Raw genomic sequence first — 119,569 nt, 5'->3', positions numbered from 1 at the left:
GGGGGGGTGGGAAGAGACGGCTTCAGCTTTTTGACATCATGCTGTCTCCTGTTCTCAATTTAACCTCCTCGAGAACAGGAGATGGCAATGACATAAAAAAGATGAAGCTGACCACCTCCTGCTCAGCTGCCATCTTGATACACCGAAAGCAAACAAACCTCTCAGCAGCTGCATCCATGTTGTCATTGTTTATTGTTGGTAGTATTTTTTATTTGATTTCAGTTATATTTTCAAACATGCTGGCTTGTGCACAATACGGATGTGCATAGAGTTATCATCAGAACAGAATAACCTTTCATTGGTTAGAGTAGTAATTTGTTCTAAATTGTAATCAGTGTGTTATTTGGAGGGATTAGTTATAGGGATGCCCTAGCAGGCGTTGTATTCATGCAGAGATTTTTTTCATCTAGTAAAGGACCAGAAAAACAGACATCATGTTATAAGAATCAGGTACTCAACATTCAACAATTTTTATTAGTATGTTTTTTAAAACATTAATCAGGTTGAAACCTGAGAGCATTTAACACCTTTTTTCAGGTGGGTACATTAAAAGAAAAAGATGGTATATTGGAGCTTGCTCCTTTTGTTTTGTGGAATACAGTGATGTATTATAAAAATGCACTTGATTTTTTTTATTGCTACTATTTCAAAGACAGGTATTGAATAATGACAGAAGGAGCTTCCTTCATGCAGATGTTCTGTCCCGAGTCAACCAACATTTTCCAGTTATGTTGTATATATTTATTTCTTCTTCAAGTCTGTTTGGTTATAAACGGCTTTTTAAAAAAAAATCTTTGTCTCCCAGCTGTGTGTTTGTATATAAATGAGTGTGATTTTATTATACGGGAAAACAATACACCACCAAAATAGCAAGCAGCACATGATTAGCCGCCAAATTCATACAAAGTTAATTATGTTTTGTGGAAAATAAATCTGTTGGCTGCCTACTATGTGAATATTCCATCACCGTCTCATTATTGCTACCAAGTATTATATATTTTGGGCATTTGCTTTAAACTTTGATTGTTTTAATTTGTGGATTGTTGCTTCAAAGACTAAAATTGCAAGGATTCCAAAAAACCTCTTGGATCTTTCTCCATAATTAATTTTGGTAACCTCACTAGACGTAAAATTACCCCTCTATGAACGATTTTCAGATAATCTATCTTTTCTTCTAGGGAGATCAGTTTTGATTGCATGTCTTGTTGCTTAATGTCCAGTTGTTGGACCCAGTCCTCCACATCAGAAAGACGTTGTTGATATGTGTTATCTACTGATTCCAACTTATCTGCAATTTTTGGCAATTTGTGGTCTACCTAGGTCTCGATTACTGCTTTATAGGCTGAATACATAAGAAATGTCATGCTTATTATGCATTTACATAAAAATACTGAAGAATCTAGCAAGCAGCTAAAAAAAAATATTTGCCTTAATTAATTATAAGACAAGCAGCAAGTCAGTCTAAATCAACTGCTACCATCTAAGATTGGTTATTGATTCTTATTTGAATACCATGTTGAGTAAGGATGAATACGATGCATGCTTTTGTGTGTGCGCATGATTTTTTTTTAAATCAAAACCCATTTGCAACAGCTGAAAAGCAACTGCTTAAAATGAAACTTACAATAATGGCAATGCTAATTATACACACTTCCTTTATATGCAAACAGATGCATGTTTTTGACTGATGGGCAGCCCATGGTATTTTCATATAAAGTGAATATACATAAGTATACAGGAATTTTGGCACACCAATGACATGGGAAAAGAATCCCTATTATTCCACCCCCCCCCCCCCCCCATACACTGCCACTGCAAAATTTGGAGAAAGGACCACAAACTTGCACAGGCCAGTGAAGATAGCAGCACAGCTTCTGTTTCATTTATAGAAATATCACATAACCAACTTTGGGGCTATTTTATAATGACACCAATCAAATACAGGCTAAACCTTCCACCAGCAGTGAAATACTGAAAATAAGTTTACAGCACAAACTGAGGACCACACATAGTAGCAAATATTGAAATCCAGTTAACAGAATCTGGAAAGCAAGAACTTTACATCATCATGTAAAAGAAAACAGTTAATTTCTCAGCTATCGCCTTGACTTAAAACTCTACAATCATTTGAGAAATGATGGCCCAAGCTATTCTGCATTGTGATAACGTGTCACATCACATATTTAATTAAAAAGAAAAGTTCTGAATACATAGCTATTATTTGGACTGTACCATTATTAACAAATTAAATATACATATTTGTTTACTCACAATGTTCCATTATGAAATAAATATGCCAGGAGGAGGCATCATTTCTGATGGTCAGAGAGGAGTTGTCTGTCGATTCTAAAATACAGATCAGGTCCACATACTTAAATGTTCCAGATTCCATAGGTAGCAGCACAAAAAACAAGAGAGACACTGCTTGCTAACCACATTATGTGCTGGAGATATCAGAATGGCGTTGACTCCTACTCTTGGGAAAACTGAAATCCCACTGAAAAGCCCACTCCCTCAGAGTACTTCATTTTATCCAAAGACATAATCCACAATTCTGAAAAAAGAGAAGGCCCTTGTTCAACAGGATACAGAAAAGAGGAAATTTTTTAAAACCAGTATACAAAAACAAGAGTAAACCTTCAAAACAAGAGTAAACGTTTATTATAAACAACATATATAAATTACAACTCAGTAAAACTACATAAAACCCAACATGGCCATGTTTCATCCTCTGCCTGCATCAGGGGTATGATAAAATTGCTATTCTGAAAAACAATATATGAGGACTTACATAAGTTAACTTTTCGGGCCCTGTTTACTAAGACATGCTAGTGTTTTTAGCGCATGCTAAATGCTAGAGACACCCAAAGGAATATATGGGTGTGTTTAGCGTTTAGTGTTTGTTAAATGTTTAGAGCGTGCTAAAAAAGCTAATGCGCCATTAGCACAGTGTAGTAAACAGGGCCCTTAAAATCACATATTAATAAAATGGTTATGCAAAAATCTTACATGGCAAACTATCATATGTACAACTGATTTTCATTGACTCTAAAGTTCTACAGATACAGCAATCCTTTACTTCTACAAAAGCAATAGATTCAATGAAAATTAAATAAATTCAGAATGAATTCAATCAAGAAGCTAGTATCTCCTACTAGAGGACAAGAATATTAGAAATTTCTTTGTATCAGTGTGGCACATTTCAAAGGAATCCTTATCAGCAAGGGAGGCCTCAAGTGAGAAGAAATTTGTGAAATGATGCAAATCGCAAAATATATTATCATTAAAGGAAAAACCAATATGCTAGCTCAGAACATATCTTGCTCCAAAGTAATTTGTATGTGATAATAACTGACTGAAAACTATCAAATATTGTCTTAAAAATAATGAGCTTTATAAAAACATTTTAAAAACTGTACTTAAATAAGAATACCTTCAACATCATTAGCAACATGTGATAAATATGTCAATAGTGTCTCAAATAGTGAAAAAATTCCAACAATTATATAAGAACCATCAGTCTGTTGCCTAATAGCCAGCAAAAACAAAACAAAACAGTAGGGAGACACACTTGCAATTTAATCAAAATGTACTAATTATACCATTCCCAAAAGCAATTTAAAGTTGAGCCGCTTAGTTTGGGAGCAAATAAAAAACAGAAACCAAGGCTTACCAATTGCAGCATCCAGCTTCCATTTTTAGAAAAAACAAGGGCAGCACCATGAGCGCCATAGTTTTTGCTATAGTAATTGCCATTCAAGCTCTACAATACCAAGATTGAGCAGAAAACCTCATACTGTACAGACACTATTCCACATTTTGAAATGAACGATTCAATTAAAAGTTTATAGCCTTTTATATGTTCATGACAATTGGCAGTTACTTCTAATATTTAGATTGAAAAATCATGTAATATATAAAAAATTAAAAATATATAAAATGGCAGTGGAGCCAAGTGTATGCCATAGTTCTTTGGTGCTTACATTAAGAAATCAGTTTCAAAATACAACCTAAAATGTAAATAATAAAAAAATAAAATAAAATTAAAAATGAAGCAAAAATTAATTAAGGGCCTCTTTTTACTAAACCATGCTTGTGATTCTCACATGGCAAATGCGACATGGCCCACAATGGGCTGTGGCGCATTTGCTGCCCTGGGAATTGCTAGCGCAGTTTAGTAAAAGGGGCCCAAAATAAAAAGGTGTGTTCTTGGTATATGTGGATTTCTTATAAAGCGAAGATACATACCTGTAGCAGGTATTCTCCGAGGACAGCAGGCTGATTGTTCTCACTGATGGGTCAACATCCATGGTGGCCCAGGAACGGTAATTTCCACAGCAAATTTAAAAAAGTTTTGCCAGAGCCTTCCAGCGCGCGCACCGCACATGCGCGGCCGTCTTCCCGCCTGTCGTGTGAGAGTCCCACTCAGTTATATCAAAAAGCAAATAACAAACAACAACTCCAAAGGGGAGGTGGGCGGGTTTGTGAGAACAATCAGCCTGCTGTCCTCAGAAAATACCTGCTACAGGTATGCATCTTCGCTTTCTCCGAGGACAAGCAGGCTGCTCGTTCTCACTGATGGGGTATCCCTAGCACCCAGGCTCACTCAAAACAACAAAGAAAGGTCAATTGGGCCTCTCAACGGCGAGGACATAACAAGGATTGACCTAAAAACAAGAACAACTAACTGAGAGTACAGCCTGGAACAGAATAAATATGGGCCTAGGGGGGTGGAGTTGGATTCTAAACCCCGAACAGATTCTGCAGCACTGACTGCCCAAACCGACTGTCGCGTCGGGTTTCCTGTTGAAGGCAGTAATGAGATGTGAATGTGTAGATTGATGATCACGTCGCAGCCTTGCAAATCTCTCCTATAGTGGCTGACTTCAAGTGAGCCACCGACGTAGCCATGGCTCTAACATTATGAGCCGTGACATGACCCTCAAAGAGTCAGCCCAGCTTGGGCATAAGTGAAGGAAATGCAATCTGCTAGCCAACTGGAAATGGTGCACTTCCCAACTGCGACTCCCCTTCTGTTGGGATCAAAAGAAACAAACATTTGGGCGGACTGTCTGATGGGGCTTGTCCGCTCCACGTAAAAGGCCAATGCTCTCTTGCAGTCCAAGGTGTGCAACTGACGTTCAGCAGGGCGGGTATGAGGACAGGGAAAAAATGTTGGCAAAACAATTGACTGGTTCAAATGGAACTCCGACACCACTTTTGGCAGAAACTTAGGGTGCGTGCGAAGGACTACTCTGTTGTGATGAAACTTGAGATAAGGAGCATGCACTACCAAGGCTTAGAGCTCACTGACTCTATGAGCTGAAGTAACAGCCACCAAGAAAATGACCTTCCAGGTCAAGTACTTCAGATGGCAGGAATTCAGTGGCTCAAAAGGAGGCTTCATTAGCTGGGTGAGAATGACGTTGAGATCCCATGACACTGGTGGAGGTTTGACAGGGGGCTTTGACAAAAGCAAACCTCTCATGAAGCGAACAACTAATGGCTTACCTTCTACATGACAATGAAAAGCACTAATTGCACTAAGATGAACTCTTACGGAGTTGGTCTTGAGCCCAGATTCTGACAAGTGTAGAAGATATTCAAGTAGGGTATGTGTAGGGTAAGAGCGAGGATCTAGGGCCTTGCTATCACACCAGACAGCAAACTTTCTCCATTTGAAATAACAACACCGCTTCGTGGAATCTTTCCTGGAAGCAAGCAAAACCTGGGAGACACCCTCAGAAAGACCCAAGGAAGCGAACCCTACGCTCTCAACATCCAGGCCGTGAGAGCCAGAGACTGGAGGTTGGGATGCAGAAGCGCCCCCTTGTTCTGAAGGTTGGAAAACACTCCAATCTCCACGGTTCTTCAGAGGACAACTCCAGAAGAAGAGGGAACCAAATCTGACGCGGCCAGAAGGGAGCAATCAAAATCATGGTTCAGCGGTCTTGCTTGAGTTTCAGCAAAGTCTTCCCCACCAGAGGTATGGGAGTATATGCATACAGAAGGCCTGTCCCTCAATGAAGGAGAAAGGCATTAGACGCTAGTCTGTCGTGGGCCTGAAGTCTGGAACAGAACTGAGGGACCTTGTGATTGAGCTGAGTGGCAAAAAGATCGACCGAGGGGGTGCCCCACGCTCGAAAGATCTTGCGTACAACACCCATGTTGAGCGGCCACTCGTGAGGTTGCATTATCCTGCTCAGTCTGTTGGCCAGACTGTTGTTTACGCCTGCCAGATACATGGAGAAACATGCCATGACAGTGAGCCCAAAGCCACATCTGGACGGCTTCCCGACACAGGGGGCGAGATCTGGTGCCCCCCTGCTTGTTGATGTAGTACATGGCAACCTGATTGTCTGTCTGAATTTGGATAATTTGATTGGACAGCCGATCTCTGAAAGCCTTTAGAGCGTTCCAGACTGCTCACAACTCCAGGAGATTGATCTGAAGACCTTTTCCCTGGAAGGACCATACTCCTTGAGTGTGAAGCCCATCGACATGAGCTCCCCACCCCAGGAGGGATGCATCCGTGGTCAGCACTTTGTGTGGCTGAGAAATTTGAAAGGGACATCCCAAGGTCAAATTGGATCAAATTGTCCACCCCTGAAGGGACTTGTGAAAATTAGTGGACAGTTGGATTGCATCCTCTAGATCCCCTGCAGCTTGATACCACTGGGAAGCTAGGGTCCATTGAGCTGATCTCATATGTAGACGGGCCATGGGTGCCACATGGACTGTGGAGGCCATATGGCCTAGAAGTCACAACATCTGCCGAGCTGTGATCTGCTGGGACGCTCTGGCCATGGAAACTAGAGACAGAAGATTGTCTGCTCTCGCCTCTGGAAGATAGGCATGAGCTGTCTGTGAGTTCAGCAAAGCTCCTATAAATTCCAGTTGCTGAACAGGAAAAAGATGGGACTTGGGGTAATTTATAATAAACCCGAGTAGCTCCAGCAATTGAATAGTGATCTGCATGGACTGTCACTATCAGCTCTTCTCTGCCTTCCTTCTGCCTCCTCCTTACATACCACCCCCCCCCCCCCCCCCCCCCGCTTAAGAATCTTTTACCCTCCCGGGGCTTGACTCCTTCATCCTCCTGACTGGCCATTCGGGACAAAATATCTACATCCCCCAACAGCCTTTGAGGTGTTCTTCACCAGCCAATCGTCGAGATAAGGGAACACATGCACTCCCAAGTCTGTGTAGCGACACTGCAACTACTACCAGGCATTTTGTAAAGACCCTGGGTGCAGGTTGTTGACGAGAACGAGTGCGCTGGGGATGAGCCTGAGAAGGCATTCGAGAAGGAGGATTGTACCTACGCTTGTTATAAGCATAGGGAGCATTCTTCCTTTCCCGGAAAAATCATCTACCTGATGAGGTAGTAGCAGAAGGCGCCCGGCGGGAGAGGCTGTCCATAGCGGTTTCCCGCTGTGTGATCTGATCAACAACTTGTTCGACTTTCTCACCAAAATTATCATCCCCCCCGGCAAGGGACATCCGCGATCTGCTGCTGGACTCAATTGTCCAGGTCAGAGGCACGCAGCCATGAGAGTCTGCGCATCACTATACCTTGGCCAGCGATTCTGGATGCAACAGCAAAAGTATCGTAAGCACCCCTGGACAGGAATTTACGACACACCTTCTGCTGCCTGACCACCTCCTGAAAAGGCCTGGCCTGCTCCGAAGGGAGCTTATTGACCAAGTCCGTCACCGTGTTCCTCAAGTGGATGCACGTGTAGAGCTGGTAAGATTGAATTTTGGCCGCGAGCATAGAAGCCTGATATGCCTTCCTCCCAAAAGAGTCCAGGGTTCTAGATTCCCTTCCCAGGGGCACCGAGGCAAAGTCTTTAGAACTCCTGGCTCTCTTGAGAGCGGAATCCACAACCATAGAGTCGTGAGGTAACTGCGACTTCATCAGCTCTAGTTTTCCGTGAATCCGATATTGGGACTCAGCTTTCTTGGGAATGGTGGGATTACTTAGTGGTTTCATCCAGTTCCGCATAAGTGTCTCCTTGAGCACATTATGCAAAAGAACAATGGATGACTCCTTAGGTGGCAAAGGATAGTCACGGACCTTGAGCATCTCAGTCCTGGGCTCATCCTCAGATACCACAGGGAAGGGAATAGCCACAGACATTTCCCGGACAAATGAAGAGAAAGAAAGACTCTCCGGGGTGAAAGCTTTCTTTCTGGTGAAGAAGTAGGATCAGAGGGAAGACCACAAGACTCCTCAGAAGAGAAATATCTGGGATCCTCCCTTTCATCCCACGAGGCATCCTCATCGGTATCGGACAAGAATTCCTTAACTGCAGTCCGAAACTGGGCCCGTCTCAACGCCAAGGAACCAAGTCCTCGATGGCGATGTCGAGAGGTCGACTCCCATGTCGGCGGCGATGAAGCTCCTTCCATCGATGTCGACAGGGAGTCGACCTGGGTGGCAGCCGACGCCAATGCTGCAAGTGGCACTGGCATCGGAAACCTCACCACAGGCATAGAGCCAGCTGCCGCTTCCATTGACGGTACGGAGGGCGCAAGCACCCTCGGTACCGGAGCAGACTGATGCAGCAACCCCTCCAGGAGACCTGTAAGAATGGCTCGGATGCGCTCGTCTAGAGTCGCTGTTGAGCAAGGCTGTGGGGTCGGTGCAGGACTCAATGTCAGAATCTGTGGAGGTCGAGGAGGCGGTACCGGGCTGCCCGAAGACCGACGCATCGATACCTCTTGAATGGAGGGTGAGCGGTCCTCCTGGCATCGCCGCTTCACGGGTGCCGAGTCCTTCGACGCCCCGGAGTTCCCGGTACCGTGCTTGGAAGGAGACCGATGACGATGCTTCTTCACCTTCGCTCGATGCATGTCATCGATACTCCTTGGTACCAATGAGGACATGGAGTCCACACGCCTCCTCGGGGTCGTGTCCAAGAGTGGTCGGTCCCATGGGGCCTGCACAGCAGGAGCCTTTGAGGCAGGTGGAGACCCACTCGACGGCTCACTGCTCCCAGCATGTTGTGGTCTCCGGAAAGCCATTACCTGTGCTCCTGAAGTTGATGCCGATGTCGACGTTGAAGAACCGGTCGAAGCTCCGAAAAGATGGTCCTGAAGAGCTTTTCTCGACACCTGTGTCCGCTTTTTAAGGATAAGACACAACTTACATGCGTCTGAGCAATGGTCAGGCCCAAGGCACTGATGACACCACACATGGGGATCGGAACCTGAGATTGACTGGTTGCACCGAGTACACTTCTTGAAGCCGCTGGGAGTCCTCGATGACATGGACGGAAAAATAGCGGCGGCGAAGTCAAAACTCGCGATTGTGCCAAAGAAAAAGGCACAAAAATGAGAAAAACGTGTACGCGCGGCCTAAGAAGGCCACAACAAAAACAAAAGGAAACTTAAAGGGTCAAACTAAGAAATAAAGGATTCTTCTTTTTTTGTAAGGCAGGAGTAAGAGGGAAAAGAATATCTCTCAAAAACACGAAGGCTCTTTTCTCTGGGCTCGAAGAGAGAGACCGACAAGCAGCCACTCTCCACCACGGTAAAGAAAAAAACTGAGCGGGACTCTAGTGCGACGGGCAGGAAGACAGCCATGCATGTGCGGTGTGTGCACCCCGCGCGCTGGAAGGCTTTGACAAAACTTCTAATTTTGCTGTGGAAAATTACCGTTCCTGGGCCGCCGTGGACGTCAACCCATCAGTGAGAACAAGCAGCCTGCTTGTCCTCGGAGAACCCTAAATATCATCTATTTTTTAAAAAATTGTACAAATAAAGAATTTATTGCTAGAAATCATCAGAAGTCATAATAAAACACTAAGGTCCAAGTCTTGATGGAGTCCCTGTAGCTGAAAGATAATTCAAATATAAAATTTCTGTTTCATAGGGATTAATTTATTACATAATCCCCAAGATCATTTAACATCTATTGTGAAAAATCTAATGGGGGTGTTTTACAAAGGTGTGCTAGCGTTTTTAGCATGTGCTAAACGGAAGAGATGCCCATAGGAACATATCGGCATTGCTAGTGTTTAGCACACACTAAAAACACTAGCACACCTTTGTAGAAGGGGCCCTGAGTACCTCTAAATTATGTGGGAAAGATGAAAGGAAAATTAAAAACTAAAATCTTGGAAGGGGTAAAAATGATAAAAATTCTTGGAGGATCATGATCTCATGCAGAATCATAGTTTTGAGGAACTTAGATGTTTTACAATAGATGTTAAATGATCTTGGAGAGGGGCAATATAACAAATTAATCCTTATAGAACAGAAATTTATACTTAAATTAATGACTTTTCATCTACATGGACTCACGACTTGGACCTTAGTATCTGAATTAAATGCATTGCTTCCCATTTACTAAAATGCGTTACACACTTAACATATGAAAACAGACTAATGCACAAATGTAGTTTGCCCGTTATTACACGTTAAACTGATCGTTTCACAGGGGGCATCCCATGGGTGGAGAATGGGCAAGGAAATGTTATCCAGTTAGCACATTATACTTACCACGCGCAAACACACAGTTAACGCGAGAGCATATAGCGCCTCCTAAATAGGAGGTGCTAAGAACTTTAGTTTAATTGTGAGCAGGTATCATATGCTAATAGGAACATTAACACACAACCTACATATAAAAATACTACAAATGCCGCCACTAATTGCTGCATTACATCTGCAGTTAACGTGCAATAAAATCCCAAATTAACCACAAATCTTAATGCACTTTAGTAAAGAAACCCATTTACTGTTTTCTTATAAGGACTTCTGATGATTTATAATGATGTACTGTTTGTGGGGGTTTTTTTAATTGAAAGTATTTAGGGTTTTACAAGGAATTTACATATGTCAGGAATACATCTTTATATTATTTTTATTGTTCATCAACTTTCATTTAATACAATATACATTTGGACCTTGTTTTCTGACTTCTGATGGTTATAGTGATGAATTATTTGTTCAATTGTGCAAAGAAATGTATTTAGGGTCTTATAAGAAATTTACATATACCAGGAACACGCTTTTTCCTATTCATTAACATTTTGTTTCATCTTTCATGTTATTGTTTGTTGTTATTTTAAGATTGTGTGGAACGTATTCTAATTTATTAAGAATATATTTTAAATTGTATAAACACACCATTCTTATGATTGTTTAAAACAAACAATTGCTTGAGTGAAAAAACTATTGCATATGAATTATACTGGAGTAAGATATTTTCTGAGGTATCTTGTTTTTTGATAGAAATGGTTAGCAATTTGCAGCATCTCACAGATTTATTTTCAGTTGCTCAAACCTCCCTTGGTTATAAAGGACCTTTTTGAAATGTATTTTTAAGTTTTGCCACTACACTCTTATATAGAAATCATGAAATCACCAACTACCGTCCAGTAGCATCGATCCTGCTAGTAGTTAAACTGATGGAAAGCATGGTAACCAAACAACTTACGAACTATATAAACAAATTCTCTATACTACACAAATCACAGTCAGGTTTCCGCCCCTATACAGCACTGAAACAGTACTACTCAACCTCCTATCCAAATTCAAACAGGAAATAGCAACAAGGAAAAAAAATCCTTCTCCAATTCGATATGGTAAACCATAATATACTACTAAGACTGCTAGATAAACTCGGGATTGGTGGAAACATATTTAGCTGGACCAAGGGCTTCCTAACCACAAGAACATATCAAGTAAAATCAAACTCCAGCATATCATCACCGTGGAAAGCAGACTGTGGAGTACCACAAGGAACACCGCTATCACCGATCAACCTAATGATGACCCCACTAGCCAAGACCTTATCCAACCAAGGCCTCAACCCTTTCATATATGCAGACAATGTCATAATATACATCCCTTACAAAACCAAACTGACAGAAATCACTAATGAGATCAATCTCAGCTTGAACATCATGGACTCATGGGCAAATGCATTTCAACTAAAACTCAATAAAGAAAAAACACATTGTCTCATTCTCATATCCCAACACAGCGTGGACAACCCCACAAGAATTGACACACCAGACTACACCCTTCCTATCTCAGATAGTCTGAAAATCCTTGGTGTAACAATGGACCGTAACCTAACACTGGAGAGCCAAGTGGCATCCACAACAAAGAAAATGTTTCACTCAATGTGGAAACTCAAATGCTTAAAACAATTCTTACCGAGGGAAACATTTCGCACCCTGATACAATCAATGGTACTAAGCCACGTAGACTACTGCAATGGAATTTATGCGGGATGCAAAGAACAAACCTTAAAGAAACTTCAGACCACACACAGAACACGGTAGCTAGGCTTATATTTGGAAAAACGCGATTTGAAAGTGCAAAACCCCTTCGCGAAAAGCTACACTGGCTCCCAATCAAAGAACGCATTGCTTTCAAAATCTGCACCCTGGTTCACAAAATCATCTATGGTTAAACCCCGGAATACATGACAGACCTGATCAATTTACCAACCAGAAACATATCCGAATCAACACGAACATTTCTAAATCTTCACTACCCAAGTTGCAAAGGTCTTAAATACAAATCAATCTACGCATCCAGTTTCTCCTACATAAGCATGCAATTATGGAATGCATTACCAAAAGCCTTGAAAACAACGTACAACTACCTAAACTTCCAGAAATCACTAACGACTAACCTGTTCCAAAAGGCATATCCTACCGACCCAACTAAATGTCTGAACTCTGCTACACAACAAAAGTACGTAATGGACATTACTCAACTCTTCTGTTGTACGACTCCCTAATGTGGCAGTGCTACATGAACTCTATCCTATCACAACATTACCTTGTATTTGTTCACTGGAGACTTCAAAGCCTCTCCGGTACTATGTCAGCCACATTGAGTCTGCAAATAGGTGGGAAAATGTGGGATACAAATGTAACAATCAAACAAATAAATAAATATATAGAAATTTCTAATATGATGATTGTCCTCTAATAGATGTTAGTTTCTTGGTTTAATTATAATTATGTACAATTCATTCTGAATTTATCTATTGTTTTTGTAGAAGGGTTCTGTATTCTATAGAACTGAGCTGTATATGGATTGTAAAAGTTAATTTACATAAGTCCTTGGATGCTGGTTTTTAGAATATCTATTTTATTCATGCCCCTTGGGTTTTATGTGGTTTTACTGACTTGCACTTTTTATAATATGTTAATTATTACCAATAAAATTAGTTGGTGTTTTGAGAGTCCAAAAAGAACAGAATATAGAAAAAGGAAATTTCAAACTGGGCATTTAATCTGTTACATGACCTTTCATTTATAACTACCTAGGTGTCTGCCCTCTATTTAATACCCCCCTCCCAATTAACTGGGGGCTATTCACTTGCACTCCTTCCTGTAATCCTGCAATCATGGGCCCTAAATCTAGTCACTAGGTGCTTCTTTTACAAAACCACACTAGCGATTCCCGTGCAGCAAATGAGGAAGCCCATTCAAATCTTATGGGCTTCCTCTCATTTGCCGCACAGGAATTGTAAGCATGGCTTTGTAAAAGAAGCCTTAGGTGTCAGCAATGCATGATGCCTGGGACTCTCTCCTCTCTCCCACCAGGAGGGTGTGAACACTGCCTCTGCAACATTTCCAGACCCAACCAAGCCAGGCAGTGACGACATGAGCCAGGAATCAAGCTCACATACACAAAATAACCCCCAAATTCTGTATATGGACCCTAGAGTTGTGCGAGTTAAATTAGGCATGTGCCCAAGTTACGCACTTAACTGAATAACGAATCAATCATCGCCGATAATTGGGTTGTAACAACCAATTATCAGCACTAACTGGCATATTTGGGAGTAAGGCACACATTGGATATGCGCCTGTGTTATGCGCATATCCGAAGTGCGCCTAACTTCAATAGCACGTAACTGTATGGGGACATGGTTAGGGGGCATTCCCAGGATTTGTGCTCATAAATCTAGAATCACTCCTAAATGTAGGCGCCTGCAGAGCAGGCCTAATTTAAGACGCCTACATTTAGGTGGTTTTGTGCTAAAAGTGATTCAGTAAAGGACACATTTTGTACGCACCATAAACAGAATTCAGCCCTAAATGTGAACTGATAGTATGAACTGTTTTCAGCCTCTGAGTCAGGAGCTGAAACTGGGCCATAGACAACTTAGAATTGGTTTCCTAGAAAAAGCATCACCAGCAAACTGAGGACCAAGGAAGTCAAGTTGCTGGTTTCTTTTGTTGCTGTATTTTTGAAACATTAAAAACAAGTTGTCAGCTCTACCGCAGCTGCTTCACTTTTAAGTTTTTATAGCTTCCTGAGCCTTTTAATTATGCAAAAAAAGAAATACATAAAAAAGAAATAGAGGAAAAACCCCAAAACAACCCAATCAAAACTTGGTAAAAGGTGATTGTGGGGTAAGTGGTGTGTTGTGAATGGAGAGCTGAGAATCACTTGTCATAGGCATGAACAAGTTGACAGCCATTACACATGACAAGGCACACTTCCTACAGAAGCATAAGATGCTTCACAAAAACCAAATTATACTATGTAAACAGTAAGCACATCACTGCCCTCCGGGCTCGCTAGTTAAACAAGCAAACAAATAAAAAACCCAACTTCACAGTTCCAGTAGAAAAGTCCAAAGCCAAAAACATGTGTACCACTTCTTTTTAATTATGATTATAATTACATTGTTGTGCTGGTTTGTGTTGTCCATGAATAGGGCTCCTTGTTCTCTTGGCTGGTAGTCACCAAGGACGAGATGACTTGTTCGCCTGGTTTGCAGTGTAACTCAGTCATCACATAACCTTCAGAGTAATCACTTATGGTCAATCTTATTCCTGCACTGCTGAGCTCTAGGCAAGGTTTGTGCATGGATTTTTATTTCCAGAATTCAGAAAGGTTTTAAGTGGCGTGTGTGCCCAGAGCCACTATGCTGCATAGCTAAGGTGTCTCTGAATGTGAAATGCTAAGAATGCTACATTGCAAAACCTCCTACACTCGTTACTATAAGCCTGGAAGGGTACTTACTATATGTACAGGTTTGAGACCCAGTTCCACCATTTTCTTTTCATGGTGCAGGTCTTTGAAATACTTTATATATGTAACCAGTAAAGCTGGCTTGTGCAGGTGTACAAGTTCTATGTGGTGATAAGTTCTCAGTTTTTCAGATGACTTATTAAAAAAGTGAAAGCAAAGTACTGTGACCATCTGTTCCACAAGTATCCATCTGCTTTCTAGAAAGTCTTCATGTTTCCAGGGTTTCCTCATTAGCCCCACAAGTGTCAACAACACAGATTAAGCAGCTGGTTACTGGGAAAGCCCGTACTTTTGAGTTGGCTATCCATTTGTCCATTTCAGTGTTGTATTCAAGGATGTGTCCCAAGCGTCCCACACCCTGAAATCCAGCCAGAACATAAACCACTGTGCTCACAGCTGCACATTTCACAGTCACACCTTTCCACGGCATGGGTGATACCATCTTCCACTCGTTCAGTTTGATGTCATAATACTCCACGCTATCTAGACCACCTGAAAAACAACAAAAAAGAAAATACATATATAACCAGATAGTAAAATATTGTCATAAGGCATCTGCTGATTCTTATTGGCCATTAGGATAGATGTCATCTCCTATATACCTGTACTCTTAAACAAATATTTTTTCCTTCATGTAAAACCTTATGGATATGCACTTGCTGGTTAGGAAGCAGCACTGCTGAATCAGTGCCTACTCCAGCAAAAAGCTGAGCAGCAGACATGGTCTTCCTCTCTTTGCACTTACTACTTTATCCACCTAGACAACCTGTGAGACTTCCACTAATGCAGAAAGCAAAAGAACCCACACTGCAACATTGCTGCTCACAGTGGAGAATAGAACCACCATGAAGACGCCATATAAAAATGAGAGTAGATAGGGCAGTGGTGTCTAGTGGGGTAAACCCTAGAATACTAAAAGAGCTTAAAAGGCCCAACGTAAGTCAATGAGACATTCAGCATTTTTCTTTACAGCACCTAAACAATGGAATGATGTTCCTCATATAATAAGAACTTTACAACCTAGTTTATATATTTTCTCACTGAGCTATTTGGTGCCTGTTGTTGCTGCTGCAGAGTTCTTAACATCCTCCTAATCTCACCCTTCTCCTTACCTCTCTTTATTTCCTATCTTTTCTTACCTAATGTTCCCTGTATGAATGAATGCTTTTCTATATTTAATTGGCATTCCTTTCTTATTATAGTTTAATTATGTTGTTTTTACGAGTTTATAATGGCAGTATATCACATTTTAATAAACTTTAAAGTGTAGACTGCACCTCCCACTATTTAACTGATATTTAGAAACCTGAGAGAGTCTAAGGGACTATATTACAGAAAACATAGGCCTGCTCCCCAAATGTGGGGAAGAGGATATCTGCAGACCCGGCACCATCTTTTGTAGTGAGCAAAGTTAAGCACTACTGGAGAAAGTCGGTGCAGCACCTTGAAACAAGTAGATTACATGAACTTGGAAACGATCATTTCAGAAGGGGAAGGCTTTTTAAACAATCAAGTTTTTCTCTTCCAGTGGGGCGATGCAGTAGAGAGGACAGAAGTCTGAGGGCTCCAGCCTCACCACAGTTTATGGGCTACTTATCAGCCCCCTTTGCTCTCAACTTCAGGTGCTTTGGCGATGAGAGTCATTCTTACACCTGTATTGTTTAATATTAGCGGGAAGTGAATCTTAATGGCAGCAAGAACTGCAAAAAAGGATTGAGACAGTTTGTCCAGGAGATTCTAAGATGGCCAACAATAGCACACCACTCTCGCAGTTCCCCAGCTCCTAGTGAGCTGTCGAGATTACGACGGAGGTTAGTGCAGCAGTAGAATGAACTATTGGGAAGCAATTACAAGTAATTATAGATAAACCGGATACGATGGACCAGAGATTTACCGCTATTACTAAAGATATACAAGAATTGCAATATCGTGTTGGCTCTCTGGAGGACGAGAAACGCGTGAGGGATAAAGAAAAACCTCAATCTGATTCCAACCTCAAACAACTGGAAGAAAATCTCGACGAACTTGAAAATAGATCGCAGAAAAATAATTTAAATTTTGTGGAAATACCAGAATCTCTTCAAGATAAAGACTTACGCCCCCTTTTTAGAGAAATGCATACTGGAATCCCTACGCCTTGCAATATCAGTCGGAACTTTACAAGTGGAAAGAGCTCATCATTTGGGCCCTTGGAGGGAGACTGCCCAGAAACCCCAGGTAGTTATTATTAAACTGCTAAACTATAATCTACACAAGCAAGAAATTCTATCAGCAATTCGCCAAGGAAATAAGCTTCAATATGACAGACATACTGTATTGTGTTTTCAAGATAACTCGACCACAGTGTCGGCAGCTAGGAAAGCGTTTGCACTGCTCTGTACACAATTGGTACAATATAAGGTACGATTTGCCTTAGAATATCTGGTGAGACTAAAGCTGATGCATAATGGAGTTACAAAACAGTTTGATACTGTTATCAGATGTTTCTACATATGTGGAACGCTTGATTTCAGAACCTTCGGAGTGACTGATATAACCAGCAATACGTTAGACTGCTATGATGGAGTTCCTCCTGATGAACATGCACGTGTAGGGGATGTTTCTTGGGCAAACAGTGTGACCAAGAATAGATCGGGATCTGCAATATGGACTATGTTGTGGTACATCCTGAGCGATGTTGAGCAACTGGCTGATTTAACAACACCTGCTTGGCAATGTGATAGTTTTTTTTTTTTTTGAAGGATATGCTGAGCTTCACCACTCACACAAAGACCCAAACGGGGAATCGAAGATTTTCAAAGACCCAGACAGACGTCATTAGAGATTTTTATTCTCTCTCTTCTTCTTTGTCTCTACGTCTTCTTAGTGGGCCAATAAAGCGAAAGCTACATACCTGTAGAAGGTATTCTCCGAGGACAGCAGGCTGATTGTTCGCACAAGTGGGGGAGACATCCACGGCAGCCCCTCCGATCGGAGATCTTTTTCACTAGCAACAACGTTTGCTAGCCCTCGCGTGCGCATGCGCGACCGTCTTCCCGCCCGAACGCGAGCGTGTTTGCCAGTCCAGTAAATAGCCAAGACAAGGGAAGACACAACTCCAAAGGGGAGGCGAGCGGGTTGGTGAGAACAATCAGCCTGCTGTCCTCGGAGAACACCTTCTACAGGTATGTAGCTTTCACTTTCTCCGAGGACAAGCAGACTGCTTGTTCTCAGAAGTGGGGTATCCGTAGCCCCCAGGCTCACTCAAAACAATAAACATTGGTCAATTGGGCCTCGCAACGGCAAGGACATAACTGAGATTGACCTAAACTTATTCAACTAACTGACAGTGCAGCCTGGAACAGAATAAAAATGGGCCTAGGGGGGTGGAGTTCGATTCTAAACCCCGAACAGATTCTGCAGCACCGACTGCCCGAACCTACTATTGCGTCGGGTATCCTGCTGAAGGCAGTAATGTGATGTGAATGTGTGGACGGATGACCACGTTGCAGCCTTGCAAATCTCTTCAATAGTGGCTGACTTCAAGTGAGCCACTGACGCTGCCATGGCTCTAACACTATGAGCCGTGACATGACCCTCAAGAGTCAGCCCAGCCTGGGCCTAAGAGAAGGAAATGCAATCTGCTAGCCAATTAGATATGGTGCATTTCCCGACAGCCACTCCCCTTCTGTTGGGATCAAAAGAAACAAACATTTGGGCGGACTGTCTGTGGGGCTGTGTCCGCTCCAGATAGAAGGCCAATGCTCGCTTGCAGTCCAATGTGTGCAGCTGACGTTCAGCAGGGCGGGTATGAAGACAGGGAAAGAATGTTGGCAAGACAATTGACTGGTTCAGATGGAACTCCGACACCACCTTCGGCAAGAACTTAGGGTGAGTGCGGAGGACTACTCTGTTATGATGAAATTTAGTATAACAAGCATGAGCTACCAAGGCTTGAAGCTCACTAACTCTGCAAGCTGAAGTGACTGCCACCAAGAAAATGACCTTCCAAGTCAAGTACTTCAGATGGCAGGAATTCAGTGGCTCAAAAGGAGGTTTCATCAGCTGGGTGAGAACGACATTGAGATCTCATGACACTGTAGGAGGTTTGATGGGGGGCTTTGACAAAAGCAAACCTCTCATGAAGCGAACAACTAAAGGCTGTCACGAGATCGGCTTACCTTCCACACGGTCATGGTATGCACTAATCGCACTAAGATGAACCCTTACAGAGTTGGTCTTAAGACCAGACTCGGACAAGTGCAGAAGGTATTCAAGCAGGGTCTGTGTAGGACAGGAGCGAGGATCTAGGGCCTTGATGTCACACCAGACGGCAAACCTCCGCCAGAGAAAAAAGTAACTCTTCTTAGTGGAATCTTTCCTGGAAGTAAGCAAGACATGAGAGACACCCTAAGAGACAAAATCTATGCCCTCTACATCCAAGCCGTGAGAGCCAGGGACTGGAGGTTGGGATGCAGAAGTGCCCCCTCGTTCTGAGTAATGAGGGTCGGAAAACACTACAATCTCCACGGTTCTTCGGAGGACAATTTCAGAAGAAGAAGAAACCATATCTGACGCGGCCAAAAAGGAGTGATCAGGATCATGGTGCCTCGGTCTTGCTTGAGTTTCAGCAAAGTCTTCCCCACCAAAGGTATGGGAGGATAAGCATACAGGAGGCCTTCCCCCCCCAATCCAGGAGAAAGGCATCTGACGCTAGCCTGCCGTGGGCCTGAAGTTTGGTACAAAACTGAGGGACCTTGTGATTGACTTGAGTGGCAAAGAGATCCACCAAGGGGGTGCCCCACACTTGGAAGATCTTGCGCACCACTCTGGAACTGAGCGACCACTCGTGAGGTTGCATTATCCTGCTCAATCTGTCGGCCAGACTGTTGTTTATGCCTGCCAGATACGTGGCTTGAAGAAACATGCAGTTCCGCGAGCCCAAAGCCACATTCTGACGGCCTCCTGACACAGGGGGCGAGATCCGGTGCCCCCCTGATTGTTGATGTAATATACATGGCAACCTGATTGTCTGTCTGAATTTGGATAATTTATTGGGACAGCCAATCCCTGAAAGCCTTTAAAGCGTTCCAGACCGCTCGCAACTCCAGGAGGTTGATCTGCAAACCTGTTTCCTGAAGGGACCAACTCCCTTGGGTGTGAAGCCCATCGACATGAGCTCCCCACCCCAGGAGAGACGCATCCGTCGTCAGCACCTTTTGTGGCTGAGGAATTTGGAAAGGATGTCCCAGAGTCAAACTGGACCGAATTGTCCACCAATGCAGGGATTGGAGAAAACTCGTGGACAGCAGGACTACGTCCTCTAGGTCCCCAGCAGCTTAGAACCACTGAGACGCTAGGGTCCACTGAGCATGGGAGTCACATGCGCTGTGAAGGGCAATCTCAACATCTGCCGAGCTGTGATCTGCTGAGACGCTCGTACCCAGGAAACGAGAGACAGAAGAGTGTCGGCCCTTGCTTCCGGAAGGTTGGCACGAGCCGTCTGAGAGTCCAGCAGAGCTCCTATGAATTCTAGTTTCTGGACTGGAAGAAGTTGGGACTTTGGATAATTTATCACAAACCCTAGTAGCTCCAGGAGTTGAATAGTCATCTGCATGGACTGTAGAGCTCCTGCCTCGGAGATGTTCCTCACCAGCCAATCGTCGAGATAAGGGAACACGTGCACTCCCAGTCTGCGTAGAGACGCCGCTACGACAGCCAGGCATTTTATAAACACCCTGGGCGCAGAGGCGAGACCAAAGGGTAGCACACAATACTGAAAATGCCGTGTTCCCAGACGGAATCGAAGATACTGTCTGTGAGCTGGCAGTATCGGGATGTGAGTGTAAGCGTCCTTTAAGTCCAGGGAGCATAGCCAATCGTTTTTCTGAATCATGGGAAGAAGGGTGCCCAGGGAAAGCATCCTGAACTTTTCTTGGACCAGATATTCGTTCAGGGCCCTTAGGTCTAGGATGGGTTGCATCCCCCCTGTTTTCTTTTCCACAAGGAAGTACCTGGAATAGAATCCCAGCCCTTCCTGCCCCGGTGGCACGGGCTCGACCGCATTGGCGCTGAGAAGGGCGGAGAGTTCTTCGGCAAGTACCTGCTTGTGCTGGAAGCTGAAGGACTGAGCTCCCGGTGGGCAACTTGGAGGTTTTGAAATCAAATTGAGGGCGTATCCCAGCCGGACTATTTGGAGAACCCACTGGTCGGAGGTTATGAGAGGCCACCTTTAGTGAAAAAATTTTAATCTCCCCCCCGACCAGCAGATCGTCCGGCACGGACACTTTGATCTCGGCTATGCTCTGCTGGAGCCAGTCAAAAGCTCGTCCCTTGCTTTTGCTGGGGAGCTGCTGAGGCCTGTTGAGGCGCACGCTGTTGACAGGAACAAGCGCGCTGGGATTTAGCCTGGGCAGCAGGCTGGCGAGAGGGAGGATTGTACCTATGCTTAGTAGAATAGGGAACAGTCCTCCTTCCCCCATAAAAACGTCTACCTGATGAGGTAGATACTGAAGGCGGCCGGTGGGAGAATTTGTCGAAAGCGGTGTCCCGCTGGTGGAGTTGCTCTACCACCTGTTCGACCTTTTCACCAAAAATATTATCCCCCCGGCAAGGAGAGTCCGCAATCCGCTGCTGGATCCTGTTTTCCAGGTCGGAGGCACACAGCCACGAGAGTCTGCGCATCACCACACCCTGAGCAGCGGCCCTGGACGCGACATCAAAAGTATCATAAACACCCCTGGCCAGGAATTTACGACATGCCTTCAGCTGCCTGACCACCTGCTGAAAAGGCTTGGCCTGCTCAGAAGGGAGCTTGTCCACCAAGTCCGCCAACTGCCGCACATTGTTCCGAATGCTCGTGTAGAGCTGGTAAGATTGGATTTTGGAAATGAGCATTGCAGAATGATAGGCCTTCCGCCCAAAAGAGTCCAAGGTTCTAGAGTCACGACCCGGGGGCACCGAAGCGTACTCCCTAGAACTCTTAACCTTCTTAAGGGCCAGATCCACCACACCAGAGTCATGAGGCAACTGAGTCCGCATTAACTCTGGGTCCCCATGGATCCGATACTGGGATTCTATCTTTTTGGGAATGTGGGGATTAGTTAGCGGCTTCGTCCAGTTCACCAGCAATGTCTTTTTGAGGTGTGATCAGCAGAAGAAAGGAAGTGTTGATGCCCCTGTACAAGTCGTTGGTGAGGCCCCACCTGGAGTATTGTGTTCAGTTTTGGAGGCCGTACCTTGCGAAGGATGTTAAAAAAAATGGAAGCGGTGCAAAGAAAAGCTACGAGAATGGTATGGGATTTGCGTTCCAAGACGTATGAGCAGAGACTTGCTGACCTGCACATGTATACCCTGGAGGAAAGGAGGAACAGGGGTGATATGATACAGACGTTCAAATACTTGAACGGTATTAATCCGCAAACAAATCTTTTCCGGAGATGGGAAGGCGGTAGAACGAGAGGACATGAAATGAGATTGAAGGGGGGCAGACTCAGGAAAGATGTCAGGAAGTATTTTTTCACGGAGAGGGCGGTGGATGCTTGGAATGCCCTCCCGCGGGAGGTGGTGGAGATGAAAACGGTAACAGAATTCAAACATGCATGGGATATGCATAAAGGAATCCTGTGCAGTAGGAATGGATCCTCAGAAGCTTAGCCGAAATTGGGTGGCGGAGCAGGTGGGGGAAGAGGGGTTGGTGGTTGGGAGGCGAGGATAGTGGAGGGCAGACTTATACGGTTTGTGCCAGAGCCAGTGATGGGAGGTGGAACCGGTGGTTGGGAGGCGGGAAATACTGCTGGGCAGACTTGTACGGTCTGTGCCCTGAAAAAGGCAGGTACCAATCAAGGTAAGGTATACACATATGAGTTTATCTTGTTGGGCAGACTGGATGGACCATGCAGGTCTTTTTCTGCCGTCATCTACTATGTTACTATGTATGTTACTATGTTACTAAGACATGATGCATGGGTACAGTGGATGATTCCTTAGGTGGCGAAGGATAGTCCAAAAGCTCAAACATTTTGGCTCTTGGCTCATCGTCTGTGACCACAGGGAAGGGAATGGCCGTAGACATTTCCCGGACAAAGGCCGCGAAAGACAGACTCTCAGGAGGAGAAAGCTGCCTTTCAGAAGAGGGAAGACCGCAAGACTCCTCGTAAGAGAAATATCTCAGGTCCTCCTCTGCTTCCCACGAGGCCTCACCCTCGGTATCGGACACCAGTTCGTGGACTGCAGTCCGAAGCCAGGCCTGCCTCGACTCCATGGAAACCTGGCCACGGTGGGTAAGTCGAGAGGAAGACTCCTGCACCGGCAGCAATGAAGCTCCCTCCATCGAAGTCGTTGGGGAGTCAGCCTGGGAGGCCGCCAATGCAGGTACCGCAAGCGGTACCGGGACCGGAGACCTCATCACGGGCGAGGAGCCAGCCGTCACCTCTCTCAACAGCACCGGTGGCGCAAGCACCCCCGGTATTGGAGCGGAAGGGCGCAACAGCTCTTCCAGGATCCCTGGAAGGATGGCTCAGAGGCTCTCGTTCAGAGCGGCTGTCGAGGAAGGCAAGGGGTCCAGTACCGGTGACGAGTTCAGAATCTGTCGGGGCCGCGAAGGCGGTACCAGGCTGTCCATCGTAGAGCGCATCGACACCTCTTGTATGGAGGGCGAGCGATCCTCCTGGCGTCGACGCTTAGCGGGTGCCGAATCCCTCGGCGACCCAGAGCTCTCGGTACCGTGACGGGAAGGTGACCGGTGCCGATGCTTCTTTGCCTTTGCACGAAGCAGGTCACCAGTACCTCCCGGTACCGAAAAGGAGGACGTTGAATCCAAACGCCTCCTCAGGGCCAGGTCCGAAACAGGTCGATCCCGGGGGGCCTGTACAGCAGGAGCCCTCGAGACAGGCGGAGACCTACTCGAGGGCTCACCACTACCAGCAGGGGAATGGACAGCCCTCACCTGCGCTCCTGATGATGATGCACCATCCGACGACATCGATACCGCCGATGACCTCGGTACCGCAGGCGTTGAAGTACTGGACGAGGCTCCGAACAAGAGGCTCCACTGAGCGAACCTCGCCGCCTGAGTCCTTTTCTTCAGCGAAAGACAGAGGTTACAGGCCTGGGGACGATGACCGGCCCCCAGACACTGAAGGCACGTGTCTATCAGTGAGCGAGATCGTCCGGCTGCACTGGGTGCATTTTTTGAAGCCGCTGGCAGGCTTCGAGGACATGGGCGGAAAAATCAAACTGGCGAAATCAAAATTCGCGATGGTGACAAAAAGAGGCACCAAAACAAGGGAAAAACCCGTACGGGCGGCCAAAAAAGGCTGCTTCCGACGACGAAAGGAAACTTACGGGAAAAACACTGGGAATAGCGGAAAAAATACACAAGATGAAGAATGTGACGGAAGACTTTCCGGACACTTCCGAACGGAAGAACACAGCGAAAAAGGCGCGAGGGGTCTCCTTGAGGCGCAGAACGTCCGTAAACAGCCGTCCTGAGCCGCGAAAAAAAGAAGACTGGCGAACATGCTCGCATTCGGGCAGGAAGACGATCGCGCATGCGTACGCAAGGGCTAGCAAACGTTGTTGCTAGTGAAGATCTCCGATCGGAGGGGCTGCCGTGACGTCACCCCCACTTATGAGAACAAGTAGCCTGCTTGTCCTCGGAGAACTGGTAGATCTAGGGTATCCAGAAATCTTTTAATATCGTGGATATTGTTTAAACATTCTTTGGACAATGTCCAAGTCCAAAGAATGTTTGTTTAAAATCGGCATTTTCTGCTACTTTTTAATTTTTAGCTGCTCGGAACAATTTGCCAGTTCAACTATGAATTCTAACTTGTTATGGTCAGTTTAGAAAGCTTTTAATAATAAAAGATTCCTAAATAATAATTTATTTTATTTTTAAATCAAAGAAAGCAATCAAAAGGAAAACAAAACTACCAGCCTCTAAGGCCTAACCTAACAATACACAAGTCACAAGCCTCATTTTTAGTCTCAACATAATTTCTGTCCAAAATATGCAGTGCTGTTCTTTTCCATTCCTTCTTACAGACACACACTTCTTTATTTTTTATCACAGCATGATTGCCTTTATCATTGTGTACAACAATTATTTTTTATGCCCATTTTTCTTTCAATTATTAACCCTGAGGGCTGGTAGGATGTTTCTTACTCCAGCAGGGACCACCACAGTAGTGGCAACTTCCTTCTCAGGTTCACTGTGCCCTGGGTTCCAGCTTCCTCTGACCCACAGGAGAAACTCAGACATGCAGCATTGTGGTCTGAAAAGTGGAGGTCAGCTCTGGATGAGTTATGGTATGCCCCACAATGATACATCTTATAAATTATACATAGGAATTTGTCCTCATTTTTGTGATAGTCACAGTTACAAGAGAAGACTGCCTGTGGCACAGGATCAACTGTGTATGTTCAAATCTGCATGCAGAAAGGATCTCCACCTTCAGCAGCAGAACAGGGGGAGAGAAAGGGACTGGAAGTAAAAGATGTTTAACGGGAGAAATTGAAGGATTAAAAATAAAACTAGCTACCTAGGCCATTTTGCCCACCAACTGCAAAGATTTTATCTTTTACAAACACCAGCCCATGGTTCTTCCTGGCTTCAATCATTGGACACAGCTCTGTCCATCTGGAAAAAAAAAAGAGATATTATATACATGTTCATTTCTCATCATTTTCCTGAGTTATTTTCAGTTTTTAAAAAAAAGCAAAATCTGCCCCATCTGGGGTACCAAGACTTGAAGAGAACAGATATTCTTAACACCCACAATGCTTTACTTACACCCCCCCCCATCCCCCTCCATTTTCCAGGACTAGCAAAGAAGTCCACTATCCCCAGTGCTGGCCCATTCAATACATATTCAGGTCCAGATATTTGTGTGCAGACACATTTAAGCATTTCTCAAAATGCAGTCATAGTCAGCTTAATGGCCCACCAGCACTGTTGCCATAACAGAAATCCAAGTGAGTCCAGGACCCGATTTGACAGGCCGCTCAGCTATCTCAAAAGCTGTAGCCATTCAGTCTAGGCTTTATTTATTTCTATAGCGTGGTTAAAGCTGTACATTCAGCTTGAACAGGAAGGCTGCATGAAACTATGCACACTGTAGCACTGGTTTCTTGGCAGAAAAACACCTTTCCTGGACACAAAAATGCCAATTTTTCTGTACTAAAGAAACAGAATGGTATAAACAAGTGTTAAATAAAATGAATAATAAAGAGAAAGATGTTTGAAGTTAAGATATTTTGACACCAACAAGAAAGGAAACCCAAATCTTTAAATCCTATCCTATATAATAATACATACCTCCGTTCTAACCTGCCTGGGACCGTGGCTCCCTCGGAGGTGGTCTTCTAGGCAGGCTAGAACGCACTGTCGTCAGAAACTGACCTTTTTTTACTAGTCACATTATAAACCATAAAATTCTAGTGCTTTGTCTATCCCTCTTCCCCTACCCCAACAATTTTCTCTTGAGACTGTCACTGAATACTTTTGCCTTACACTTTAATATTCTGATATTGACAACTTTTGCTCATAGTGCCCTGACCTGAGGAAGGTGGTTCTGACCTTTGAAAGCTAGTCAAAATATGTATTAAGTTAGTCCAATAAAAAAGGACTCATCTTATATTTCCTTTTTTTGTTCCTTTTATTGTTTTTTCCCCTGCTTTTTGAAGTAAATCCGGTGATAGACATTTGACATTAGTACAGTTACATACGTTTCTGTTGCTGGGTCATAAACTTCGCAGCTATTCAGTACTCTGCCAGAGACATTGTTCCCCAAGCTGCCACCACAGACGTAGATGAGCCCGTTGGCCTCCACCATGCCATGGCTGCACCGCTGGGTCAGCATGCTGGGCTTTGTGTGCCAGCTTTCTGTCCTTGTGTCGTAACACTCAAATAAATACAGAGCCGAGTTTCCTTTACAAGAAGAGAGCAGGACATGCACTTAAGTTACTGTTGATATTGTGCCCTACCCACCTTGCCACACAGAGATTTCAATTATGAGTGAGGGAAGAAATTTTTTAAAGTTTAGCTAAAGAAATCACTTCCCAATGAAAAAACAGAGTAAACCAAACACCAGTGGTTCACAATCCTGTCCTCGAAGAGTACCAGCTGCCTGGGGTTTCAGGATATCTGAAGAAGGATTACCTTTGAAAACCAATTGAAAAATGTATTACGTTAATCCAATAAAAAGGGTATCATTTTCTTTTCTTTTCTGTGTTTTGATTTATTTCTATTTATTACCTTTAAAAGTGGACTCACGCTGCTATCACACCACTTTACTCAGGATATCCACAATAAGTATGCATGAGATAAATCTGCATGCAATGGGGGCAGTACAAGCACATCTCTCATGCACATTCCTTGCAGATATCCCGTAAACCTGAGCATGGGATACTCCTCCAGGACAAGTTGGAGAGCCAGTGCCCCACACCTAGTGGACAGCAATTGAATAAAAACACTATTCAAGCCAGGTACGTTTGCCATTCGGCTTTGGCTCTAACTGCCTTTGTTATGTAAATCGATCTCCAAAAGCAGCTGACTGCTATTAATTATGTGTGATAGGTTAGAAATAATCATAGTGTTATTCTAGTCCAATACCATATCAGTGCTTAATATTCTGGCAGAAAATAATTGTTTACTCAGTCTGATTAACAGAGCTCTGTACTTTCTCCTTGATCTGTTAAATGGATATCTAATTCTTTGGTGTACTGTACAGGGCTGGTGATATGGAATAAAATACTTTTGGAGATACATAAGGTTAGACAATACAAAGCAATCAGGAAAGCTGCGAAAGCATGATTATTATTCATAAGCTGAGAGAAGTGTTAGAAGATTTTTTTTAAATTAATAACTTTGTGGGACACTAAGGACTATGAGTTATGTTATAATTTTAATTGATGATTGAGATAGAGCTATATTTTAGTAGAGGGTTTTTAAAGTAGCTTTTGTGAGGTAGGTTGAGTGTAGGAGTGAGGGTGGTTGTTACTGTACACCACTCAGATAGCTTTAATTAGATCATAAACAACTTTTAATAATCATTTTGAATGCTGTTAATTATTTGTACATGCATTAAATTTCCTTCCCAAGAATGTACATCAGGTGTTCAGCGCTGCGTGCGTCTGGTAGTGCTATACAAATGCTAATAATAATAATGATAATAAATGTACATCATAGAAGTGGTATTCAAAATTAGTTCAAGACACCTCTAGTGATTATGTATAAGATATACAAAGGATCTCCACTGCATACAAATTTATCTCAAGCGTATTCATTATGAATATAAAACAGGGTTAGAAAACACTCTAATCAGCAATACTTTTAACACGCTATATCAATTGTTGATGACAACACTACAAAATGTTTTAATACCATCAAAACCTCTAATCTCATTTCTTTATTAAACTCTACATACACTACAGTTCTAACCACAAACTGACCCTTCAAAGTCCATTTTAAAACACCCCTGGGATTATCATCTATTGATTCTATATGTGCTAATCATAGAAACAACATACAATGAGTAGAACACTATTACATCATGTTTTTATCCTAACTCTCATTGATTGAATATTCTTCTCCACCTAATTCCAGAGGCTAAAGATATCCCCCCCTAAAATACAAAAAGAGTCTCCAATGAAACCCAAAGTCAGATGACTACCATGCCGTGAACGCTTCAAAAGTGACTCAATTCAGTTCGATTGTGTAAACCCGCATAAGAAAGTCCTGTAGCGTTTGTAGTCCTTTAACCCTAAAAGTTAGCAGAAGAGTGCTGTGGTATTCCTCTGTTAAATAAAATGTTTCTTCTTTAAATCCTCTACTCGGGTTCATTGGGATAGATTCAAAAACATCCTAACAGAGCATAAAATGCTCTGCGAATAACTATGGCAATTTTTCACAAAAGCGTGTGCGATTCTGTGATACCAACTGGTCTTTACATGGACCAAAATAGCCTGCCAGTGAAGAGCTCCAGACCTTATATAAAAAGATGCTAAAGCGTTAGGGGGCATCCTGAAAACCTAATTGATGGGAGTGTCCAGAAGGCTGGTTGGAGGAGACAGAGAGACATTCAATGACTGTCTGAAATATAGACAAATTAACAATTTTCAGCAGAGACAAGTTCAAGAACATGAGGCAGTTATACTGTTCAGCTTCAAGGGAAACACTGAAAAAGGAAAAGTTATGTCTTATTTGATAACTTTTCTTATCAGACCAGTCCAGACCAATGGGTGTCTGTCTGTCTGTCTACCAGCTGATGGAGACAGAGAATGAAAATACTTCTCAAGTAATTCGCCCCTTAAGGGTCCTGTGCTGCATAGAATGTTCAGTACTTCGAATAGCCAAGCAATGGTGCTCAAAATTCACCTGGTGGCCAATATTTGAGCCACTCTGAGCCTACTACTACTAAGTGGGAAAAGGTGGTATACAAATGTAACAAATAAATAAAATAAATAAAAATATTGAAAATGAGACCAAATATCTCAATCTGGTCAGAACCTTACCAGTCATTGCAGCATATACTGAACTGACATGCAGATATTTCACTGAGTCAGGAGACATGCAACATACAATAGGTTAGGAAACGTAAAAGTAGAATCAGTGATATCTGAAAATATAACTTGTACCCAAAAGAAAATCAACCAACTAGGGAGGGATTCTGGACTGGTCTGACAGGAGTAAAGGAAAGAAAGTTATCAAGACAGACATAACCTTTCCTTCTATAGCATCCTATCAGACCAGTCCAGACTAATGGGCTGTAGCAAAGCAGTGTCCCCAGCGTAGGGCAGGACTAAAAATGTTTGAAACACTCAAAAGAGAGAAAAACTGGAATAGTCTTAGAGAGATCCTTCCCAGCAAAACCCAGCAGAAAGAACCAAGACCAATCAGGACTCTAGAAAGACAAAAAGGGTATAGAAGAGGAGAAGGAAGTGAGTCACATGGTAAGTAGGAACAACAGAAAACAGCATTGATAGACAATGGAAGAGATGCATAAAGCAAGAAACAACCCCAACTGGTGATTTTTCTTTGAAGGAAACAGCCTAAGACCAAAGCACATCTATGAAGGGAATACTGTAACTACAATAGAAATTCTGGATGAGTTGAATATCCAGAGAAGGGAATATAAGAAAAAAAAAGCTATCGGAGCTGAAAAACCACAGTGCTTCCCTAATTTTGTGACAACCAGGAAAATCCAGAAGCAAATTGAAGAATCACCCTTCACTGAGAATAAAGACTCATGGGGTCTAAACAGAATGGCTTACTCAGACAAGAAGATCCAAATGTCATCATAAGAGCAAGGAGAGACCATATAGGCCTTGAGACATTACATGAAATATGAGACACTCAGTGAGGACAACCAAAAATGGGAGCCTATATTAGGCTCAGAATCAAACCACAATATCACAGACTTCCTGAAACAGTGGTGGCTAATGCCAGTGCTACTGAGTTAGCTACGCAAAACAGCTAGAGTGTAGAATCGCACAGAGTAGGTGGTTTACATAGCCTGAGCCATACGAGTGACCAGAGAAACCGTAATAAATAGTTGTGCAGAGTAGATGAGGCACACAGCTACCAAAACCAGAGAAAGTCTACCGATGCAACCAAGCAGCATAAGCAAATACATCAAGAGATGTTATACATGTAGCCGCGGTAGCTGCAGCTATAGATGTGGCCATCAAAACTGGAGACATGCATGCCACCACTGTAGCAGGAGTTTCAGAAGTGCACAGCCGTATCCATACAGACGTCTGCAGTAGCTGGTGCCATGTAGTCAGTCGTGACAGGTAGTACCATACAGGCAGACATGGTATCTGGTGTCAGAGGCGCTGCTGCGGCTAGTGTAATAAAGAATAAAATTACAGAACACATAGACAAACATGGTTTAAAGGGAAAGAATCAGCATGGGTTCAGCCAAGGGAAGTCTTGCCTCACCAATTTGCTTCATTTCTTTGAAGGCGTGAATAAACATATGGATAAAGAGGAACTGGTTGATGTAGTGTATCTAGATTTTCAGAAAGCTTTTGACAAACTTCCTCATGAGAGACTCCTGAAAAAATTAGAGAGTTATGGGATAGGAGGCAATGTTCTTCTGTGGATTAGAAATTGGTTATTGAATAGAAAACAGAGGGTAAGGTTAAATGGCCATTTTTCTCAATGGAAGAGGGTAAATAGGCATGCCGCAGGGATCTGTACTGGGACCGGTGCTATTTAACATATTTATAAATGTTCTGGCAATCAGAACAACGAGTTAAGTGATTAAATTTGCAGATGATACAAAACTATTCAAAGTTGTCAAAACACATGTGGATTGTGAAAAATTGCAGGAAGACCTTAGGAAACTGGAAGACTGGGGTATCCAAATGGCAGATGAAATTTAATGTGGACAAATGCAAAGTGATGCACATTGGGAAGAATAATCCGAATCATAGTTACATGATGCTAGGGTGATAGTAACATAGTAAATGACGGCAGATAAAGACCTGTACGGTCCATCCAGTCTGCCCTACAAGATAAAGCGAAGATACTTACCTGTAGCAGGTATTCTCAGAGGGTAGCAGGCTGATTGTTCTTACATGTGGGTCGACATCCGCGTCGGCCCAGGAAGCGACAAATTTTGCAAGCATAAAACTAAAGTTTTGCCAGAGTCCTCTGGCGCGAGCAGCGCATGCGCGGACGACTTCGCCCCCGTCGCGCGAGCGTGCCCCTTCAGTTAAATTAAAAAGCATACAAATAGACAAATAACTCCAAAGGGGAGGTGGGCGGGTTTGTGAGAACAATCAGCCTGCTGTCCTCAGAGAATACCTGCTACAGGTAACAGTAACATAGTAGATGACGGCAGAAAAAGACCTGCACGGTCCATCCAGTCTGCCCAAGAAGATAAATTCATATGTGCTACTTTTTTATTTGTACTGTCCTCTTCAGGGCACAGACCGTGTAAGTCTGCCCAGCACTATCCTCGCCTCCCAACTACCAGTCCCGCCTCCCACCACCAGCTCTGGCACAGACCGTATAAGTCTGCCCAGCACTATCCCTGCCTCCCACCACCGGCTCTAGCACAGACCGTATAAGTCTGCCCAGCACTATCCCCACTGCCCAACCATCATTGTCTCCTTTCAGTTAGATGATTTAATCATTGTATATATATCTTAATCATTGTAGATTTTAGCTCCTCTAATAAAGATTTCATTTATCTAATATGAATCCAAAAGAATCCACAGTAATTATTGAGTAGTCTGTGTTAGTGAGACAGGCTGTAAATCCATAGCGGTACAGGTTGGTTTGGGGTTGTGGTTTACTATGGGAATCTAATTTGTTTTGCTATTGTTGCTATGTGGTTTTTGAAATTTTTTGAAAATTAATAAAAACAAAGTAAAAAAAAAACAAAAAACTGAAGATTTCTTTTTCAATAATATTTCAGCTGACTTTTTACTATATGATGTATTTTGCTTTTCGGTGCTGATGTTGTTTAATTTGAAAATGTATAATTTGGTTGTACACTGCTCAGACACTTAAGTATTGTGTGGTATATCAAATCATTAAATCTAATTCAATCTAACCCATGAATGGGCAAATTCATTAACAAATTATAAAGAAAAAGCACAGAATAGTCAAAGGACATCTAACTTCAAAGAAGTGAGAGGAAATCCAGAAGTCAGCTGGGGTCTGTGGTACTGAAAACAGATATAAATTGGGCACATGAGATCCTGGACTCTACATTTCTTGCTTATGGCTCCTGCAATATCACACTGCATCCTACTTGTTGAGCTGACCTTACAGTTGGCTGCTAAAACTGAGTTCTGCATCTCTGGGCCCCTCTACAGAATTTGGGATGAATTCAGAACTATTCAAGCAAGATCTCTGCTCACCTTTCAGAGAAAGGCAAGAAACCATTACTGTGAAGTCTTATTCTGCCCAATGACATTCCAGCCCCTCAAAAATACCAAACCCCCTTCTCTTGTCCAGCTTTTCAGTCACACAATAACAAAGAGACCTCTACTTCCAACAGCTGCCCAAGACCAACTTTATCATGAACAGATCCACGTTCATTTCCATTGTTAGTCCAGACAGCTAGATATAGACAAGTGCTGCCTGCCTTTCTGGGTTCTAAACCCATGAAGGTAGAACTGCCTCTGGCACCTCGCTCTCTTAGCTAACCAGATTTTGGCTGGATAGTTTAAGCTGATCTCCAGTCATAACCTAACCAGCTAGCCTGAAGCCTAGTTTAAGCTAGCCAAATTACCTGGTTAGCACTGAAAATCTGTGCTAAACAGCTTACATGCCATACTTTGTATTGATGTTTGAATATTTTTATTACTGTAATTGTCTATTGCCTATGTTTGATTTATTCTTGTTGTACATTGCCTTGAGTGAATTCCTTCAAAAAGGCGGCAAATAAATCCTAATAAATAAATACATTTAATCCCTGCCCAAACTATGTTTTACCTATTTTTTTGAGTGGCAAAATTTAGATGTCTTGTCAATTTGAACAGCTTGGGGACAGGGAGGAATTTTCAGAAGCACAGTAAACCCTTTAAAAGCTGACCTCAATCTAATATCTTGTACTGCTTTCTCTTGCCCTTCACTGTCCACACAGCTAGAAGCCACCACAACCGTAGGGTAAAGGAAACTGGACGAGACCTTCACCCTTACATCAGGCACATTATTCCAGGACTATAGTGCATCCCTATAAAAATGCACAGTATTCCCCAGTTCCCTATTGTGGCTTTGTCTCTCCCCCCCCCCCCCCCCCCCATATCAGCACAGGGACCACTTTGCTTTTCACCTTTCTGCGCTCATTACCTTTTTGCTCATTTCCCTTTCCTTTGTACACACAGAAGTAGTACAGGGCAGATGCCGTGGAAATGTTTCACCTACTGTGGCTTAACGCCTGTGAATATGTGCCAAAAGACAAAAGAAGGAGCATCATCTGAGAACAGCACTTCCTCATGCACCCACCGCAACTACCACGGGAGAACCAGTGTGGTATCAGTACCTCACTCATCGACCTTCCACAACATGAGGGAAATTGTGTCCCCCAATACAGCAGAACAAAATTCATAAACACGTTGTAAACTACAGATCTGTGACATGTCATACATATAGGGTAGCCAGGCTAATTCATAACTCCATCTGAGGCTTGGAAGCTGCATTCTTTAAACAGTCATTGAATCAAAATGGAGCCAGACCCCAAAGTCCAGAAAAGAAACATCAGGTGGCTCTTGGAGGCTCTGCTCACAAGGTGATAAAAGGGCTCTATCTATACACTTACAACAGCACGTGAAATCTAGTCATTTATTTTAAAGCTTCCATCAGTTCTGATTGACAAAGGGTTCATGAAGGCTAAACAACGCTTCTTTCCACAGAAACAAAATTAACATCCTTTCACTAGCGTATTCTTAACTACCTAGTCATACAGAAGTGGGAGAAGGTATCAGAGAGGCATGCATTACACACTTTCAATCACAATGTGGCTTAACTATCCAGACATACGAGACTCCAGACAAACCAAACTGAAGACACTGGACATCTCTCTATCCAGAATGGAAGCCTGCTCGGAGAGAAGGAAACTGGCACAGCAACATAAGTTCAGTCACTCAGAGCTGAAGGAAGATGTTCCAGAGAGCAGACTGCCCTTCCTTGAAGAAAACTGGCTTCACAATTGATTTTCTTTCAGCAAAGAGTGGACAGTGTTTGAAACACTCCTGCTGCAGCATCAGTGAAGGGCGGCATTAAGATGAATGATGGACCTCGTTTCTGTCAGCCGCTAATGGAATTCTTATGCCCACTAACTGCCGTAATAGAATCATGCTGGAGTGTTTACAACACTGCCAGTAAGGACCACACTAAGTATAATAGACTGATTTACTTGCACTTAATCAGCAATGAACAGCTCTGGTCAGCTTTTTATGACTAGACAGAAATGGGATCATAGCGCTTACATTACTTTTATTGACTGCACATAAAACCTGACAAACATCCCAAGTTTTTTATTGTCTGCCTGAAGCACAGCGCTGCACACAGCACTTCTATGGATAACCTAGAAAGCATGCCACCACCCCATGCACTCCCAGCAAATCATACAGAAACACCAGCCATAGGTGAGGGTGAGATTTAAGGTATTACTAAAAACTTTAATAGCGACAATCTAAGAATATTTAAGCAACGAGAGGAAACAAAACTGCACATACCCACTTCTGAGCCACCAGATGTATAAATTTTGCCCTCGGCGGCACAGGCAGCAAGACTGTCTCGCGGTGTTGGTGGTCCCAGTTTGGAATACCAGCTGTCCTTTACGACATTGTAGCAATCCATCCGCTTGATTGGGAAGAGCTGTGAGCCACCCAGTATATAAACCACGTTGTCCCAGAAGACGCAGGCTGCATCCCGTCGCTTTTCAAAGGGACACCGGATGTCAGTCCAGCTATAATCCTGTTGGGGGGGGGGGAGGGAAGGGGGCAGAACAGAAGACCCTAAGCAACTGAGCTATAGGAACCGACCCCAGGCAGCTTACAGAGCTTCTGAGATATACACTTACTTTTTTCCCCTTAGACTTCCATCAGTACTGGATATGTAAAAAATCGATATACAAGCAAAAAAACACAGTGTGCAGAGCATACAAAGTACATGAATTGCAAAAGAGCAGAGATACAATTCCCCCTTGCAGAAATCCCCTAATGTCTGTCAGCTGAATTCTGACTAGTAGTCTCCCATGATGGGCTCTTTGGCTTACCCCTCACCCTACGCCAAGCACAGCAGAGGCAGGGGGTACTATAGACAGTTGCTAGTTGGGGGGGTGTTTAATTCTTGCTCTTCCCCCCCCCCCCCCAAAAAAAAAAAAAAAAAACTACAGTTATAAAGAACCTAATGTTACAACTCTAAAAGTTTTTAATAAATTCATACCATATTTGAAACTAGCTGCCTATCTTAGGAAACAGTATCCAGTGTTGTAAAAGGTTACCACTAGCACCATGTACTGTAACAAAAACACAGCTATCCAACTTGGTGAGCTCGGTGTGCCTTTAAGTATGTGCATTTCATGATAAACTTAGAGAAAATTTCTCCAACAGTGCACTGTTGCAGGGTCCATAGTATTTTATTTATTTATTAGGATTTATTTACTGCCTTTTTGAAGGAATTCACTCAAGGTGGTGTACAGTAAGAATAGATCAAACATGAGCAGTAAAAATATTCGAACAACAATACAAAGTATGGCATGGTATATTACTACTATGACAACACAATATGTAATCAGTGGCGTACCGGGGGGGGGGGGGGGGGGGGGGGGGGGGGGGTGGACCGCCCCGGGTGCAACCAATGGGGGGGGTGTTCCGTCCAGCAGCAGCGTCTTGTGTCATCCGATCCGATTCTTCTTCTGCTCCGCTAGCGCTGCAGTGCACCGGCGCGCCTACACATTTCTTTGCGGCTCACGTTGTTGGTTCCTCTCTCCCTCCCTCCAGTCTCCGAGCGACTCAAGTCCCACCCATACTTGACGTCATGACGCCGCCTTCCTCCCCTCCTGCCGGCACCCTGCGTGCCAGTGCGCCTTGGCTTGGCCCATCCTACTTGACGTCCTGACGCCTTCGACGTCATGACACCTTCCTCCCCCCCCCCCCCCGCGGCACCCTGTCCCTGCGCGCCAGTGCACCTTGGCTTTTGGGCTTCCTGCTGCAGTGCAGACTCAGAGCAGTAACGTCTCTACTCAGGGTGTGGTTTTTTTTGGCGCCTCCGACCAAGTCCTGACTCCTGTCCTCTCTCCACGAGTCCACCCACGTCACAGAGTTGAACAGCTGAGCTGAGCAGTGCAGCAGTCTGAATAACATTGAGTGAGTGAGTGAGTTTTATTTTCAGTTTTTCCAACAGCCGGTAGACTTTTTCTCTTGATCTTTTGCACAGGAGCCAACTTTTTAAAATTATTGGGGGTGGTAGGCGGCTAGGCCCAATGAAAATACCCTTCCCTGGAAACATAAGGAATTTTTTTCAATATTGGGGGTGCTCAAGCACCCACAGAGTCGGCTCCTATGATCTTTTGGGAGTTTTGGCTGGCCTGGTTTCTTTGATTACGTGGGTGGTCTAATCCTTTTTACTGTTATTATGGGTCAAATTAGGCAAGGCCAAGGTTCAACAGAATTTTATACTGTCACTCAGATGATCACCACTAATTAACAATTATTGTTGAAATCTTAGGTAATTAAAGTTGTACTCCGTCTCCGTGTACTGATATATTTTAAAACAAATTCTAATATGGTACAGACTTATTCTGCCAGTTGGTAAAATGGTTCCTTTTCCCGTTTTCCGCCCCCAGCATTGGCTGCACCGCTGCAGTGTTCTCTGCAGCCCTATACAGTTTAAACTTCTTGTATTGACCTTTAAATGCATCCATTCCACTCTGCTGCCCCCCCATTACCTCTCCACTCTCATCTCTCCCTAAATTCCTCCCCGTGAACTCCATTCACTGGACAAATCTCTCTTGTCGTTGTCATCCCCTTCTCCTCCACTGCTAACTCCAGGCTTCGCTCCTTTTCTCTCGCAGCACTTTATGTCTGGAATAGACTTCCTGAACCTATACGTCTAGCCCCATCTCTACCTGTTTTCAAATCTTTGCTAAAAACCCACCTTTTCACTGCTGCTTTTAGCTCCTAGATATACTCAATTGCCCTCCCCTTTGTCCCTTACTTCATTCTCAGCCATTACTTCCCTCACCCGTAACTGTCTTGTCTGTCTGTATTACTTAGATTGTAAGCTTTTTTGAGCAGGGACTGTCTCTTTGTGTCAGGTGTTCAGCGCTGCGTGCGTCTGGTAGCGCTATACAAATGATAATAATAATAATAATAAATGCAAATTTCCATTTTCTGCATAACGGATTTTGCAAGGCTTAGACCAAAGAATTCTTTTTCCACCAAACTTCATTGCAGCCACGACCTAGTGCCTTCTGCATCCTTCCAGCTTCCTGCACTGCTAGTGCACTCCTCCACCCCTGCCGGCCACCAGTCTATCATCGGCAGAACTGTAGAAGAATCTTGGATCACTTCCATTCCAGCCAGCAGCCAGGTAATTAGGCCCCGTGGCGCGATCTAATATTTATTTATTTAAATTGACTATAAAAAAATTTTCATTGCATTTTCTGCTGCTGCTAGTTTGACAAGAGCAGCAAGCTGCAGCCAGGGGGGGGGGGGGTCATAAAATGTGAAAAGGAAGGATTGGGGGTGGGGGGCAAGAACACTACTCTGGATGGGAGAGAAAGAGGGCATGATGATGATGAATGGAGGGGACAGACAGAGGGGCGGACGGCGCTGGAAATGAGAGAAGAAAGGGCAGACCAGACACTGGATAGAAAGGGGCAGAGAAAGGAGGCAGATGCTGGATGGAAAGGGGCAAGAGAGAGAGAGGGGGTATACGCTGATGGTTAGAAATCATTCCACCAGCTGGTTCATATTTATTCTTAATTTTTTAAAGAAATTTGAGGTGGGATACCAACATGAAACAACATCGACTCAGTGGAGCACAACAAAGAAAAATTAAAAAAGCAAAAGAAGAGGCGATTGAAGCAATGTCTGGATCTATGTTGAAATATGTAATGCCTTCAACATCGCATATAGGTAATGAAAATTTGGAAGAAGGTGGCGCATCCAAAGCACCTATACTAGAAACAACACAAGATGACTCAGATGACACAGGGCTGAAAGATGACAATGAATCATCATAATCTATAAGCACTGATAATGAGGAAGAGAAAGGAATTGGTAGCAAGAGTCAACATCAACAGGATAAAAGAAATAATGGAGAAGAAAGAGACACTAGTAGTAGAGACCAACAAGAGTTTGAAGAAATGGCAACAAATGATATTTTACTTTATTCTGATATCGCTTCTTGGCCAATACCGGTTCCAGATGACTTGAGAGTTAATCTGGTTAAAAGGGGAAGTGAACCTCTTCAGAATAAAGATGGACCTTTCTCTGCAGTTCAACGAGAAGGAAAAAAGAGCAAAGGAGGCAGTCGACACTTAACAACTCCATGGTTTTATAAATCTTTACCAAAGGGTGAAAAAGTATTGAGAACTTGGATGGCTTATTCAAAATCAAAAAATTGTTTGTTTTGTTTTTGCTGTAGACTGTTTGCAGATAATGAGACAAAAGCTGGAACATCAGTTTTTATAACTGGCTTTAAAAACTGGTGGAAGTTAAATCCTAAAGTTCCTGAACATGAGCTATCTGAACAACATCTCTCCTGCTTAGAAAAATGGAAGACCTTGGCAATGGAACTGCAACTCCAAAAAACTATTGATAAAATCCATCAAGTGGAAATGGATAAAGAGAGAAAACACTGGAGAGACATTTTATATCGTCTTTTGGATGTAATCATGTTTTTGGCGAAACAAAACCTTCCTTTCCGAGAACACAGAGAGGATAGGTCATCAGCAAACAAAGGAAATTTTTTGGAGTTGATAGAATTACTCTCAAATTATGACCCAATTTTGAAGGAACATTCTGTAAAACTCAATCATACTGTTTCTTCTGAAAGGAGAGTGACTTCATACTTATCTCCCAAAATTCAAAATGAATTCATTCATCATCTGGGAAATTATGTCAAAGAAAAAACAGTGGCAGATATTAAAAAAGCAAAATACTTTGGAATTCTTTTTGATAGCACTCCTGATGTTTCACACACTGATCAAATGTGTGAAGTGATCAGATATGTCCATATTGAAGATGATAAAGTTGAAATAAAGTCCGGGAAGACTGCTGCTGAACTCACAGAACAGATCTTGAAACAACTGGATAGTGATGGACTGGACATAAACCTCTGTCGTGGTCAAGGATATGACAATGCTGCAACTATGGCTGGTATTCATGGTGGTGTTCAGGCAAAAATCAAAGAAATTAATCCCAAATCTTTATTTGTGCCTTGTGCAAATCATTCTCTGAACCTTTGCGGAAATGTTTCTTCATGTGTAACATTTTTTGGAACATTGGAAACAATTTACTCATTCTTTTCAGCATCAACTCATCGATGGGAAGTGCTGCAGAATGTAGGTGTAACAGTAAAAAGACTTTCCCAGACAAGATGGAGTGCTCATTATGAAGCTGTGCATTCAGTAAAGACACATTTTGAAAAGTTAATCTCTACCTTTGAAGTACTGTGTGATCCAAAAGAAAAATGTGGATACAAGAGTATCAGCTGAGATTTTGCTCCCTGCTGTGTGCGATTTTTCTTTTCTGAGTTATCTTTTTCTGTGGTGTGAAGTTTCAGGTGAGGTTAATCAGACACAAAAATATTTGCAAACAGCCGGAATCAGCCTTGAGCAATGTACAGCGAAAATGCAAGCTTTAAAATTGATCCTTGAAGATCAGCGCACAGAAATTGTGGAGAAGGCCATTAACTATGCAACAACAAAATGTAAGGAAATGGACATTGCCATTGAAAAAAAGAATCAAATTTCGAAGAAGAATGCCTGGAGAAACAGCAAGAGATGCTGGTCTTACATTGCCAGAAGAAATCAAAAGGGCTATGTTTGAATGCCTTGATCGTTTTCACCAAGAATTGGAGACTCGTTCTAAAGCAATGGATCAAATAATGTCAGTGTTTGCTATCATTCAGCCATTCTCTCTGATTTTTGAAGAAGAAGAAAAACTTCGGAAGTTTTTACCAAATATAGTTGAAATTTATGATGATTTTTCTGGTGAAGAAACTTTAGTGGAAATTTTTTGACTGCGGAGACATTTAAAAGCTGCTGGAATCAATCTTGAAGAAACGAAGACATGGACGATATTGCAATTTCTAGAAGTTATTGTGAAATGGGATTTTTATGAATCTGTGCCAAACTTATCCTTATGTTTAAGACTTTTCCTAACTATATGTATATCTGTTGCTTCATGTGAAAGAAACTTTTCAAAATTAAAATTAATAAAAAGTGTTCTTCAATCAACTGTGAGTGAAGATAGATTGACAAATCTGGCTATACTGTCCATTGAACATGAATATGCAAAGGAGATCAATTTTGATGAAGTCATTGACAAATTTACAGAAGTTAAGGCTAGAAAACAGAAACTATAATGTTGCTCTTCATTACTGCAACAGACCAATATGTAGGTTTTAAACATCTTTTTTCAAAAAATACATTAATGTAATTAAAAAGTATTAATCCTGTACTTTTTCCCTTTTTTGTATTGTAATATTTATTTTATGTTTGTTTTTACTGGCATGATGATTACGTCTTCAAGTTTCAATAAAAGAAAATGTTCATGTTCAATGTCTGTTTCTTTTCTGACCATTTGTCTCATTTCATGATTATTGCTAAAAATAATTTTTTCATTGGGGGGGGGGGGGGGGGGGGGTGTTAAAAAAAGGTCAGCTCCGGGTGTCAAGTATGCTAGGTACGCCACTGTATGTAATACAACATTATAATTGGTAGTGAAGGGTAAGGCAAGGGTAAGGCAAAGTTGTAACATATAGATGAACAAGAGAGTAGGAAGAATTAGAAAGTAAGGTGATTGATTTGAAGAAAGTTGCACATGAGGTCAGAGAGATGGCTAAATATTATCCAAGCTAGGGTACGAGTGGATAAACAGGTCCCGCTGCAGTATGTGCAGCCCAAGTCAATCCTTGTGTGTGTGAGTGAGACTAACAAGTTAGTTACTTCTTCCGTTAAAGGCTTGGTTGAAGAGCCAAGCTTTCGCCTGCTTCCTGAAGTAGAGCCCCTCTGCTTCAGTCGCAGCCCTGTGCCATGGCGGTTATCTATTTTCACATACTCCTCGCCCTGCTGGCCGTGGGGGCGGTGTTGGACTACTTCTCTCTCCCTCCTCCAGATTTCAACCCCTTCTTCCACCTCAATCTCACTGTTTTTCCTCCTTTGAAGTCCACTCTATCCGCCTTTTCTCTCCTCTGCCTCTTCGAATAGCGGTCATTTATCGTCCCCCTCATAAATTCCATTCATCCTTTCTCAGTGACTTTGATGCCTGGCTTGCCTTCTTCCATGATCCTTCCTCCCCCTCTCTCATCCTTGGTGACTTTAATATTCCTGCTAATGATCCTTCCAACTCTTATATTTCCAAGTTACTCGCTTTAACGTCCTCCTTTAATCTCCAACTATGCTCCACCTCCCCCACTCATCAAAATGGTCACTGTCTTGATCTCATCTCCTCCAACTGTTCACCTACTAGTTTCCTTGCCTCTGATCTTCCCTCTGATCTTCCCTCATCTGATCACCATCTTATAACTTTCACACTTAAATCTCCTCGCTCCCAGTCCCGTCCTATCTTATCTAATTTATCTAGGAATCTTCACGATATTGACCCTTCATCTCTATCCTCCCATGTTTCAAACCTCCTCTCTACTGTGGCACCATCCACGTCTGTCAATGAGGCTGTTTCTTCTTACAACAATACTCTATCCTCTGCCTTAGACACTCTTGCACCTTTGATGACCCGCCCTGTAAGGCGTACAAAACCCCAACCTTGGCTGACTTCTAATATTCACTACCTACGTTCCTGTACCCGCTCCGCCGAACGCCTCTGGCGGAAATCTCGGGCCCTTGCTGATTTCTTACACTTTAAGTTCATGCTGACCTCCTTCCAATCTGCTCTTTTACGTGCCAAACAGGATTATTATATCCAACTGACCAACTCTCTTGGCTCTAATCCTCGACTTCTCTTCACCACATTGAACTCTCTCCTCAAGGTGCCCCCTCCCCCAACTCCCCCTTCATTATCTCCTCAGACCCTTGCTGAATTCTTTCACAAGGTTCAAAAGATAAACCTTGCTTTCTCTACCTCACCACCTCTCCCTCCACTAGTCCGTTCCCCTCTCTCTCCTTCCCCTCATTCCCTTTCCTCCTTTCCTGAAGTTACTATTGAGGAAACTACACTTCTCCTTTCTTCCTCAAAATGTACCACCTGTTCCTCTGATCCCATTCCCACCCACCTTCTTAATGCCATCTCTCCTGTTCTTATTCCTTTTATCTGTCACATTCTCAACCTCTCACTTTCCACTGCGACTGTCCCTGCTGCCTTTAAACATGCTGTGGTCACACCTCTCCTTAAGAAGCCTTCACTCGACCCTACTTGTCCCTCTAATTACCGACCCATCTCCCTCCTTCCTTTTCTCTCCAAACTACTTGAGCGTGCTGTTCACCGCCGCTGCCTTGATTTTCTTTCCTCACATGCTATTCTTGATCCACTACAATCTGGTTTTTGCCCTCTGCACTCAACCGAAACTGCGCTTACTAAAGTCTCCAATGACCTATTACTGGCTAAAACCAGGGGTCAATATTCCATCCTCATTCTTCTTGATCTTTCCACTGCTTTTGACACTGTCGATCACAGCATACTTCTCGATACTCTATCTTCACTTGGATTCCAGGGCTCTGTCCTTTCCTGGTTCTTTTCCTACCTCTCCCTCCGCACCTTTAGTGTTCACTCAGGCGTACCTCAGGGTTCTGTTCTTAGTCCCCCTCCTCTTTTCTATCTACACTTCTTCCCTTGGTTCATTAATCTCATCCCATGGCTTTTCCTACCATCTCTATGCTGATGACTCCCAAATCTACCTTTCTACCCCTGATATCTCACCTTGCATCCAAACCAAAGTTTCAGCGTGCTTGTCTGACATTGCTGTCTGGATGTCTCAACGCCACCTGAAATTAAATATGACCAAAACCGAGCTTCTCATTTTCCCCCCCAAACCCACCTCCCCGCTCCCCCCGTTTTCTATTTCTGTTGATGGCTCTCTCATTCTCCCTGTCTCCTCAGCTCGAAACCTTGGGGTCATCTTTGACTCTTCTCTCTCCTTCTCTGCTCATATCCAGCAGATTGCCAAGACCTGTCGTTTCTTTCTTTACAACATCCGTAAAATCCGCCCCTTTCTTTCCGAGCACTCTACCAAAACCCTCATCCACACCCTTGTCACCTCTCGTTTAGACTACTGCAATCTGCTTCTTGCTGGCCTCCCACTTAGTCACCTCTCCCCTCTCCAGTCGGTTCAAAACTCTGCTGCCCGTCTCATCTTCCGCCAGGGTCGCTTTACTCATACTACCCCTCTCCTCAAGACCCTTCACTGGCTCCCTATCCATTTTCGCATCCTGTTCAAACTTCTTCTACTAACCTATAAATGTACTCACTCTGCTGCTCCCCAGTATCTCGTCCATCCCTACACCCCTTCCCGTGCACTCTGCTCCATGGATAAATCCTTCTTATCTGTTCCCTTCTCCACTACTGCCAACTCCAGACTTCGCGCCTTTTGTCTCGCTGCACCCTACGCCTAGAATAAACTTCCTGAGCCCCTACGTCTTGCCCCATCCTTGGCCACCTTTAAATCTAGACTGAAAGCCCACCTCTTTAACATTGCTTTTGACTCGTAACCACTTGTAACCACTTGCCTCCACCTACCCTCCTCTCTTCCTTCCCGTTCACATTAATTGATTTGATTACTTTATTTATTTTTTGTCTATTAGATTGTAAGCTCTTTGAGCAGGGACTGTCTTTCTTCTATGTTTGTGCAGTGCTGCGTATGCTTTGTAGCGCTATAGAAATGCTAAATAGTAGTAGTAGTAGTGTTAAGCGCAGCCTTTCAGGCAATGCATTCCAGAGTGTGGGGGCTACTCTGGAGAAGGCTTGCTTGCGGGTATCACATCATGTAATGTCTTTTGGAGAGGGTGTAGTTAGTGAAAGTCCTTGGGAGGACCTTAGTGTCCTTGGCGGTGTGTGGAGGATCATCCTATTCTTCAGATACTCGGAGCCATTTCCTTTCAGGGCCTTGAAGATCAGACAGTTTTTAATTTAGCCCTGTATTGTACTGGTAGCCAATGAAGTTTTTGCAAAAATGGTGTGATATGGTCACGTTGCTTGCAACCTTCTATGAGTCTTGCTGCTGCATTCTGAATCAACTGGAGCTGGTGCAGTCCCTTTGTAGTCAGACCATTGTATAGTGCATTGCAGTAATTCAGTCTTGATGTTACCATGGCATGCACAGCTGGGATAAGATTTACCTTCTCGATGTAAGGGGAGAGGCAGCGTAGCTGTCGCAAATAGTAGAAGCAGCTCTTGAAGGTTGCTTGGATTTGGGGGATCAGAGTAAGTGTTGAATCTAACTGTATTCGAAGGTTTCTGACATGTGATTTGAGGGGGAGTTCATACTTCCCAAAAGGGATTTTGATGTCAGGTATGTATCCACTTGTGTTAGGGACCCAGAAAAGCTCAGTTTTACTTGGGTTCAGGCAAAGTTTGTTGTGTTTAGCCCATTCTTGAATTGATGTTAGAGAGGTAATCAGTTTATTCAAGGCTGTAGGTAAGTTAGGTTCAATGGGTATGAGTAGCTGCACATCATCCGCAAAGATGTAGAACTGAGTGTCCATTGACCGAATCAGCTCAGCTAGTGGTTTGAGGTAGATATTGAACAGAATATGTGACAGTATCGATCCTTGTGGTACTCCGCCTGTCTGGTAGATAGGATCTGAACCAGGCAAGTACTATTCCACTGATACCTGTTTCTGTCAGTCGTGCTAGCAAGATATCATGATCCACAGTGTCAAAAGCTGCTGAGAAATCTAGCAGTACTAATATTGAGGCAAATCCCTTGTCTCGGTTTCTGTGAAGATCATCTAGCAGGGATATGAGAACCGTTTCTGTTTCATAACCAGGTCTGAATCCAGATTGACATGGATCTAGCCAGTTACACTTTTCTAGCCATTCATTAAGTTGAACACAGACTGCTTGTTCTATGAGTTTCCCTAGAAATGGGATGTTGGATACTGGCCTGTAACTTTCAAGTTTGTCCTGGTCAAGGTTGTTTTTCTTCAGCAGAGGGCGAACCACTGCCCTTTTTAATGCTGTTGGTAAATGCCCATTAGAAAGCGAGGTGTTCACAATTTTTGTGGCGCCTTCTTATAAGGCCCTTACTTGCCTGCTGCACTATCTTTGATGGACAGGGATCGAGGGAGCAGGTAGTTGGTCGAAGGTCTCTTAGGATTTTGTCAAGGCTCTCCTCTGTCATTAGGTTAAAAGTGTTCCATCTGTCTCTGTTAAGAGGGGGCGAGTTTGTAAACCCCTGGTGGACTGGTTGGGCAGTGGGTGGGATTGCCTGTAAATCCTGGTGGAGACTTTTGTTGGCAAAGTATGCAGCAAAATCATTGCAGTTCAATTTAGACTGGGCAGGCTGGTTTTGTTGTGGGGGTTGCAGTAGGCTGTTTACTATACTGAACAGCTGCTTGGTTGAACTGGAAGCCTGTGTAATGCATTGAGAGAAATACTGTTTTTTGGTTGCTGTTAAGGCTTGGCGGTACTTTGCCATGTGCTTCCTGCAGTTTAGCCTGTCTTCATCCAGGTGAGATTTGCGCCATCTCCTTTCCAGTTTTCGTCCTTCGCGTTTAAGGATCCGAAGTTCTGGAGAAAACCAAGGTGAGCGTTTGTGAGTGGGGCATAAGACCTTTTTTAGTGGTGCTGTTTTCTCTAAGGTCTTGGCTAAGTGTGTATTCCAGATGTCAACTTGTTCTGCCACTGTTGTCTTTTCATCTATATGCGGATAGTCCAAGGCCTCTAGGAAATTCTCAGCAGTCAGCTTTTTTTTTTTGTCTCTGATCTCCTTCCAAACTCTGGGAGGTGCCATTTGTTTCAGGTGGTCACTTAGGGAGAATTTAATTAGAAAATGGTCTGACCATGATAGGGGTGTTATTTCAATACTGTTATCCCAGAATTCTGGGATATCCACCCCTTTGTAGAATACCAGGTCTAGTATGTGACCCTTTTCGTGGGTTGTAGAATTACCTGTGTAAATCCTAGTGCTGTCATCGTGTCCAGAAAGGCAGCTGTGGTGGTATCTGGGGTTTTGATGTGCAGATTGAAGTCTCCCATGATCACCAGCCTAGGGTAATTCAGGGTCACTTGAGTAATCAGGTCTAGGAGTTCTTGCAGAGATAATGTGTTGTTACGAGGTGCTCTGTAAATCATGAGCAGCCAGACTGGCTTCTCCTCTTCAAGCTGGATTAAAAGAAATTCTGATCCATGTAGCTGGGGGATGGATATTCTGCGTAGTTTGATTGTATCCCGAATCAATACTGCTACCCCTCCACCCTGTCTTCCTGGTCTTGGTTGATGTTGGATATTGAAACCTGCTGGGCATTTACGTCATCATCAGTCTCCCAAACAAATTTCAGCCACAGCCCTGGATATGGACAAACATAGCAATCCTAATGGGTGCTTTTGTCTCTGTGTTAAAATTTCTGAAAAGTATTTTAAAATACAAGATTTTACCCTCTATGTAGTTTTTACAGTTATTTTATGAAAAGGCCATCTAATATGCAGCAGATACGTGCACAAGATTTTTAAAAAAGGGAACTTATGCTCTTTATGGGGGTAATTCTGGAACTGAGCACCCCCTTGCAGGTGCCCCAATGCCGAACAGTCAATGGCCTTCTACAATGGTATCTAGGCACTTGGTTTCTAGCATACCCAGCATTGGCACAAACAACATTTAGGCGCCCACAGACCTGCCTTAACTGCAGATACCAAAATGCAGCAAGGGCGCAAATAACAATGTATTCTGTAAGTTGCGGATGTAAGAGAGAGCACCACCCAAGCCCTACCCATGTGAATGCTCCCTTGTGTTTACACTCTATGTCGCCTGCATACACTCTTACAAAATAATCCCAAGTCAGTTTACTGCCATTTACACGCACAAGCATTTCTTATTTGGTATTTACTATACCGCCTATCAGTGTTGATACTATAAAGCAGTTTATAGACTAAAAACACAACCAAAAAAGCACTCCAATTAAATTGTGATGAGTGCCTGGTTACAGAAGTGCTCTTTAAGCACTTTCATAAAATTATCTTCAGGACACTAGGCAAAAAAATTATACTTGGAGCATGGATCTGTATTTCATGCGCTTATGGTGCTGGAGCAAAGACAAGCTAAACTCATTGTTAAAAGGAAAAAGCTTTTTCTTTCTGTCTTTTCACTAGTCCATAAGGCATGTAGTTTTATTCTTAATTCTCTTTAGATGTAATATCTTAGTTAGGAGACGGGAACTCCTCTGCTACCATTACTTTAGTACTAGAGGGTTCCCCTCCCCCTTTTGAGAGGGGGAGTGGGATTTCAGTTTTCATCCTGGCAGGGAAAGGGTGTAGTTTGGGTTTTAGGAGATGCATAATCCAATGACCAAATCCACTGTGGAGTATAAGAACCTAGCTCCTCATGTCATCCATTCCTGTTTTGTTATAATTGCTTCTACTTATTGGTGGATATCTAGTGTATGTTTGTGATCTTGATATTACAAGCAACACTGAACATTTCTTGGTTTGGTACTACTGGAGTTTAAAAATGTAGTTGTAGTTTTCGGGGAGGGGGGGGGGGAGGAAGGTTTTTCTTATGGCAAAAATGTACTTGGAATGTTGTTCTGTAATCATAGCAGTTGTTTTACTCGTCTATTACATATTGTATCTGTATCACTTCCAAAGTTTAATAAACAGATTTAAACTAAAATTATCTCCAGGAAAGTAGCTGCAGACCATTTTGCCTGCTGAGGCTTGTATAGATGTACCAGTACATTCTGCACACATCTGTGCATTTTTTTTATAACATGCAATGTAATTCCAAACGCCTCTCCTAGGAAAAACTGCACCTATTCCAGTAAACAGCATACACATGTACAGGCTGTTTTACCCACAGCGCCCACTTGGAAAAATAAAAGACCAAATGTGTGTATTCTGAAGCCAAGGACTGGAGTGTTGCGCTTTTAACTGTGCAGCGCACACGTTTGCCCAAGCTGCAAGGAAAGGAGCAGCAGCCTAAGGCACTGTGGTTGCTGAGCTTTGGGGGAAAAAAACCCACCATAGACGAGCAGTCAGGTGTGAAGGAAAAGAAGCAGCAGAAACTTTTTTTTTTAAACTTTCTTTTTATATAGTTTACAAAAATTTCTTTCAAGCAACTTGAAATACAGAAAAAAATGAGAAGTCACAGAGAAACATAAGAATCCAGCAATAATCAAGCAAAACAACCATCAGGCCAAGTAGAAGTAAATAAAATGTAGGGGGATGGTGAACGAACAAGGAAAGCAACCTGAGGGGCTGGAGAACCCCTCGGTAAAATAAAAAAATAAAATAAAAAAGGAAAATACAGAACACAACATGAGATTCAAATACTTGCAATTTCCTCAATCAAATGGGATAGAAACCACTAAGCCAGATAGATTGACCTGACCTTCAAGAAAACAAATTATTCTCAGATTTGAAACTGAAGGTAAAAACTTGTCCCTATAGCTAAAACCTGTGTACACAGAGCCAAAAAAATGTGTTGCGCCTCATCTGTGTGGCTCTAAAGAAATTGGGAAAAATTAATACACTTTGCCCCAAACACAAAGCATTGTGATGGTGAAAATAGTGTCTCCATACCAAGTTTCTATCAGGGTCAAGGGCAAAGCTGAGAATCAGGGTTGCATAGTAAAGAGCCTCATGTTGAGGTAGGAAAGGTTTGTGCCTTCCCCTTCCATTGCCTTATTCAGGACACAGACCACCAGCCACAGCAGAGAACTCCCAGAATTCACACCACTGTGTGCTCTCAATGCCATTCCGGCCCCTTCCCCAGATACATTTTTAATTACTCCCATTGCTGTTGGCTGTGATGAGTAGGGTCCTGTGGATGTGGTGGCAATTTGGGAAAAACAAAAATACAGCCACAGCATTCCAGATCTCTTCTTGGGTTGGTAGGGAGAAGGACAGAGGCAAGTCTTACTTCAATGACATCTTTCAGCCCAACAACCACATCTGCATATCGCCATCACATAGCCCATGGTAGAATGACTTTTAGAGTATTCTGGATACAAGCAAAAATTGAATTCTAACTATGACCCTCCCCTTAAATCACTACTTTGGCTCCCTATCTGCTTTTCCATTCAGTTCAAGCTTTTATTCACCTATGAGCGTATTCATTCTCCAGGGATCTCCACTCTCCCCCATTTTATTAAACATTTACCTTAGTGGTTTAGGAAGTTTACTCCAATCTCTAAAAGTTCAGTATTTTTCTTATGCTGATGATATTGTTCTCTTGTTTCCTATGCATTCAGACTTATTCACAGTATACACTGTTATCATTAATGTTTCCCACTCTATTTACATCTGGATGTCTGTCTATGAACCATCTTAAAATTAACCCTGCTAAAACAAATGCTTTATGGGTGGGAAAATCTCAACAGACAATACCTCAAATAAATCCAAATTAGCAGGAAGTTTTGTTGAAATCAGATATTAAATTGTTACAATTCACTCTTGATTCCAGATTATCTATGGATCTGTATATTACTTCTGTTGTTCAGAAACGTTTCTTTAAGCAGAAATTGTTGAGGAGACTAAAGATATTTTGAAGAGCACCAGTTTAAAAGGGATTATCTATGGATCTGTATATTACTTCTGTTGTTCAGAAACGTTTCTTTAAGCAGAAATTGTTGAGGAGACTAAAGATATTTTGAAGAGCACCAGTTTAAAAGGGATTCTTCAATCTCTAGTTCTCCCCACGCTGGATTATTTTAATCTGTTTTTTATGGGTCTTTCACAGACACAGATTTGTAGGCTGCAAGCAGCTCAGTGTGCTGCAGCAAAATTAGTAGTAAGTGGTAGATTTGACCATGTGACCCCTTATTTGATACGGTTACACTGGCTCCCTGAAGAGCTAGAATAGAGTTTAAGGTTTTGCTTTTTGTTTTTATGGCTTTAGCCCTTGATTAACTCTATATTCCTGCTCGAAGTTTGCATTCAATGGTGGAAACAAAACTGGTTAATTGAAAACTATGGAACGACTATTAGTAGGCAAAGGTCTGGAACTCTGGAATCGACTCTCATCTGTTATTCGCAATATTAACAATTACATGACTGACACAGTTTAAAGACTTGGTTGTTCAACAAATACTTGGTCAGTCCTTGTTAGTTATTAACTCCTCACTCTTTGAAATGTTATGATTTATAACAGCTGCTGAAATTTGTTTTTGCTTTGTATGATTGTTTTGCTTTATTAGTTTTTATAGTATTTGTATGTATTTATTTGTTTTATTATTATTTTTTTTACAGTACTGATCCTTCTCTTTCTGTAATCTGCTCTGAACTGGCTGGTTGAGTGGAATATAAAAGATTGTTCTACGTCTTGCTCCTTTGCAGAGCTGTTTCAGTGTGGTTTCATAATGGTTGACTCAACATTGTTTGAAATTTGAAACCGATTTTTGTTGGATACCCAGAATTGCGTTTGATTTTAAATATTGCCAAGACTAGAGTAGTGTTTTTCAAACCTGGTCCTGGAGACATCCCAGCCAGTCAGGCTTTCAGGATATCCACAATACGGTTTGCAGTTTATAGAGCGACAGTTTGGTCCTGAAAGCAGCCAGGTAAGGGTGCAGCTTATAGCGAATGTTGCTGGGATCACAGTGGGGTGAGGGGGGGGGGGGGAGAGAGAGAGCGACACACACACACACACAGAGGGCAGCTACCACTGCCTGCTCTCTGATCCTTCGTTCCCGCTGAACAATGATCCCAATGTTTATTTATAGTTTAAAAACTGGAAGGGGGAGGGGGAATAGTATATAGGTTTAAAAAACAGAATGATGTACAGCTGAAACTCTTAAGTCGCCAGACAGGGTAATATCCAGAGCTCACCATCTGCTTGAAATTTGGAAAGCAGCAATGAACTAAAGCAGGAGTTCTACCTCTAGCTCTCCAAAGGATGCTCAAACCCTGTGATCAGTAGCTTCAGTCACAGTACACAAGGTGTCACTGCTTCCCTGTGCGCAGCTAAAACATTTATGCACTAGAATGAGGCCCCAATGCTGACACCAAAAATGATGCTGTTACTGCAAGAGCACATGCTCCTCCCTCCTTCATGATGATCCTACCACATGCTTTTACATATTTCTAAGTCAGAAAAACACTGTGGATGGAGAAACATTTACCTGAAATCCCCCCATCCCCCTTGATTTCTCATATCTTAGGCCCAATAATGCATCAGTGGTGAACTGGTACTATAAAGTATGGCAAGGACTATGGGTGATGCAGGTGAGATACTGAGGGGTTGCTGGCAATTCTCTTGGTTCTAAGGTACTTCTGATCCTACCACTGGTTTTACATTTAAGTACAAACCTTTAAAAAGACACAAATATGCATAGGGTTGTGACTACTAACCAGAGGCAAGGCAGCTTTCAAAATCCTCTGACATCACAATATGCTCTAAACCTACCTGAAATTTCAACTGAACAGGCTGGCTTCCCTATAGGAAATATAAATAAAAATGGATTCTAATTGTTGGGAGTCGCATGACATCCGAGCCAGGGGGTCAAGAGGTGCTCTACTCTCTTTGGCAGAAGTTTAAATTCTATAAGATAAACTACTAAAAAAAAAAAAAAGTTACTGTGGTGGGACAGCTCAGTGAAAGTACTGTGCACTGCTATGCAGGGAGTCCCTGAGTCAATCCCCCAACTGGTTCTTCAGTACCCCCAAGTCGGCTTGGGGATGTGGCAGAAGCAATGTTCACAGGTCTTGGGGGCCAGAATTTGAACCCATAACACAAGGTTCCAGAAAGGACCCTGCTGCATAGCCTCCCCCCCCCTCCGACAATGATGAAGGAAAAATCACTGCCAAGTCAAAACAAAGAAAACAAATGTCGTTCTTGTGGTGGAAGTTGGGTGGGGTAGAGGGAAAGATACATACAAATAATCTTACAAGGGCAGATACTCTATAGAAAATGAGGCTGAAAGTGTGAGCTAGTTCTCATTCTTATTAAAGAGAAAGCTGTAGTATTTGCAATATGATTTCCTGCCTTCTATCTTTAACTGAGATAATATTTAACCATCTCTCTGACCTCATGTGCAGCTTTCTTCAAATCAGTCACCTTACTTTCAAATTCTTCCTACTTTCTTACTCATCTATATGCTACAACTTTGCCTTACCCTTCACTACCAATTATAATGTTCTATTACGTATTGTGTTGTCATTGTAAGTAGTATACCATACAACAAAATACAAAAATTCACTCCTGCTGTATGCTCTGTAGATTGATGCAAAACCATGAACTATAATGTATAATATATATAGAAATCAAGTAGCCTCAATAGCCCAGGGAACCTTAAATTAGGACTCCACTGAATTGGCCAGCATCATAGGCTCCTCCTCCCTTCCGAAAAAAAGCCCACAAGTGCCAAAAAAACTCCCTATCTTGGGGAGAAAAAGGCCCTGTGAACCAAAAAAACGGAAAGTGGAGTATTTCAGTTAATTATTAAGAAGTCCAGATTAATGCTCAACACTACAGAGAATACTAAATGGAAGAAAAGAACTTATATAATTACTTCAAAAACCTCTTAATAGTGTGAAAATTTTTTTTTGAAATAGAAACACATTTGAATAATGGACTCATTTAATAGAATCCACTCTAGTATTCAAAAACAAACACTTATCTTGAAACGCGGATAGTTTTGTCTCTTCTGTATCTGAGGTGTCCTTAATCCACGTTGTCGACAAGTGAAAAGTTCAATTCATATGTTCAATGTTTTAAATCACACGTAGCTCCGGTTATAAAGTTGAATAGTTTCAGAGTGGGCAATACTGAAAGGTATTGCTCTCACTCGCTTTATCTTGCTAGATTTCCCGACAGCAAGGGACCCACTGTTTCGCAATCTTCGTCAGGAGATTGAGGCTACTTGATTTCTATATATATTATACATTATAGTTCATGGTTTTGCATCAATCTACAGAGCATACAGCAGGAGTGAATTTTTGTATTTTGTTGTATATTATTGCACTCCAGACAATTGGAAAAATTTTTTGACTAATTGAAGTAGTATACCATGCCATATTTTGCATTGTTACTTGACTACTTTTACTGATGTAATTGCCTATTGCTCATGTTTGATCTATTCTTACTGTACACCGCCTTGAGTGAATTCCTTCAAAAAGGCGGTAAATAAATCCTAATAAATAAATACACTGAAGACAGAAAATATCCATTTACCAAATCAGATTATGCTCTGAAACAATTACCTTTGGGTTAAAGTATCGACATGACTGGGGCTGTGACCCTCCAAATAAGGCGATGCGGTAGTCATGCTTTTTCCTTCGTGGCCTTGTGCCCTCAACCAGCTCCTCCCTGTCTTCTGGGGACAAGAGATGATACCGCATCCCACCTGTGCCAAGAAACAGATCTGCAGGTCAGTGTGCAGCCTAGTTTTAAACAGTGTAAATGTACAGACCTCTCTCCATTACCATTTATTTCATATACATATATACACACACACACTTTATACATATGGGGGTCGATAGCTGGCAGAGATTAATGTTTTGCTGACCACTGCCAGTGCCTGAAATTCTGGCTTTATGAAGCCAGCTAACACATAGCCGGTTAATTGCGATATTCAGCACTTATCCAGCTGTGGGATACTGTATAAAGATAGGACTGACTTTTATGTGGTCCTATTTATGCGGTTAACCTGGCCTGATCAATTCTGAATATCAGCACTTAACAGCCAAGTGCTGACTCTGTCCCCAGAACACCCCCAAAATAGCCCGTTTTCACTTCTACACCAAATGGTTAAGTGATGCGGAAAGTGACCAGTCGGCTCTAACAGGCGATTTAACCAGCCAGGAGCTGTTTCCAGACAGTTAAATCGTGTCAAATAACTCTTTACTGAATTATGATATAGACCACCAAGCATACAAAAAAATTTTTTAAATACATTATGTATATCAAGGAAATAATATAATTCAAGGTCCACAATAAAAAGAATAGGATCAAAAAGAAAACCACCCCGGACCAATTAAAAAAAAAAAAGTGAATAAAGAAAACCATCTAAAAAAAGAAGATACTCTCCCATACCACAACCAAGCGAGCCCACCTGCAGACATAACATGAGATGCCAGCCTTTTCAACACAAATGAAAACCCTCAATTGAGTGGCTTCACGGTTCCACACAGTTGACTTATAAATAAACTGAATGCCCTCAGTATGGGACTTAAAGTGACTGACTGGGTTAAAAACTGGTTAAATGGAAGGAGACAGAAGGTAGCAGTAAATGGAGTTTGCTCTGAGGAAAAGGATGTTACAAGTGGTGTACCGCAGGGTCGGTCCTTGGGCCGGCTCTTTTTAACATCTTTGTGAGTGATATCACGGAAGGGCTGTCTGGTAAGGTTTTGTCTCTTTGCGGATGATAAAAAAAACTCTGTAATAGGGTGGACACCCCAGAAGGTGTGGATAGCATGAGGAAGGATCTGGCAAAGCTTGAAGAATGGTCCAAAAATTTGCAATTAAGTTTTAATGCCAGGAAATGCAGGGTCATGCACATGGGACACAAAAACCCAAGGGAATGGTACATTATAGGGGGTGAAGAACTTCTGTGTAAGAAAGGAGAGCGGGACTTGGGGATTATTGTGTCTGATGACCTTAAGGTGGCCAAACAGGTAGAAAAGACGACACTCAAAGCCAGAAGGGGTTTAAAAAAGGTTTGGACAAGTTCCTAGAAGAAAATATGAATTACCCCTCTTAGGACATACTTTTTGCCACTGATCAAATGCCTGTAACCAAGCAAGTCCAGCTGCAATGGCTAATGATGACAAGCACATGATATGTCAGCACATCCTGCAGAATAACAGAGAAGTCAAGTTCCATGCTCATCTGCTCCACATAAAATGGCAACTAATTCAGAGTGTGTTTGAAGAAAGTCCTTGAACCTTCTGAAGGAGGGTATGAATATATTCTCACAAATACAACTGATGAGAAGCAAACCCTGCAGGTTTCATGACCCGTTAGGCTTTCCTTTGTAGCTGGTCTAAGTCATAACCAATTTTCATTTGACCTGCTCTCTCAGGATCAGCAGTTTCCTTCTGCTCCTCTGTGCTTCCAGCTTCAATCAGAATCAAGCCTGTGATTCAGAACCATGAGCTGCCTGGGGATTCTCTATTTCGTATCTCTGAATTCACTTAGTCCAGACACCCTGGTGGCAGTTCTCAGCCAGTAAACAAGCACTAAGTCCCTTGAGAAATTTTAGATGCCAGGTACACATACAAATCCAGGCCAGTTATGCAAGTTACCAGCAGCATACACACACACACCTGGTGACTTTATAAAGAGAGCCACTCATATCTGCATTCTGCAAAACACAAATCTATCCATTTAAAAAGGTGACTTGTCCTGAGTAAACATCGCATGTATACGTGACGGAATTCCTGCCCGTTTTCTATGACGTCAGACGTCTTTTGAACGTAGACCGTTTCATTTCCTACTAGGGGAGCATAAATATAGTTCATTTTAGGCATGCTCCTTATTTCAAAATTTGTGGCGCAGCCTTTATATTTGTTGCAGAGAGTGGCAGATTGAATCCAGGTCCCTGACGAAGATCCTTTTGAAACTCTGCAGTGCCAGACGTTAGACGGATCAAGCTAGCATGAAGTTGATGGCGTTTGGAAAGCAGTGAATTTATGCCTAGTGAAGTTAGGGCTGTCGGGTGTAGTGCACACACCCAACAGCATTAAGATAAGTGCACCTTTATATACAAGCATTTTTGTATTTGAAGAAGTGTTTATGTTTAGCCAAGAAGTATTAAAGTCTAGCTAAGAAGTATTTAAGTCTAGCCAAGAGGCAATTCAGCATTTATACACTTTGTTTAGCTGACAATCATTATCAAGCTATTTACCTCATAGGGTACTGTGAACAAGGGAATGGTCGAATGTGCACATTATGTAGAACAAGGTGAAATAAGCAGGCCAACGATTACAGGAATAATAGATAAGCTGTGGTAGATTTGAGGATTTTAGCTTTACCTCTTAGTTATTCTATGATATATATGGCACGTTAGATTAATGAGTGAATGAGTTGATGAGCGAATGAGTGCTTCTTTCAGAAGGAAGGACATGGGTAGATTGATTTATTTTGTGAAGCTATTCGATTGAATTGTCAGAGTTGTTGTAACAGTACTGACACTGGTCATATTACCTGTCGCTATTGTTTATCACGTAGTGTGTAGTACACATATATGGACTGGGAGAACAATGTATGCTCATCACACATGTGAGATCTTCAATGATTGAGAAACTTACCTACCTTCTAGGAAAAGCCTTTAACCCTTGGGTGGCATTCCATTTAGGTGAGTTACTGCTCTGAGAATTTCTCCTTTTCATACCAATATTTTTATTTACCCAAGCCCTTTGGGAATTATATTTACTGTTTGGTTTACCACATTTTATTAAAATCTCAACATCTGTTGAGCCTTTTATGAATATCTGCCTGCTTTCCTGCAACCTGACTTAAGTGTTCATTTGATGCTCAGCCTACTCTCATAAAATTTTCCCCAGCAGCTGCCATTGTATAATGATTTGGACTGCCTCCCCTCTAGCAGTTCTGAGTGCCTCTCAACAGCATCTCCAATTAGCTCAAACAGCAGAGTCCTGCCCCAGGAACAAAACCTTTATATGACAGCTATTAGCCAATGTATAACTCAGGTTGGAGGCTGATTGGCTGGTCCCACACCTGTTTCTGATTTTAGCAATATCTGCATAAATATACCCAACTTTTTAGTACTAACTCATTCCTCTGTGAAGAGTTTTTTTTTATAGGTTTTCTTTTCATACTTTGGTGCTCACACTATTTATGTCTTTATTAAATTAGGGGAATGGTGTTTTGATTGGAATAACTGACTAATATGAAAAGATTTCAGACCCTTCAAAATGTGGCCATTCGACTGTTAGGGGGGAGTGTGTAGGTATGAAGATGCGACTCGACTATATTTGCAATTTCACTGGTTATCTGTGAAGTTTCAATGCAAGTTTAAATTGACAGTGTTAACCCATTGTGCGTATTATGAGAAATTGCCATGTACGCTAGATGGATTGGTTAAATTGTATACTCCTGTGAGAGCTTTTAGCTGTGAGCAATATGTGCAGCTACAAGTCCCTTCTTCGTCTTGAGTACAGCCGGCTGCTAAGAGGGCGGACACTTGTGTGTGTGTACGTGCGTGTGCACTGAAGCTATGTAAAGGCTTGCTTAAATCTTATATTTTTTGTGGGGGGGGGGGGGGGCAGCTTTTCAGAAGAATCGGAATTGATTGGGTTTTTGTTATCAGATTTTACTGTGAGATTGGTCTTGAGAGTGTACTTTTCTGTCATGATGCTGGCATTCCTTTCTTTGTTTTACTATTTTATTAATGTGCACTGCCGTGTTTTTATTTTTTTAAGCCAAGCGGTATATCAAATAAATGTAACTTAACTACAATATAATCTATATTATCATAGGCAGTTTTTGGGATGTACCTTGCAACTGCAGATGTTCAAAAGCAACATTTCTCATCCTGTACAATGAAGTGAAACTGCAACGATAATACTTAAAGAACCCCACTTGTGTAGATTTCTAATCTAATTCAGGCACTTGTCAACCACCTATATTCCTTGTGATCCTAAGCGGTATACATAGTTTCATAAAAGGTTACTTCATATAACGAGATTACAATACAAACTTGATAAAAGTTTCATAAAAACACCACCTAATAAAAACTTATTAAATGAAGGGGAATGGAGCCAACAATGTATCAGGATGGCTGCCTAGGCTCCGAGCTCTCCTTCACCCACACAGAAATTTACTTGTTACACACTATGAGAGTTTGGAACAAACAAGTATAACACTGAGAATGTCTACCAGAAAACAGAAGAAGACAAACAGTTTTTGGGACACAGGGAGGGGGAAGTGCACTAAATAAGAACTATCTACCCCTATCAAGATGGTGTCACTGTGTGAGATGCAGGAGCTGCTGGACCTAATCATGGCAGAGTTAAGTACCATAAAGCTTATGAGTCAGGATAGCTCCCAAAATATAACAGCAATACAGCAGGAAGTAGCCAAAATGTCCTTGCAAATAACTGCATGCACTGAATGACTACTCCGCTAGAGGCACAAATTTCAGACCTAGAAGACACGGCACAAACATGGTGGAGGGACCGCACCGAGGCCACAGAGCTTCAGAAGGATATTACAGAGGCCAAAAATAAAGCCATAGAAATCACTTACGGAACCTGGGCCTGCCAGAGGGTGTTGAGGGAGATAATTCAGTAGAGTTTATTGAAGAACTTCTCTTCAAGCTTCTTCAGATATCTTTCAAATACTCATTTCAGGTGGAAAGAACCCACCACATACCAACGCAGAGAGTGGGAGACGTGAATAGTGCAAGGTCCTTCATATTTAAAGGTACTGTGTCAAACAAGTAATGGAAATTTTTACAAAAGCAAGACCCTGCCTGATTTAAAGTGGAATGAGGACAGGATCAGGAATGACATTTAGCCGACGCCTTTGGGTAACGCTGTGTGTTTGTTTTTTTTTCTTTGAGCAGTACCTGGTGGAACATCAATGTGACCCCTGAGACAGGTGTTTGATTACGCCAAAACACGGACCGTGTCGGGTCCTTCTGTTCAAGCAGTGAATAAAGCATCCTTTAAGCACTATTTCTTGTGTTGGAGTGTCTGTTGGCCATCCTCTACTTCTGCTTGGTTGTACTTTCTACATGGAGGTTTTTCCTGTTTGCTGTGCTAGGATCAGGATTGTGCCAAACTTTGATAAACACACAGAACAATGTAGCAAGCAGTTTCTTAGTATGAGACTAACTGAAACAGATGTGAGCGCAATATGGACTCTCTTACTCTGCTGTGATGAAGGTCATTTATCATAACCGTACACATCATTTTGAGGAACCCTCAGAGTTCAAAACTTTCCTCGGTTCTTCTCAAAATGAAGCTACCTGAAACTGGAATGAAGAACCTTCTGGCTATAATTTTGGTGATGTTGGAAGGGTTAATAATGGGAATGTACTGTTTATAAAACTTCTCAACATTTGGGTTTAATGATAGTAGGAATAGTTAATAAGGTGTATGTTTCTAATTATATGACATTTTGGGGTTGAAGGGCAGATGTTCTCCTATGCGGGTGGGAGAGGGATGGGTCTTGGGAGAGGGATGGGTCTGGGGATGGCTGCACTGTTGAAGCAGCACTGGCCTGGAAATTTTTGTGATTGGGGAGGGCGAACAGTTGTGGGCAGGGGGAACAGAATGTTATTCTCTGTATGGTGACACTATATGTTTATGGGTAAAGAATGGGAGCATGCTTATAATATATATTATTTGTTCTGCTCTACTACCAGTCTTTTGTGTTGTAGTTGAGAAGTATTACTGTGGGAGAATTGTCATCTAATTTCTCTGAATTTATGTCCTTTGAAATTGTATTTGATTAATATCAATGGGCTGAACCATCCTATTAAAAGGAAGAAAGTATTAATTTTTTAAAAGACTAAAGCAGACATTTGTTTTCTTGAAGAGACATACCTTAACAGTATGTCTTAATGGTCAGGAAGCTGCTCAATTGCAGAAAGGATGGGTCAAGAGCTGTTACTATGAACCAGCTCTGAGTAAGAAAGGAGAAGTGGCCATATTGGTCAGCTACACAGCCAATATTGTAGTAGAGAAAGACCGTATGGATCTGTTGGGTAGATGGGTTCAACTGCTTGTTGTTATAGGAGAGCAGCAACTCCTTCTACTTAACATTTACGCACCCTCACAGAAGGGTTTGGTGCTTTTTCAAAATATGCAAACTTTGGTTCTGGTGCATGGAGACATACCCATGATCATGGCTGGGGATTTAACCCACACACCCCATCTTGGATAGGACCCTGCTTTTGAGATCTCATGAAAAAAATCTAGGATTGGAAGAATTGATGTCTGCTGGAGGACTATATGGAGAATTATGCATCCTCAGAGTCAGGAATTCACCTTCTGCTCTCAAGCACACCAATCTTTCTACAGGATTATTTTTTTTATTACTAAAGATCTGATCTCTACAGTTCAGACTGCAACCATTAATAATATTCTGATATCAGACCACACCGAGGTAGCACTCAAAACTGAAGGGGTATTGGACAAACTGGAAAGATCTATATAGCGTTTTAATAATGCTATGCTTCAGGATAAGCACGTTTTGACAAATGTAGCTTAGACTATAGATGACTATTCTGAGTTCAATAAGAAGGCTGATGTCTCTCAAACGGTTCGATAGGATGCTGTTAAGGCGACTGTTCAAGGAGTGATTTTGAGATACATAGCTCTGCATAACAAACTATACAATGAGGAATTACAAGCACTTGAAACTTCAATTGGGGTACCTGACCAGCAGTTGGCAATGAGCTGGGATAATTCAGTAGTAACAGTTGATGAAGAAATGTCAATTTCCCGACCGCCGCATGAGCGGGCCTCTTCAGTTTAATCAAAAAGCATATAAACAAGAAAACAACAACAACAACTCCAAAGGGGAGGAGGGCAGATTTGTGAGAACAATCATCCTGCTGTCCTCGGAGAATACCAGCTACAGGTAAGTATCTTCGCTTCAGCAAAGTCTTCCCTACTAGAGGTATGGAAGGATACGCATACAGAAGGCCTGACCCCCAATGTAGAAGAAAAGCATCCGACGCTAGTCTGTCGTGGGCCTGAAGTCTGGAACAGAACTGAGGGACCTTGTGATTGATCTGAGTGGCAAAAAGGTCCACCAAGGGGGTGCCCCACGCTCGGAAGATCTTCCGGACAACGTCCATGTTCAGTGACCACTCATGAAGTTGCATTATCCTGCTCAACCTGTCAGCCAGACTGTTGTTTACGCCTGCCAGATAAGTGGCTTGGAGAAACATGCTATGACGGCATGCCCAAAGCCACATCTGGACGGCTTCCTGACACAGAGGGTGAGATCCGGTGCCCCCCTGCTTGTTATAGTACATGGCAACCTGATTGTCTGTCTGAATTAAGATTACTTGGTTGGACAGCCAATCTCTGAAAGCCCTTAGAGCGTTCCAGATCGTTCTTAATTCCAGGAGGTTGATCTGCAGACCTTTTTCCTGAAAGGACCAAGCTCCTTGAGTGTGAAGCCCATCTACATAAGCCCCCACCCCAGGAGGGATGCATCCGTCGTCAGCACTTTTTGTGGCTGAGGAATTTGGAATGGACATCCCAAGGTCAGATTGGACCGAATTGTCCACTACTGCAAGGAATTTCGAAAGTCGGTGGACAATTGGATCACATCCTCTAGACTGCCCGCAGCTTGACACCACTGGGAAGCTAGGGTCCATTGAGCTGATCTCATATGTAGATGCGCCATGGGAGCACCCACCTCCGATGTGCTCTTCACCAGCCAATTGTCGAGATAAAGGAAGACATGCACTCCCAGTCTGCGTAGCGATGCCGCGACTACAGCCAGACACTTGGTAAAGACTCTGGGCACAGACACCAGACCAAAGGGCAGTACACAGAACTGAAAGTGCTGCGTTCCCAGTCTTTGCTCGACGCCCATCATTGAGACTCCTCAGTACCGACGAGCAAGACGTGGAATTCTCACATCTCCTCGGGGCCGGGTCTGATGAAGTCCAGTCCCAGGGGGCCTGCATAGCAGGAGGCCTCGAGACAGGTGGAGACCCACTCGATGTCTCACTGCTCCCAGCGCAAATTGGTCTCTCAGCAGCCATTACTTTGCTCCCCGACATCGATGCTCCTGTTGATGTCAACCTCAGCACTGATGTCGACGTTGAAGGACCGGACCCGGCTCCAAAAAGTTTTTCCCATTGAGCCTCTCGAGACGCTTGGGTCCGTTTCTTCATATGAAGACACAGACTACAAGCGGCTGTGCTGTGGTCGGGCCCAAGGCACTAGATACACCAAGAGGTGTATTTTCAAAGCACTTAGCCTTCCAAAGTTCCATAGGTTACTATGGAACTTTGGAAGGCTAAGTGCTTTGAAAATACGCCTCCAAGCGTGGGTAACGGTACCCGAGATGGTCTGGTTGCACCGAGTACGACGTTTGAAGCTGCTGGGTGTCTTCGATGACATGGAAGAAAACACAGCTTCAGCGCAATCAAACGACGCAATTGTGCCGAAAAGGAAGGACACAAAAAGGGGCGAACCCGACCGAGCGGCCTAAAGGTTCGCCACGTTGAAAAGGAAAGGAAACTTTAAAATGGTAAAAAAGAATAAGGAAACTACAGGAAACTAATAATTATTTTTTTTTTGGATATGTTGTAAATAAAAGAAAAAGAAAGCAAACAAGGATCGCGAAGTCTTTGTCCTGGGCTGACACAGAGCGGAGCGAAAAACACTGCCGCACCTAACCGCGGAGAGAAAAAGACTGAAGAGGTACGCTTGTGCGGTGGGCGGGAAGCCGTTCGCGCATGCGCAGTCCATCCTGCTCGTGCTGCGGAACGCTCCCGAAAACCTTCATTTTTGCTGGGAAAAATTTTCTTCCGGTTCCTGGGCCACTGTGGACGACGACGACCCACATGTGAGAACAAGCAGCCTGCTTGTCCTTAGAGAACAGAGGTACCCAGTTGGCTGGTCCTAGAAAACAATATGCTTGAGCTCTTGCGACTGAGGGATCTACAGTAGAAGTCCAAAAATCTAGACTGCTCGAGGATAGGGTCAGTCCAGATTTTTGGACTTTCCAGATTCTCAGGCAGTACTTGTTACCCAGCAGCCAGCCTCTCCCAGCACCCCCCCCCCCCCAATGGCTATGTCCCCCCCCCTTCCTCCCTGCACATTCTGGTGTCTCCCCCCCCCCCCCCCCCCCCCACTCCCAGCCCTGCCCACTTGCTCTTTGTTACCTTTCCTGAAGTCTTTGGAACTGCAGCACTAGTGGCAGCCTTACTCACTGGCTGCCTCTAGAATGCAGCAGGCCTTTTCCCTCTGACCCGTCCCGCCTTCTGATGCAACTTTCTGTTGTCGGAAGGGCGGGACGGGTCAGAGGGAAAAGGCCTGCTGCATGCTAGAGGCAGCCAGTGAGTAAGGCTGCCACCGGTGCTGCAGCACTGAAGACTTCAGGAAAGGTAACAAAGAACTGCGGGTAGGGCTAGGAGTGGGGGGAAAGACCCCTGAAGGGAGGCATAGTCAAGGTGGGAGGGGGGCATTGAGGGCCTGGGAGAGAGTGACAGAAGCAAGCACAGGGCTGAGAACAGAGGGAGAAAAACTGTACAACCAGGGGGAGTCCTGATTCTCGGTGGACCAGATTTCTGGCTCCTGGATTTCCAGACTTCTACTGTATTATGCATGAAAATGCCCTTGCTTCTGAGACTGAACCCTATTTTGTGTGTTACACAGAGAGTTCTGCAGATGTTGGAGGTACCTATGAAAGCTACATTGAAGTGGCCACTCTGGTGCAACTCATCTCTGCAGTGATGGAAAGAGTTTATATTGGCCTACGTGGATGTACTATGGAATTTATAATATTGGAGATGTCATGGAACATAGGATCTTGCTTAATTATTTACAGCTCAGGCAGACGTATGGAATACCATTTACACGCTGTTTCAAAATGGCTGTAAATGAGGCACATGATAATTGCATGGAATGGCGCAATAGATAAACTGAAGGAGGAAGCACAGAACTCCTGTGCAGACAAGTGGCTAGTGTGGATCATGAGGCCTCTCACTAGATTATCGCTGACAGAACTGGCAATAAGTTTGTTTATGGTCCCACAAGATACAGATGGATATCAATGAGGAACAATGGATATGGTTTTGGGAGCGTAGAACGAGATGCTCTGTATCAGTGTCCATCCACCAATCTCTGTACTTCATGGCATGGAGAGCAACACGGACACCAGTTTGCTTGAAGAAAATAGATAGTAATTAAAGACATGTGTTGAGCCTGTGGAACTCATAATGGCACATTGTATCACATTTTATTTTATTGCCCGATAGTTCAGAACTTTTGGAAAAATATGTGGGAACATGGTGCAGGATATACTGCATATTCAAATTCCTTTGGACTTATGGAAAGTCTTTTTTAAATATTTTTGAAATAGAGTGGAATTTAACAGATCAGGCAGCTCTGATAGCTGTCATGGCAGATGTGGTAATCCAAGCAGTGTTGAGTACATGGAAGGGACTCTTCAAAGTTAAATGTGAACTTCTGTTGGAATTCATTATCAGGCTTATTTTTGAAAGAGAAGGACACCCATCTTTCAACACAAATCGGGAGATGGGCGTCCTTCTCCCAGGGTCGCTCAAATCGGTATAATCGAAAGCCGATTTTGGGTGTCCCCAACTGCTTCCCTGACGAGCACTTGGACGACTTTACTTGGTTCTTTTTTTCTTACGACCAAGCCACGAAAAGGTGCCCGAGCTGACCAGATGGCCACTGGAGAGAATCGGGGATAACCTCCTCTTACTCCCCCAGTGGTCACTAACCCCCTCCCACACTCAAAAAGTAATTTTTTAAATATTTGTCAGCCTCTATGCCAGCCTCAAATATCATACCCAGTTCCATGACAGCAGTATGCAGGTCCCTGGAGCAGTTTTAGTGGGTGCAGTGCACTTCAGGCAGGCGGACCCAGGCCCATCCCCCCCTACCTGTTACACTTGTGGTGGTAAATATGAGCTCTCCAAAAACCACCAGAAACCCACTGTACCCACATCTAGGTGCCCCCCCCTTCACCTGTACAGGCTATAGTAGTGGTGTACAGTGGTGGGTAGTGTGTTTTGGGGGGCTCAGCACACAAGGTAAGGGAGCTATGTACCTGGGAGCAATTTCTGAAGTCCATTGCAGTGCCCCCTAGGGTGCCCGGTTGGTGTCCTGGCATGTCAGGGGGACCAGTGCACTACGAATGCTGGCTCCTCCCATGACCAAAGGGCTTGCATTTGGTCGTTTCTGAGATGGGCGTCCTTAGTTTCCATTATCGCTGAAAATTAGAAACGACCATCTCTAGGGATGACCTAAATGTCAAGATTTGTGCGTCCCCGACCGTATTATCGAAACGAAAGATGGATGCCCATCTTATGTCGATAATACGGGTTTCCCCACCCCTTCGCCGGGACATCCTGCGAGGATGTCCTCAGGAAAACTTGGTCGCCCCTTTCGATTACGCCCCTCTACATCTCATATTCAGATATGAAGCGAATATTGCAGAAAAGAGGTTATACATCCAAATTTTTGTGAATTTGTGCACCAGTTCAGCAATATGTAGCTGGATAGATCTGTCTAGTGGTACTGCAGAATTCTGGGGTATGTAAGGGCATGTTTGATTTGACAGGGTTGGTGTTGTGTTATGTTTTTTATTGCTGTAGAGTAATGAAGCCACCATGCAGATGTGTGTTACATGCCTGCAGCTGGTCTGAGGGGAGGGTAGGTAAAGGCTGGACAGAAGGATGGAGGAGATATTTGACACTTGCCTTTGTACTGTAAGTTCACTGTACGGCAGGGTTCATTTTGTTACTATTAACTGTATACAAATAAAATACATAATAAAAACTTTTTAAAAATTTAATTAAAATGTTTCAAGTTTTTTTTTTTTTACAAAAGATTATGTAAGAAACTTCAAACTTAACCTATAAAGGCAAAGAATTCCAGATGGTTCTTTTTCTTTTCAAGCTGTCTATCTAAATGCCTCTTGAACAGAAGATCTTTTACCAAGGGAGAAGAAAGTAACATCAGTCACTAGCTCTGTAGTTATGTTTGGATAACAATCTATGTAATAGGTCATAAAGATGAACTAGAGCTTGCCCAAAAAGGGATTTATAAACTAGTCATGAAATTTTGTATGCAATTCTGGCTTTAAATGGCAGCCAATAAAGCCTAAGCAACAGAGGAGTAATCCTGTCAAATCTATTGCGTTTAAAAATCAATCAATCTTGCTGCAGTATTTTGCAGTAGTTGAAGTCTTGATTGTAACTTTTGTGTGATACCGATATACACAGAACTGCAATAATCTAATTGATAAAGAATTAGAGATTGAACTAAAAAAAAAAAAACGTTCTTCATGAAAACAGGAATGGATCAATCTTAACTGCCTGACTGTATAAAAGACTTTCCTGGTTAAATTAATATGGGGTTCAAACAACACTGTTGAATCAAAATAACCCCCTAGACCTGTGAAATCTGTGTAATTAGAAGAGCATCAGAGGAATGTGTCAGTAATAAAGAAGGTATGGTCGATATAAAACAACTAAGCCAAAGGATTTTAGTTTAATCCGTGTTAAAGATTCAGCATTTATTTGCCCAATTTATTTTATTTATGCACAAATTAATGTCAGCATAAGTGGAATCAAGATTGTGTACAGTAAGTAAAATGCATATGATTTCATAGTTATATTACAGCAGTTTATCTGTAAAGCAATTATCCCTTTTTCAAGTGAATTTAATGCACCAAACAGGAGAGACATCCATTTATACATACACACAAAATTCTTCCACAGATTTGGATTGTCTCTGTAAGGACAAGGAACACATATTGGCAAGGTAAACGACTCCCGCAGGAGAGAGATGAAGCCAAATGTATTACTTACTGATGACCATCTTAAGGCATTCAGGGTTGTCCTGGATAAGGGGCTCAGCCTGTACAGTTTTACTCAAGAAATTCTTCGATATCAATGGAAATCGAACTTTGGCAAGAATGTCAACCATATACGGTTGGCGGTTTGGCTCATCATACTTCAACCACCTGACTGCTGCATCATAAACCTAAAAAAGGACAGGAGCAAACCACAAAAAAGCACTTAGCACCGCAGAAAAAAATTCACACTCATCAGTATAACAGGAGGCAGAAAGCAAAACACCATATTGCCAGAGCACCTCTATTCAGTAACTCTCTCACAGAGCACAGACCTCAAACTCTGGTCCCATGAGGACTACAAATAGATCTGATGTTCAGAGAAACTGAACTGTGTGAGCTAAGCAACCAGTTCAACTATGCTTACCTGATATTTGGCTTTCCTTCAGTTCTTCATATCAGTTTTAATAAATCAGTTATGCCATCCTACCAGCAGGTGGAGATAGAGCCACACTGCTTTTCCACTTCATACATGCTGCTGCACTGAGGAATCCGTATTTTATGCAATAGCATAGCCACGATTGATTTGCTTACATGGCCTGAGGTCAATATAGGTGGGAAGTATAGATGATGACATCAGTTCTCTCACCAACTCCAACGTGGTGGAAGATGAATGGTCCAGCCATAGTTACGTTTCTGATTTTGTGTCACAGCTTACTAGCCTCAGCCTATACCACATCCTTTCAATGAGGAGTAGACAAAAGCCTGTAATCTCTCTCTCTCAGCAGCAGTATTTTTGGGGGCAGAGTTTCTGCTACCTACCTGAAACTTTTAAAAGCAGTGGGTTTAGGGGGGGTCTGGTTCTGGCACAGTTGTGGGTTTCTTTATCTAATAGTCAGCAGAGAGTTGTTGTTTCTAATCAAGAATCAGAACAGTAACCATTAAGGCTGAGGGTTCTGTAGGAACTGCTTTAAAACCGGCCACTTCATTAAAATGTATTCGCAGCCTTTAGCTGTTTTTATGAGAGCTACAGCCTACCGCTTTTGGATTTATCCTGATGATTAGATTTTGAACATCATGGATTTATGGGCTAACACATTTCAGTTGAAATTGAACACGGAAAAAACTCATTGTCTTATTGTCTCATCCCCATATAATACCCATAAGCCTGCTACCCTCGTAACTTCAGCTTATTCACTCCCTATCTCTGATCACCTTAAAATCTTAGGAGTTTCTATTGATAGCCACCTTACATTAGAGTTACTGCCGTTATAAAGAACATATTTTATTCTACGTGGAAACTTAAACATACAAGACCCTACTTTCCAAGGGACATATTCCGCAACTTGACACAATCATTGGCATTGAGCCATCTAGACTATTGCAATGGCTTATATGCCGGTTGTAAATTTCAGCTTCTAAAAAAACTCCAGACAGCCCAGAACACTGCTGCCAGATTGATCTTCAACAAAACGAGATATGATAGCGTTACACCTCTTCGGCTGAAACTTCACTGGCTCCCAATTAAGGACCGTATTACTTTCAAACTTTGTACTCTAGTCCACAAAATAATCTACGGTGATGCCCCGGGTTATATGATTGATTTAATTGATCTTCCAGCGAGGAATAGAATCAGGTCATCTCGTACTTATATGAATCTTCATTACCCAAGTTGTATTGGTCTTAAGTACAAAACCAGCTACGAGTCTAACTTCTCCTACTTAAGTACGCAGATGTGGAATGCATTACCAAACTGTGTGAAATCGCTACATGATCATAAAGACTTCAGGCGATCTTTAAAGACTTATTTGTTTTGTCGGGCCTATCCTACTGCTGCTACTCAATAGTCTCTCCTTTGTATTGAATCAGAGGACAATTTTATTACATATTACTTTGTTTCTTATTTTACACATGTACCCCTCCCTTACCTGACCCTATTTATTATTGTCTTGTAAGCCACATTGAGCCTGCTTGTGTGTGGGAAAATGTGGGATACAAATGCTACAAATAAATAAATAAATATGATGACAATCCTAGCAATTACTAGTGCTATGATACACTACATAACTCAGGCTGGAGGTCTGACTAGTACAGATCCAGTTGGTTCTTAATCTAAATTAAACTAAGATGCTAAGGTTGAAGGACCACATGCCCTCCTCTATTAGCCTATGAGGTGAAGGCTAAGAATGTGATGATTCCCAGTCCTCTCCAGTTAGAAACAGGATTAGATTCCTGTTTAACTTATCAGGAGTGAATGAATACTGTGGTCTCTACTGCTTTTTATTAACTACAGTTATTATGTAAATTGTAGAATATATTGGAGGCAGGTTTGATTTGGAAGCTTGTACACTCAATCCTCATCAGATTAGACCATTTATCAATCTTTCTGTGGCTGCAACCTCATCTGTGTGGCCACAGAAAACCTCTGACTCTGTGGGCACAGGCCAATGACATCTTATGGAGGGTCCAATCAGGTCACTAACCCATTTGGGGGGTCACAATCCACATTTTGGGAAGCTCTGGATTAGATTATTGTAACATAACATTTTATCTTGCCCAATAATGTGCTGGAAGCATTAAAAATGTTTTAAAATACTCTAGCCTAACTGGTGACTATGTGCTTTGAGAGTGTCCTATTGTGGATTAGGAAATGGTTAAAAGAGAGAAAGCAGGGAATAAGAGCTAAATGGTCCATTTTCTCAATGGAGAAAAGTGAATACTGAATTTTCCCCAAGGATTTGTACTGCAACTGATTTTTAACAATTTTATAATTGAAATAATTTGGAATTGGAAGATCAAGTGAGATGATGAAATTTACAGACACAAAATTTAGAATTGATGAATCTTAAAGAGGACTTTTTTTTTTTTAGCCTGGACGACTGGGCCTTCAAATGACAGATAAAATTGAATGTATATAAGTGCAAAGAAATGTACATAGGGAGTGGCCTAGTGGTTAGAGCACCGGTCTTGCAATCCAGAGGTGGCCGGTTCAAATCCCACTGCTGCTCCTTGTGATCTTGGGCAAGTCACCTAACTCTCCATTGCCTCAGGTACAAACTTAGATTGTGAGCCCTCCTGGGACAGAGAAATATCCAGTGCACCTGAATGTAACTCACCTTGAGCTACTACTGAAAAAGGTGTGAGCAAAATCTAAATAAATAAAATAAAAAAAATAACTGTGCCATTATCTTGAGCAGCTTCTTTAGCTACCAGTCATGCAGCAGGTTCTCTAAGTTGAGATCTCGATTTATAGATCCCTAATAGATGGCATTGAGTACCTGTAGAACCCTTTGGCATTTTTTAAACCTCTGGTTTAGATTATGTTCTACAAGTACCAGGAAACTTGGCATCCCATCCACTGCAGGAGCAAGGCTTACCAAAACCCATGCTAGAATATTCTCAGTGGCTAGGGCCAATTTTTTCAGTTTAAAGCGCAAGAACTTTTAATAAAATATAAATTAAATTTTTTGTTCATCCAGGCCTTTCAGAATTAGCCCTATGAGCAGACTACATTAAGTAATGAAAGGAGGGCTTATGCTTTTAATTAGAATTTATTAAGATGAAAACTGGACCACAATTGTTTATGTTTTCAATATAAATGCTGTATTGTAAGCAATTAGAATTAGCCGGGATGGCATACAGAAAATAAACGGAAGGCAAAAATGAAATGTACCCATGGTTTCTCCAAAGCTGTCGTTCTATTCACTGTGCCTGAAACCCCCTTAGGTAGGTCTTTGGACTAGTCTAGTAGGACTCAAGAAAAGCAATTTATCAGATAAGCATAACTGAACCTCTCTCCATCTTCCCAGACCACCCCTCATCTTGTCTAAGCTACCCCTTAGACGAGGGGTGCTCTGTGGTGATCTTCAAAGAGCTTGCTGGTTGGCAAAAATATCCAAATCTCTAATACTGCAAAAGAGAGTGCAATATTGCCTAGGTAACAATGAACTTCCAGTGGAATAGACCCATATTCTGCTCATGAGGGGGACTAGTGCAACTATCTCTCATGGGACCCTATGGCCACTTGCAGAATATGCTATTGTTATTGTTTCTTTAATCCAGGTGGCTATAGACACAGTCAAAGCTGTTTCTCCTTTTCTTGGGCGACATTATAAAAAGTCTATATTCTTAAATGGCTCAGCTGCTTTCAAGTATCTCCACAGTGCTCTCCTGACATCCGACATATAAAAAGTCTAGGTCTTCCTTTAATGCAGTCTTTCTTGAAGCCTGGTAACTTTACCGTTTGGTTCAAATGAAATTGTGAAACTACTTTAGGGAGAAGTGAAGGAACCATATACAAGGTGATCACCTTCTTGACATCCTGATTTAGTATGATTTCCTGTAGGAGAGTGCTAATAATTCAAATATTATCTGTCTCTACAAATATCAAACAAAAATACTGTCTTCAGAGACATGCCTGTAAAGTCAGTTTATTTCAAGGGTTTGAAGGGACATTTAACTATATTCAGATCCTAACATTGTAAGATCCTCCACGTTGGAGGCTTATTGTGACTTAATTCTCTTAGGAAGTGCACTACGGCTATATGAGATAACAAAGGCTTCCATAGAACCGTACATCTATAGTATTGTCAGGGCAGCTACCCAACCCCAAGGGAATTAAACAAGAGGCACATTTCAAGCATTGATTAAGCCAGTTAGATGTCCAATTGTAAACATTTTTATTAAAATTTAACCAAATTTACACATCACATAGGAACCCAATACAAGGAAGTGGCTTCTTCTCTTAGCCCAATGATTCAAATATTTACCAAATTCTAAATTTATATTATTGGCCTTCAATAATGTATTGCAACACATAGCCTTTCTTCCTCAGCCTTACCTCTCAACAGCTAGGCTGTAAGTGAATGTAGAGCAAGATCCTCCACTCATATTGGTCCTTGCTATGGCAACCCTTTGATTCCGCACCTCGAATACTGTATGTAATTCTGGTCACCGCATCTCAAAAAAGATATAGCGGAATTAGAAAATGTACAGAGAAGGGTAACAAAAATGATAAAGGGGATGGATCTCCTCTCATATGAGGAAAGGCTACAGAGGTTAGGGCTCTTCAGCTTGGAAAAGAGACAGCTGAGGGGAGATATGATCTATGTCTACAAAATCCTGAGTGGTGTAGAATGGGTAGAAGTGAATCGATTTTTCACTTTCAAAAAAAGTACAAAGACCAGGAGACACTCAATGAAATTACATGGAAATACTTTTAAAACAAATAGGAGGAAATATTTTTTTTTCACTCAACGAATAGTTAAGCTCTGGAACTGATGTGGTAACAGCGATTAGCATATCTGGGTTTAAAAAAGGTTTGGACAAGTTCCTGGAAGAAAAGTCCACAGTCTGCTAGGGAAGCCACTGCTTGCTTCAGGATTGGTAGCATGAAATATTGCTACTATTTGGGTTTCTGCCACGTACTTGTGACTTGGACTGGCCAATGTTGGAAATAGGATACTGACCAAGTATGGCTATTCTTATGTTCTTAGATATAACAGAGATCTATAAAATACTGAGTGGGTAGGGGTGAATCACTTGTTTACTCTTTCCAAAAATACTAGCACAGAGGGCATACAATGAAGCTATTAAGTAGTAAATTTTAAAACAAACCAGAGGAAATATTTCTTCACTTAACGTGTAATTACACTCTGGAATTTGTTGCCAGAGAATGTGGTAACAGTAGTTAGCTTAGCAGAGTTTTTAAAAAAGTTTGGATAATTTCCTAAAACAAAAGTCCATAAGCCATTAAATCCACTGCTTATTTCTAGGATAAGCAGCATAAAATCTGTTTTACTATTTTGGGATCTTGCCAGGTACTTGTGACCTGGATTGGCCACTGTTGGAAACCAGATACTGGGCTTGATGAACATTTGGTCTGTCCTAGTATGGCAACACTTATGTTCTTATGGGTTTGAGTTGTTCTGCCGTCACTACTCTCTCCTTAGAGCGCTATATCATGATCTTCTTGGCCAGTCCAAGAATAATAAGATGACCAGGTACCTTCCTTATTACCCTACCTAATAGAGGCCATAGTGGGAACATGTAAAGTAAACTTTCTCCTCAAACCATACCTGTACCAGAGCATCAACACCCTTTGACCCTTCTGCCTTCCTGAGGCTGAGGTTATTTGAGACTTTCATGTTCCATCTTGGTCCTTTAAAGTCCATGTGCGGCACCCCACAGTATCTGAAATCAAGAGAGCTTGGGACAAGTACATAGGATCTCTCAGGGAGTGATAGGGAGAGTAGATGGCATGGATAGGCAGACTGGATAAGCCATATGGTCTTTATCTGCCTACATTTTTCTCCGTTTGAGTTTCTATGTTTCATAGAAAAAGCTTCAGTAAGTTAGCCTCCATTCTCCTGGATCCAGAGAGAACCGATTCAGTAAGTCTGCCTCTGTTGTCTTTGCCTACAACAATGCCTGTCAAGAGAGCTATTAGATTGCCATCTGCCCATCAGGTGATGATATTTGCTTCCCATGCAACCTGAAGGCTGCCAAGTGCCCCCTTACTTGTTTATGTCAGCTACTACTGTTAAGTTGTCATAAGGCACTCACATCACTTCCATCAGGGGTTAAAAGTAATTAAGCCTGCCTGAGCACTCTGGTTTCCAATCTGTTCACTGATCCTCAGCTTTGCTCCTGGGACAAATTTTCTTGCACCCCTGGAGTCTCACTGGTGGTTACTACCACACAAGAGGAAGATTCTAAATTCTCACCTCTCTCCAGTTTGTCTTTGGTGATGTAAAGGGAGACAAGCTTTGTAATCTCTTCCCTCTGGTCGCCAACTGGACAATAGTAAGTTCTGTAAAAATTCAAGGTACTGCTTTTAGAGTCGCCGCAATTTAGCCCAGTATGTGCATACAACACTATGCCTTCAGGGAACAAGCTTCTAACAGGTCTTGAATCTGAGCTTGGAATTCTAGACTGATGAAAACACCTTCCCTTGGAGGATTTAAGGGCCTTGGATTCGATATACTGCCTTTCTGTGGTACAACCAAAACAGTTTACATATATTATCTCTCTATATAAAAGGCAACACCAACGTTCTATGAAGCCTCCAGCCGGAAGTGTGAAGGGGGCGAGATATCCGGTTTCCCTATGAGTGTCTGCCCCGCCCTCTCTGTAACACAGTCAGTGAAGGAAAACAGCAGAGCACGAAATCAAATCGCTGGCTCTGTAACAGTGAAGGACTCAGAGGGGGGAGGGGGACAGAGGCCAGAGGGCACGGACACACACACTCCCACATGCACACAGAAGAAAACATTGCTAGCCCCCGTTTCATTTGCATCAGAAACGGGGCTTTTTTACTAGTAACATATATTATATGCAGGTACTTTCTCTGTCACTAGTGGACTCACAATCTAATTTTTGTACCTGGGGCAATGGAGGGTTAAGTGACTTGCCAAGTACCACAAGAAGCCACAGTGGTAATCAAACCCAGTTCCCCAGGTTCTCAGCCCACTGTTCTAACCATTAAGCTACTCCTCCACTCCAGCATACTGAATAACACACCTAAGTATTCCAATGTATGATAGAACAAACATGCTCTTGTTCTTGTTTATCATCCAGTCTAAATTCTAGAGCACCATTACTCTGACTATAGCTTCTCTGCTTTTTCAACTTTGTCCAAATCAAAACGCTGACCAGCACCCCTTTCCTTCCTTAAAACAATGTTACTATCATCTTTATGGGAGAAGCAGTAAGAAAACTAGATTAGATAGATGGACAGTCCTAGTCAAAGTTCTTGGGAAAGTGGTCAAAACAAAGGATAACACCGGGAATTTTAAATGGCAATCCAGGACTGGAAACCTGGAAAACCTCTGGTTAATGGGTATATGCAGATAAATCTCTGTCAAGTCTAAACAGGTCAGGACTTCCCTGTCCTTCCAGACAACATAGCAGAACTCAATGTGTTCATGCAATAGTGAGGAACTCTTGAGGGATAAATTAATCTTGGATCCAGGACAGTTTCCCTCTTTGGTACTACAAAACACTGAGACTATTGCCCTTTCCGTCTTTCTGCCAGCAGGATATTAATAGCTTGCAGCTGAAGAAACTGATCCAGTGTGGAGTGCAGAGTACCACCACATTTTTTTTACTTAAGAACATACAGTGGGGGAAATAAGTATTTGATCCCTTGCTGATTTTGTAAGTTTGCCCACTGACAAAGACATGAGCAGCCCATAATTGAAGGGTAGGTTATTGGTAACAGTGAGAGATAGCACATCACAAATTAAATCCGGAAAATCACATTGTGGAAAGTATATGAATTTATTTGCATTCTGCAGAGGGAAATAAGTATTTAATCCCTCTGGCAAACAAGACCTAATACTTGGTGGCAAAACCCTTGTTGGCAAGCACAGCGGTCAGACGTCTTCTGTAGTTGATGATGAGGTTTGCACACATGTCAGGAGGAATTTTGGTCCACTCCTCTTTGCAGATCATCTCTAAATCATTAAGAGTTCTGGGCTGTCGCTTGGCAACTCGCATCTTCAGCTCCCTCCATAAGTTTTCAATGGGATTAAGGTCTGGTGACTGGCTAGGCCACTCCATGACCCTAATGTGCTTCTTCCTGAGCCACTCCTTTGTTGCCTTGGCTGTATGTTTTGGGTCATTGTCGTGCTGGAAGACCCAGCCACGACCCATTTTTAAGACCCTGGCGGAGGGAAGGAGGTTGTCACTCAGAATTGTACGGTACATGGCCCCATCCATTCTCCCATTGATGCGGTGAAGTAGTCCTGTGCCCTTAGCAGAGAAACACCCCCAAAACATAACATTTCCACCTCCATGCTTGACAGTGGGGACGGTGTTCTTTGGGTCATAGGCAGCATTTCTCTTCCTCCAAACACGGCGAGTTGAGTTCATGCCAAAGAGCTCAATTTTTGTCTCATCTGACCACAGCACCTTCTCCCAATCACTCTCGGCATCATCCAGGTGTTCACTGGCAAACTTCAGACGGGCCGTCACATGTGCCTTCCGGAGCAGGGGGACCTTGCGGGCACTGCAGGATTGCAATCCGTTATGTCGTAATGTGTTACCAATGGTTTTCGTGGTGGCAGTGGTCCCAGCTGCCTTGAGATCATTGACAAGTTCCCCCCTTGTAGTTGTAGGCTGATTTCTAACCTTCCTCATGATCAAGGATACCCCACGAGGTGAGATTTTGCGTGGAGCCCCAGATCTTTGTCGATTGACAGTCATTTTGTACTTCTTCCATTTTCTTACTATGGCACCAACAGTTGTCTCCTTCTCGCCCAGCGTCTTACTGATGGTTTTGTAGCCCATTCCAGCCTTGTGCAGGTGTATGATCTTGTCCCTGACATCCTTAGACAGCTCCTTGCTCTTGGCCATTTTGTAGAGGTTAGAGTCTGACTGATTCACTGAGTCTGTGGACAGGTGTCTTTCATACAGGTGACCATTGCCGACAGCTGTCTGTCATGCAGGTAACGAGTTGATTTGGAGCATCTACCTGGTCTGTAGGGGCCAGATCTCTTACTGGTTGGTGGGGGATCAAATACTTATTTCCCTCTGCAGAATGCAAATAAATTCATATACTTTCCACAATGTGATTTTCCGGATTTAATTTGTGATGTGCTATCTCTCACTGTTACCAATAACCTACCCTTCAATTATGGGCTGCTCATGTCTTTGTCAGTGGGCAAACTTACAAAATCAGCAAGGGATCAAATACTTATTTCCCCCACTGTAAGTAACTGAGCATGCTGAGGGAGAAGCAGTCCACAGAAGCCAGTGTTTTAAAGAAGACTGCTTTTCGTCACTCTGCATTTGTTACAGTAGCTGTAATAATGTAGCTGTCACCTTGGTTTTACAATATATCCTCTTTTGTGCTGTGAAAATCCTTTTGTCAGCATTTCATAATTTAATATTACCCACTATGAACTTGCTCTGTTAACCAGCAGTGAAATTCCTGCGAGACAGTGCCCTACTTTCATTCATGTCGAGTCACTCCCTACACTAGATGTATGGGGTCATCATGATTGCTGGCTGACTGTAGAAGTTTAGATTCAAAACTTAGCCAGGTAGTAAGTGTTGGTCTTATTACTAAAATTGATTTAAATAAAATTAAAATAAATAACATTTTTTTTAAATAATTGGCTCTGACTCCATCAGAGGGAGTTAGTAGTGGTATATTTGGTGTGTGTTATACAACATAATATAATTAAATCAATAAGATCAATTGTACTGCATTTCTATAGTTTTGTGGGTTTTGACCACTTAGCCTTCAGCGGCATAGCAATGAATTTAATCTGTGAGTAGTCTGATTAATGCACATGTGTGTAACTCAAGCCTGGGGAGACCACTTGATGCCTTGAGAGAAAGAAGACGTGTCTCCTGCCTCTCTGAGGGTCCCTCATGTTCTCATAGCTAATAATGGGCCATTCTGAGCAGCAAACTGGAATTATGTCTGATAAAGTACTTCTTATAGATACATGGACAGATACTTGCAGACCGCTACTTCTGCGATGTCGCCAAAAGGACCAAAAGTGGAAAAAGACAAGAATCGAGGAGACAATAAGATGGCAGAGGTTCGGCCGACAGAGGCTTTAGTTTCTACAGATGCGCAATTAACACAGCTCACTGCCGCGGTGGAACAAGCTCTGAAGCCCAACTGGCTAATCTGTTGTCTCTCTTGGCAGACACAACTAACAGAGCAGGACCCCTGTAACAGCGTGTTTCTACCGTGGAAGATGAAGCACGAGACAAGCAGAACCTGTCAGAAATAGAACGGCGGGTCCAGTGTCAGGTGGAGCAGATTGACGACCTAGAAAATAGGTCGAGGAGAAGGAACCTCAGGATCATCGAATTTCCAGAGCAAGTTTCCGATCATTCTCTCCCCTCGATCTTGGAAAAATGGCTGAAGGCAGAATTTGCACTACCGGATATAGTGCAGGACCCTTTCGTCTAGAAAGGGCTCACTGTGTGGGACATCTGCAGGAGGGTAGCCATAGGCCTAGGGTGGTAATCCTCAAGGTACACAACTATGTGCACAAGCAGGAAATTCTGCAAGGCTATAGACAGAAACAAGCAACACTGTCCTATGATAGAGTGCCTATAGAAATCTATCAAGATTATTCCCCTTCCCAAATCTAAATTGCACAAATGTTCATTCAGTCCAAGACATGCATCTCGCTAAGCAGATGTAATGCCATATATTAGTTTGTAATGTAGAAATTGTGAGAATGGTAAACTATTTTTCAGATGCTTAGGGGTGCATACTTCAATAACGCAATAATGTATTTGTATCAGAGAGTTAAAAAAAACAAACAAACCTGTAGCTAAAACATTTTCACAAGTCTGTGAAAGGGTCACATCTAAAAATGTAATAGTCTCAAAGGAAAAATGGTCTTACCTGATAATTTTCTTTCCTTTTGTCCTACCAGACCAGTCTAGACCATGCCCATTCATCAGCAGATGGAGACAAAGTAGTTCCATGTAATTCGCCTCTTAAGGGTATCATGCAGTCTGGAATGGTCAGCATTTCAAATAGCCAAACAATGGTGCTCATACTCCCGGTCCACACTGAAAACTCAAGACTGTCTCACTCAACCAAGAACTATACCAAAAGAGGAGAAAGTAACCTGAATGACAGGTACTTCACTGCATCAGAAGATGAGTGGTGTACAATACAAATACTTGAAACCCATGTAAATAGACCTGTGAAGAGAGATCAAAGAAAGAAACAAATCACAAAAAGAGAAAAACAGGAAGGGATTCCGTACTGACTGGTCTGGTGGACTAGAGGAAAGAAAATGATAAGGTAAGACATTTTTCCTTCCTTTTCGTCCATACCAGACCAGTCCAGAAAAGTAAGATGTAGCACAGCAGTGAAGCAGTGTCTCAAAACAAAGGCAAGACTACAGCGCAAAGACAAAGAAAAGCTAGGAATCATTGTCTGCACTTGATTCCTTTGACAATTATTGAAGAGCCTACCTGACAGCCTAGAACAGAACAACAAGGAGGCACAGACAAAGGGGAAAAACATCCATACCCTGAGAGAGAGTAAATGAGTGCCAGTAGAGAACACATATCCATCTCAGAAAATGGGAATTGTAATAAGGAAGGCCAAGAGAGTGAACCAAGTAGAATCACTAGAAAAATAATCGTTGTTCTACTACTACTACTACTCATTTCTATAGCGCTAATAGACATATGCAGCACTGTACACATTATATGCAGGTACTTTCTCTGTCCCTAGAGGACTCAAAATCTAAGCTTTTTGTACCAGAGGCAATTGAGGGTTAAGTGACTTGCCCAAGGTCATAAGGAGCTGTGGTGGGAACTGAACCCAGGTTGCCAGGATCAAAGCCCATTGCACTAACCATTAGGCTACTCCTCCACTCCAGAAGGTCAAGTGAGGAAAAATTGCTGGGAAAAGATGCCGAGCTATTGAAAGCAACAAGAAAGCAGCTGTGAAGTGGCATCCCTTAAACCAAGTGAACTGAGCATTATGAAGAGTTGAGATAAGAGGAGGCTTCATACCATAAAAGTAACTGAAGCAGGAATCCACACAGCAGTAGCAACAATAAAACTGCAAAACAATGTGTCTGTGCTCTAGAGCATGATAGAAATAGGTAAAATATGAGGTACCTTGCATATCACTGCAGCCAAAACTGGAAGCTGTGGCAGTTGAAGGTACACAAATGACTGCAGTGTCCACCAACCTATAGGCTGGCAGCGAGACAGAGAATCCACAACTTGAACTGTTTCCTCATTAGCAGAACCAGATAATCAAGAGACTTTGAGATGTCTACAGGACCCAGAGAAGTGAAAGGAGACCTTGAGAACCCTCAATGGGCCAGGATAGTCCATGGATGATATAGAACTCTAGGGAGGGGAAAGTTCTGAGGCTCTTGGACTCACCCTGAGGCAGAAGGGGGACCCAAAGCAGGGCCCGACAGTAAAGGAGCCCAGGAAGGCAGAGACTATCTCTCCCTCTTTGGGAGTGGACAGGTTGTTTGGCGTGTATGGACCATTTTTTCCAAAGGATTACCACAGGCTAACTTTTCTTGGCTAGGTTGCTGATGACAAATTGCGGAGAACATTAGCTATTGCAGACTGGGCCTACACCCTCGAGTAGGTGGCGATGATCACAGTGCCCATAGCAGATGCAACATAGAAGCCATCGACACATGTGTCCTTCAAAAGAAACAAAGTCATCAGAGTCAGCTGCTGCTGGAGAATAGCTGAGTCGGCCACCTTAAATGAACTCGAGAGTCACATCTGCTGTCATGTCCTAGTGGTGAGATGCTATGGATTCAGAGAGGCAGTGGAAGCTGAGGTGTACTAGAAGCAACCACCGCCTGGCCAACATAGACGGCAGGCGCTGATCAGCTAGAGGGCGCCACCAAGCCAGAGAGATGATAGGTACTGCTGGGTTCAGAGCCACCAGAGAAGAAGACGGTTGTAACAGGTAGAAAGCAGATGCTAGGGCACAGCAGAAGCAGATGTGACTGCATAAGAGAAGCAGAATATGCAGCAGCAATAGCATCCAGAAATCTAACCACAGCCTCAGCACAGCTGAAAGAAAAGTACAAACACCCCCAGTGGGAACTGAACCTGCAATCTTCAGATTTCTGCTTTAGTGTTCAGCTTCTGCATGGTTGCTCTACCCATAGTATAGAGTAAAACTGCAGCAGCCTAAAGAGATCATACCAATCTACCACTGAAGAAAACATCCAGCCACTACTGGTGAGCCATACCGTGGTCGACAGCTATGGAGAAGAGCAAACCGCTACCTAACAGGAAGTCATAGAGAAGATGAAGTTATCTTCAATGAGGGACCTGCAGTGGCTAAAACCACAGCAGAAGAAACTAACTGCTCCAGGCAAGCCATACAGTGGCAAGCACAACTAAATAAAACATCAAGCTGCTATCTTGCAAAAGAAGCTGCAAAACAGGACAAGCTGCTGCAAAAATATGCAGAGTGGCAAAGGAAACCAGTAGAAGAGAATGCAGAGAATCTGTTAGTGGGATACATGACATCAGTCATACTGAAGCAAATACCATATAGAGGTAACAGCTCTTACTAAGGAGGCAGGAGCTACTAAAGTATCTGTGCCTTCTCATGCAACCAAGGGACCAAATTGAATTAAAACAAAGTGTGCCACTGAGAAGTGGAACTCTATGACAGACATCTGGCAGCACAAAGCTGAAATGGTAGCATTGGAAACTGAGATAAGAAGCCAGCTTCCAGAAGCCTAATATTTAGGCATGATCATCTTTCCTTAGAATCTCTATGTTTAAATGAAAGGTAAAGCGTGAACAAATCAGTGCAGTAAGAGGACATCACCCTCAGTCAGCCAAACAGCTGCCCTTCGGTAAAACACAATAAGGTGGTTTCATGCACACGTAACTGCACTTTTACCCGTAAGAGGAGCACCAAAGCACAAAAACGAAATGGTCTCAGAGAAAATGCACTTAGAAGAAAAGGAGAAAGAGATGCCTTGAGGAAGAAATTGTGCTGCACGAAAAACAGGTCCTCCTTGACTTCTCTTTAATAAATAAAAAGGTATAACGAAGCCCCAGCTGAACAAAGGCACAGAGCAAGAAAGTACTGTCAACCTGCGACAGTAAAACCACAAAACCATTACAGGAAAAAACAAATGACTGACCTCAGAGTGAAGAAATTAAAATAATAACTAGAGGGAACCAACTTTACATCAAAGTTCACCCCAGACGCATAATAACGCCATTAGCCTCCAAGTAGAACTGCACCATGCAAAAAGATGTGACGACAATAAAGAGGAGGGGGAGGGGAGAGAGGAAGAACCCGGAACCACCAGGTGTCACTCCAGCTCCAGCATAATTCTTGTAACAACTCCATGCTCAACTAAGAGCTAGTCACTAACTGGTACAGGAGCTGGCTGAAAAGCACCAAGTGGAGCAGCTCCACCATCAATTATCTGCCTAAGACAAAAATATCGAGCATTCCAGGCTGCATGATACCTTTAAGGGGCAAATTATTTGAAACTACTTTTTTCTCTGCCTCTGTCTACTGGTAGATGGATATAACCCACTTGTCTGGTCTGGTCAAAAAGGAAATATTTACATTCAAAATTAACAGAAGAGTTAAACCCATTCGACTATTGAACACACCATTCTAATTGTTGCATCATTCTCAAGGACAGCACAAAAAAAGAGTTGTTAATAAATCAACACCAACAAAAAAATAAAAGGGCATCCATTCAGAATAAACGTACCCAGTTTCAAAATTAGCCATAAACAAATGAGCTATTGCAGGGGCCCAAAAAGAACCCATATGTACTCCCAATACTTGCTGGTATAATTGCTTATCAAGGGTCACCATCAACAATGGAGATCTGTGCACTGTAAAGTCTTTTTACTCCTGACCCTGCCTCTAATCCTGCAGTACATCTGGTACAATTTCATAAGAGAAAAAAAAAATCCAAAGGGGCTTCCTGCACTACAGAAGGTCCCAGGATCCTCCTTCTTCCTGAGCTTAAGAGGAAGGAGCCCCTGCCCCAACCTCTTTGGTGTCTTCCTTCTCCCATTCCCCTTGCTGTTTTATGGCATTTCACCCAGTCCATCTCTTGTTCCTGAACTGCAGGAACTTCCATGCTGACCCCTACTTCCAAAAACGGAGCCTCATACCTGAGGCCAAAGGAACTTGCGTTCGATATCTGCTTCCAGTCCCCACAATTCTTACTGTGCACATCTTGTTATGAGGCCTCAGACACAATGGGGGGAGTAAAGGTGTTGAGAGAAAAGAGAAAACAAACCAGACCTCTGAGTGCTCAGAGAGAAATCACCACACAAAGCAAAACACTCTCTCCTCTTTTCTCTCTTTTTTAAAAGCTGTACCATATATGGCTTCCGTATTAAGCATATTTCTGGAGAAGGGATGGGGGCAGAGACATTGTGTCCTAGTGGCTTTTCCCTGTGCAGACAACAAAACCAGATGCTAAAGGATAAAAAGCCCTCCAGCCTTAAGATGCCTGCCTCTGTCAATTCACTGCTAGCACTTCTTAGGTTTTCCCTCTAGTGGAGATGCTGTGGTCCAAACCTGCAACCCTCCCCCACCTGTAAGCATCACTTAAGTTGCCGCTTGTCACATCCCAGCTATTAGCATCTCTGGTTTGGTGTAGTCACTCCTCCCTGCTTTAGTGCAAAAGGACAGTTGCTAGGACTCAGACTGCTGTGTGCTGGTGGCAGCTCCAGTGGCTCCTGGACAGCCTGTGTTCCTCAGTTGCCCTGACATGCAGGGATCCTTCAAAAGGCACAACTTGCTTCTTTGTTTTTTTGCCCTTTTACACACCAGCAGGGAGTCTGCTGAAAAGAGGCCATCTGCCTTTGAAAGAAAATCACTACTAGTTTGTAAAAGTGGAAGGAGGACACTGCCCAACTTACAACCCCCTGGACCCCAGTCCCAACAGAGCAGGCCTCTCGTTTTTCCTGCCACACCAGTCTGGGCATCTTCTCTACTGACAGAGATTATGTTACGCTTTTCGGAATAATATTACTGTTTGGACTCAATGCTATCTTTATGTATTATTGTTATGAGTTACACTAAGTATTTTTAAGACAGCATATAAATGTTTTTAAATAAAAAGAAAAAATGTACTGGCTTCCCTGCTATACTAGCATACAAGGGTGGGGGGGGGGGGGGGGGGGAGAGAGTCTCCATCTGCTCGTCTGGAAAGATAAAGAGGAAGTAATGGACATAACTCAATTCTTCCGCTGTACGTTTCCCTAAATGTGACTGTGTCACATGAACTTTATCCTACCACAACATCACTTTGTATTTGCTCTCACTGGAGCCGGCAAACGCCTTCCGGTACTATGTAAGCTACACTGAGCCTACAAATATACCAAATAAATAAATATTATTGTATCCTGAAAAATAGTATGACATACCATATGTAATAAGTTTATCTTGTTGGGCAGACTGTCGTCATCTACTATGTTACAGATGCTTTCAGAGAGTTAAACTGTAGGGCATTAGCAAGCACAGAGCTCTGCTGCCGCAAGGGATCAGACTGCAAGCGTGACACGGCTGACCCTCCCTAGCAGCATCCAGGTTGTCAGCCAGGCCTCCAGCAAAGTATAAACACCTTTTCTGACCATTGCAGACACATAAGTGCATTAGCTAGAGGCTTCTGCAGACTTCTCCACTGGAAAATAATGTAGTACTATAGTCAACCCTGTCAGAACCTTACAGTCAGAGGCAGGGGTGTGCTGGTAAATTTTTAACAACAGGCTCTTTCTCCGGACGTAGCCAGCTCTGCAGTTGGAAGGGCCAGGGGTTGCCATGGGGATGGGGGAGCAACACTTGCCTCTCTCTCCTCCCTCCCTTCGTGCGGGCACGCTAGTTATACCTTTGCTGGCAGCCAATAAATGGACTGCCACCACTCCCAACGTCTTGCTCTGAGCAGCATGCTGGAACTTCTCTCACATGCTCGAGAAGTCCCAGCCTGTTGCCCAGAGCCGGAAACAAGGAGCGGGGAGCATCTGTAGTCTATTTACTTGGCTGGCAGGGCTCAGCATCCCCACCAGCAAAGTAAAAGATAATTCAGCAGAGGGCCCAAGCCCACATTTTGGGAGCCAGTTGTTAAAGTAGCAATGGAGGGCCCTACTTTAACAACCGGCTCCCAAAATTCTTAAAAACTTAACAACCGGTTCTTGCGAGCCTGTGAGAGCCTGCTCCAGCACATCACTGGTCAGAGGTGACAGAATGAGACAATCTTGAATTCTACTACATAAACTTTGGTTTCTTAGTTTAATTTGTTTGCCATTTAGCTATGTCTCATAATTATTGTATCCTACTGTCATGTTTTGTAAGGCAAGTAAAACAATTTAAATAGAAGCAAGTGTCTCATTGGAAGTGTGGATTGATCTTATTATTTGAATCTAAAAGTTCCCTACTGTCTCAAAATGGGTCTAAACAAAGTGCAATTTGATAAGCTTATCACTAGCCCCGAAGGTGTGCTATTGGACCAAAAATTAACACTGACCAGTTACAATGGCCTACATACAAACAAGTTAACCCAGCTCTTTCGATTTTCATTACTTATAAGGTTTGTATACAAACAGAAATTGACAACCATAAATATTAACCTACAGATGAACTACACCTCAGCCTGAAACCCTGCCCTCTTTCTAGAAATAGTCACCGTTCCAGTGCATCTTATGGCCTCACATAACTCAGAGAGCTTTTGTCATCAATTATTTTTGGATATAAGTTACAGTAAAACTTCACCATTCTCCCAGCAGCAGCAATATAGCCAAGGATAATTCTTTACCATGGTTTATCATTGGGAGCTGCTACCTAATACCACTAGATTCACATTTCTGACACTTGGCCTAAAAGCACTTACGTTTCCCAAGCTCTGAAAGGGCAGAGATTGAAACCACTGTATCCTAAGAATGTTTACTGGTTATTGGGTATCTGCACCTTTGGCTTCTTCCCTCTCCCTGGCAGTATCTATCTCATGACTGAGGGACACCAGACAACAGTTACTCCTCAGTAACAACAGAGTCTTCCATTAGCCAGGCAGAAACCCCGATATATGAAACTACTTTAAGCTGTGCCATCTGATGTGGAGTGAGACTGCTGGGGGCGCCTGCCAGACAAGGATGTAAACAACTTACCTGATCCTCTGCTCGCACCGTCAGGGTATCCTGGTTCAGGAGCTGTGTGACACGTTTCACGTCCAGCTGCAGAAACTCGTCCGTCTTGTAAACTTCTGTGAAGTGCTGATGGATAAAGTCATCGGCAGTGGCCTTTAGCTCTGGGCAGTCCAGGCACTCTGCTAACACGCTAATACCTACATAACCAAACCATAACACAGACAGAATAAGAGAGGAAGACTTGTCAGTCAAAATGCTACAGAATTATGGCTCGGTGGCAGCAGTGTAAACCGCCATGTGACAGATTCCTGGGTCTACTGAGGATGCTCTGAAGGAAGCATTTACAGCCACAGCAAAGGGTCACTGATTAAGGACGATACCGTAAGATTAAGGGCTCATAATTGCAGGGATCCTGGAGTCCTGGTGCAGCTGATACATGGCCCACGCTAAACAACTATTGCTAAAAAAAAGCAAACTATATTTGGAGAGAGAGGAAGCATGGGGTATAAATCGTAAAGGCCAACTGAATTTCAGTTTCGGCACTGAAACCATCTCAAAATTCACATTTGGCTTTGTTTCGGTTTCAGCCGAAAGTACCGGTGCATTTTCAGCTGAAAATGATTTTTTGCTATGTCCCATGATTCTCCTTCTCCTCCCCTTGTACTGAAAGAGCTCCCGCTTCTGTCCTTCCTCCACCCAAACAGAAGTAGCCCCCCCCCTCCTGGATCCACCCCTAGGCCTCCCTCCCTACTCCAAGCTACCTTACCACCCTGGTGGTCTAGTGGCTTATTGATAGGGGATTGCTCCTGTCCCCATGTCATCTATGCTGTTAAAATGGCTACCTTGACTTCCAATGGCAGTCTCACGAGATTACTGCTGAAAGCTGCAGCAACCATTCTGAAACTGTAAAAGCAGTTGGGGATTGCTCCTGTCCCAACTAGCCAGTACACTTTCAGGGTGGTAAAGTAGGCCTGGGATGGGTACTCCTTCTGTTTGGGGGAGGGGGGCAGTTCAGGGGATGGCCGATTTCAGCTGGATGTGATGGGTGGTTTGATACTGCATATCTCTGTGATGAATGTTTTTATATTGTAACCTGCTCTGTATGTTCTGAAAGCAACAGACTATAAAACTGTGCATTAAATTAAAATAAAATAATCCATGAATGGTTGCAAATACATCCCAGCCCTGGTTCTGACCAAGCTGAAATAAAAAAAAGCAGGAAAAAACTGTCCAGTCAGGGGGGGCGGGGGAAGGAATTTAGATAGATGTTGGCTATAAGTGGGTCATGGATTGGCTGAGACACTGTTGCTGAGGGGGTAAAATTGTATATATTCTACTCAAATTGGATCAAAGTGGTGGCACGTGAAGACAAAATAAATGTCATATTTGGTGAACCCACCACTCCATGAAATCTGAACTTACCCAGACAATTTGACGCATCCACTTGCTCTTTCAGGAAATCAACGCACATTTTCTTCACTGGTTCAATCTGATACTGGTTGGCTGCATCTAACAGAGACTGAACGTTGTTGCTATTGACAGAAATTCTGCAAATAAATAAAAATACAGTCAACATCAATCAAATCTTAAATTTCTTCACTTTTTTTTTTTTTTTTAAGATCCATAAAATCACATGCATGCAATGCCATAGCAGATGAATTCTCCTCTATTACAACATGTAAAGCATCAATATATTGTATTTTCTCAGTTTTACACTATTTGTAATTAAGAAGTGGATTTTTCTATTAAACAGAAATATGAACCACAGATCTCTGCAGAGGAACTGACCCTGGTCTCTAGCAATAAACAATTTTTATGAAGGAATAGGAAGAAGAAATTAGGTCTTACCTGATAATTTTCTTTCCATTAGTCCTCACACTATTCCAGAATTTGTGGGTTAGTCATGTCCATTGACCAGCAAGTGGAGATAGAGAACATAGAAGAGAGCTGAAGCATATAACCCTAGCTTACTAACTGAGCCCTTCAGTATGTAAACAAACAAGCAGTGGTACTGGTAGACAACAAGACTCAAGCAACCAGTTAACAGTCAAGAACAAAAAAAAAAATTTTTTTAATCAAAGTAACAATCTGCAAAAACTGACACTATTGTTCCACATCAGAGCAAGGTAAGCAGCGCAGAATAATGAAGCCTCTACCTGTACACAACTTCAGAAATAAAAATCATACGGAGGGTTTCTGGAATAGTATAAAGGACTAATGGAAAGAAAATTATCAGATAGGACCTAATTTATCCTTCTATATTGTCCTTACACTATTCCAGAATTTGTGGGATATCCCAAAGCAGTCCCTACTGAGGTTGGGCCCCTAGCGCTGCCGCCTGTAGAGCCGAAGGCCAAAATGAGACCTCAGACCAAGCTGCCACATCTACCCTTAATACCTGACAAAAGAATGGACAACCAGGTCACCACCCTGCAAGACTTGGTCAGCGAAAGAGATGCCGCCTCCACCCAAGACGTAGCAATTCATTTCAGAGTGCATCCTCAGCACAGTCGGTGACTGCCTTTGTGCCAGAATATAGGTCTCCCTCACCCATTGTGCAATTGAGGGATTAGATGCCGCTAGACCCTGTTTCTGCTTACTGAGCAGCACATAGTGGTGATCCGTTCTCCAAAACTCATTAGCGACCTCGAGATAATGAAAAAGAGAGTGCCACATATCCAGGAGTCTCAGGGATGAAAACTGCTCCCACAATCCTCCCTCCAACATGAGGGGCCATCCACCGACTGGTTAATGTGAAATACTGAGACTACCTTACGCAGAAAAGATGGAACTGCCCATAACGAAACCCCTGCGTCTGGAAAACAGAGAAAGGGATCCCAGAATGACAGGGCCTGCACCTCTGGAACATAGCGTGCCGAAGTAATGGCCACCAGAAAAACCGTCTTCAATATGAGATCCTTTGGTGAAGCTTGCTTCAGAGGTTCAAAGGGAGCCTTCTGCAACGCCCAAAGAACCTGGCTGAGGTTCTAGTCTGGGCAAATAGACAGCAGGGACGGCCTACCCCTTTCAAAAAGCATACAATATTCATATGCGCTGCCAAACTAGAATGTTGCAATCTGCCCTGACAACAAACCAAAGCAATCATCTGCACCTTCAGTGACCCCAGTGCCAAATGGTTCTCCAAACCCAATTGAAGAAAGGCTAAGATCTGACCCAGAGGCGCAGTAAAAGAGAGAAATCGCTCTGTCTGGACACCAACTATCAAACATTCTCCAAACCCTAGTGTTGGCTGCTGAAGTAAAGTGTTTCTTAGCCTGCAGAAGCATCACAATCACAGGGTCCACATAACCCTTGCGCCTGAAACATGCCCTTTCAATGGCCAAGCCGTAAGACCAAAGAAGGACAGATCCTCCATTAAAACTGGCCCCTGAAGATGGTTCAGGGGATAAGGGGGGTTTCTTTATTAAAGAAAAAAGGAAAAGTCATTACTAAGCTGCCTTTGGCTGCAAGATCTCAACCTGGGGCATTTCGTTTTTTCTCGTTTGATTCTGACAGTAACTTGCTGATTTAATGTGCTCACTGTATTTTTTTATGCTTTGTATGACGTTTGGAAAATAAACAATTAAAAAAAAAACTGGCCCCTGATGCAGTACCCCTCAACTGTGAGGAAGGGGAAGAGGTCACCCGTTCAGAAGCCGAATGAGATCCATATACCATGGGCGCCTTGGGCAGTCTGAAGCCACCAGGATGAAATGCAATTCTCCAGACAACATGGCCCACCATCAGCCAGGGAGAGAAGAAACAAAGCAGGCTGTTGATCATCCACAGCAAGAGAAGAGCATCTAGTCCCTGCAAACCCAATTTCCTCCTATGGCTGAAGAAGTTGGCCACCTTGGCATTGCTCAAGGAGACCATCAGATCGCGAGATGGGAGACCCCAGGGACAGCTTTCTCGGACAACTCCCACTCCCTTGGATCCAAAGAGTTCCTGCTGAGAAAGTCCGCTTGCACAAACATCCCACAATGTGCGCCGCTGACAGGCAAAGCAGGTGTTCTATCCAGCGCATCAATAGTGAGCTTCTGCCACTAGCTGCCGGCGCCTCCCTGCCTGCTGACATAAGCCACCACTGTGGAGTTGTCAGAAAACACTCAGACTGGGGACGACCTCAGGAAGAGAGTGAACACCTCCAGAGCATAGCAAATTGTTCCAAGTTCGATGACACTGATGGGCCAAGATGCCTCCGATTGAGACCATGTGCTCTGAGCCAGATGACCGAGGTAGTGCGCTGCCCATCTCGACAGGCTGGCATCTATCATTACTATCACCCAACACAGGTCGGGAAAGGGGACACTATTGGCTAGGTTACTCTCAGACAACCACCAATGTATGCTTCAGCAGGCTGCCAGCTTCCAGGGAAGTTGAACAGTGTAATCCTTGGAGACTGGAGACCAACAGCTGAGCTGTGATTGCTGAAGTGGGCGCATACGAGCCCTTGCCATGACACCATTTCCATCGCCACCATCATAGACTCCAACACCTTGGCATATCCCAAGTCTGAGACCTGCTCTGACACAGAAGAACCTGCACCAGGTGGATCAGTTTCTCCCGTCTGTGCTGTGCGAGGAAAATCTTCTCCTCCTTCATGTCAAAGAGCACCCTTAGATACTCTGACAGAGGGAACCAGTCTGCTTTTCTCAAAATTAATCACCAAGTCCAATAACTGAAGAAGATGGCTGTAGCTGTTGCAGACTCACCAATGAAAAAGGGCAAGGTCTGAATGAGCCAATTGTCAAGGTACAGATTAACTCGTATCCCCTGACATCACAGGTAGGCTGCAACCAACACAGTAACATTGGAAAATGCCTGCAGAGCTGTGGTGAGACCAAAGGGCATCGCCTTAAACTGAAAGTGGAAGCCCAGCACCACAAACCTTAGAAACTGTTGATGAGGAGACCAAACGTGGATATGAAAGTGTGCCTCCTTGAGGTCCAGCGCCATCTGGAACTCCCCTAGTTGCACCGAAGCTATCACAGATCACAAGGTCTCCGTGAGAAAGTGCGAAACTCTCCGGCACCGATTCAGACTCTTGAGCTCCAACAATTGGATAAAAAGTACCCCCTTTTTTGGGAGCTACAAAGTAAACTGAGAAACCACTGCATCCAGGGCAAGCAAAGACTCCACAGTTGCCTGAACCGCCAACGATTTGTTGCCCTTTCGATAGGGCGACTCCAAGAAGAGCGGTGCAACTGGGCGGGAGAATTCTAGTTTGTAGCCTTCCCTGAGAATATTCAAGACCCACTGGTCTGCTATAATTACAGAACAGAGGTCCACTCCTCCATGAAGCCTTGAAGATGACCTCCCACTGGAAGCGGAGTGGTGTGGGACTGCCTCGCCTCATTGGGTAGTATGGGAGGCCTCCGCAGACCTCGCTGATTGGGGAGCAGACTTCCTGACTGAATGAAAGACTGCCTTCTGTGAAACCGCGACCTCTGCCCAAACTGCTGGCAGCCTGGTCTGTAGCACCTGCTTTCCCGACATCTAGACTGGGAGAACCCTAAGTCACACGAATGAAACTTCTCGCTTTGTCCTCAGGCAGGCACTGTGGTTTAGACTCTCCTAGCTCCTTGACCAGGTTACTCAGGTCCTCTTCAAAGAGGCATTTGCTCCTGAAAGGGAGTTTCACCAGCCAAAAGTTGAAGGCTGCATCTGCAGACTACTACTACTACTACTACTTAGCATTTCTATAGCGCTGCCAGGGTTACGCAGCGCTGTACAAGTTTAAACATGGGGAAGGACAGTCCCTGCTCAAGAGAGGTCACAGACCAATTCCGCAACCACAGTTGCCTCCGAGCCAAAACTGTCAAGGACACACTCCAAGCCAAAGTCCAGAGAATATTGCAACTGCTGAGTTAAGCCAGCCCGGCCTCCAACCGCATACCTCCTGCACCACTGATTGCTGGTGCCACTTCAAGCATGCTCATGCTACAAGGAGCTGCAGATGGTTGCCTGCAGACCCAGGGAGCCCACCTCAAAGGAGTGCTTTACAGCGTGCTCAATTGTCATGTCCTGTGGATCCTTATAATGCAATACCTTCATCCACTGGAAGGGTGGTTGTCTTTGTGACAGCTGTCACCAGCGAGTCCTCATGTGGTAGCTAGCAGGGCTGTGGAGTCGGTACAAAAATCCTTTGACTCCGACTCCTCAGTTTATGGTACCTCCGACGACTCAGTTTTTAATATGTATTTTTTTTGCATGTTGACTGAAAGAGTGCAGCATGCAAGGCTGCATATTAATGTTTGGGTTTAAAATCTATGTCATTGTGACTTTTTATTTTATTTATTAAAGAAACTATAAATATTCATTAATCCTAAAGTTTAAACAAAAAAACACACATAAAAAAACAATGATGTGGTTTTTGAATTTTTCTGGTGTCATTGTTATAGTAACTTTGTCAGCTGTAAAAAATCTTGATAGTTGTGTCTGGCCTCCAGTAGATTTCTGATCTTTTATTGACCCTGAAGTAGATGGAATGTTTTCATTGCTATCTTTCTCATTCACAGCTTCTAACACTTTAGGATGGAAACGCTGCAAGTGTCTTTTTAAATTTGATGCTCTTGTAGGTGCATTTTTTTCATAACCACTGAAACTGCTAATTTTTGCATCACATGCTTTTTCACCATCATCATCTTCTATAATACATTGACATATATAATGTTTCCCATCTCTTGATATTGTAAAGTGTTCATAAACAGCAGACTTTGTCATGTTTCCTGACATTCTTTTTGCCATTGTGAATGGTGTGCCACTTCCACTAAAATATAAAGCTCTTCTTGCAGAGAGAGAGGAAGTTGGGTGGAGTCTCTCTGCTGCCTTATCTGTGTGCTGAATGATCTTCTCTTGGAGCTTAAGTTCACTGTGGGGTCAGAGAGGAGATGCTCTACAGCAGGTCAGTAAATGCAAAGGGAGACTGAGCAGAGGGAAGCTCTCCAGCTAAATAGTTCAGCTGGACTTCACACTAGTGAAACAACTAGGTACTAAGCTTTATTCACAGCAGAGAAGTACTTTATTCAAATGTATGAGGAGTCGGAGTCGGTACATTTTTGCCGACTCCAACTCCGACTCAATGTACCCAAAATTGCTGCCGACTCCGACTCCACAGCCCTGGTAGCTAGAGCTTTTATTTTTCCTCGGACAACCCCATGTTCGGAGCATTCCTCTGAAATCAACTCTAGGACCTCTTGGGATCTGGAGGAATGGAGGGCAGCGAGCTACAGGGAGCCTAAGGTACACCTGCCTGACTGCCTCAGCAAGTATTCCTGATGCAGCACTAGCATGAGCTCAGGGGAAAACATGCACCCCCCCCCCCACCCTCCAGCCAAATCAGGCAGCCCAGGAGGAGAAACAGTTCCCTGCAACTGCGTAGGAAGCTCCAAGGCTGTTCCCAAACTCCCTCCATGGGGCGGAAAAATGACTGCCATCCCGCATCATTCTGAATCAAGCCACCGGCTGCTGTAGTAGGGGAATCCCCAGGCCACGGTACAACTGGTGCCAGCACACCCCTGAAAGACTGTGTCCCCGATTTGGGCATACCCTCTAGCCCAGCAGGAGCCTCCCTCCAAGACACTGCCAAAACCACATTGGGTACTGCTCCAGAAAGGAAAATAGAAGGGTGACTTACTAGCTCTGAGCTGGACCAGTCCCTCTTCCCGCACAGCGCTGAGCACACAGATGCCTCTACTAAAGGGCAAAATGACTCTTAAAATTTTTTTTGCCAGTTTCATGAACTAGCTGTTGAGCCTTGTTTCCCAGACCAATGGGAGGAGAGTGAGGAGGGCATGGGCTTAAGGAGACACGACACTGGAACCTCCAAAGATGCCCTCCTGAAATGAGACTGCCCAGTAAGCTCAACTGGGAGGCAGCTGACCAACTGGATGGACCAGGAGCAGCCTATCCAGAACTCAGAGCTGAGCTATGATGATCCACCTGTGGGACAGAAAATACTGAAGGGCTCAACTAACTGTGTTCTCTAGCTCCACCTGCTGGTTGACGGACATGGCTACTACTACTAACCCACAAGTTTTGGAATAGTGCAAGGACGATATGGAACAAAGATTTGCAGCAAAGTCGACACCTCTGAGTGAGCAGACAACATGAGAAGTGGTCTTTAAAAATTAGAAGCATGGGCCAAAGCTTAATGCAAAGAAATGCAAAGTGATGCATTTTGGGTAAAAAAAATCCAAAGGAGTTGTATACGATAGGAGGTGAAAGGATGATGTGCATGGATCAGGATGGATCCCTCGGGGTGAAAGGGTTAGAGGATTTCAAGATGGCAAAACAATGTGGCCCCACTTGTAGTACTACATTCAGTTTTGAAGACCATATTTTGCTAAGGATATAAAAACACGAAGTACTTCAAAAGAAGGAGATCAAAATGGCATGGGGTCTAAGCCAGAAGACGTATGAGAATAGATTTAAGACCTGAATATGTATACCCTAGAGGAGAGGAGAGACACAGGGGCGATATGATACAGATATTTAAATACTTGAAAAGGTATTTTTTTTTTAATGAGTAAATAAATCATTTTCAAAGATGGAGAAGCTATAGAACTAGAGAAATGTAGTGGTAACTGCTGATCAGCTAATCACTGTATTCAGTAAACAACCCAGAGACAGCACTCACCTAATATAGCAATTATCTGGACCTGTTTATTTTTAGGGGATTCACTACAGGAGAAGGAAACAGCACATAACCCAAATTCTCTGTCTCACTAGTAATTTTCAAAGATGCAATACAAAAGTATAATATATATTTTTACTATACTGATAATAAAATGTAATAGTGGAAAAATCAAGCAAACATGCAATAAATACTAGCATAATACCAAAGATATATGTGTATGTCTTATCTGTCAGTACCGAGAATTATACATGAGAACTACAAGACAAATATACCCGGCTATATAACCATGCCCATGAATCTAGGCCAGCCTATGGCAAAAGAAATAAATAATCTGACTTCCCCAAACTGCAAGAATGAACCCCAGCTTTTCACCCCGAGACACTTGTTTCGTTTCCTCCAGTAGTCGCGGGGTCCTGTTTCCAGCTCCAGCTGAAAGCAAGCTGATCAGGATGAAGGTGACAGTTTATCTTCAGCTAGCCTAGGCAATCAGTCCTTAGCACAGATAGGCAGCTCTGAGTCTTAGCTTATCCTGTAACAAGATTGCACAGGAAGGCCTAGGGCATAGGCACTATGAGATGGTATCTTTCCAGTTATCCGAGGAGCGTCCACTCTGGTCAGTGCAGAGCAGAATTCTTCTTTCTTTGTCTTCCAAAAGTTCCAAGCAGACCTCTGTTCACTCTTCTCAGGTGACTGTATTGGCTCAATCAGGACACACATTCCTGCTGTCTGGTAGATGGAATCCAGGCCTTCTAAGACAAAGAAGTCCAGTATTGATCTAGACGCTCTCTCTGAGCCTGTTGGCACCTCTAAAAGGGGCACAGTGGCATTATAACATGTTATAAATCTGTCCGGTAACCAGCTTCACCCCCTGAGATGAAGTGCATATGTTCTCTGCTAACAGTGTCCTTGGTCAGCAAGCAGTGTCCATGGGCTGATAAAGAAACAGGAAATCTCCAAGCAGCCATTATACTCTTCAGGTTCAGGCCTGTAAGTGGACATAGACCTCAGCTGCATACACCTGGGACGCTTCTACAGGACATGAAATGAAACTGAAAAGGAGGTAAGCTTAAAAGAAACATCAGGAAATATTTTTTCACCAAAAAGGTGGTGGATGCCTGGAATATCCTCCTGGGGAAAGTGGTTTGGAATCCTTTCACTGGTTTTATCCGAAAGGCGTAGGATAAACACCAAAGACCTCTATCTAGCAGAGGATAGGATCAAAGGAAAACAAATGGCAGAGGGATGTAATCTGCATGGAGAAACAGGTACAATCCTAAGCAAAGACAGAGGTGGCCACCTGCATGTTCTGCACTAGAGTGGACCATGCTAGTCTTTCTCTGCTGTCTGTTACTATGACTGCCACCTTTGTCACTAGCAGTTTCATACAAGGTGTGTTCAGAGAAAAAGGCATCGTTGATAAGACGTTAAAAACTTCTGCTCGGTGTGCTGCGGCGGCTAAGAAAGTGCACAGAACGTTGGGTATTATTAGGAAAGGGATGGAAAACAAACACAAGGATGTTATAATGCCATTGTATCGCTCCATGGTGCGACCGCACCTCGAATATTGTGTCCAATTCTGGTCGCCGCATCTTAAAAAAGATATAAAGGAATTGGAGAAAGTGCAGAGAAGGGCGACGAAAATGATAAAAGGGATAGACCGACTTCCTTATGAGGAAAGACTGAGAAGGTTAGGGCTCTTCAGCTTGGAGAAAAAGCGGCTGAGGGGTGATATGATAGAAGGCTACAAAATAATGAGCGGAGTAGAGCGGACAGATGTGAAGCGTCTGTTTACACTTTCAAACAACAATAGAACCAGAGGACATAAGATGAAGCTAGAATATGGCAGATTTAAAACAAACAAGAGAAAGTTTTTCTTTACTTAGCGTGTAGTTGAACTCTGTAACTTGTTGCCGGAAAATGTAGTGACAGCAAACGGCCTTACGGAGTTTAAAGGGGGTTTGGACAGATTCCTGAGGGAAAAGTCCATTGAACATTATTAAAAAAAAAAGAAATTAGGGTCTTGCCGGGTTCTTGGGGCCTGGATTGGCCGCTGTCGGGGACAGGATGCTGGGCTTGATGGACCCTTGGTCTTTTCCCAATATGGCGGTTCTTATGTTCACTAGTGGGTGAAGTAGAAGCGAACCAAATTTTGGTTTTGGCACCAGAACTTTGGCTGAAAATGCTAACACATTTTTGGCAGAAACAAACGCCCCAGTCTATGCTAGTGCCACCGCAAGCCTGGGTCCCCCCCCCCCCCCCCCCCAACAAAAAAATCCCATCCTCTTGGGCTACCTGCAAACTACGCCCTTTCCCCTCTTTCACCGGTAGGTCCTCCAAAGGAATGCCCTCTAAAAGCCCTGTTGGTCTAGTGGCCTCTTCAGAGCAGGAGCGATCCTGAGTCGCTCCTGTTCCCACCTGCAGCACAGTGAAAATGGCAACCACAAATTCCCACTGCAGCTTGCGAGACTGCCATGGGAGGTCACAGATTGGAAATGGCATGAGCAGGAATGACTGGGGATTGCTCCTGCTTATGCCAGTTACAATCCCAAAATAGTGGCTGCTACTTTCTGCAGCAGTCTTGCAAGCTGTTGCGGGAATTTGTAGCCACCATTTTCACTATGCAGCGGGCGGGAACAACTCAGGATTGCTTCTGCTCTGGAGGCTACTAGACCACCATGGCTTTTAGAGGGTAGGCACATAGAGGACCTACAGGTGAGGGGTGGGAGCAGGGCAAAGTTAGTGGGCAGGCCAGATTTTTGTCACAGGAGGGGGGTAGCCTGGGAATGGGCTTGCAATGGCAGCAGCAGCAGCGACATGGTTTTAGTTGAAACCGAGTGGCAAATTTTGGCCACAAATTTGGTTTTGCTGAAACTGAATACCCTGGCAAGAGCAAATAAGAAAACCAATAGCACAGAGATTGTATTACAACTGTACCAAGCTATAACTGTGCCCTATGTGACTTACCCACCAGAATCTCTCCTCACTTCACTACCAGTGAGAGGAAACAATAGACTTTGCTGCACCACTTGCACAGCTCCTGGTATGGAACTGGATGGCATTGTGGTACTTAGCAAAAAAGAAAGTAAGTAAGTGAGGACCAATACAGTTCCAACGCAAGGGTAAAAAGAACATTTTATTAGTTGGACTCGATGAAGGTCTACATTTCGATGTAGGGGTGCCTGCCTCAGGAGTAAATAAATCTATGACCATATAAACAACAAAATTAATAAATATACAAAATAAATACAAGAAGTCAACCAATATGCATATAGGGCCTCTTATCAAGCCGCACTAGCGGCTCCCGGTGCGGTAATGTCGACAAAGCCCATTCGCTTTGAAAGGGTTCTTTCAGCGTTGCCAACTGGGAACCGCTAGCACATCTTGATAAAGAGGCCCATAATAAACTACAAAAACAAAAAGAAAATACATATAAAAAGGAGACCAAGATGCAAATGCGCCAAAAATTACAATGGTTGTATAAAATTCACAGGACAAGTGATGAGTGCTGGAAATGCCTAATATCAGAAACATTAAAAAAGGATACATAAAATAATCATGTCAAAAAAAGAATAAAACATACCAATCCAGATGGGTATGGATACCAGTGCACAAAAACATTTTACAAGGCATGTAAACAACTAAAAGAAGTATCACAGCGCTATATTAGTAGAGCAAAACATCTAGAAAAAAAATCATAGCATACAGTACATTAAAGTATATAATTATATATGCACATTTCAATACACACAAAGTACAACGTGCATAAACCCCTACAAATATCATCATACAATTATAAGGTGATGCAATAAAATGTTAGATATGAGAACCAATGTGAAAATGTACATATTTGCAGAGTACAGAATGAAAATGCAATCTTTTGAAAACTTTTTGTGATGATGTGGTGATGATGTGGATACCATGTGAAGCGGTTGACAACTAAGTGTCTATAACTTCTGTCTAGTACACCTGACACTGCATTACTAGAACTTAAAGAAGGGAACCGCTCAGATACACATATGTATCCTGAAATAACTCTTTATATTCATAAGTGATGTCAGCTGCTGCATTTTCATGGTTGTGAGGACTAATTTGATTCCAACACCATAGAAACAGGAAGCACAACCTCTCTGTACTACAGCAGGCTGCCTCAGTCCATCTACACACACACCCCTATAATTCACTGAAGAGAGAGAGAGAGAAATATTTTGTAAAAGCTCACAGGAGGAACCCGCTGTACTCAGCATCACTCCTGCCTCAGGCAGAGTAAGGCTTATAACATCAAGAGTACCTGGCAGTGTAAGCAAACTCCACAAGCTGCTCTATAATATCAGGCTCTGCATCCTTTAATTCCACTTCAAAGGACTTTGATTCCAGCATATTTGCTGCAAGGGAAAAAAAAATATCAACCATCAGGATGTTCACAATGTTTTTTTGTATTTACTGTCCAAAGTAACTCACTTTTTCTACTACTGTTTACGGATGCTCATAAGTTTTAATTAATGTTCTAATCAGCCACGCTGTTATACACGTAAAAAGCAGTATATGAATGTTTCACAATGTCTAGTTTCTTAATTAATGGCAAGGCAGCTTTCTAAATGTTTGATTACATCACAACATGTTCTGACCTGTTTCCTTATAAAGAAAACAGAGAGCGATTCCAAGCATAGGTAATAGCCGTAGGGCTTGACACATGGGAGCCAGAGCTTAGGCAGAGCTCTACCGTCTGTAGTACAATCTGATTGATAGGGTCAAAAGTTATTATGAGGGAGGAACACAGAGACAGACATGATGATTTTAGAAGACACTTCCCCATTAAAAAACCAAAACAGACTGGTTCTGCTAGCTCAGAGGTGCCCTGAACCTACAGCCGCTTCACTCCTTATTCCAGTTCTGTGTATAAGGCACTGATAATGCATGAAAAAAACAGAAAAATGGGCAGAGACCCACAAGCGCATGCTAGGGAGAACAACTGAACCACATGGACTCCAAGCCTGAATCTGGATAAAACTGACTTGATTTGTGTAGCACTTGGGATAACAAACACAGAAGCAGTTCTGATCAAATTCCACTTTCCTTTAAATTTAGTGGCTCCAGATAAGGAAAGAAAAGGACAGTGCATCTGCCTGCTTTTCATGCTCTTCAGGTTAGTAATAAGGCTTCCATTGAGGTACTCTGCTACTGAAAAACATTTCAGACTGCAGGCCTGTCAGACTGCAAAACTGCACGCTGATTTTTCATGGTTTATATGTTTCTTATTGGAGACTGGGCCACTAGTCCTTTAGGTTGGTATCTGGCCTCACACTTCTGTGAATGCTTGAAACAGGGAACCAGCAGATAACTGCAGCTGCTTTCAGTAAACAGCATTTACTCTTCTTCAGTTCCAAGAAAACACTCCTAACAGTAAAACAAACCCTCCAGTATCTGCCTCCTTTAGAATCAGTGCAAATCTTTTTTTAGGTTTGTGTTGTTGGAGAGGAGTAGCCTAATGGTTAATGCAGCAGCCTGAAAATCTGGGGAACTGGGTTTGATTCCTACTGCAGTTCCTTGTGACTCTGGGCAACTCAACCCTCCATTGCCCCAGGTACAAAAATTATAAGAACCTGACCTGTATATAATATGTAAACCACTCTGACTGTAATCCACCCCCATAGAAGTCTTGCTCAAGTCTTCAGGGGCCCTTGATCAAGGCTAACTGTGAAGTCCTCTACAAATATTCACAACAAAAATTCTTATTCACAGTTAACACATTAATCAAACCCAAGGTCTTCCAAAAGATGTGTGCAAAATGCAACCGAGATCATGCAGACATTTCTAATGCTAACCAGTATCACAGCAACCAAACAGTACCAAGGGGGCATGGGGGAGAACTGGGTAACCGAGAAACAAAAGTAACTGCTATACCAGGAACAAATAATACCCCATAATTTGTGCGCTTCCTGCTCAAAGCTTTTGGATCTGTGTTCACATCTAAAAATCTCTTTTGCTGTAGGGTTTCAAATTAGTATAACAAACCATAAGATGTTGAAATCTGATCATCTCAGGGAAATGAAAACTAAAGCACAAAAAAAAGAGGTTTTAATGAGTTCTGTTGGAACAAACAATTTGTAATACAACAGTCCAAACCCCATCCTTTTATGTGAAAAAAATTAAAGTTACAGAAGTTCAGACACGTAACCTTTGGACCCATGACATGAAAAATTGGCCACTCTCAACATTTTGGATCTGGTACTTTAGTCACCTTTCCCCAGAGATGGTCACAAATTTAAAAATTACTTACTGGTAAACATCAGATTGAAAAAGTGACTGGCTGCAGCCAGGACTACACGATGAGCTGCAATCTTTCTCTCTTGGACCATGAGGATGACGTCGCACAGAGTCTTCTGCTTGCAGGATACAGGAAGAAAAGCAAGAACAAATAAAAGAATTAGTTTAGAGACAATTCTCTGGGGAGAAAAAAAACATAAATCTAACTCCTCCCCCCCCCCCCCCCCCCCCCTCCAAATTTCTACTTCTGTTGCATTTCCCTAGACACTGCCTGAACTGAAAACACTGGGATATCTGGTTCCCATAGGCCACTACAGCTAGTACGAACCAAATACCAAAAATCTTAGCTAGAAGAAATGCCCACCCCCCTCCCCACCCCCGAATGGGCCTACAAATCATGAGCGGTTGTGTGCTGACTGAACAAGTACAATGTAGTACACTAACAAAATAAAGTTGCTTTTAGAAGTGAGAAATACTGAAAACACTGAAGGCAAACAAGAATGCCCCTTCATGACTGACCATGTCACCATTTTACTAAGAAGTCTCTTGTAGGCCTATTTTGGCATTCAGAAGCCACAGAGAAAACTGTTAAAAACAAAATGGTAATAAAAAGATGTGCCCTGTCAACACCCTGTATAGTAGCCAACTTTTCAAACTGATCATGTATGCTAAACTCAACACACAGGACACAGTGTAAAAATCTGCTCAACACTGGGGGTGTTCAAGTATGGCATCTATGCCTGTACGTGACTTGCCTTTGGACTGAGGAACATACAGGTCCGTGTTACAATAACACAATTGCTCTCTTGCCCAGTTTCAGGACTGATGCTCAGTGGGCTCACAACAGGCAGCTGGACTCCAAGGGTAATTTTATAACTTTATTTTTTCTGTGGGTAAACCTTGTTTTACCCTCAGAAAAGAACTTTCACAAAATTACTCCATGGTGACCCTGTATATTCATGTTTAAGTGTGTAATTTGTGTGGAACACGAATACACAGGCACAAGTAGACTTCACATGCTCACATTTAAGCTTGTTCTGAAGCAGGTATAAATGTGTATGGGTACATTTCCACCACAATTCTGACAGGGTTTGAGAGGCTATTCTATAAAGACATATAGGGAAGGAAGGGAAAGGACTTTGGATTTAGCTCAAACCTAGTTAGTTCAAGGTGAGCCTGAAGGGCTTACAATCTCAGGGGAATTAAACCCAAATGCTGAAACATGGCCATGCAGGGCCTTTGTTGAATAATAAACACTGTTTTGCCATACTGGTGTTCCACTATTTTTAGTATTTAGATTTATTTTATTTTAGATTTTGCTCACACCTTTTTCAGTAGTAGCTCAAGGTGAGTTACATTCAGATACCACTGGGTAGTTCTCTGTCCCTGGAGGGCTCACAATCTAAGTTTGTACCTGAGGCAATGGAGGGTTAAGTGACTTGCCCAAGATCACAAGGAGCAGCAGTGGGATTTGAACTGGTCACCTCTGGATGTCAAGTCTAGTGCTCTAACCACTAGGCTACTCCTCCACTCCTATTTCTCGACTGCTCTGGTAATCTTTGCGAGGCAGGTGTCATCAAATTGACAGGCGCTTATGTGCACTAGCGCTATTCCATAAGGTAGCACGTAACTGTGAGAGTTGATGTACATGTGGGTGGAGCATGGACAGCCACAGGTGTGTCCCACAGGTGCATTAATTTACAGAATACTATAAATTATGTGCCTCAGTTATTGTTTCTGATCACAGGGGCACAATTTTGAAGATCTGACATTTGTAGTGCTGGAAGTAATTTGCCTTTCACCAAGGGGAAGTGACTTGGATGCCAGTCTACGATACAAAGAATGACATTGGATACACTTTTTGGGCACGTTAATGTTGCGTGGCCTTAATAGAACATGCGATGGTTAGTTTTTCTTCCTCCCCCCCCCCCCCCCCCCCCCCCAAGAGTTTCTTCTTTTTTTTTTTATACTGTGTTGATTAGTCACCCCTTCGGTTGGGTTGCTTTTAAACAATAATTTTTGAAGTTTTTGTAGTTTTTGCTTGGCGGATTGTTTTTCCCACCGCTTAAATCATTTTGTACGACACAATTATGTTTGTACGTGGGGGTTTAAAGGACCTTACATCTGTGGGCACGCTGCGTCCTAAGTTTGAATAGAGAGCATTTTTCACCAGTTGTTGCTCTTCAGCGACTTTGAATATAAGCACATTTAGATTGATTTTGTTACATATATGTTCGTAAATTCAGTGGTTATTCTTACTGATTTTATGTTTTTATTGTAAATTGTGCGACTGCTTGTTTATAACCCCAGATGCAGGTCTTTGATTGACAGAAACGCCATTATCTTGAGTGGGCGTTAGGTGACATGGAGGGGCATAATTGAACGAAAACGTCTATCTCCATGGGCGTTTATCTCCGAGAACGGGTCCGTGAAGGGGCGGACCAAACCGTATTTTCGAAAAAAATAGACGTCCATGTTTATTCGACAATTTGTGAGCTGGGCGTTTTTGTTTTTCAGTGATAATGGAAAATGAAAGTGCCCAGCTCAAAAACGAATAAATCCAAGGCATTTGTTCGTGGGAGGGGCCAGGATTCGTAGTGCACTGGTCCCCCTCACATGCCAGGGCACCAACCGGGCACCCTAGGGGGCACTTTTACAAAAACAAAAAAAAAGGTAAAAGAGCTCCCAGGTGCATAGCACCCTTCCCTTGTGTGTTGAGCCCCCCAAATCCCCCTCAAAACCCACTGCCCACAAGTCTACACCATTACTATAGCCCTAAGGGGTGAAGGGGGGCACCTACATGTGGGTACAGTGGGTTTGGGGGGGGTTGGACGACTAAGCATTAAGCAGCACAATTGTAACAGGTAGGTGGGGATGGGCCTGGGTCCACCTGCCTGAAGTCCACTGCACCTCCTAACAACTGCTCCAGGGACCTGCATACTGCTGCCAGGGAGGTGGGTATGACATTTGAGGGTGAAAATAAAAAGTTGTGAAACATCATTTTTTGTGGTGGGAGGGGGTTAGTGACCACTGGGGGAGTCAGGGGAGGTCATCCCCGATTCCCTCTGGGGGTAATCTGGTCATTTAGGGCACTTTTTGGGGCCTTATTCGTGAAAAAACAGGGTCCAGGAAAAGTGCCCTAAATTCTAGCTACAAACGCATACTTTTTTTCCATTATTGGCGAAAGGCGCCCATCTCTCCTCGGCCGATAACCACGCCCCAGTTCCACCTTCGCCACGCCTCCGACACGCCCCCGTCAACTTTGTACGCTTCCGCGATGGAGTGCAGTTGAAAACGTCCAAAATCGGCTTTCCATTATACCGCGTTATTCATTTTTGTGAGATAAACGTCCATCTCCCGATTTAGGTCGGAACTTGGGCATTTTTCTCATTCGATTATAAGCAGGATAATCGCAGGTGGCACAACTAAAGATAAGTGGTCGCATTATTGACACTTTTGACACCACTGATTTTTTTAATACTTTGATACTGAATAAAATGCAGTAAGATGAATTATAGGGACACTGGCAAATGATTGACACTACAACATAAGCTTTGTCCTGAAATAGCTGAGTGCTATAAGAGGTTTTACAGCTTTCTTGGCTTCTTCAAACCCAAAACGGTGCATAGTCAATTTATTTCATTGGAAACATACTTATTGTTCAATATTAGTGGAAATAATACAACTGATTTCATTTTTTCTCTTTTAAAACGAGAAATTATTTAACAATACAAACACTTGAGTCTCTAATCCAATTCCCACTGATTCATGGGCGGATGCATTCCAACTAAAGCTAAATGCAGAAAAAACACAATCAAGCTCATTTTCAAAGCACTTAGCCTCCCAAAGTTCCATAGAAACCTATGGAACTTTGGAAGGCTAAGTGCTTTGAAAATATGCCTCTATGTCTCATCCTGTCCTCACAATACAACACAAACAAACCCAATACCATAAACACCCCAGATTATACACTTAAGGTCTCAGAGAGCCTGAAAATTCTGGGAGTCACAATTGACTGAAATCTCACATTGGAAGACCATGCGAAAAATACAGCAAAGAAAATGTTCTACTCAATTTTGGAAACTTAAAAGAATCAAACCTTTCTTCCCAAGGGAAGTATTCCGCAGCCTAGTACAATCGATGGTGCTAAGCCATCTAGATTACTGCAACGCCATTTATGCCAGATGCAAAGAGCAAATCATCAAGAAGCTACAAACCGCTCAAAACACAGCAGCCAGACTCATATTTGGGAAAACGAAATACGAAAGCGCAAAACCCCTAAGAGAAAAACTACACTGGCTTCCACTAAAAGAAAGAATTACGTTCAAAGTTTGCACCCTGGTCCATAAAATCATCTACGGGGAAGCCCCTGCCTACATGTCAGACCTAATAGACTTGCCTACTAGAAATGCAAAAAGATCATCACGCACGTTCCTCAATCTCCATTATCCTAACTGTAAAGGACTGAAATATAAATCCATATACGCAACCAGTTTCTCATACATATGCACACAGATATGGAATACACTACCAAAGGCCATAAAAACAACACAAGACCTAACCATCTTCCGAAGGCTACTGAAAACGGACCTTTTCAAGAAGGCATACCATAAACATCCATCTTAAATACTAAATATTAATACTATACTTGATCTATACAAGATGAACTTTTATCGCTCGACTGCCTAATCTCTATGATACTAATGATCAAGCATTACCACTCTAAACTGTATGTCGAATAGGGTCTCCCTATAGTCGACGATCTAATGTATGGTACAATCTAATCTATTACTTAGAGACATTATTACATCACATTAATGTATTTTTCCTTATCATGTATGTCTGCAAATAGTATTTACTAACACCATGAGCTATCCCATTTAAATCATGTTCCATGTATGTCTCCACGTATGTATGCACCCTAACGCAATACCATTCGTAATCCTGTTACAAGGAAATGGCAACCGCCATTCCGGCAAATGTAAGCCACATTGAGCCTGCAAATTGGTGGGAAAATGTGGGACACAAATGCTACAAATAAATAAATAGATAAAACCCCAATTTCACAGGCTTCACTCCTTTTGAATAAATATACTAAGAGGAGTCATTCCAAAGGAAAAAACTTTAGGAGCCATACCCGGAACTCTAGGAAAACAATAATCTCGATATTAATCATCTGTAATAATATTCATTTTGTTCAAATTTTTCTGGTCTATTATCATCTTCAAAATCTTAACTATTTCCTACTCCTGTAGAATTTCATTTGCCATATCAATTTTTCATTCTCAAAGGATTCATTAGATTATCCATGTGGCTCCCTAATAAGTTTATAGTAGAAGCAAACTTATTTACTACCACTGTTAGGTCCTGGAGCGCCATCCAGATGATATTCAATGTAACCTCCACGGGAGCCAAAAACTCCAAGCTGATAGCTCTTGCGGGTTTAGGAGTGGCACCACCGACCCGCGTTCAGCTGTAAACGACTTCAGTTTCAGCATACACTCCTAACTCACTCCTCCACTCCTTTGGACATGGTGGTTAAATGATTCGGGAGCGATGAAGTTGTTTCCAGGTCCAAGAGCGTCGACGCTCCTTCACCGGCGCTAATCAAAGGACTCACCAACCCAGTCATCTGTGGGCAGCTCCTCACGCAGCGGTCCCACACTTGCTGCACAGGGGACAAAACGCTGGCCATCGGCAGCTGACTCCCAATTGTCCCCTTCCTCTCAGTTAAGGTAACTGCAATTGCAGAGAGGAAATTTCAAATAAACAACGTCAGAACTTCAGAGGTCAGCTGGGCCACTGAACGTACGAGCTTAGGGTCGCCATCCTTCCACTCTCCCTAGTTGGGCCACTCTTTGTCTGGTTTCTCCTCAGAGGCCTGTCTGATATGGGTAACCCTTCAGCATAGCCCTCTGTGTTACTGAAACATATAAGCCCCTCCACCACTACAAGGTGGTGCCCCTCTGGAGGGGGTGTCTTCTATTTTTATTGTCATATGTTGAAGAGTTGTGGGAGTTTTTCAGGATCTGCTATATGCTACATTTCTCCTTATCCCCTTTAATAATTCTTATGCAAGGGTGGGTGTGCCTTTTTTCCCTTAGTGTACATCCTTCTGCCATGGCACACACGGACGACAACACCAAAGTAAACACCAACCTATGTAACAAGCACTAGTTCGGAGTGGCCCGTAACTTCAATCGTTACAATATAAGCAAATTATCTGCCACTGCCCCTGGTACAAAATAAGTACCTGAATATATGTAAACCGCTTTGAATGTAGTTGCAAAAAAACTCAGAAAGGCGGTATATCAAGTCCCATTTCCCTTACACCCAATCAGGTCTACGGGATCCAAAGCAGGGTTTGAACACCAGTGTGCTTGCGTGACATATATGAACACAGAAACATGAGAGCAAGTTGAATGTATGCAGGATAGGACTAAGGCCCTCTCAAGGGCTTTTCTACAAGACCCCGAGGCTGAGGCCAAACTACTCCACTGAAGAAGGGCTTGCAGCGAATCGGCTCTCCGGATGTCAAATGTGGTGAATGCACTAGATGATCTCCAAACTTCCTCCCACTGCCTTTCATTATGCCAGTCCATAAACAAAAGACGATAAATCCCCCTTCCCTCAGGGCGATCTCACCTGTTTGCGCATGCTGTTCATCACCCCCATGAAGCTGGCCAGCAACTTCGCTTCCTCGCGCGCCGCGAATTTCTTCTCTGTCTTCTTCTTGTTGGGATTCTTGTCCGCCCCCGAGGCTGCCATTCTCCCAAGGACGGCAGCGCGGCCGAGATGGAAGAAAGAGAAGAGGACGCGGCTCGGGGGGAAAGCCCCCGCTGCGAGCCCGGGCAAACGGGAAAAAGGAAAGGTTCACTCAATAACCGGCCCTCAGTGCCGCCATTCCACTTCTGGAAGCGACAACAAGCTCCGTTCCATTGAACATTGTTGCACGGGGCAAGGATTCCGTGCGCGCTTGCGTCACAAAACAGCGTGCGGTGACGATATAGTTGCTCCACGAGCAGTCAGCGCGAGCCATACGCACAATAACAAGGACAAGATGAGGGGGCTGAGGCTGATCATGTGAGAGAGAGAGGAGGGTACGTAAACTATCCTGTTAGCAGCTCGCGCTGTTTCCTGCATTTAGAAGAGCCGAATGCCAGTTGGGCGGGTTTTGAAAGGCGGCGGCGGGAAATTTTTGGTATGGGAGGCATTCACGATTGAACTAATAGTTCAGTCTGTTGTCATTAAACCTCATTGCTTCCGGCTTTCTTTGTGAGTTTCAAGCCTCATATTGGTGCTCCAATAGCTTTTCTCAGATTGTACGTTCCAAGCCTCACTCTTAGTTCTATCTAGGGGAAGTTTTCGGATAGTAGAATTTCGAATTAAAGTAGATACCAGTTTCCCGCCTCAGAAAAGAGAGTAGGCAGGCATTTTTTTTTTTTTTAACTAGTATTATTTTTAATAGAACCTGTAACTTTTGGGCATAGTACAGTATTGCCATACTGGGAAAGACCAAAGGTCCATCAAGCCCAGCATCCTGTTTCCAACAGTGGCCAATCCAGATCACAAATACCTGGCAATACTGATACAGCTAGTCCTGTTGGACTCTAGTAGAAGTGCATATAAGGCCATGACCCAAATAATTGCTAACTTTAAAGATTACATTTCAAAGTAGTAGCTGAAATTACACATGGGCATTGTTGGATGTAGAACCAGTGCAAGAGCAGTGGGTGGGTGCCTACGTTTAGTCTTATGTCTCCCTCAATTAGCTTGCAGGTTTCTTGATCTGGAATCATGCTCATCAATTTTATAAAAACTCATAATTGGGGGGCGTGTCAAGATGGCGCTGTGAAGGTGTTTGGGGAGCGAACGCCAGGCTTTTGTTGGATTTTACAATCTAATTCTTGAATTAAGATGCCACATACAAAAAGAAAAGGAATGCTGAGGTTTGTCCCCTCGCCTACCTCGACTTCCTCTCCAATCCAACAAAGCCTGGATCGCTTCCTTGCTGGAGTCTCTTCAAGGGAACTGGGGGCGGCAGGACCCGTTGTGGAGGCTGCCAGAGGAGCGGAACCCCTGCTGGGTCAGGAGACATCTCTATCCCCGCCCTCAGAATCCAACAGCCCTCTATGTCCAGCGTTAACAGCAGCACTCGGAGACAGTTTTCACACTACCAAAGGTGTAGAGGGTGAACTCTCTGGCGTGGGCCTTGCGCCGCGACAGAAACGTCTGGAAATTGAGGCCCATGATTCAATCCGAGCCTCAGGAACAACCATGGAGATAAGTCTTGAAAAAATTTGGTTTAAACTGAATGAAATGGACATAATTCTTCAAAAGTCATCAGGTAAGATATCTGCTTTGTCTCTCAAATTCAAAGATATGGTAAAAACAGTGGAAGTAGTGAAAGAAGATTTATCATCCCAGGTCAATTTGATTCAAAATGATATTAAGCAATTACAAGAATTTAATCCAACAGTGGTCAAAGATAAACTGGCTCTTCACAGGAAGATTGAGCAGATAGAAAACTATAATAGGCGTTTGAATCTTCGTATCTTGAATTTCCCAAAAGTACCGGGATCGTTACGTATAGACTTATTTAAAAGATATTTGTCTGAAAATTTAACAGTTCCTTTGAATGCTATTCCTCCGATTAACAAGATTTATTATCTTCCTAAAAGACCTGGGAAAAACGATGGAGAACTCATGCCCGAAGTTGAAAATACTGATCTGAACAATATATCTGCAATTCTGGAACAATCAATAGATAATGCATCAGAAAGAGCTACATTATTAGTCTCCTTTGTATTTGAACAAGATCTTAAAACTTTACTTTAATCATTCTAAAGAACTGTTTGGAGGTGGAAAAATTTGGATTTATCCAGATGTTACTAAAGTGACTCAAGAAAGGAGAAAGATTTTTTTGGCGATGAAGCAGCAAGTGTTAGATCTCAGGGCTACATTTTTCCTAGCTTATCCATGTAAATGTTCGATACGTTTGGGAGAGACCAAGTATATATTTTATACACCTGAACAATTAAAAGCTTTTCTGGATTTGAAAAGATTAAAATAATGTTGGATAACTGATTAGAGTCTCCACACATAGTCTCAAAAATGTTAGAATTTCCTAAGATACTCCTATATTTCTTCTTCACGCTCCTCTAAATGTGGTCTAAGAAAGCTGAATTATAAGTATTTCTTATTTTTGTTATTTTCCTTATAAATAGTTTCTTAAGCTGTGTTGCTGTTAACAAGTGAATGACTTGTAAAGAGTTGTAAAAATTATTATAAATTAAAAAAACAACAACTCATAATTGGACATCCTACTTTTAAATATTAAACTTTTTTGCAGGTAAAATTTGTGCAGATCGTTCTTTTGAGTTTGTGTCATCATAGCCGACCATTCCAGCCCATCCATTTCATGCCCAGCTATTGCAGGTTTCCTTATCATCACTTCAGACCTGTCCAGATGCTTGGGTTATGCACTACTATCAGCAGATGGAGACAGAACCATAACTGTCCTGTGCAGTCCTCAGCTAGTATTTCGAAATTTCCAGCAGATGATAGACATACTAACCCTTTGCAGTGTGGTCTGGTTAAAAGACCTTAATGGGGGGAAGGGGGTGGTACTAGGGCAATCATGAGTGTCTCTATGGGTTTTACTTTCAGCTGAAAAAGAAACGTGAGAATCATCTCCCTGTTCTTGGATTGTGTGCACTGGTTGTAGCGGAGCTGGGCCATGGGGATCTTCTACCCTAAGGGTGTTAGACCCAGGTGATCAGCCCCCCTCCCACCACACACATTACTTGCCCTTCCGGTTCCTGGGTCAGCTTGGCTTCCCTTCCCCTGAGCTGGAAGGGGATTTGAAGATGAACAGTCTGTTGTGCTGTGTTTTTTAACTGTACTCCGCTTAGTTATAAGTGGATTATAAATTAAAAAAAAAGTAAAATAAATAGCCAGCAACACAAATAAAAATAATAATTGCAGCAGGAGGGGTGTTTTTGGCCCTTGCAGTTCTTTTTCCTCCTAGTGCGAGATATAACAGGGAGCCAATGCAGTGATTTTAACAATGGAGTAACTCTTTCATATTTAAAGAATTATTTTAGCTGCCATAATCTGAAGTAGTTGGATTTTAGTCAGAAGTTACTTATTGCCCAAATACAAAGAATTGCAATAATCCAACTATGAAGCTATCATGGCATAAGTTATTTTCTGTAAATGATCCAAGGAGAAATAAGATCTAATTTGACAAAGAAATCATAACTTTATGAGCATCAAGGAGGTCAAATGTTTAATTTGAAAACTTTAAAGATGAATCTATGCCGCTTTGGGGCTGCAAAACTGTGGCAAAAGGCGGGGTATAAATAGCCTAAAATAAATAAAACAATCACACCAAACACCTAAACTTCAAATTGAAGATTACAGTGAAAGTTTTACCATCTAAAAATGAGGTCAGTAGTCGAAGGCAGTTTATCTTTCCCTCCTATCTAAAACAGGGTAGTCTTGTTGACATAGCTGCCTGCTCCAACCAAATGTACTATGTACCTATGAGGGATTATCCTACTCCAGGTATACTATAGGCAGCTACCTACCAATGACACCCCCGCTTTACACACACATCATGCAGGAAGGAATGCTAGTGTAAGTCTTCAATATCAGGAGACTTGCAGCAATGGCACTTCCTATACCACACGGCTTAAAGCTAATAATAGTCAAGTTCTGCATGCAGAGGTAGTAGTGTGGTAGATGTTCATGGCAGTTCTTGCCCTCTTCCAATCCTCCCAATGTCAGCATTCTGTTCATTGTGCTAGCCCTTGTACGTAACACCAAGTACACATATTTTTCACACTGCCTTGCATGTATTTTACACAAGGCTCCATGTTCCGCCCTCTCACTGGGTGTAATTGGCATGCAGTTTAAATCAGAGTAAAGAACATCACTATGAGAAGTCTAGAACTGTTGAACCAAAATCATCTTTAAAGCAATAATCAAACAAGGAAAAATAACTTACTATTCAGATGTGCTGGCCAAGAGAGTTTTTGCCTTGCAAAATAAGAGCCTGTTCTTCACCAGCTCTCTCTCCATGCAAGAGAGAAGCTGGGAGTAAATCAACAACACACTGAGTAGAGATGCTGTTTATACTTTTACACTGGTTAATTCTTGATAGCATCACAGTAGCTTCAAGGGAGTAATGCAGCAAAATACAGCTTAGGCAGTTTCAGTTCACAGAGGAGAATGCTGCAGACTAACTCTTACAGACCTGATGGGGAGAGAAAGGGGGGCAACTTGCTCATCACCCACAAAAAACAAGGCAAGCCATTACAAAGAGTCCCATAAGACACAGGGATCTGGAACATGTGCTCTGGGAGAGCCTATACAGAAACAAACAGAAGTGTCCCCCAAACCCAGTGGTTCCCAAACTTTGCACCGCAGCGAACTCGCAGGGGTGCTGCGGCAAATCCTGAACTCCCACCGCCACCCTAACTGCTGCTGCTCCCTTATTATGTCTCTTTTTCTCTTCCCTGCCCCGTGAGTCCTGCATCTCTCCTTCCTTCCGCTGGTTCTCCTCTGTAGCCCCAGGCCCCTGTACCTCTCTGGCAGCAGCGATTGAGGCAGTTTTTCACCAGTCGGAGCTGCCCGCCTACTTTGAGGCAACTTCCTGTTATCCGCGTAGGTGGGATTCACCTGAGAAGAGGCCCCGATGCTGATGGAAAACTTTCTTAATCATTGCTGCTGCTGGAGAGGTACAGGGGACTGGGGCTATGGAGGAGAGTTGGCAAGAGGGAGAGGGGAAGAGAGACTTGATTGGAGGAGGAAGGTTGAAGGGAAGAGAAGTCAAGACTGTTCAGGGGGTAGGCAGGCCTGGAAGAAAGAGGAAGAGATGTGGCACTCAAGTGGGTTAGGGTGGGCAAGGCAGGATAGTACGGGAAGAAGGGAAAAGCTGAATATGGGGAGAGATAAGTATCACATGTAAAATGAGTTTATCTTGTTGAGCAGACTGGATGGACCGTACATATCTTTATCTGCCGTAATTTACTATGTTACTAAACAGGCATGTTTTCAAAGCACTTAGCCTTCCAAAGTTCCATAGAAATCTATGGAACTTTGGAAGGATAAGTGCTTTGAAAATATGCCTCTATGTTAGTTCCAAAGGCTCTACGCAGTCCTTTGTATTGGCACTAATCACGCCTTCCTCAGGAGTAAAACAAGATATCTCAGCCACTGATGATAAAAACACATAAATTAGCTAGAGAAACCAAAATACAGCATCTTTGTGGTGTAAATAAAACTGAAAGTTGAACCTACAGCTCTCCAGGAGATGGTAGTGGCTCGCAAACAATCAGCAGTGTCACTGGGAGAGCCTATTACAGAGAACTACAATATGACAGGGATTTGTAGTTCAAGGGCACAACCTTAATTAAAGTTACAGGCAGTGGTGTGCTGGTAAATTTTTAACAACAGGCTCTCTCCCCGGTCCACCTCGGCGCCCCCCAAAATTGCAGAGCTGGCCATAGCCGGGGGGAGGGGGCAATGCATTACTCTCTCCAGGAAAAAAAATTAAATGATCCCAGGTTCCAATCTAATTCATGTTTAATATGAGATAAAATGACATAAATAAGTAAATAAATATAAACTTTTAACGTTCAGTACCTGATTCTCAAAGTGGACATATTCCAAACACTATAATGAAAATAAAATTATTTTTTCTACCTTTGTTGTCTGGTGACTTTGTTTCTCTGATCATGCTGGTCCAGTATCTGATTCTGCTGCCCTCTATCTGTTCCCTTGACTCCGTTTCCAGGGCTTCCTTTCCATTTATTTCTTTTCTTTCCTCCTTTCTTCTTCATTTCTGGTCCTCCGCAGACTTGACTGTCCAGTGGATCTAGCTTCTTCCTATTTTCTCCATCCATGTGCAGTTTCTCTCCTCAATTCCTTTTCCCTCATCTAATCTCCTTCCTCTATCTTCCCTCCATGTCCAGCATTTCTTCTCTCTCCCTTCCCTTCCCTCCATCCATGTCCAGAATTTCTCTTCCTCTCCCCTCCATCCATGTCCTGAAACTCTCCTCTCTCCTCTGCCCCCCTCTACCCATCCATGCCCAGCAAGTCTCTCCCCTGCCCCCTCTACCCATCCATGCCCAGCAAATCTCTCCCCTGCCCCCTCTCCCCATCCATGCCTAGCAAATCTCTCCCCTGCCCCCCCTCTCCCCATCCATGCCTAGCAAATCTCTCCCCTGCCCCCCTCTCCCCATCCATGCCCAGCAAGTCTCTCCCCTGGCCCCTCTCCCCATCCATGCCCAGCAAGTCTCTCCCCTGCCCTCCTCTCCCCATCCATGCCCAGCAAGTCTCTCCCCTGCCCCCCTCTCCCCATCCATACCCAGTGATTCTCCTCCCTCCCCTGCCCTTCCCTCCCGCTCCCAAACATGTCCAGCGAATGATGTCCTTCGCCCCCACCCTCTCCTCCCGCTCCCATCTGTCTTTTTTAATTACCTCCGTTGAAGCCCGCGCTATTTAAAGCCCTGCTGCATGCAGGCCGTCTCTCCAGGCTTCCCTTGCTTGCTTCGATGATGTTCGTGCCCTTTGTCCCGCCTTCACGGAAAAAGGAAATGACGTCAGAATGACGTCAGAAGGCGGGACTAAGGGCGCGAACGTCACCGAAGCAAGCAGGGTAAGCCTGGAGAGATGGCCTGCACGCAGCAGGGCTTTAAATAGCGCGGGCTTTGACGGAGGTAATTTAAAAAGTCAGATGGTAGCGGGAGTGGGAGGGTGGGGGCCAAGGACATTGTTTGACATGTTTCGGAGTGGCAGGGGAGGTAAGCATGGCCTGTGATGGCGCCCTCCTGCCATGCTTACCTCCCCTAATGGAGCCGGCTCGCCCCCAACAACAACCGGCTTGCAAGAGCTGTCAAAATTTAACAAGCGGCTCTTGCGAGCCGGACAGAGCCGGCTCCAGCACACCACTGGTTACAGGCAATGTAATCTGTTACAGACAATGATTAACATATATACATAAACAACAAGCAGCCTGCCTCCATGCAGATAGGGAAGCACACTCTCTGCTTGGTATCGGTAGATACCACTATTTAAATCCTCAAAATATAAACCATTATGCGCATGCAAAGTCCATTAATAAACCTGGGACATGAAGGCTGACAACTCCTTGCTTGTCTCAAGTTCTCAGGTGGCTTCTCTCTTGCAGTCTCACAGCAGCTGAAATGAGAGATGGACAACACAAACAACATAACAGAGAGAAAAAATCTCTAGAATGGACAACAGTCCATTTGTCACGGGCTCTGGGGAGATAAGCTCTTGGGTCGTAGCTGGGAACCAGCTAGCAGCAGGCGAGTTACTCGGGCTAGGCACAGCACTAGGCAAGACAGGCTTGGCCTGGAGACAGGCAGAGCAGGCAAGGCTTGGCAGAAGACAAGGCAAACTGGACTAGAACTGGAGACAAAGCAGACTGGGCTTGAATTGGAGACAAGGCAGGCAGGACTTGGCTGAAGACAAGGCCGGGCAAAACAAGGCTAGAACTTGGAAGCAAGGCTGAAACTTGGAGATACAACAGGCAAGACAGGAACATCGCTGAGGCATCTCTGAGACCTGGTGGATGGAGGATAACCAGTGGGACACTGTCATACCGGGGTACAAATTATATCGTAGTGATAGGGTGGATCAAATTGATGGAGGGGTAGCATTGTATATTAACGAGAGCCTTGAATCAAATAGTTTGAAAATTCTGCAGGAAACAAAACACTTCTTGGAATCACTGTGGATTGAAATTCCATGTGTAAAGGGGAAAAGGATAGTGATGGGAGTGTACTACCGTCCGCTTGGCCAGGATGAACAGACGGATGCAGAAATGTTAAAGGAAATTAGGGACGCAAACAAACTGGGCAACACAATAATAATGGGTGATTTCAATTACCCCGCTATTGACTGGGTAAATGTAACATCGAGGCATGCTAGGGAGGTAAAATTCCTTGATGAAATCAAGAACAGCTTTATGGAGCAGCTGGTACAGGAGCCGACGAGAGAAGGAAAAATTCTAGACCTAGTCCTTAGTAGAGCGCATGATCTGGTGCGGGAAGTAATGGTGCTGGGGCCGCTTGATAACAGTAATCATAATATGATAGGATTTGATATTATATATACATAGGAAATCAAATATGTTAGCGTTTAACTTTAAAAAAGGAGACTATGATAAAATGAGAAGAACGGTGAAAAAAAAACTTAGAGGAGCGGCTGAGAGTGTCAAAAACTTGCATCAGGCATGGATGCTGTTCCAAAACACCACCCTGGAAGCCCAAGCCAAATATATTCCGCGTATTAAAAAAGGAGGATGGAAGACCAAGCGATAGCCAGCGTGGTTAAAAAGTGAGGTGAAGGAAGCTATTAGAGCTAAAAGAAAATCCTTCAGAAAATGGAAGAAGGAACCGACTGAAAATAATAACAGCATAAGGAATGTCAAGTCGAATGCAAAGCGCTGATAAGGAAGGCTAAGAGGGACTTCGAAAAAAAGATTGTGTTGGAGGCCAAAACACATAGTAAATTTTTTTTTTAGGTATATTAAAAGTAGGAAGCCGGTAAAAGAATCGGTTGCACGGGGACAGAAATCCAACCCATCTCCACCCTTGCCCGCTGGAATCTAACCTGTCCCCTTCTGTCCCTGTGGGGAATCTAACCTGTCCCCGGCCCGCAGAAATCTAGCCCGTCCCCACCGCAAGTAATCTCCTCCATCCCAGTTCCCGGCCCGTCAAGCTCTTGCTGTGCCGCAGTCACCTTGACCCCCCCCCCCCCCCCCCCCCCCCAAGAAAGCCAGATTCTATAAGCAGTAAAAATACTAGTAAAAGTAACATAAATCATTTTCTTCTGTACTCTAAGACAGCAGATGTACAGATCAGCACAGGACCCAAAGCAGTCCAAATTCCAAAACAAGTAAAGTCAGAAACAACACAGTTTATACCTAATTGTTCAACCACCATTAGGATTCACCTTTGGGGTTAAAAAGCAAAACCATGTACATGTAAGGACTGGATAAATGAATTAAAACAAAGTTTAAAGCAAATGCCTTTTATAAGTAATACTTGATGCAGTATTCACATTGCAAGCAGCCTGAGGCAACAGATTTATTTTCTACTGAACATAATTAACTTTGTATGAACTTGGCGGCTTTCATCTCCATTTCCACCCAGTTATGGAATGCCTTGCTGAGAGCTGTTCAACGAACCAGACCCATCTCAGCATTATCTACCTAGGACCAGCCTACCTCGGAAGCCTTCTTCAAAGATTCAACATATAACCTAAAGTCCTTCCTCCTAACGTATCTGTGGACCATTTTAGACTCATTCACCTTTCCCTTTTTCTTTTTACCCTGTTCCTTCTATCCTATCTAATTTGATTGTAATTGTATAACCACTGGTCTGGCGTCAGCCTCATCAGTACATTATAAGCCACTTTGTGCCTGCATAAATGTGGGAAAAAGTGGGGTATAAATGTGCTAAATAAATAGTGTTCTGAACTGGACAATGTTGGCACATTTAGACTGATGCTGGACAAAACGTCTGCATGAAGGAAGCCCTTCTCTAATTATTCAATACCTTTCTGTGAAAAAGTAGTAATAAAAATGTTAAATCAAAGAAACCTTTCAGCTCCTTTAAACCAATACGAACGATACTGCTCAAAAAGCTTTTTGAGCAGTATCGTTCGTATTGGTTTAAAGGAGCTGAAAGGTTTCTTTGATTTAACATTTTCAAGGTCTTGTTATCAAACCCAAACATTGGGAGAAGACTTTTCCTAAAGAATCAACAGCACTGTGCCATACAGGGACTCCTGAGGCAGGCCAGAGTGGCTGAAACACGATTCGTGTCGAGTCCATTTTTTTTAATAATAAACTCTTGCTGTGAACTTTTCTTGAGTCCAGTAGAAGTTTGATTGGCATCATCTATTTTGTCGCCTTCGCTGTGCCTTTCTCTTGTATATTCAGTGTACACAGAGTACAGAGTATTCAGTGTACAGTGTATTACATAGGTACTGGGGAGACCGCTCATAAGCTGCATCACACTAGAGCCACTAGAGGACTCCTTCTTTGCAGTGTTGAGAAGTACTCCACTATCTTTTTACTGCTGATATTGGTGTTGCCCCTTACTCCAAGGATTTTAGCTTGCACCATTCCCTTCCACTCTGACCCATACCCCATTCTAGCCCTGCCCATTCCCTGACTCTAGCCCTACCCCATAACCTCACTTAGCCACACCCACTTTAGCCTCCCCAAACAGCTAAGTAACAGATCGCCGCTGTAGCGGACCTGCTGGAATGGCTTGTCCTGTGTGATTTTGAAATTCTATAACTTCTAGAGGTTCTAGAGTTTCGCTAGAGGTGCCAGAGTATTGGGACTCATTCTCCCCTGCAGGATCTATATGAGGTTCTGTGTCTTTAATTGCCTCTGTCACCATGGCTTGGAGTGTGAGATCTGTAGCTTACTTCCTCTCTTTCTGGGCTAAAATATCTACTGTGCCTTTTCTGCTTAAAAACTGGCAATATTATTCTGACTTGCACTGGTACTGCTTATAGATTGATTGCAATTGCCCTATGTGGGGCTTTGCCTTTTTTTTAAACCTCAAACATATCTTTCTCCACTTACCAGAGCTTGTCCAAAAGAAACAGTTGTCTACTTCCGTTTCATAATTTTCTTTGGCCTTTTCATTAAGCTTGTGTGTTCTTTTTAAATTAGTAGATTGTCCATTCTCATCTATTTTCCCAGCATCATCTAGCTTGTCTTGAACATTTTGTTCGTTCTGCTCAGTTGCTTCACTCTCTGACACAATAGAATCTGGCATTGCTTCTCATTGGTAAAAATAAACCTCTTTTTCACATTTGTTTTGTTTTTTTTCTTTCTTTGCTGTCTTAGAACACCCTCTGCAGTGACTGTGAACCTTGGCTTTGTACCAGAATTGTTACTTACTGAGCTGAGAATGGGGTGTGTGGGGGTGGGGGGGTGGGGGGAGACCAGGAAGCCTTTATATGATAACTTTATTTATTTATTTATTTATTGGAATATCTTTTGCAGACAGTGAGTGTGCCTTGGGTTTGTGTGCAAATGGTTACTTTAGAGTGAAGATGGGGAGTGTACAGTAGCTCCTTCCTCTGCTAGTACACAGTAGGGCTCATTTTCAAAGCATTTAAACTTACAAAGTTCGATAGGTTACTGTGTAACTTTGGGGCTCATTTTTGAAAGAGAAGACCATCAAAAAAAGTGACATAAAACAGCATTTGGACATTTTTCTCACAAAAATGGACGTTATTTTCAAAACCCATTTTCCAGACGTTTTTCTATGCAGTTTGTCTGCAGTGTGTCTAAATCTCAAGGGGGATGTTAAGGGTGGGACTTGGGAGTTCCTATGATCTCAACATTTTCAGCGTTAATGGAATAAAACAAAAACGTACAGGTCAAAAACTAAGACATCTTAAGCTAGACCTGTTTTAATACCTAAGCCACAAAAAAGTGCCTTAAATGACCATCCTGCTTATTTTCAAAGGAGAAGGCCGGCCATCTTCCGACACACATCGGGAGATGGACGGCTTTCTCCTACTGCCGGCCAAATCGGTATAATTGAAAGCCGATTTTGGCAGGCTTCAACTGCTTTCTGTCGCAGGGCCGGCCAAAGTTCAAGGGGGCGTGTCGGCAGTGTACCGAAGGCAGGATGGGGGCGTGATTTACAGATGGCCAGCCTCGGCCGATAATGGAAAAAAGAAGGCCGGCC

General features: G+C 43.1%; 1 protein-coding gene across 1 annotated transcript; it reads right to left on the bottom strand.

Moving 5' to 3' along the window:
* Positions 1-13,519: 13,519 nt before the first annotated feature.
* On the bottom strand, positions 13,520-107,774 carry KLHL7 (kelch like family member 7). Its single transcript, XM_030201796.1, has 11 exons — positions 107,457-107,774; positions 100,825-100,927; positions 98,836-98,929; positions 87,329-87,453; positions 85,928-86,103; positions 67,308-67,482; positions 54,010-54,152; positions 35,203-35,443; positions 26,731-26,932; positions 25,545-25,642; positions 13,520-15,513 (listed from the first exon to the last, which is right to left on the bottom strand). Exons 1-11 carry the CDS (start codon positions 107,577-107,579, stop codon positions 15,230-15,232), a joined length of 1,764 nt encoding a protein of 587 aa, XP_030057656.1. The 5' UTR covers positions 107,580-107,774; the 3' UTR covers positions 13,520-15,229.
* Positions 107,775-119,569: the final 11,795 nt, after the last annotated feature.

Source organism: Microcaecilia unicolor, chromosome 1, assembly GCF_901765095.1.
Source record: "Microcaecilia unicolor chromosome 1, aMicUni1.1, whole genome shotgun sequence".
NCBI classification, from domain to species: Eukaryota; Metazoa; Chordata; class Amphibia; order Gymnophiona; family Siphonopidae; genus Microcaecilia; species Microcaecilia unicolor.
The sequence above is the reverse complement of the archived record's forward strand: the minus strand, read 5'-3'. Positions and strand labels throughout refer to the sequence as shown.

Bases quoted from the DNA above. Each gene is read 5' to 3' on its own strand.
- KLHL7 (XM_030201796.1), bottom strand. From the start codon at position 107,579: ATGGCAGCCTCGGGGGCGGACAAGAATCCCAACAAGAAGAAGACAGAG. The intron at 87,454-98,835 runs GTACTCTTGATG...ATTTATTTGCAG, and splicing joins GAGTTTGCTTACACTGCCAG to AATTTCTGTCAATAGCAACA. The intron at 15,514-25,544 runs GTAGCTAGTTTT...GTTGTTTTTCAG, and splicing joins TGGTGGGCAAAATGGCCTAG to GTGGTCTAGATAGCGTGGAG.